General features: G+C 47.0%; 9 protein-coding genes across 13 annotated transcripts in view; 3 read left to right on the top strand and 6 right to left on the bottom strand.

Annotated features, from left to right (window-relative positions):
- Window positions 1–14,755: 14,755 nt before the first annotated feature.
- Window positions 14,756–16,383, bottom strand: HOXB13 (homeobox B13). Its single transcript, XM_010223787.2, has 2 exons — window positions 15,597–16,383; window positions 14,756–15,009 (listed from the first exon to the last, which is right to left on the bottom strand). Exons 1-2 carry the CDS (start codon window positions 16,204–16,206, stop codon window positions 14,756–14,758), a joined length of 864 nt encoding a protein of 287 aa, XP_010222089.2. The 5' UTR covers window positions 16,207–16,383.
- A 24,628-nt stretch (window positions 16,384–41,011) lies between these two features.
- Window positions 41,012–48,186, bottom strand: CALCOCO2 (calcium binding and coiled-coil domain 2). Its single transcript, XM_088532648.1, has 12 exons — window positions 47,973–48,186; window positions 47,273–47,375; window positions 46,744–46,877; window positions 46,097–46,222; window positions 45,470–45,597; window positions 44,867–44,957; window positions 43,927–44,040; window positions 43,702–43,788; window positions 42,567–42,662; window positions 42,323–42,407; window positions 41,733–41,770; window positions 41,012–41,236 (listed from the first exon to the last, which is right to left on the bottom strand). Exons 1-12 carry the CDS (start codon window positions 48,153–48,155, stop codon window positions 41,060–41,062), a joined length of 1,362 nt encoding a protein of 453 aa, XP_088388774.1. The 5' UTR covers window positions 48,156–48,186; the 3' UTR covers window positions 41,012–41,059.
- Window positions 48,187–50,891: 2,705 nt separating this feature from the next.
- On the top strand, window positions 50,892–53,191 carry ATP5MC1 (ATP synthase membrane subunit c locus 1). Its single transcript, XM_088532647.1, has 5 exons — window positions 50,892–50,931; window positions 51,332–51,383; window positions 51,870–51,947; window positions 52,203–52,378; window positions 52,971–53,191. The coding sequence occupies exons 2-5, from the start codon at window positions 51,345–51,347 to the stop codon at window positions 53,083–53,085; spliced, it is 408 nt and encodes a 135-aa protein (XP_088388773.1). The 5' UTR covers window positions 50,892–50,931; window positions 51,332–51,344; the 3' UTR covers window positions 53,086–53,191.
- Window positions 53,192–55,349: 2,158 nt separating this feature from the next.
- On the top strand, window positions 55,350–64,235 carry UBE2Z (ubiquitin conjugating enzyme E2 Z). Its single transcript, XM_088532654.1, has 7 exons — window positions 55,350–55,798; window positions 57,166–57,238; window positions 58,975–59,162; window positions 61,126–61,237; window positions 61,346–61,458; window positions 61,965–62,055; window positions 63,657–64,235. The coding sequence occupies exons 1-7, from the start codon at window positions 55,452–55,454 to the stop codon at window positions 63,825–63,827; spliced, it is 1,095 nt and encodes a 364-aa protein (XP_088388780.1). The 5' UTR covers window positions 55,350–55,451; the 3' UTR covers window positions 63,828–64,235.
- A 2,229-nt stretch (window positions 64,236–66,464) lies between these two features.
- SNF8 (SNF8 subunit of ESCRT-II) lies at window positions 66,465–70,057 on the bottom strand. Of its 2 annotated transcripts, XM_088532645.1 has the most exons (8): window positions 69,984–70,057; window positions 69,544–69,594; window positions 69,021–69,159; window positions 68,586–68,690; window positions 67,783–67,855; window positions 67,366–67,507; window positions 67,081–67,155; window positions 66,465–66,704 (listed from the first exon to the last, which is right to left on the bottom strand). In XM_088532645.1, the coding sequence occupies exons 1-8, from the start codon at window positions 70,035–70,037 to the stop codon at window positions 66,567–66,569; spliced, it is 777 nt and encodes a 258-aa protein (XP_088388771.1). In that variant the 5' UTR covers window positions 70,038–70,057; the 3' UTR covers window positions 66,465–66,566. The 2 variants fall into 2 exon arrangements, with proteins under 2 accessions (XP_088388771.1, XP_088388772.1); XM_088532646.1 differs by lacking the exon at window positions 69,544–69,594 and having other exon boundaries at window positions 69,984–70,055.
- Window positions 70,058–77,731: 7,674 nt separating this feature from the next.
- NXPH3 (neurexophilin 3) lies at window positions 77,732–79,497 on the top strand. The gene is made up of 2 exons (XM_088532658.1): window positions 77,732–77,851; window positions 78,731–79,497. Exons 1-2 carry the CDS (start codon window positions 77,795–77,797, stop codon window positions 79,460–79,462), a joined length of 789 nt encoding a protein of 262 aa, XP_088388784.1. The 5' UTR covers window positions 77,732–77,794; the 3' UTR covers window positions 79,463–79,497.
- An 11,678-nt stretch (window positions 79,498–91,175) lies between these two features.
- On the bottom strand, window positions 91,176–119,110 carry SPOP (speckle type BTB/POZ protein). 3 transcript variants are annotated; one of them, XM_088532652.1, is made up of 10 exons: window positions 119,016–119,110; window positions 103,535–103,677; window positions 102,941–103,062; window positions 101,123–101,274; window positions 100,892–101,052; window positions 97,424–97,601; window positions 96,784–96,839; window positions 96,224–96,346; window positions 92,461–92,603; window positions 91,176–91,750 (listed from the first exon to the last, which is right to left on the bottom strand). In XM_088532652.1, exons 2-10 carry the CDS (start codon window positions 103,610–103,612, stop codon window positions 91,606–91,608), a joined length of 1,158 nt encoding a protein of 385 aa, XP_088388778.1. In that variant the 5' UTR covers window positions 103,613–103,677; window positions 119,016–119,110; the 3' UTR covers window positions 91,176–91,605. The 3 variants fall into 3 exon arrangements, with proteins under 3 accessions (XP_088388778.1, XP_010224049.1, XP_088388779.1); XM_010225747.2 differs by having other exon boundaries at window positions 100,892–101,019; XM_088532653.1 differs by lacking the exon at window positions 119,016–119,110 and adding an exon at window positions 118,321–118,413.
- A 9,698-nt stretch (window positions 119,111–128,808) lies between these two features.
- On the bottom strand, window positions 128,809–133,071 carry SLC35B1 (solute carrier family 35 member B1). Its single transcript, XM_088532642.1, has 9 exons — window positions 132,923–133,071; window positions 132,678–132,775; window positions 131,856–131,986; window positions 131,324–131,354; window positions 130,956–131,113; window positions 130,476–130,602; window positions 129,953–130,059; window positions 129,512–129,665; window positions 128,809–129,167 (listed from the first exon to the last, which is right to left on the bottom strand). The coding sequence occupies exons 1-9, from the start codon at window positions 133,018–133,020 to the stop codon at window positions 129,115–129,117; spliced, it is 957 nt and encodes a 318-aa protein (XP_088388768.1). The 5' UTR covers window positions 133,021–133,071; the 3' UTR covers window positions 128,809–129,114.
- Window positions 133,072–134,418: 1,347 nt separating this feature from the next.
- Window positions 134,419–138,738, bottom strand: part of FAM117A (family with sequence similarity 117 member A) — a 16,387-nt gene continuing 12,067 nt past the window's right edge. Inside the window, exons 3-8 of one of the 2 annotated variants that reach the window (XM_088532649.1) lie at window positions 137,778–137,894; window positions 137,153–137,266; window positions 136,707–136,841; window positions 135,900–136,122; window positions 135,420–135,540; window positions 134,419–134,942 (exon numbers count right to left, since the gene is read on the bottom strand). In XM_088532649.1, coding sequence (XP_088388775.1) covers window positions 134,603–134,942; window positions 135,420–135,540; window positions 135,900–136,122; window positions 136,707–136,841; window positions 137,153–137,266; window positions 137,778–137,894 — 1,050 coding nt within the window. In that variant the 3' untranslated portion in view covers window positions 134,419–134,602. The remainder of the gene's footprint in view (window positions 134,943–135,419; window positions 135,541–135,899; window positions 136,123–136,706; window positions 136,842–137,152; window positions 137,267–137,777; window positions 137,895–138,738) is intronic. The other variant, XM_088532650.1, reaches the window with a different exon arrangement.

Raw genomic sequence — 138,738 nt, 5'->3', positions numbered from 1 at the left:
ACCCGAAGTTGTTCTGTTTTATTAGCTGGCCTGTGGGAATACACATGCCCAGATGTGGATCAAACCCTCCTCGCACTGCCAGGCAGGCAGGAAACAACACCCACACCCCGTGTCACCACCAATTTACAATCTCAGCAACCCTGGGCGCTCTCTAAGACGCAACTGAGCTCCGGGGTGGGCTCTGGGCCGCCGCGGGCCGGACCCGAGCCGGGACTTGAACCCGCGGCCGCCAGGACCACGGAGAGCTCCGGGACGGAGTCTCCCTCCTGGCCCGGCCCTTCCCACAGGCGTCGCCTGCTCTTTGGGGAAGATAAATAGAATTAAATAGCTATATTTATTAATATATCTTGTAGGATCGCCCCACAGAGGTAGTAACATCCACACATTTTCCGTGAAAACAAGGGAGGGCTGGGAGGGCTCGAGCTGAATCCCAAGATGACTCGAATTGTCCCTTTGCTTGGGACATTGTTTTCCACTTCAAAATCCTGGAGAAAAAGAGAAGAGTCCATAGTGCGGGTCTGCCTTCCCGTCGAGTCAATGAACAGCAGCCACGGGAATGATCTGCAGTGGCTTTATCGGTTGTGAGTCCTCACGAGTGTAGGATTGGAAGGATTCTCCTTGCTCTGTCCTTTCTCTGTGTACGACCAGCATTGCCAATCTCTCTCTCTCTTCTTCTTCTTCTTCATTTTTTTTTTCACTGAGGCAACACAAATGTTAAATAGCTCCAGTTATTTGGGCCGGTACTTTGTTTTTCTTCGGTTAATTAATTTATTTATTTATAGCTTATTAGTATGAAGCCACCGTGCAACAAAGTCAGGAAAAAAAAAAAAGAGCAAGCAAAGCAATAGGCATAAAAAGCTTTGACTCACCGATTTTAATCAAGGCATAAAAAGCTTTGACTCACCGATTTTAATCAATCTTTTAATGCAAAGGCTCAGATACTATCACTTTTAATTGTTCCTGAAAGTGCTAAAAACCCTAAAAATAAAGAGTGAAGAAAAGGGGGAAAAAAAAGAAAAAGTAATAAAAAAAGGTAATACAATGTGGTGTTTAATATACATATTTTTGCAGCCGAGATCTGAAAAATTCAAAGTGCCTTCCTGTACAAGCCAAGTAGATGCACAAGGGAAAAGCCCGAAATTAACACCGAAAAAAATGCCACTAGTTTGTGAAGGAAAAAACATTTTTTTTTATTTTGTAAAATTTCCCAGTCACAATCACAACTTTCAGCAAAGTAGCAATTGTGGATGGTGCAAAGTGGCAATACGAAACATTATAGTGCACAGAAAATTTATTTGCGCTTCGCCCTTTACTCTCCTTTTACTTTCAGCGAAAGTGATTTCCTTTAATCTTTTCTATGAAACCTTGGGCTGCAAGACCCTTCTAACCTTCTTCTATAAATTACTACTGTGTTTTAACTATTTACGCCATTCCCTTTCCCTCAATCAGCCATGAAGCAATAAAAAATACACATAGTAATAAGTGCATATATTTTCATTCATCCTGTAGTGACTGTAAGTTCAAAAAAGAGTAAAAATGACCAGTACATTTTTTTTTTAGAAAATACTCGCCATCTAGATCTAAAAATATGTTAATTGCTATTTCGAAGATGATTATATAGTAACTATGGGTCTGAAGTAGTGCAAGTTTTTCTAAAAAATAAAAAGTTAATGTAAATGCAGTGTTTTTATGCAAATATTTTCAAGGTTGAAACTTGGGAGGTTTTGCGAAAATGTTACCCCTACAAGAACTAAAATGTCTCCGACCATCTTTTGAAGTTCCTTGTCATTATTTGCTATGTATACTCGTTGAAAACAAAAATACCTAAACCAAACGAAAGCAACAACAACAACAACAACAAAAAAGGAGTTGGGATTTTTGCAGCATTTGATTTGAAAACTGCAGCCGTGCTAGAATCACTAAACCGACCGAGGAACATCATCAGACCCGATTTCTACCTGTGGACAATTCGAAGACGTCGATTTTAAATAAAAAGGCTGGTGGGCGGTTATATGATTTCTTTGGGGAGCGAGGATTATATATTGTAGAGTTATCATTGTCCAAATTAAATTAGAACAGGGATAGTTTGCGAGTATCACTGCTATAATAAACGACGATTCATTTTCTTTCCCCTTCAGCTATTTTTTTTTCCTTTAATCTAAACGAAAATGAAATCGGGTCGTTTTTGTGCTTCCAAATAAGCCATCACAATAACAACCCACCTTGTTGTTTGGGCTCTTCTACACTCCCAAATGTGACCTCCACTCTGTCCAGTGGGAAATTCAAGTCAAACGCTTGCATTCAAGGCGGTGGTTTTTATCGGACACGGGTAGGAAAGCTGCCGGAAGAAAATCGATGGGCTGATGAAGACCTCGAGGTCTGACTCATGAAATCACAGTTATCGCCGTCTGCCTTCGGTGATGCAAAGCCGCGGAAAGGGGAATGGAGATGAAGGGCAGTTCTGTCTAGAGGATGCCCTTTTCACCCTTGGAGATTTCAGGTTTCAAACCTGTAGTTTTGTTTTTGTTTTTCGTTCATTTATTTGCCTTTCAACCCGTGAGTTTCCCAGTGCGAGACCCATCTGGTTGGATTGCAGACTCTTTCCCTTTCATTTCGGGCCAAATAGCCCCCTCGGGCCACTCTCGGAAGGTTTCTCGGGTCATTTTATCCCGGCACAGTGGAAGAGACCGGGGAGTGCAGAGCCCGCCCGGGGACCTCGGAGCCTACCTGCTGATTTGGGGACAGATGCGGCTTTGGGATCCGACCCTCCTGGCTCTTCTCGTCGCTTTTCAGGGTCGGGCCAAACGGTGTTTTCCGGTGCCGCCCGGGTCGACCCGGGCCGGGGCTCAAAGCTGAACTGGTTTCGAGAAGAACTGGTGGCGTTGTGCGCCGATGAGCCTTGACCCTCTTCCCCTACGTGGACTGCCTCCCTTCACGGAAAATACCTTTTTATAAAAATATATTAGTATTGTTTTCATTCTGCCTTTGAACCTCAGCGCAGCCGCGGAGCGTAGAGGTGCAAATGCGGGGCGGCCGCGGGGGATTTATGGCCTGGCCCTTTGGAAATCGAAGCGCCAGGCGGATTTACTGTAAAACGCCGCGGCGGCCTTCCTGGACGGGGAAAGTCTAAGAATGTCACTTAGCTAGAGCTTGTCGGAAAAAAAAAAAAAAAAGAAGGAGAAGGAAAAAAAAAAAAAAAAAAAGGCTCTCTTGTTCGCTCAGCGACAAATCGACAAATTTCCCCTCTGGCACACACGCAGCAAACTGAACCGCGAAGAGGGGAAAGGTGGGGAGAGGGGTTTCTCGACGGGAAGGGCTTTTGCAGGCTGTTATTTCTCGGTAGATTTGTCCCTGCGGGTGGGTTTCAAGCAGCACCGTTGCACGAGGGAGATGGCCCCAGGGCTGTGAAACCTGCCTTCGGCAGTCCCCTGCCCGGGGGCTCTCTGGTGGAGAGGGGATGCTGGTTTAACCCAAGGGATTTTTCTAATTTTTAAGATGGAAAAGCGAGAGAGAGAGGCGGAAAAAGAGGAAAAAAAAAAAAAAAAAAAACCTGAGTGGAGATTCCCTAACTCATTTCTCCCTCATTCTACCTAGGGGCACTCCTGGAGGAAGCCAAACATGTGAGTGAAGGAGCAAAAAATCCCAGCTGAGGGAGGCAGTGTTTTTGGCTGGCAAAGCAGTAGATACGCTCCTTCTGCAAATCCTGTAGCAGAGGCGAGATTAAAACAACACTTTTCCCACGGAGACCCCATCTAGAAATGCCATTTAAATAAATAAATAAATCCTGTTGTCCTAGGCGGGTTGCTGGCTCACGCATTACTGACCTAGCCAGGCCTGGACTATTGCCTTCACCTGGATGGTAGTCTCTGAAAAAAAAAATTCCCACTCCAGAGCTCTGAAGCCAAGGAGACCCCCTGTGACAATAGACATTGTGGCCCTTTCCTCTGGAAGTCTTAAAAAAGTAGATTTCAGAAAACTGGACTTTGGGTACTGGCTAAATTTAACAGCTAATGGTGAAAAGTGTTGTGTTTTGAGAGCACATGGCCCTTGAACAGCTCTGCTTTCTGCATGGACTCTTTACAGCCATAGGGGAAGTGAAAACATTCTCCCTACTCCACCTCGTGTGACTGTAAAGGCTTCCTATGCACACGCAGGAGCTCTCAGCCTTGTTATGAACTCTGATGTTGGCCATACTGGAAGACACAACAGGTCTGCCAGCTTCTCACACTGATTCTGGCCCAGTGCTGACAGCCAGGCTACAGTTTAGTCATATTTGGAAGGATTTTCTCACAGTTTAGGCTGTAAATGACATTAGCCCTTATGTAGTAGGGTTCCAATGAGATCTCAGGATACTTTACAATGGATGCAAGAGTGTGAAAAAAATAGCCAGAAATGATGGCAAAGTCAGGAACGCAACTCAAATCTCTCGTGTACCAAGATAGTGCCCCAGCCACCAGGCTCTTGGATATTATGAAGCACATGAACTACTTTACAGGAAAAGCTGTAAAGCAAATGCCACCAAACTATCGATTCTCTTCCTTTCTTTCTTCACACTCAGGCTTCATCTTTGAATTCACGCTGAGAAAAGAATGAAGCCAACATTTATTTTTGTCTTTGAAAAAAAAAAAAAAAGGCCTGGATATTCCCTTTTCTTCTAAAACATGGATGGGTAAAGGGAAAAACTGGTTTCATTCAGATGAGGAAGACTTATAGTCAAAGTCTCCACATATTTCATTAAGGAGATTTCTTAACACATATATTTCACCTCTCTGTGGATTATGAGGCAGGTCCCACAGCAGTGGGATGTGATTGAATGCCGAAAGCCCTCACTGGGTTTTCAACTCTGCTCCATTCATCTCACATGCATTTGCGCAACCTTAGATTTAGTGGAATGTGTCTGACTGATGGTTGAGCACAGATGCAGGAAAAGACTGCCAAAAGCACTCCAAGAAAGGACATGGGACTGGCAATAAAGAGAGCTGCATCAGCAGGAATGGATGCTATGAACCCTGGAATCTCACTCCAGATTTTACATCCTCCACCGACTAGTGAGGATGGGGAGCTTGTGAGAGGACAGAAAGCAAGTCATCTGGTGTCGCAACATCATAATGTCAGAGATTGGCTCCACATTATATTTGACAATGAAAAAAAAAAAAAAAAGAACAAGTGGTCAACCAGAAATTAAAAAATCTGGGGATGTTAAATGGTTTGAGTTCAAAAATACTGGCTTCATTGATTTATAATGATACACAGGCATGGGAAACACCATGCAGATGATTTGGGAATGCTGGAATTCACAGTATTCCCAAATGGTCCCTAGTGGTCCGCAATACAGCCCAATTCAGACTAAAGGAGTAAAGGAAAACAAAAGCCTGCTCCTCAACACTTTACCGCAAGCTATCCAACCCTAGGGAGTCATGGGACATGCATAAGGGCCTGGATTGCCTGATATCTCCCTTCCCTGTCAGAAGAATGACTCTGGATGCCAGTTGGAATGAGCTTTGTCCTGTTCTCATTTGCACTGAGCTGAGTCACGAGGGAGGAAATCTCATTTATTAATGTGAACAAAGCGATAAGATAGAGAGCAACATCCCTTTAATTGCCATTCAAGAATAAGCACCAAATACCCTGCGGTTCCTCTTAAAGCCGCAGCTGAAATTCCTGGTCCCGAGGGACCCTTCCTTGCCTGACAGTGGGCTGGAGGGGGCATTTTGGCTCTGCCATGCCTGGTCCAGCCCAACAGTATGGCAGGAGCTGCCTCTCCGCAGAGCTGCTGTGATCTGCTCCCTATGGAAGTGCAACAGGAGCTGTGCTCAGTGCTGTGCATGAGCGTGAGCTGCACATAAACACTCCTGGCCTTGAGTAGCCTGCCCAGACTGTAGACACAGCCGCAAGGTATCATAAAGCCTAAGGTGTGTGATTTTTGTGTAAACATTTATTTAGATGCCAGCTCTACGGTCTGTTCAAGAGATTGTTCCTAGAGCATGTTAGCTGCTGTGTGCAAACTTTTTTGCCTCTTTAAAACCCCGCTAGGTTATGAGGCAGTCAGGAATAAGGAGTGAGGGAGTTCATGTAAAGAGGAATGGAAAAACATGAAGCTTTATTGAACACCGCAGCATACATTAACTAGGGATTCCCATAAAAGTACCACTGACCTTCCTTTGATTGAAACAAACAAAAAAAAGCAAAACTTATGAACTTATGTCTGAGGAGTGGTAACACCACAGTGTTTGTTTCCCCATTTACACAAAAGTACTTTCTCTCTTAGCTGTCCGTGGGGAGGAAGCTACTAGAGCTTGCAAACATGCTGATTTGAAGTGCCAAAGGCTGGAAATTTATTTATGTTTGTTCTGGAAAAATATATTGAAGCCACCTCAGTGCTAATGACCAGAACCTGACTTACTGGATGCAGAAATAGAAGCAAATACATCCTTTTAGAGCCATCTAGAGAAGGAACAGATCTTTTCATGGATATAACCTAAGATCTGGGATAAACTGCTATATTTAAATAGGAGAGAAATGTCATTCTTCAAAAGGATGTTTAAGAAATCTAGAGATGTTAAATTCTATTTGAAAAATTTGGGGAAATAGATGGCTATTGCAGAACGGATGACCCCTCAAGTGCCAGGAAACTCACCCCAACCTGCCATGCAATTCTGCAGTGGAATTTTAACAAGAAGCACCTGCCTGTCTCCTCTAACTCAGCACTGGCCTTTATGGCTTTACACACGTTGTTAAATTTAATCAAGCACATCAGTTTACATATTGTTTCTAATGATTAAACTCTTTGTGGCTGATTTTTTTACATACAGGTGAATTCACTTGCAGTGTATTTACATTTCTAAGGGAATATTAGTCAGCAGGGATTGGGAGGACTGCTTGCATTCTGTCTTCTGAATCAGTAGCTAGTGTGTTCTCAGCACCCACAAGTTCATGCACTCTCCAAGGGATACTATAGGCCAGGAATGATGAGACAGTAAAGGCATTTAACTGAACAGCTGATCTGTACCTTGTGCATGTACGTGTGATGCAAGTAGAAGCAATATCCCAGAAAATCATCCCTGGTGCTGGCCCAGCTCAATTGCTTGCACCACAGGAAAGCCTATACCTAGTGCGTTGCAATCGACTTGCAATGAAGTCCTTCAGATTAATATGTGAGGAAATATCTTGCACTAACGAACATTCTCTGGGATTAAAAATTGAGAACCAAAATTACAATGGGAGTATGTTAGTGTTGGGAAGGAAGGACCACAGCTTGGAAGTCCATGGCACGAAGACCTCCATGGTACCATGCCATAATAAGGTAACATTGGTTCACGGCATAGAAAGTCTCTGCTTCATCTCTTGCAAATGTGCATGAAATGATGTTCTCAGTCTCCCTTGCACTCGAGAGAATTGCTTAAACTGATACAAAGGGCATTAAATAGCTCTGCAAAGGTATTTAATACCTCTGTAAAAAGGTATTTAATCTAATTTAGTTTAATTCCTAATTTAAATTTCCCCTTCTTCTCATTCATGCAACGAGCTGGTAATAAACAAATCTTGTGATAAAAGTATAGGCTTGTATTTTTCTCTTTTTCTGGGTAAGTCGCTGTAAGATTTATATTTTTGATAAAATTTTATGAAAAGGCTGTTTCTGCCTTTGTGAGTGGATGTAAATGTGTGTATCCAACCAGGTGATCGGTAAAGACAAAAATAAATTTTTCTTGTCGTCTCAGTGATTTTGCGGGGGCAGGGGCATGTCAATTTTTACGGATTAAAAGCAATTTTCGCTAAGAGATTTCTTCCACGTAGTCTTTTCCTGATGGAATTTTCCAAACGAGTGGAGTTTTCCTCCTTGCTTTCGCCCCCTGACAATAACTCAGATAAGTAATGACTGTCATAGCAACTTTTTGTTTATTCCTTTTTCTTTCAATCCCCGCATTTAGCGAGACCATTTCAGCTGAGTGCCGTGCCGCAATATTGGAATACAGAGTTAGGGCACTCTTGTCCTAAATGGTGTTTGAAAACTGCCTGGGCTTAAATCAGCTTAAGCTCACGCATTTCCTTCCCCTGCTTAAAGAGTCAATTTACTTAAGTAGCCCGCTAAAGACTTTAATGAGGGAAAAGAATGCTTTTTTTTTCCTTTCTTTCTTTTTTTTTTAATGTATTACCGAACACTGCTGAAACATGTGCACGCAAAAGCCCCCCTGTCTCCACTTCTCTGACGTTCCCACAACTTTCCTGTGCTCCAGTGCAATTCAGGGGGAACCAGATATGAAAGGCCATTTACTCGGTTCCCATTTTCTGTGCCCAGTGTCTCTGCAAGGCACATAATTGTTCCTTTTGTACAGTCTGGGATCTGTCCTTGTCATTTCCACACATCGTTCTCTTTCACTTTTGATATTATTGCCAGGACCTAGTCTCTGTGTCGCAGCCCCAGGATCCCATGGATTGGGCTCAGTGATTTTTTTTTGGGGTGGGGGGAGGCGCGGATGGGGCTGTACTCTTTCAAGGAGAGCTGTTTTTCGAGATGAATTTGGGCCAAGCAGATCCCCTCAGACCCCCCCCTCAAACGTTTGCAGCAGGTCCCTAGAAAAGAATTGTCGCTGCAGGTGGCACCGCCCTGTCCTCCAGCCCAGCACCTCCCTCACAAGCTTCGTATCATGGGCAATGAAAGAGCAACGACTCCTTTCTCTTGCTACATCTTCTGTTTTACACAACCGAACAGAGGCAGCCGCAGGATTTTGTTCTTCCCACTCCGTGCAGAAAACCCTGTAGTTTCATATTAACCAGTTTCATTAATTTCATAATAACCGATAATAATAGCACTAAAGCAACCCGTTCTTTACGTTCTGTTGGCTGCGCGGAGGGGTTTGCTTGCTTGCTTGTTAAAATAAAAAGCAAATGAGTGTAGCCCTCAAGTGTTTTTTCAGGCTTGAGAATTAAGGAATAAATAATAATATTAGTAACAATAACAACAACAACAATAATAATAATAGAGCGATACTATGAAAACTTTCGGCCTGCAAATATTAAGGGGAGGAGACATCGACAAGGTGAGCTCGAATAAAGCCAAAGCTTTACTCTCTTAGGCAGAAATGTGCTTCAAAAGCTATTTCCACCCCCACGCCCCTCTTATCCTCCTGCAGCGGGGTCAGGATTTAAGCCCGGCGTTATTCCCTTCCTCGGGGGAAGGGGACGGGGTGTCGCGGAGGGGAGCTGCATTCGGGCGGCCAAGAGCCTTGCGCTGCCGCGCTAATCGCCCGTCTCGGTTTTGTGCCCGGGTTTGGATTTCTCCTCTCGCCCCTTCATAGCGCCGGGAGCAGCTCGATCTGCCCTGGCAGCCGCTGAGTTCCCGCTAAAGCTGCCATCGCGCTAATTAATGCAAATTTAATTAAGACGACGCTGGAGCCAGATCATGGAGCAAGCGAAGCTGCTCCTCGGGTGCTCCTCGAGCGCTCCCGCTTACCAAATGCGCCTCCTTTTACCGCCCTTTGCAAAAGTCGGCTTTGGCTACCAACTAGCGAAGCAGGCTGGAAAAAAGAGTGCAAGCGGGTGTACAGATCCTCGAAATGGATCTGTAAGAACCGCCCGTCTTCTGGTTGCAGTCGGGAAATGCGTATGGTATATAATGCATGCATTCAGTTCTCACAGTCTTACAGCGTATATTAATATTCAGGACACGATTCTCGGCAATAGGAACGCAATCGTTTTGAATGCGAATTACCAAAACCCGATCAGAAAACCACGACTTTATTAAATCTGAGCTTAAAACAAGAACAAAAACAAGAACTATCTCACTTGAAAGCCTGCTTCTATATATTAAAACGGAATTATTTATGAAATAAGCTCCTGTTTGCTCTTCAGGGAATACTTAATTCCAGTAGCATTTATGTAGTGGCTGTGGGACTCTTCAAGGCCACTCCACTTGCCAGCAATAACAATTTTTAATCTTCTTTTATTTATTTCTAGTTTTATATATATATATAAAAGGCAATTAAGTTATTCAGCAGTGGAGGATAAAGTTGACTCCGGTGGCAAATTAATTGTATTTTGCCTTCATACAGAATGTAACACCCTAATATATCGAAAAGGCATTTTCCTGGCAGTGCTTCAGAATAGCAAATTTTTAATTGATCTAATCTGTTGTTTTGTGTCCAGATCTAAAAATACATTATGAGATACAATTAGACATACACTATCAGAGCAAAATATTTGTTTGCTTTGTAAAATAAGTCTACCAAAAGAAGAAGAGAGAGGCAGACAGACAGAGACAGAGATCCCGAAGATCCTGTTTTATTGTGCTTTATTTTTGGACTCAGTTTAGGAAACAAATGGAATCAAGACGTTCAAAAAGAAAAAGTACCTTTGATTCTGCTCATAAGATTTAGCTGGGACTCTGTTATGAGTTGCGAAAAGGGCTAGCACTGAAATGTCCCCAGCAATGTCGGGTCTCCGTTAATGACATCCCGTCAAGATGCTTGTAAGACCCAAGAATGTTTACAGCGTGGGCTCAAGTTCAATGACAAAACCCTTTGAAGGGAAAGGGGGAGAAAAAAAAAACAAACGTGCAGACACTTTGTGCAGTGAGCATGAACTTGAACAAAAGGAAAGAGTCAAAGGCTGCGGAAGAAGGGGGAGGACTCGGCAGAGGTGCCCCCGCCGAGCGTGTTTCTGCCCCTCTTGTGATCCTGGGCAAGGATCTTTGGCACGTTTTAATCTGGCTGAGGAAAAGGAAGAGAGAATGGAATGGAAGGGAAAAGAGAGGAGAGGAGAGGAGAGGAGAGGAGAGGAGAGGAGAGGAGAGGAGAGGAGAGGAGAGGAGAGGAGAGGAGAGGAGAGGAGAGGAGAGGAGAGGAGAGGAGAGGAGAGGAGAGGAGAGGAGAGGAGAGGAGAGGAGAGGAGAGGAGAGGAGAGGAGAGGAGAGGAGAGGAGAGGAGAGGAGAGGAGAGGAGAGGAGAGGAGAGGAGAGGAGAGGAGAGGAGAGGAGAGGAGAGGAGAGGAGAGGAGAGGAGAGGAGAGGAGAGGAGAGGAGAGGAGAGGAGAGGAGAGGAGAGGAGAGGAGAGGAGAGGAGAGGAGAGGAGAGGAGAGGAGAGGAGAGGAGAGGAGAGGAGAGGAGAGGAGAGGAGAGGAGAGGAGAGGAGAGGAGAGGAGAGGAGAGGAGAGGAGAGGAGAGGAGAGGAGAGGAGAGGAGAGGAGAGGAGAGGAGAGGAGAGGAGAGGAGAGGAGAGGAGAGGAGAGGAGAGGAGAGGAGAGGAGAGGAGAGGAGAGGAGAGGAGAGGAATAAAAACAGAAGAAAGCATCTCAGGCACGTAGGGCAGGGTTGTGCTTGCCTCGACCCAACCCCCAGAGAAAATAATCTCAAACCCCGCAGAAACGGGGCCCCCTTCACCCTTCCCCCGCTTCCGGGCAAAGCACCCGGGGCAGAAATACCTCCGGGCAAAGAGGTTACAGGACCCTCCTAAATGGCCCTGGTTTAAACGCACATTTTCTCAACGAAACGGTGCCAGGGGCGGACACTGGTGCCCCTGCCCTGCCTCTCCTCCCACCAGAGCCCTCCCGGCGCTGCTGGGCCCCGGGTTTCAGGGCTGCTCTGCCCCGGGTTTTCTGAGTTTCAAGTTCAACGGCAAAGCTCCCCCGCCGGGAGACTTTACCTGGCCCCCACCCCCCCACACACACTCCTGCCCGCGGCTCCTTCCCAGGGTTTTACGAGAATGTCAGGCCTTTCTTGCCTTTTGCGGAGGCCGACGTGTAAAGGTTTTACAGCTCTCGCCGAGACTTTCCTCCTCCCCTTCCCATCTGCATTTTTGGTCTCGGATTCAGGACTGGAGCTGAGGACGTGCAATAGGAGCGAGGGGGGAACAGGACTCCCAGTTTCAGCTCAGTTTCCCCTTGGAGAGAGGGGAGGTGACGCTCACACATCGGCTAAGCTGGGCCGGAGGTGTCCGGGGTCCCGGGACCAGGTTTCTAGCCCCAACAGTGCAGGTTTAGAACAGGAAAGTCCTAATTGCGGGGCGGGGGGAAATGGGGGAAAAAAAGGAACGTGTCATTCGTGTCATTAAAAGGATTAACCCTTAATATGATGAAGATGAGAACTCTAAGGAGAGCGTCTCTTTCCAAACCCATAAATATACGTCGTTTCTTTTGAAGTCGCGCTCAGAGAAGAGCTGTGTGAGATCCTTTCTTTTTTTTTTTCTTTTTTTTTTTTTTTTGATTATCTGCTTTTCTTTGTTGAACATCCGAGTGAAATTCTCACTGTCGGGTAAAGCTGATTCTGCTCTGTGGTCTCTACAGTTTCTCAGCAACCAGAACTAGAAGAATCGTTACTGTAAATAATGATAAGGAAAGTGAATTTTCTTTCATCCACCCATTCAGAAAAGCAAGACAAATATTTTTAGACGCTTTTGCGAAAGGGGAGGAATGGCAGTTCATGTTGACTTCATGTGTGAGTCAGGACAAAATTCTCCCCTCCAAGTAAATAAATAAATAAATGAATGAATAAAGGGTTCAAAGTGGAATAATTCAGAGCAGAATCCGGATGGGGAAGAGCAAAGTATAATCGGCCCCTGCACGACTAGTGCTGCTCAGAATATTTCAGCTGCAGACTCATCCATCACTGCTGTCAAGGGCCTCTGTGCATCGTGTATCGTGCAGGTTCCCCAGCATAGTCCCTCCTTCACCCACAAGACGCTCGCAAGGAAATCTGTGCACGTCTATAGGCCTCTGCATTCGCCTACAGGCAGATGTCTATGTGCCTACATGCTGTTCTGTGATCATCTCTATCTGCACGTCCGTTCTATGTGTTTGTTATGTGTTTCTATACTCGGTGTTTCCATATTGCCAACCATTTTCTTGTTGGTTGTTTCTTTGTTTTGACTTTTTGCTTGTTTTTGACTGGTAACAGTTCCGTTCTTCATTTCCACCTCCCCCATATATATGTATGTCTGTATCTATCTATTTATGTGCATATATACACGCATACATATACACATACATAAACACACACACGGACACATACATATATATATGTGTGTGTATATATGTATATATGTGTGTGTGTGTGTGCATATGTGTATATATATATACACACGTATACATATATATACACATGTATTATATATATATATATACACACATACGCACACACACATATATATATTATTAGAGATGCAGCGATGAGCCAGGAAGACTCCTCTGGCCGGGATATAATTGGCAGAGTCTGAACCCCCCGCGTCCCCAGCCCCGTCCAGACGGGGCCTCCTCGAGGCGGGACGTGAGGCCACCGGCTCCGGGCGGCCGCTGTTCGTGCCAGGCGCCGCTCTCGAAGGGCACCGGGATTTACTGCGTCTCCCCCGCTGCGTCACCACTCGGGACGTCCAGCGTGAGAGCCATAGGCTCTTCCCCTGTTCTCTCTCCTGACGTAATCAGTGACGTCATGGGAGGGATGACCGCCACCCCGGTCCGCTGCCGCCGTCACCTCCTGCAAAGCCAAAGGGCTCCGAAACGGCTAGAAGAAGAATAAGAGAGAAAACGGGTAAAAACGGAGGGGGCTCCTGGCGTTCAACAGTCCCAAGCGACAGAAGAAAAGGACAAAACGCGCTGGACGCCCAAGCTCCGAGCGTGAAGCAGACGCTTCTCCCCTGTGCAATGCAGAGCCCCCAAAGCCCAGACAAAAGCGCGACTTTTAGCATATTTCCTTTCACTTTATTTATTCTGTTTTAAATGATGGCAACGTTTCTTAATAGGCGCCAAGAGCATTTACTATTTATTATACGAGGATAATTTCAGCACGTGCTACAAAATGCATCCTTATGACTATGGATTAGCAAGAGAAGGAAAGTGTGTGTACAAATACAGGGATATAAACACAAAGCAAAGTGGGTATGGAATTAGAGGAATTGCATTTGCCTGTATCAAAATATAGGCATAAGCACACATTTGATTTTGCATATATGCATGTATACAAACACATGTATATACAAGCTTATCTGAGTATATATTTATATTCACACCTACAGTAATGTATTGCATGTATACGTGCATACTTTTGGGTATTTGGATATATATGAAAACACGAACAAAATATTGTGTAGGATAAAATGTAAAATAATGTGTATTCCTTAATATGTGCATATGTTTACTTTATATATAACTACACAAACATGTAGCATGGATCTTCATAACTGTGTGCCTACACGTACATATATTTGCCTTTAGCATAGAAGCACAGATTTAGGCAAACTGTTTGCGTGTGTTTCCATACAACACATCCGGACTATGTTCATTCTCGTTTACACAGGTATTTGGATACTTCAGCGTAGAAATAATGATTTTTTTTTCCCCTGCGATACATAAGACTTTTCATTCCTTCAGATCATTTCCTCTGTGAACTTCCCCAGAGCTCCGTGCCGAGCCTGGCTCTCATCACACTCAGGAGAGCTGGGGGTGCCAGGAAAAAAGCAGTGGGAGTTACATCCTTGGGGTCAATTAACTCAGACGGCTTTTTTTTTCTTTTTTTTTTTTAAGCCCTCTCGCTTTATTAGAAAAAAAAAAGTTGGAGGGAAATAGTATGTCTTTAGTGGCCTTGTAAAAACAGAAAGAACTGTACATGGACCTCTGCGTGCAGACGGGGCAATGTTGTGTCTCCCGAAATTGCCGTCGCTTGTGGCCGGGTTTGAACTGTCCGAAGAAACGGAGCAGAGCACGACGGCCCGACAGGGCGGGCGCGGGCCGGGGCTGCTGCCGTGGGCGGCGGTGAGGGCTGTCCCCTCCTCACGGGGTGCCGCTGCTTTTGATTTTGGCGACGACTTTTTTCTCCTTCACCCTCCTGTTCTGAAACCAGATAGTGATCTGCCTCTCCGTGAGGTTGGTGGCGGCGGAGATCTTCCTCCTCTTGTCCCTGGTGATGAATTTGTTGCTGGCGTACTCCTTCTCCAGCTCCTTCAGCTGCCCCTTGCTGTAAGGGACCCTCTTCTTTCGACCCCGGCGGAAGGAGCAGCCGTCGGGGGGCAGCTGAGCCGCAGCGTCTGGGCGCGGGGAGAGACGGGGCTGAGCGGGGCCGGGCCGGGCGATCCGAGAGGATCTAAGGTTACGGGGCCCGGATCAGCCTCCCGCTCCCCGATCCCATTTGCTCCATTTCCCCCAGCGCTCGCCCGTCTTTCCTCTTAAAAAAAGCAGCCCCTTTCCCCCTCATCCCATTTATTTCCCTCTTTTCCAGCAGGAGAGACCAACCTTCCTGTCGCCTGTCTTTCCTAACGATATTTATTTTTTTCCCCCAGATTTTTTTTTTCCCTGAGACAGAGTTAATGGCAAGGAACCTACACGAAACAGATGGGAGCTGAGCCTCCCAGAGCGGTATCGTTTTGCAGTGCGCCCCGTTAAACTAGAGCGACTCTAAATGTGATAAACCCAGATATTTTCCCCAACTTGCTTACCGGCTGCCATGTGGGCTAATCTGCGAGAAAGACGGAGCACGAGGCGAGAGCAATTCCCCGTCGTGTTATTTTAACCTCTTTCCCCCTTTGGGGGTGTGCAGATCCCACCTGCGCGGCCCCGCGCCGTCCTCCCCACCCAGCCCCGCGGTCCCTGCGCGCCCCGGGGATACGGACGTTACCTGCAAAGGCGGATTTCAGGAAGTAGCCGGCCTGGCTCTGCTCTTTGGGGCAGCACATCTGGCTGTTCCAGCCGCCGCTCAAAGCCCACGGCTGGTGGTAACTGTCCACGGGCAAAAGAGTCTCGTGCCGGGCTTCCCCCGGGGCTCCTAAGGTCTGAACCACCGAAACGTCCAGGTAACTGGCCACGGGCTGGTACGGGGCTCCGTAGCTGGGGTAGAAGGCGAGTTCGGCGGGGCGGCTCTGGAAGTCCTCGCTGCCGGCGGGAGAGTCCAAGTACTTGTCGGTGGGGAAGGCGCCCGGTGCGGGGCCTGTTTTGAGGGTGCTGCGGGCCACGCGGCACGAGTAGTAGCCGCTGCCGAAGTATCCGTAGGGCAGCGGCGCGGAGGCGGCGGGGCCCGGCGGGCCGGCGGGGCCCGGCGGGGCGGCGGGGCCTGGGCCGCACGGTTTGGCCGCTTCCTCGGCCGGGTAGCCGGGATGCAGCCCGGGCGGAGGTGAGGGGCCGCCTAGGGTCGGCGGGGGCAGCAGGGCCCGGCTCTGGTTGCTGGCGAAGCCCCCGGTTGCCAGGAGCCCCTCGAGGCCCGCGGGGCCGCGATGCTCGGAGGGCTGCATGCGGGGCGGCGCGGGGGCCTGGGCATGGGGAACGCAGCCACTGCCCGAGGGGGGCCCCGGATCTTTTTAAAAGGTTGCGAGCTGCAAGAGAGCTGCCTTTCCCCGCCGGGCTGCCCTGACGCAACGGCCGGGCCCTGCCTCATTGGCTGCCGCTCGGGGGGAAAAGGACGGAGAAGGAGGGAAAAAAATAAAGCTCCAGCCCCAATAAAAACTCACTGCAGAAATTGAGAAAATAATTTTACTGTAATTGGAGAAGGACCGCCCCCTCCGGCCTCCCCACGTGACAGGCGGGTACACGAGAGGCTCTTTTTAAAATGCATCTTGAAAAAAAAAAAAAAAAAAAAAAAAGAGGGGAGGCAAAGGGAGGGATGCAGAGAGAGGAGAAGGGGAGGAAAGAGAGGGAGGGAGGGAGGGTCACGCAGGGAGCAGAAGAGCAGCCCCCGGAGGAAAAAACCCAGGCTTCGATTAAAACCACCTTTCGCCATGTCGCCCTCTTCTCACGCAGGTCCGGGGGGGCGTTGCCCTCCAAGAAACGCAGAGGAAGCCCGTGGACCCCGCGGGACCCCTCGGACTCTAACATCCCCGGCGGGGCGAGTGGGCGGCTGCCATGGGGCAGGGATGTCCCTCCGAAAGCGACGTAGGACAGACACCCCCCAGCCCCGGCCCCGGCCTAGGGAGGGTTCCCGCGTTCCTCTCGTGAGTCCCGCAATTCCCCCGCTCTAGCCGTCCCGCTCTGCTGCTCCGTGTCTGCAAAAGCGTGGATCCCTGGAAAAAAGGTCCAGGGAACAAACTTGAAAGCAAGCGATGAGGAGGAAGGGGTTTCAGTCGTTCAGGTAACAGTGCAAAGGCTGGGGAACAGAACAAGCCTGAACTAAATAAAACAAATCAAAACGTCCTTGTGCCCGCACTTCCTGCCTAGAACTGCCCTAGACTGAGCTGTGGCCGGGTTTGCAGGTCAAAGCCCAAGGGTTTGGAAATGATGAGTTTGGAAAAAAAAAATAATGCAGAGAAAACTTTCAGGGTCAGGATGGACAGACAGGTGAGGAGATGAATGGAGAGAGAGGTTGACGGGTGGAAAGAGAGACAAATGTGGAGATGAGGAAACAAAGCAATCCGAAAAATAATAAAACCACGGAGTAAATAACTGGGGTATGTGAAAATGTGTGCGTTGATGAATTATTCAAAATGCACATTTTTCGTCGTCTGTACACGTGGTGAAAGCACATAGAGCCTCCTTTCTGCCTCCCTTCTGGTTGCCCCCCTGGATAAAACCTTTTCCTGAATCCCCACATCCTGAGCTCCTGCTCAGTGCGAACGCTCGAGCCCTTCTCTGACGCTTTCCTTGATGAGAAGAGATCGGCACTGGAGTTCAGCTGCCGAAAAAAGGGAAGTTTTCTGCTTTCTGAATATCAAACCCTAATGAAAGGCCCCTTCTACCATTCTCCTTAGCGGTCAAAGCCCGATCCTTTCCTCCGCGGAAGAGCGGAGAAAGTTTTTTTTTTCACACTCGGGAACAGAAAACACGACATAAAACAGCGTTGGAAAACGAGGCGTTTGCAAACCTCAGGCGGGTGCCTGTAGAGAGGGCTCCCAAATCCTCCACGTTTGCTAAAGATTTTGAGCCTCGACTCGTGATTCTTTTCTTTTCTTTTCTTTTCTTTTCTTTTCTTTTCTTTTCTTTTCTTTTCTTTTCTTTTCTTTTCTTTTCTTTTCTTTTCTTTTCTTTTCTTTTCTTTTCTTTTCTTTTCTTTTCTTTTCTTTTCTTTTCTTTTCTTTCTTTTCTTTTCTTCATTTTTTTCTCGTTTTCACCTTTGTGTTTTCAGAGCTTCTTTCTCCTCTTTCCCTAGTTTACCGACTGCCCCGTTTCTCTGATGTCCTTTTGAGTCCCCTCCACTCCTGTCCTCTCCCCATTCGCTTTGAACCCGCGCTCGTAACTCGGCGGCTCCGGACAAGGCGGCAGCGAGGGGCAGAGAAATGTTTGCAGACGGGGCCGGAGCTCCCCCGCGTCTCCCGATGCTCCTCTCCAGAAAGGTCGGACTTAATTCCGAGGTCAAGGCCAAGGTGAAAGTTAAGAGCCCCTTTGCTTTGGCTCTACTTTGCCGCTGAGAGCTGCGGAGCTTTCCAGCCCCGGCGAACCGGGGGGCAAAGCCTTCCCAGCTCCAATCCTGTCGGATAATTTCGGGAAACGCTGTACCCGTGCGAGGCCGAAGCGGGATCGGCAAGCAGAGCGACTTGCCCGACGTGCTGCCTACTTTTTCTGGTAGTTGGTATCATTTTGGTTTCTTGCATTTATTTAGTTTTGATTCGAAGCGCCGAAAGCAAGTAAAAAAGCACTGGAAGAACTGCACAGATCCTACCGTAAAACGAGGGTGCAGGAACCCGTCACTGGGTAATGGAAATAGATTTTACCCCACTTCACGAGAAATTCTGGGCTCGCACCCGGCCCTGCCTCCGCTGCAGTGTCCAGCAGCAGGAGGCTCGGCTCTCTCCACTTGAGGATGCTACACCAGGATAAACAAAATAGCACCGGGAATCTGCCTTTTCTCTTTATTTTTTTTTTCTTCTTTTTTTCCCCCTTTTCCCCCCTCTTTTCTTTTCTTTTCTTTTCTTTTCTTTTCTTTTCTTTTCTTTTCTTTTCTTTTCTTTTCTTTTCTTTTCTTTTCTTTTCTTTTCTTTTCTTTTCTTTTCTTTTCTTTTCTTTTCTTTTCTTCTTTCTTTCTCTCTCTCTTTCTTTCCTCGGTTTCACTCTTAAATTGCATTTGGGCTGATTTAGTCAGAGACACTGTTGATTTCCAAAAGTGCGGCATACCTCAAACTTTTCAAAATCGAAATTCTCTTCAGTGAATCTTCTTTATTACATGGTAGGAAAATTCCGACCATGCTTTGCCATGAGGTAGTTCAAAATGCGGGCTCCAATTTCAAATTAACATTTCCTGTCTTTGACAATTTTACGAAGAAAATTCAGTGCGATACTTAGTGTCACTTTTGATAAAGCAAGAGGAGTGGATTGATTTTAAAAGAAAGGATTGATTTATTTCAGCTACTTGTCCCTCCTATCAACGACTGAGTTTAAAATTAACAAATATGTTTATTAGTGATTATGTTAGCAGCTATATTTTTAATGTATTCCCAAAGGTATCAATTTAATATTTATGCCATCTGGAATGTGAAAAGCTTTGGACTAACTTTTTTAAGAGTCTGTAATTTTCTAAGCAATTGAATTTGAAGCCGTCTTTACAAAATGTAAGGGAAAAAAACAAACAAACCAGCAAACAAACCAGACCACAAACTCCAAAGCGGTTTGAAGAAGAACAAATCGAACTACTTAAAAACTTAACGTTTGGAAATAAGCATTGTTGGAAAATTGGATTCTGTGTCTGGCTCAAGGGAGACCAGCTCTTTCGTTTCCGATTTTAGCAATATTTATAGGAAGAAAAATCAAAAAAGGCAAATAATTTAATATTTTGTTCCCCACTCCACCTTTTCTGCTGATCTCTCCTGTCCTATACCACCAGCGTCTCAGAAGCTCCTTGGTATGTATGTGTGCATATTTCTCTCCCTGATGCCTGCAAGGACAGAATCTGTATTTTATAGTGCATTTCTCTCTGTATTCTTTGAAAAAATCAATCTGGGATCTTTCAATGCATTTGCTCCATCCCTGCACATCCCAGATCTCCTCTCCCCTCTCAGAGCTTGATTGGAGTGTTTTTTTTTTTTCCATGCATTTTAGTTTCCCTTTAGAAAATGGCAGGGCTGAGCTGCACCTCGGACTGGCTCGTTTCTTGCTCTCATGCAGGGGAACGTGCCCCTTATGTACCCCTTAGGGACATCCTGCAAATGCACATTTGTTTTGCAAATGTCTCCTGCTGCAAATAGGTGTTGCACATCCTTAACCTGGCAACACCAGGCAAGTGTGGATAGGTGCCCACAGCTCATGTTTGCCCCAGGCACAATCCAGAGCCTCAAATTCTCTCTTTAAAGATGTATAAATGTGCAGCAGCCATCTCACACTTGCCCCATGCTTTTGCAGCGTGCACGCAGCTGTGCATCCCGTGTGTCCCGGTGCACGCTCCCCCTGCTCGTCACCGAGCCCTGTGGTGTGTGCATGTCCCTGCACATGCCTGTGTGTGCATGCTGGCCCTTGCCCTGGACAACAGGCTTTTTTTTTTTTTCCCAAGTTCTTGCTCAGCTAAAGCAAATCACATCAGCCATGGTGGGGGAAAGGGGAGTCAGTGTGTGCCTGGTTTGCAGATCTGCCTCTGACATTTAGTTCTCCCTTGGGAGCCTTCAGGATCCTGATGCGCTTCCTGGCTGTACCCACCCAGCAGGGCTGCTGGTTTCGTCCAGCCTGGAGCTGGGTCCCCAAGGCAGAGTGGAAGGGGGCTTGATGGCTTCATCTTGCATTGATGGGGAGAGGGGTGAGTCGAATTTTTGTTTGAATAACATTTTGAGGCTTAGTCCCCAAAATATGCCTGTGAGGGGCAGATTCTCACCTTTCTGATAGGGTAAATGGGAGGAGGGAGAGGGAGGCCAACTCAGCGGTACCCCGTTGCTCTCCCCACACCAGAAATGCACCTGGGGGGGTATCCTGGCCCTGGCTTTCTTTCCTGTCACTCTGTGGCTGCCAGCTGCTGCTGCAGCAGTTTCACAGGCTCCTGGGATCCCGCAGGACAGCGGTGGCCACCGAGGTTCATGCCTGCAGCCAAGCTGGGGCTCTGGCCCTTCTGCTGCTGGAGGCAACTTGAGTCCTTCAACACTTTGCAGTGAGGTGTCCCACCACAGCCACGTAGACCAAGGGTGAGCACTGCCCTCTCGCTGCTCCTTGAGCACCCAAGGGGTTATTGCTATGTCTCCCAGCCATGCCGGTTAAGTCAGAGGTTTCTCCCGAGGGCAGAAATGCAAACAGGAGACCTTTGCCTTTTGGACTGAGCTCTGCCCCAGTGAACTCTCTCTTGGGAACGTAATGCACTGAGAGAGCAATCGTCACCCAGGGCCAGGCCCGTGCACGCCCTCCCAGGGCGAGTCAAGCCTACACCCAGGAGAGCCTCCCTGCACACTACGATGGACCCTAAACCCTGGCAAGATGAGGAGTTCCAGAGCGGAGCTGCTGGTGCAGGTGGTTGGAGACAAGCTGCAAGGGTGACAGAGGCCGCTGCCATTGCTGCTGCCACCACCACTATAAGAAAGTCTTTCTCTGTGTTCAGTTGTGCCTCTGTTGGCTCTGAGCTGCTACTTGCTTCTCTTTGGGCCATGGAAACATAAAAACTGAGAGCTGCAAAACATAATAAAGACAAAATACCCCCCTGAAAGCCTTCCCAGAGAGCTTTGTGCAGCTGAAATGCATTTATTCATATATTGTATTAATAAATGTATCAAACACATTAGCATTTGTTATTGAAGTATTATGTATTAATACATGAATTATATTTATATACATTATAGGTATGAATATAGGCATCACTAATAAAATGACGCCACCCCAAATCATTTAATGCCTATATCCACTGATGGGCACCTATATAGGAATGTAGAAAGTGGCTATAAAGATGCCACAATGGTGTTTCTTTATTAACACATGCCAAAGAAAAAAAAGAAAACCTACAAAAAGACCAAAACAAAAACAAACAAAAGTACCTACATGACACTGTAAAACAGAGAAATACATATAAAACCAATGAAGAGCTCTGTTTCACTTTATTTTCGCTTGCTCTCTACGGTCCCTGAGTCACCCTCAGGGGAGAGGAGCCCCAGCCTCGCTCCCTTTCTCCAGGATTCCAGCATTATCCATTTTGAGGTGCCTGGGGAAAATTAGGGCTTTTCCTTCCCCACTGGGAATCGGGCACCTGCAGCAAAGGTGCCTGATTGTTTTTACCTTAATTACCCGTGTTATTAAAAACAAGCCAAATTAAAGGTGCCCCCTTATCTTAAAGGGAGACTTCTAGCAGCCAACTTGTTGTTTGTGAACCACCCAGATTGGACCACATCTACATCCACATTTAACTTGCATATTAATTTGTTTTCTTCCTTTTTCTTCCTTCCAGGAGTTTGTCTGCTGATATCCAGTCCTGGAGATCCCTGAGGTGAAGGTAGGGGACTGATCCTTGGATCTGGTAGGAAAAATGCATAACTTCCCCTAATGAATCATTCATATTCTCATGAAATTTTAATGGCAATGAAATAATATATCTTTCAGTAATCTTTCCCAGCCTGATTCATAGCCTTTTACACCTTAAATCGGAGTCAGTTTCTAGAGATTCCTGTCCCCCAACAAGGAGAATCAATTTTCTTATTTATCAAACACTCAGGATGAAACTGATTACAGCATAACCAATAAATAAATAAATCCCCCCCACACACATGCTGTTAGGGAAGCTATAGACAAATGAGATATTTATTTACTATTTATTTCTGTCTGCACCTAGGTTACTTTTTCTTGCTCGCACTAACTGATACATTCCTTTTACCTAGAATCAGTTCCTTGTGTCTTCCTTCTGGGTGTTTATAGACTATTTGGAGTTGCCTCCAGACCATGATTGCTACTAAAAAAAGCCTAATTTTCAGACTTTGGATATTTGAGCTTGCACGGAATCCTTAGAAGTCTACCTATTGAAACACATTTTCTTTTCTTTTTTTCTTTTTCCTAGACATTTAATATCCTTGTCCACATCCTTTTAGATTGACCAGGAGCCACATTTCTATTTGTTTGTATAGTCTATACACCAAACCAGCCGGAGCACTTCCTAACACAAGTCTGACAGATGGCACACAATTAATGTTGCCTTTCCACTGGTCTTATATAGGAGTTACCCTGTTGACTAGTCACGTACCACAAGACATCAAGCAGGACTGTCTCATTTTGTGAATGGCAGGCCCAATAAATGCTGATCGTTGGTGATCAGTGGTTTCGAGTTAACATTACCAGCCATATATATGACTTAATGTAATGATATATTTCTGCATTTAGCCTCCAGCCATTAAAGGCAGGGCGTGACATTGCCATCCATGGCTTCCTGCTTTCCATTCATTACTAAAGATGTTTTATCACCTCAGAAACGTGATAGACTGTTGCTTAAGAAAAGAGATTAAGGAGTAAATATTGTTTTAGTATGTCTAGTTTACTGTAGTCCTCTCTTATCTGGAGCTCCCACTTGTCTACTGCTTGTAGGGAATACATTTTCTTCACACCATGATGGTTAATATCCTTTCTGCAGCTACATGGGCTTTATCTTGGATATTCTAAAAAATCCATATTAGCTCCCCATGACTTCTATTCTTTTTGGATGTACAAGCAGAGTTGTTCACCTTCCTCAATGTGAAAGAACCATGATGCCTCTAACCCCCCATTTTTTGGGGGGAGAAGCAGGGAAATGGAAGCTGAGGCTTCTTGTGCCACTAGCTCTTGAATCGAGGCTATCAGAGGACAAATATTATCCACACAAACTGAAAAGCAATATGAATAATAACAAAAAATGCAATTTTCACATGTAGACAAACCCTTTATTTCATTTTGCATAATTGAATTGTTGCTAAGGGATTATGCACTATTGAAGCTACAAATATCTTTAGTCTGGATCATTTCGTGGAGACTTTAATTGATAGTATTGCTGTATATAATAATTATAGCTCATGATCACCTTACTTTGCCCAGCTGTTATTGATATAACTCATCAGCCAGACATTATTCCAGAAACAGTCTACTCATAAATGCCACTGAAACCTGCATACACACAAAATATTATGGAGTGAAAAATAATAAACCTGCTACAGCAAATGATCAGAACAAAGCAATAGTCACATATAGGAAAGCTTGAAAGCCTTCAAGGCAGACACATTTACTGGAATTGCTTCTAAAACACACAAGATACACAAGCCAAAGTGAGCAGAACAATGGATATTTGGTTAATCTCAGCAGGGAGGAAATTTATACAAGGGAAATGAAGGCGCTTGATATTTTTTACATGAGGGGATACCTTAGCTGTGTTAGCTCCTCACGCCTCCTCAGCTCTTTAAGGAGGGACAAGAACATCTCTGAGCTTTCAAACAGAGCTGCTAAACTATCTTGCAAGGACCTTCCCTCCAGAAATACTCTATTTTCTTAGCTCTCTGTAGCTCCTCTTTAGAAGCTCCTATTTCACAGGAGTTGCTTTTCCCTCTGCAATCCATAGCAGGGCAGTGCCACACGCACAAGCGCTGATATTGTGGAACACTTGTAGACAAAGGGAGAGAAGAAAACTGAACCTGTGCTTGCCCTTAGCTGAAGGGCACTGTCAAAACTTCATTTTCTTTTTGATTAACTCCCAGATCAAATAATTTAAAGGGAAGCAAAGTGATTTTGCTGGGTGACACTAATTTCGGTCTGATTCATTTTAGTGTTGTAAAAACAATTATGTGCCTGGCACCCTCCAGAACATTGAACACTGTTCAATAACCATCAGATCTACTCAGATGAAACTGATGCAGCTTGTTAGAGCATAAACTTATTGAAAATGTGCTTTGCAACCAGACTAAGTGAACAGTAGCTTATTTTTCGTAATATAAGTTTGATTGCTGCTGTGTTTTACATGGCTACGTGACCTAGAAATCACTTCTCCCTTATCCTATATTCTCAAGCATCCTTTCAAAATTTAGAAGCACTATGGAAAAACTTGAATTTCTCCTTTCACCATTCCTGAGGCCAAATCTCCTTTCAGCTCTGAAATCCCTCTGTCTTCCACAGTGTCGGTACTCGCACTGCAGAGTATCAATGCAGCAAGAATCAAGCTAGCAGGAAAAGAGGAAGAAAGGAACTCATGATCACTTTCCAGGCTTGCATAATCTTTTACCTCTCTTGCACACGTAGGGTCACCTAGAGCGTGTTATATTTTATATAAGAACTAAAGAAATCTTGAGGTAGGTAGGCTAATTTGTACCTGATTTTCTGTTAAAATACATTAAAAGATTAACATTTTATTGATGCCTTGTATTAGAATGGTCTTCCCTGAAACACAGACACATCTATCTCCCAAGGCTAAACAGCTTATTTCACGAGCTGATTCAAAATCAGATTGATGGTATAGACTAAATTCATTCCTGATGCAAGTGCTGAGGTCAGTGAAATGGATAGCATCATCTCTATCTGCAGTATAAAACTGGCTACTGTTAAAAATTGAGCTAAAAGGGTGAGGATGATACACTGATTTTCTTTTCATTTTGTTATTTATATCTAAAAAAGAAAAAGTATGTATCTTATGTGGAAATTATTTTTGCTCAGGAAGCATCTCAGGTGGAACTGGAATTAAGCTCGAAATTGAGAGCTCTTATCAACCAGGGAAGTCTTTGAAAGTATAACTAGAAGGGAGGCGCCCAAATTAGGTATTAGGTACTGTGAGATACTCTGAGATTTTCTTCAGGCACATTAGTCAATTAATGCAAGAAGGGGTTTTTAAGCTTTGCAGGTGCACCAGGCAAACAATTTCCTATTGCTTTTCAGTTAGCTATAGGTACATTTCTCTCTTCTTAAAATTAAAATCACCAGATTTCTGTCTTGCTGTTTCTTTGCACTGATGAGAAGATTTAATGCAAAGGATATGGTTTCATGGTACTGTTCTGCCAGTGTAGGACCAGTGCTGAGGCTCTCACTTAGCTGCTCATTCCCAACCTTTCTGCAAAGTCTATCAACTTTGAACTGTAACAGCTGAACAGCACCATGGAAGGGCATATTTGTGCACAGCTTAGTGCTCTCTTAACAGAGTTAAGTGCAAAATGAATGACTCTCAATGGAACTATATAAACAACAAGCCCTGCCAACTCCCCAGAGTTACAAGATCACAGTTGATGATGATGATCTCATTTCAGCCTCTTCCATCCTTTACCCTTTGTGAACCTGAGAAGGGAAACCCTGTTTTACCCCATTAAGGTATTTATTTTTATATTCTTTATAGTCTTATGAAGGATCATAAACATATATACTTATTTTAAAGATATTTAACCTCATGAAGAGGAACTTTCAGGACATGGTACAAGGATTCACTTATTCAGCTGAAGTCAGTATGGGGAACTTACTCACTAGCTATATTGCACTGCGTAGATCAGATACCACACTGACATTCTTAGCAAACGATTTTTCATTGAAGAAAACAAGAGGTAGCAGTGATCAGATAACACTATAGCAAGCATATATACAATAAGTTCCAGTACAAGACATCAGGACTTTTTTTTTTTCTGTTTTTTTCTAAAGGGGAAAATTTATTCACCGATAGATTTTGTAAAACCTGTACTTTAGATTACTGAAGAACCTGTGAAACAGCTCCTGAACAGTCCTCTGCCTGGCATATCAACACAATCCATTCCTGATTTCAATTTTCTTTAGTATATAAGGCTGAAAGCCTTATATAGCCTAAATAGTTCAAAATTTGCTTGCTGAGATGTTCAGTTACTCCTGGTTGAAAGATAAGAACCTCTGACGGAATAGTATGGAAGATGACTAGAAGCAATATTTACTCCATTCATTGTGTTTTAAATTTCCCGCTTTACTTAGGTCGGTATACTGCAACATATGTCCTATATTGTCTCCAGTAACATGATAGTCAAGATGAAAGTCAGTACAGGAAGCAAGCACCTTCCTTTTCAAGCTTTTTTCCCTTCTAACTGTAGCTTCTACAAAGTCAATACATCATTTCTGAGATAGCCATCATACACTGAATATTGACGATTAATCATTCAACACACAAAGCAAGCCCGTTTCCCCATTATCTTAGCAATGTTCAATCCTTCATTCCCAAATCACTTTAAAATTAAAATTAGGAATATTTTGCTCTTTCACAACTTTACCCTAACATCTATAAAGAGTATACTAAGAATACAGTGCTAAGACAGATGAAGAAAAATGACTTGCTGAGTTACTTATATCACTCCTCATTACAGCCTGAAGTGAAAAACTGATCAGGCCCACTGAAATGCACCCTTTTTCACCAAATGCACTTCCTTTGCTGGCTGGCTAATGCCCATTATTTGAAGAACACTTTTGAAAGTTGAATGAATGTATTGATAATTCCTCTAACACAAAACTCCTACAACTAGTATTTATTACCTACTCACTAGAGAATGCCCTGAAGTTGTGGAGCTGCTTTTGCTAGGCTGCTAGGTCATTCAAACTGCAGCAGGGATCAGCATGAGGTCTTGAAGATTAAACTGAAGACATCTGAGTTTCTGAAATTCTGTCTGACTGCTCTGAAGTTTAGTCAGCCTCTTGCCAACAGAGCACCTCTGCACTTTCCAAGGGGCAGTAGCACTTCCTAAGTGGAAAGATTTTCAGATTTTACCTCACACTCACCATCGCTACCACAGCAACAACTGTTCAAAGAATAAAAATGCCTTCAAGTCACCTTTGCTTTCACTTTCATATTTGTCTAAAGCATAGAAGTAAAAAACAAAAAATCAAGTTCTAAATATTTTTATCTTATGACTGCAGAGACAACTTCCAGGTTATGAAAGATATTTTAATCTGATTCTTCAAAAAATAACAGAAGAACACAGTTAAGTGGAAGCTGTTCCCCTTCTATTTGCAGATACCTACTCTAAATAACTGATGTCAATATATTGTAACAAATGCCAAAGTCAACTAGCTTACTGTTACTGATTTTAGCAATAACATCTGGCTGTTCTAGAATTCTAGTGGTTCTTGGGTAGATATCACCACCCATTTTCTCCTGCCCCTCTCTCTTTGTCCTCAAAGTTATTTGTAGCTCCCATTGTTCATAACTGAGGACACATTATGTTAGCTTTTGAATCAAATAATTAATATGTTGTTGTCATAAGCCTTTTAGTATTTTCACATGGAGATTAAGATTTTAGTGGACTGGAATATAAAACAGAAAAAAAATACCGTGAATACAGTTCTCCCAGAATTTTATTTATTTGTTTGCTAATCTGACTTACTGATCTGTTGCAGAGATGTGACCACATATTGCATGACCTGGATTGTGTCTGCTTTAGAATTATAGCCATCCAAGACAGCAGGTGATTCTGGCTTAGCCAAGTCTAGCAGAGAGCTGTAGTGTCTCAGGTTTTTCACTTATCCTGGACTGGTTTTGCTGTCCGCTAGAATGTGGGATTCCCTACCTCAGTCTCCTCCCTTGTTTCTTTTGCAGGATGATTCACCTGGAAAGAAAAAGAATACATAACCTGTTTGCTGCTACCCAGACTTTATTTATTAAAGCATCTATCAGAAAACTGTATTCAAGAGCATCCATCTGCTAAATGGACTAATTATAGTTACCATAAGCAAAACACCACAGACCAAACTCAAAAGTGACATAAACACTAGGATAGTCGGATAAAACCAAATGCTTGAATGCAGAGCTGATACCAAGCTAGTATTTGCTGGGAGTAGATGAGGCCTTAGCTCTGGGAACTGTCGTTAGCCCCTTTCATCAGCAGGCACAACTTCCACTGTGGCTCGCTGGTAGGGCTGAAATAATTCATGCAAAGAAGTCGAGCAAAGCTGAGAACACAGGAGGGGACTCCTACAGGCAGGAGATGCTCAGTGTCTGGCAGAGCAACCCACGTTATCCTCACACCCATTCAGTGTAGTCGATCTCCCTCTACTGGCCACCCATCAACTATCCAGCCGTGGGAGATCCTAGGAGACCCTAGGGCAGACTTTTTGGAAACTCAAAATTCGAGACTGGTGTTAAGAAAGAGGCTGATGACTGCAAGCAACAGGCTCAGAAAAGAGACCACTTAATGCAGGCTCCAGGAGAGCCTTATCAGAGCTCTTATCTCTAGCAGCCAGAGTTTGCCGGGTGACCCAGCCTCAGTATTTCAAAGAAGGAGTGAAAATGCTGGAAATCTTTGATAACCAACACAAAGGCAACTAAACTGGTATTTCTATCCCATTACTGAAGAAGCTAAGCCTGTATACTGCATCTTTATACCACTGTCATTATATTAATCCTCAGAAGCTTGTATTGCTCGAAAAATTATGATATTGGAGCAAACCCATTTCCTAGCAAAGGAAAGGTTTTACGAAGCAAAAAATACCACTACCCTGACTAAGATAAGTTTAGAATTGTTCTCTCTTTTTCACCTCTTACTATAAGAATCTTTATCTCTAGCAGAACTAACACTGTGCTTGCAAATGGAACAATTTATCAGATGCATGCATACATTACCGCGTAAGCGAATGAACAAGATGCAGGGTTGGAAAGGTATTAGCCTCCTTCCTTCTTCACTGCATGATCCTGGTCACACTGCAAGAAGTACAGAACATCTTAATTAAGCACAGAAGGTTTAATGGCAATAAATACGATCAGCCCTATACCGATCCCATTACTCTAAAGAATCCAACAAATGAGGCTCAACAACTTCAATTTCACTTCACTGCAATCTCATCATCATTCCAACTCCATCACTTTTGAAAAATCAGCAGTTTCAATGGAAGATAGCCCTTTTTTTTTCAGCTGGGCTCCATTCTACAACCACTTATTAGTGAAGCTAATGCTGTGTTGGAATGATCCAGAATTGCACACTAGAACCTTTCCCAGCCATCAGCTGAGCCATGAATTCTTCTCATAAAGAAGAAAAACAAAGTATCTTAGCATTCAGGCATTTTGTTCCTTCAAAGATATAACTTTTTTATAACACTTTTTTTTTTCTCTCTCCACAGTAATACTTCATGAAAAATAGCACCAGAATAATAAGGAAAATCAATTAAGTACAGGTTTACAGAAGTACTAACTGTCCTAAAACCTCTATGCAGCACTGATCTGAACTATGTAACACACGTGAGCCTGCTCAAGTATTTAACACATAATTTTATTCACAATAACCAGAAGCTGCAAAGACAAATTACTAATTTAAGTGCTTAGAGTCTCAGGAAAAAGCCACTTTGGACAGTTAAACCATTATGGTTTCTCTGTATCTCTGGTTGCTGCGTGTTGTACTGTCATTAACTTCTCTTAATAGGTTTGTTTCCTCATCAAGTTCTTATACAACGGGTCAGAGTATACTGAAGTAGCAAAATGTGCAATGCCCTCATTATAAACAAATCACAAGATGTCATCAGCACATAAATCCTCCAATCAGACTTAAACGTACAAATAATAAAATGCTGGGAAAGAGGGTATGAAGCCGATTTGCTTACAAGCTTGCAACACATGAAGAATGCTAGTAACTCATTAACTCCCAGAGCAAAGGTGAGAAGCTTAAGTTGATCTCCCCACTGAACTCTTTTCTGATATGGTTCCAGAACTAGTCTAGCCCAGCTAACTCTGAGCTGGAAGAGTAAATGGGAATTACTGGGATGGATGCCACCAACTCTCTGAGCAAAGGACAGGTTGGGTCTGCACTAAACCAAAGGTACTTAGGCTCTCTATTGAACTTAAGCCTTAATTGGTCCTATACAGCTCAGCAAGCATTTCAAATTCAATTTTAACTTAAAATGCCAACCCAAACCAGTTTGTTGTGAGACTTGTAAGGAACAGTATGATAGCGTTTAAGAGATGGTCATTTTTCATGAGTCCAGTTAAGTGCTCATTTACTGATCAGAGATGAAGTTTTCCTTGTCCAATTCATTTCTCCTGAATGGCAAGAATTAATGTCAAGGTGAATCCACTTCAAAATATTAAAAAGACTTCTATGAACAAGAGTTTACACAACAGTATGTAAAGCAGACGTTTTTCTTTTTGACAGTGATGAATTCTTTTGACAATGACGGATCTAAGGAAAATGACCAGTGAATCCTATTTATGGCTGACTGACCACGTCAAAGCAAGGCTAGACTGGATATTAAAACACTAGGTCAGTGACAGAACAGTAATCTTGAAACAGGGAATAGAAGAATTACCCTTGAGGCGTGGAGTTGGCAAATGACATCCTGTCACAGTCTTTTGTCCTTCACAGACATGGTGATGCTTCTCCTCCGAAAGCCAGAGCCCAGTTTGCAGACATGAGTCTTAAGCTTCCTGGATCCTTGCAAGGCCCTTGAAAGGTCCTTGACTGGCCTGCAAACCACCATAACTATGAGAAGGAGTAACATGGAACAGAAGTACACTTCATAAGTCATGAAATAATCACACTAAAGCAGCTTCCTAATGTAGATTTTTCGGACTTTTTTTTTTTTTTCCTCAATCCATTACAGAAATTTTCTAAAAGTGTCACTGATAGCAAGTAGGATTGTGAGAACACTAAAACTAAAGAAAATCAGGGCTACTTTCATTCAGTGCTCCACACTTACACTCTCAAAATTTTTAACCAACAATTGCTTGGTCTTCCTGATTTCATTTCCATCAGTAACTTATACAGAGAGACATGCCTGTTTTTCTGTGGCACAGTATACAAATCTTAGTCTATCATTCAGGAAATAAGGGCTTCTAGTATGACACTGGTTTCTTTTTATTTATTTTTCTTTTCAAAAAGGGGCTTACTTTGCAGGAAGCTTCTGAGCAAGAAGTAGAATTCTTTTTGGGAAGAGCTTTATCATCCTGTTCATGTTCATCCTACTCATTCCAGGAAAGTGGCTAATTTATAAAACTTTCTGTTTGGATTTGGAGAGAAATGTAGAATCAGGATTAAAGTCATCAATCAGTCAAGGCGGATTGCTACCACGCCTGTGCTCACTGTAGATGTATTATCTACAAATTGGCTGCTTCAGATGATGATCTGGGCAATTAGTCATAAATAAGTACTCAATAAACCAACAATTTCTTACAATTTCAGAAGCTTCATACTAGCTAGCAACAACTGCTAGAATAAACAAACAGTTCCATTCATATTTTTGATGAATGCTGAAAAACAAAGATGCCTGGAACACAAGTCTGAATGATGCTTTATTTGATTTGGGAACAGAGCCATTTACAAGCCTCCCTGCACTCTTCATTCAAGGCAAAAGACCAGAAAGTGCTGGCAAGAGCTCACAGACATTAAGTTTTGACTTCTTGCCTAACTTCAATCATTATGAGAGAAACATTCAGAATGATCACAAGCTATTTCTTTAAACAAACAAACAAAAACCCAAACAAGTGTTAGGGATACTGCATGCTTGCAAAGAGCAAATGTTAGAACAACAGGGGACATTCTGGGGCAATAAAGACATATTTTGGCAAATGACTTGTATGCAAGTGTATGTCTGAAATAACTGCTTTAATGGTGAGACAGTCGGCCAAACTTTGTGCAAAGCAAGACGCACAAACACTGGAGCTTTTGTTTTCTAACAATCCGCATTTTAAAATAAAGCTGTGACCTGAATGCAAATGTAAATTGTAAATTATGTCTTTAGTAATCATCTGCATGGCAATTCTTCTCCATTCAAGAAACAGCAGATTTGTACTTGCGGTTAGTCAGATTCAGTCCAAGTCATCTGAAGGGGAGAAAAAAAAAAAGTATAAAGATAGAAACAGCCCAAAACAGTAAAACAGTTCATGTTTTGTTTTGAAGCGGGTATTTTAAGGGGAAAAAATCATAATGTAACCAGGACACCCAGGAAGGGGCTTTTTCTCTGACATATATATAGATGCAGACTTAGACACTCTAATTAGAGCTTAATCCTTGTGCAGAGCAGACCAGATTATGGCTGGTCGCTCAGCTGGATAATTAACTTTTTAGAACCTTTTTAAAAATCCCTGTACTTGCCACGCAGCCGCCGAGGAGTTAGAGGCAGCAGGAAACTCCCCAGGCCGTGACTTACCCACTGGAAGCGCCGAGGGCCCCGCGGGGCCGAACCGGCCGCCCCGCTCCGCGGAGCGGGAAGACAGCGGGACCGCTGCCGTGAGAGACCACCCGCCTTCGCCCCACCCCCGCCGCACCCTGATTGGCCAAGACGACCCCCCACATCCCTCTCCGCCCCGCCTCCTCTATTAGCATATCACCGCCCCATTGGGCTAAGAGAGCCGCGGAGGCTCTGATTGGATCAAAACCGCGAGGCGTTGGCGAGGGGTTGTTACGGCGACGAGGGGACGCGCGGACGTCGCGGCTGCGCATGCGCGTGCCAGCCCCTCCCGGGTGCTTTCTCTCCCACCAACAGCCGAGAGCTGCTGACCGCCCCGCCGGCGGGGCGGGGCTTCGTTTGAACGGTCACAGCCAATCAGAGCCGGTAAGCCCGGAGATATTTGAATATTCATGAGGGCGCCGCGGCTGCGCAGAGGGTTGGGGGAGCTGGTTGTTGAGGGGTTGCGTGAGGAGGGGCCACCTGAGCTGCCATCTTGCCGGGCTCCTGGTGTTATGGCCTTGAGTTGGGCACCGTTTCAGGGCACTGCTCCTTTTCTGCATTCAGCCTTTGTGTTGGGGGGCTGGCAGCACGGGGCTTCAGTCTGGACCCCTTGTGGCATTGCCATTTCTAGAAGGGGCTGGTGGTCATGAAGGCCACAGACAACATCACCTGATACAATGCTCTCAAAGCACTTGGTAGAGCTGAAATGTCACCCAGAATGTCAGCGGGTGTACAGGACCTTGCCATAAAGACTGTTACTTGTGAGGCCACAACCCTTGTATGGAGACTCCAGGCCCTCTGTTGTGTAGATGGAGTTTCAGGAGTCATTTTTAAAGCCATTTTCAAGAAGTGCAGAGACAGGTCTGTCCTGGCTCTGCCAGTGCTGTCCTAGCATTTGCTAAATAGTGTGCAGTTCCCAGAACAGCCTTGTCACGGGTTTTAAAATGGCACAAGAAATACCCCAAATCAATAATGAATCAAAATTGCCAGCTCTGGGAAATGGAAATTAGACCCTGAACTCTGCTGGTGCTGCTGAAACAATGGGGACCAACATCTTCATCTACAATCTGCAACAGTTGCATTAACTCAGCTCCTGCTGCCATGGAAACAGACGGAGATGGCTAAAAACGGAGCAGGTTGTTCTAAGCTAATTGTTTGGCACAGACACAAAAGCTGGGATTCTCTTTTCTTTTTGTGATCCTGAGTCCTGTAAAGTAACCTGCTCCATTTCCATGGCAGCCAGCAGCAGATTTATTAGAATTAATTTGGGATTTTACAATCCTGATGTATATCATAAGGTTAAGAGTTTTGCAGTTGTTTTCTATAGAATTAAAGATTTAGTAAGCCCATTACATGTGTTTGAGCAATCTGTGGCATACCCGATAAGATGCAGCCAAATGTTTTATAGCTTCTACATTAAAGCAGTGTATTCAGTAAATTTCTCTTCTGTTTGTAAATACCGCTATTGGGGCCTTTAGTGGGAATAGAGAAATTTTCATTCAGGATCTATTAGAGATTCATTTAGTTTTTATTCTGTCTCTTACTGGGCTATATGTTTTATTCCATTCTCATGCTTAGAGCTTGTCCTGGAGAAGTTCACCGAGACATAGGATTTAATATCTCTTTCAATATTAATCATTCTTCCAAAACATGTATTAGGATTGTAACTCAGAGTATTCTTGTTAAGAAATCTTCCTTTGAGAGCAGAGGGGCATTCTAGTAGGTAGTTTGCAAGAAAGCTGATGTAGCTCCATTTTGACTTTTTTTTTTTATCACCAATATAAAGCAAAAATAACATCTTAAGACATCATTTCTAGGTATGGTTCCAAAAGGAGAGAATGCATGTTTTTCTTGCAATATCTAGAATGCATTTTTGCAAACGTGTCAAAAATACTGAGCTGCTAAAAAGAGAAGAAAAAGGTGTTCTCTGATTCATTTAGCAAAAGCCCTTCTCTCATATCTTTCCTATATTTTGTGTCAGATTTATTCTAACAATAGTCCTCCTTAAGAAAAGATTGTCCACTCTAATGACTCGATTAAGATGATCATGGGTTGTCATGTATACTGCTAGAACCATGTAATAACTCTTAGGGATTAAAAATCCATATGGCTCTCAGCAGTGCTGCTTAACATGTGCAGCAGTTGCTCTTAAAGATTAAACTATTATAGGAGGAATTAAAACAACTACATTGTATGGCTTGTGAAACTGCAACTTGTTTTGTAATAGAAGCAATTTTACTTCAACCCGTGTTGAGACTGGTCATCCTTTTGTCTTTTTCAGTTGTTCCTGCTTGTTTCCGCTTGCATTTAGATGCCTTAATCATGACCAGGGCCCCGCAGGAATACACGTTATAAAAGCACACACAATATCCCAGTCTCATTTTGTTCCCGGGAAGGGAGACAGCCAGAGTGTGAGCCGTAGATGTAAGTGCCTCAGGGCCTGTGTTATCAACTCTCTGTAGAAGCAGCTGCTCCCACTGGCAAATCTCTCATGGATCAGCAGAGGAGAAGTACAGGCTGATGAACCCCACCAGGTTTTTCAGACTGGGAAAACCATTGGGAAGGGTTAAAAACTCCCGTGAGACTGAACAGCATCAATCCTTCTTGGCAGCCAACCGTTTTTTTTCTCCATCCAGTCTCACTTCTTGTGTTATTTAGCTTTTCTCAAAATGAATTTTAAATCTGGTGAGAGAGGGGGGGAATTACGCCGCAAACTTTGAGATAATTTGGCCAAATTCCTTCATGTCTATATAGCTTCCTATGTTTAATACAGGGGTAATAGTTATGTTGTATGGAGTTTAAAGGGCTGCCTCTTCAGTGTTTGTCAGGAACTGTGAGGTAGTGTTGTGGAAGGATCTATATTTTAAAATAATTATTTTTTAATTTAGGATCTGTGCTGCTGATGGTTTTACCATATTTTAGTCTCTCACTGCCAGCCTAGTAATTATGTGAGACTCTGCTCCCCAGGTGCTCCGAAGCTAGCAGGAGCTTTGTCACGAATGTCGTTTGTTGGTTTTTTAATTGGTGTTACACGGTAAACCAGGACGCAGACCTAAACTGACCTCGCATACAAATGTTAGCGAGGGCAGGGAGCCCGGCACGTGCACGGACGCACCCGCTCCATCCGAGCGGATCCTGTGTCCTGGAATATCGTACAGTCAGCTCGAGGTCCTCCTTAGAAGACCTTAATGTTGTATAGAGGAAGGAGCTAGGATCTGCATAGGCAGCTGAACTGCAGATATTTCAGGGATGACCATGTGGATCCGAAGTGCGGGTCAAGGGGCCACATGCTTTGTGGTCACCTGGTTTCTGGCGAGAATCCAGGGAACTGCAGAGCCATTGCCATTTGGGTCAGGATGTGGGGTTAAATTTTCCATGGTGGCATTTTAGACTGACAAAGGAGATCGAAACAGATCATCTTGAAGAAGAAAGTTCTCTTTGACTAACAGGAAGGGATAGTCTATGCTTTACCGCTGTGGTAGCTACGCGACTTAAATTGTGACCCAAAAGTAAGCAAACCCCGTATTTGCCAAGATTTACTGCTTCACAGACCAATGGAGTGAAATGTAAACTGCAACACATCTGTCTTTATTCCATAAGCATCTGTGGCTCTGTTATTCCCATGCTCCCTTTGGATGCATAACCCTTCCCCCTCTCCATGCTGAATAGGCCAGGTGACTCCGTACCCGGCCACCCAACAGATGCTTCCGCAGTACCAACTGTTCTGCATCCCCCACCCCTTCTCCAGCTTTTTTTTCCCCCCTCTTTCCCCCTTGTCCTACCAATCTAGGCTGCCTGGCACATGCTGCAAGCTGCAGTCCCGCTGGAGTGATATTGTGATGGAAATGAGGGAGGGGATGCACGCAGAACTGTGCAGATTTACAGCACTCTAAGGGTTTCCATTAAAATCCTTGACAACTTGTTATTTATGAGTAGACCAACAGCTCTTCTAATATCCAGGGCCTAGACCCCATTCACTTCAATAATGCTGGTTTGGAATAAATGAGCCAGAGGATGGAAACCAGTTCTGTTAGTATAATGGAGGGGGCTAATAGCTGTTTAGAGAAAACAACTGATGTAATTCTGGGACCCAATCCTTTCACCAACTAAACTATAAAGATTTGATTCTTTAAATGCATTTCAAATAGTGATTTAATTCAGTACAAAGAGGGTGACAAATGGCAGCATTCGGATTTCATGGCACTATGTACCCACTTTGCACTGCCCTGGGTACTATTTGCGCTGGTGTGCTAGAGATAAAGGGACTCATTGACTTGTGTGCAAGCAGAAGTGGGTTAGTTTAGCTCTCTGCAGCAGAACAAACATATACAGCAGGGGTTTGTCCTTGCAAAGTAATATAAACAAACCAAAAGAAGAGCTCTGCATAAGCACATTATCATATTTTTTCAATCTCACAGGGGCATATGAGCATCTCTCCCCAGATTTTTTTTGAGTTTCTCAGCAACTAAGCTCTGGTGGCAGTTTGTGCGTCATTTTAGAGCAGTTTTTCCAGAACAATTCCCTTCCCTGTTCTCTTCCCACCACTGACATGCCAAATACAGGAGCACCTCCACGTGAGTGCAGGTCTGACCTTGAAGTAGGGACTTTGACGATGAAACCATGTTAAACACCAGGATGTATATTACGCTGCTGTAAAGAATTATTCATCTCTTCTGCCGTGTCTGAAAACCAAGCTAGCTTGTGTACTGCTTTCTCCTTTTTGTCTTTTGTTCACCTGCGTCTCATCTATTTACCGTGCTTTGTCAGGCGTCTTTTTATTTCCTTTCTGCTTCCTCCGCTCTCCGCAGGAGCCTCATTAGAGGCGAAGGGAGGCAGCAGCAGCGCTCCTGGCCCCGCTTCTGCCAGATGGATCGTGCTCCAGGCCTCTGCCTCCCTGCACCTCTGCCCTGCGATTTCCATGGACACTGCCAAAGGTCCAGAGCGTCCTGCAGGATGAGGAGGGAAGGCAGGGATAGAGGAAGAGGAACTAGGAGGAGAAAGGGTGGAGGAAAGAGGCTGTGAATATGAATAAGGTGACTGGCCATAAGATTGGGAAAGACTTCCCGAAGGAAGCGGAGTCTCCTATTATTTCAGCAGCCTTTGAAGTACTCTGATTTCAGGGCTGAATTTGACAGTCTGTGATCTGTAACTATCTCTTTCTTCTATGCTGAAATTAGCTTTTCCCAGGGAAAACAATGGTTTTTTTCCTGTGCAAATAATTGAGATCAGGCGTATGTGATGCCCTCTGTACCATACTTAGAATTTGCAGCATGTCTTTGCAGGGGAGAGATATTATAATCTGTTTTGCATTTTGCACATAGATATACCTGTAAATTGGATTTGCACATAGATATACCTGTTCTGTGTGTGAACAGCACAGAGAAACCCATGGGAAAAACCAACTTCTTGGTTAAGGAAGGCAAATAGTCTACCAAAAAGCAAGGGAAAGACAGGCCAGGAAACGAGGTCGGATGGGAAAACTATGCCAACCCACTACTGATCCTTGAAATCTTTCTTTCATGTTTCTCACCCAATACATGCCAGTGGAATATTGGATTTTATCCAAGCTGTAGCTGTATCTAATTATTGGCCATTTGAGCTACTTCTGTATTAAACCATAAAATTGAGCAAGCATTGAAACCTCTCGTGATTCTAAAGGCTAAATGCCGCAGTAACATAAATAATGCTGTAAATTACAGGCAAAAATGAAAACTTGGTCAGAAAATATATGAGGTAATTTGTTCTTAAGGATAAATTGCTCCCTGGCTGCCCAGGATAGGGATGATATGACCTGAATCAGGCCAAAGTATATGGCTGGGAGCCTGAATCCGTGTCATTATTACAGAACACAAAGGATATACCCTAAAATACTTTAAGAAGTCGGCATCATCACGAGATTTATTGCCGTCTACTCCCCCCTGCCGGTCACCCGCGAGCTGCCTGTGTCACATGGCCTGTGCTTCAAATTAGGCCTCCAAGAGATGTGTAGGAATGATAGGAGCAAGCAAGCGGAAAAATGGTAGGTACCAGTGTCAAAGGGATGGCAAAGCAATTCCTCAATTGCCCTGACGCCAGGCACGAATAGCTCAAGACATAGGTGGAATTGTGATAAAACTAACCACAAGTGACGGGGTTTGCGTTTATGATAGAAGCTCTTAAGGCTGGTATTAGTAAGAGAGTAGAAACAAGTCTAATAATTCTGATACTGGAATCTTCAGTTGTGAAAATTGCAATAAAAAAATTTCAAGAATGTCGAGTTATACCATGGCGATCAGTAATGTCACAACATTTTGATTGTTCAATATCAAGTATTCACATATATATATATGTATATACATATATATAAAGTTTGTGGTGTCCAGGGTCTTTTTTCAGGCTTTTCTCCTGATGTGAGGTAAAACAAACAAACAAACCAGTATGTTCTTATGAAATTCAATTGTTTTAATCAGCTGTAGGCTTTGGAATCAGCACTGCTTGGAACTACTATGGACAGATATAGCTCATACAGCTCATCTTACTTTCCTGGCTTGTTCTTGTTACCCCTTACTGTCCTTTGACCTTCTTGATATATTTCCAGATTGCGTGGAAGGAGCCAGGGAGGATCAGCCACCTAAGTATGTGCTTTCTGCTAAACAAGAGCAGTCCCACTAACTACAGAGATACCCTGTTACATGTTAAAAATTCAGAAATGTGAAGTATCTTTTTGGACAGAAGCTTCAGAAAATATTTGAAAGCTTGCTAATATAGCTCCCTTATAACTGGAGGAGTTGATGGGGTCATTTCTTTAAAAATGAATAGACATAGACATCTTCTTGAAGCACTTTCTCAGTGTAGCTTTATTTTTGTTACCCTTATTTTCCATTTCAGGTTTTTCTTAAAATAATGCTTACCAGTAGAGTACAGAAATGCTCTATTTAAACCTAGATTGATAAAAAAGTTTATGTGAATAAAATGAAAACAGTAAACATTTTGAAGTCTCTGTTATTACTATAGCTGTATAGAACTTTAGGTTTTTTGTATTGCTTCAGCTGTTCAGCAGTAAATATGCGGTTTAATACAGGTAGGGAGTAAAACTTTACCATTTCATGTTCATCATAAATTGAAAGCCCCAAAGCAGAAATAAAAATAGCAACTGAATGATCTGTGAACAAAGCATTATAATATCCCAAGGCACTTAATAGTTTTGCATCAAAATATTTTGGTTTGAGAAAAGCCTCTTCTTGTTAAATCAAGTAGGCTTAGAAGCATAAAAGGCAATTATTCCAGAATCATCACATCCTTTAAAGGAGGATGCCCAATTTCTGATCAAGAAGCCGTATCCGCTCCGTCAGGACAACTCAGCTCCTGCTTTTCCTTGGGCTCCACACCATTCCGCCCTTTCTAGCTGCACACACTTTACTGGGTTTCCTCCTTATGAGATGGATGTGTGACAACTGTTAGAGTGATGCCATTAGCACAGATTTGCTGTATTACTATTCACTGTAAATCTGATCAGATGGAGTAAAGGGACAACAATTTATGTGCCTTGCTCTACAACAAACTATGCTGCCTCTTTGCTGGAGGTTGGGCCCTAGACCTTTACATATGCAAACAGACAGGGAGTCTTGTTATAAATATATAACTCTCACTTCCTGAGAAAGTGAAAAAAGAGAGGAAAATACATTTATTTATTTTTATTTAGTAGCAATTAATTCTGCATTCCAGAAGGTAGGCAGACTGAAAGTCTGATCGTGAAGGTTTATATAAATGTTTCTTCATCTTTGGTTAGCAATCACAGTGCTATATTAAAGAATAAAGCCATTATAATAGAGATGTATCAGCCAGCTCTAGAAGACTGCTGTACATCTCTTTGCTTGACCCAACCTGGATGAACAGTTACAGGGACTGTTCTGGATGAACTGTACACATACTGATACCATATTCAACTACATTATAGGAATTGTGACCAATTAAGCTGATGATGCAGATTCAATTTCAGGATATGAATAACTGAGCCAATTTAAATGTTGGGTTATGTGCCGCGTGAAACAGAAAGCTCAGTATTAGGGTACTAGCAGCATACTCATCTTGTCAGGGTGATTCTTTTAGCGTGAATCAAGCCTATAGAATGATTCAGGTCTATTCTATGGCCTCTGCCATCTATTCTACACAGCAGATGAGAATTCAGAATTATTCCAGCCCGTGACAATACATATGATCATCAAACACCTGCAGATTGGTCTTTTCAAAGGTCTCATTGCAGAGTGGGCACTCCAGAAGGTGACTCTGTACGTGTGCCTCAAAATCTCTTGTATCAATATCTCCAGGAAATACCTCGTCGCACATGGGGCATTTCCTTATAGAAACCTGAAATGCAAAGCAAATGCAAATAAGGACTGTTAAAACATTTTTAAGGGTTTAAGGAGGAAGAAAAATAAAGTTTTAATAGCCAGAAACCATCAGTTCTGCTCAAGTCTTTCTGATTTCTAAAAACCTCAAGTTCAAAAGTCTCCAGGCTTCTGACTGTCACTTTCAAGTCAAGAGCTTCTGAGAGGTATTCTAACTTTCCACCCGACGTAGCACATGTTCACGTCTCCAATATGAAATAAAGTATCTAGTAGCTGCCTGCTGACATTAGATGCTGCCAAAAGTTGGTACTTGGAAGATCAAGGTCAACAGTTTCCTTTCTCTTCCTTAGCAGCAACAAATGTTATTAATTCTACAGTTTAGCTCTACATGGCTCCACTTTGTTGTCCCCTGTCCTACCAGAACCAGTATAACATGTGAACAATTGGCTACAGGGCTGAACTTGGAGGCTCTCATTTCAAACCACTAATTCCTGTCCATAAAGTATATTACTTACTATGTCCTCAGCTCTTGCATCCTGATTTGCTCCTGAAGCTAGAAAAAAAAAAGAATGAAGTTAATTTAACCACAACGAAATAATTAACAATGTAATGTGCTGAATAACTAGTAGTTCTTGAAACATGAGGATGTGGCTCTTGATCTAGACCTCTATATTTAACTATGGAAACTGGACATAAGCCACAGAACTAGCTGTCTCACAGCTGAATAAACTAGCTAATAGTTGTCTCTCTTGGCAGAAAATGAGCAGTCAGCTGATCACTTAAGTCAACTTTTAACACCTGGCAGTATTTTGCAGCTGTCAGGTCATCTGCACATATGTAAAGCTACACTAAGGTGCTGCTAAGAATTTCTTTTGTACAAGCATTTGATTTGAAACAGAAGATAACTTGCTGAGATTCTTACTGCCAAGTACGTGTGGTTCCTCTGACAATGACACAGGAGGACAAAATTCCATTTCCAAAAGTTCCAACCCATTAATTCTTTAGCTATTTCTTATTCTAATCCAGCTCTCCTACTTTCTTAGAGGTAAGTATGGGAGATTTGATTTGGACTAGCTTTTTCAGATAGAATGCCAAGCAACCTCACCATAGTAGGGATTTCCATACACAAGGCCTCCCACTGCATTCTGAGAGAGGCGTCTCAAGAGGTCATCATTCTCTTTCCTTAGTTCCTGCAAAGGCAGGAGAGCAGAATGAATTTCCAGAAGCTCTGCGTAACATTTCAAATAGAAGTCATAATTTGCACTAACATAGCTCCTCTTAAAATCGTAAGAGAGGTTTATCACATTAAATTCAGGAGAAGGACAAGGGTAGCAGTGCCAAATTCTCACCTGATTTTCCTTATCAGTTTCATTATTCTTTGCCTGCAAAACCTCAAACAAATGCTTTTTCTCCTCAAGTTCTTTCATTAAGTCGCGGTTTTGATGCTGTGAAGGAACAGTGTTATTTGGTGAATGGTGGGAAATCAGCAAACAAAAAACTATGACAGCTTCGAGCACTGCCCACATATATTAGCCACCTCACTGCGTTTATTACTGACAAATAAACCTTCACTTTCAGTATGTCTTATCATTTCATAATTTATAACTTGGGATATCTCTGTATCATCATTCACTTAAGTCCTCTATTTTTATTACAACATGAGATGACATGTGACCCCCAAAGACAATGGAAGTCAGGTCAGACAGATGGAGATTTTGAAGAAAAGCAACAACTAAAGCTCTAAAATGCACCCTGACAGATAAGAGCTCTCCCAATCTGCCAGGTTTCCTGGGACTGAGAGGCTTGCACTGGCTGTGGATAGCTAGTATATCCTTAGGAAATAATCTTGCAGCTGACTCTTGAATTAAATCAGTAAATTAGATAAGGTAGAATACTTAAGGATTCTGCAGTCATTCTGAAAGTATCACGCTAAGAATCCTGAACATCTGGCATCACAGCAGAGGTAATCATATCATCTATTTTAGGCACCTAATTTTCAAAGCCAAATCGGAGTATTGACTCCAACAGCTTCCTGAATAGCACACACAGAGAAAAGCACCTTTGGAGGGCGACTCAGGACAACAAACTGAAGATGATGTGAACGGCCTGCACCATTGCAAATTATGGTTCCTTCAACCATAGGAAGGTTCCTTCAACCAGAAGGAAATGCTACTGTATTTCACCCTCCTCCTTTCTCTTACATCCTTTACATTCCTTCATAGAATGGTTCTCAACATTGGGGTTGTGGATTACTTCCTAAAGGTCTGTGGAAGTTTGCTTGGAAAAGCAACCTTCTTGTCCATAAATTTGTTATATAGACAACTGCAACATCACCGGGAAATTGTGAGGGTTCTGCAAATTGTGAAAGGTTGGCCAACAGTGCTTTAGGCAAATGGCACCTCTCCTGCACTGGCATTGGCAGAGCTTTGTACTTAGTGCTTTTGGACCCATCTCTCCAGCTGCACCCACAGAAATGCCAGGTACCTGCTCATTCTGTAGGAAGCGCGACAGATTGGCCTCCGACCCCTTTAGGTTCTCCAGGACACGTTCAAGCTTCTCCTTGTTCTCCTTCTGCAGAGAAATCCCAGATGTGCACAGGCAGAGATGCAAAGGGAATATTCAAGAAAAGAGGCATCAGAGATTTTGGACACTGAAGAGTGTCACTGCCCTGGTTGTCCTAAGCAGCAAGACACTCAGGAAAGGTTTTACCTGCTCAGCTACTGTGATGCAGAGCTGGCGATTCTCTTCCTTCAAGCTCTCAAGCTGCTCAGTCTTGTCATGGTCCAAACGAGCCATTTCTTTCTCATAATTCAACACTTGAGACTAAGCAGAAAAAAGAATGGACAGAAATTAAAAAAAAAAAAAGTGATGACTGAAGCACAGGCACTTTTTGCTGCATAAAGCACAGCACAACAAAGCTCCACAAGCCATGACTGCTCAAAACCTATTTCTGCTAACTTTTTTTTGCTCAAAAACTTTGTAGAAACTAGGAATAGTAACATGGGGATATAAAGAAGGTGATGTATTGATCAGAACACAGTATTCATTCATATATTCTTTGAGAAGCTTACTAATTTTCAGAATGACATTTCTAGTCTGGGAAGTCAGAGAAAGGAGAGGAAAATAAAGACTCCATGGCCAGATAAACACCAAACTGTTCTGGGTCTCTCAAGTCCCAGGCCTAGCAACCAAGCTATTTTCAGTCTACCTTCTCCCTTCAGATACCTCTCAGCAAGAGGTCTTGTTTTTACCCAAGCATTTAACATAATTTTAGAATGTTTTTCAAAATAGAGTTGTTTTCTAACTCATCCTTTCATGTACCTGTTCCTTAGCTAGCATGAGCTAAAAGTAGTTTTATCTTGGTTAGCTTAACCTTTAAGCAAATGGGATGCATTTGGGGAATAAACAAAAGATTCCTTACAATTTCTCCTGACATATCCCACCCTACCTTTCCTTCCAAAGTACATATATGAAACCAGGAAATCTCAAGAAATAACAGGTTCACATTTTCCTAAAGATCCCAGGTAATCAGCAAAGCAATTCAGACACTACATATTTGCTTGAGACGGTTCAATTCTCTGCTACAGACAAACTGAGATCCTCAGATACAAGTCACAAAAGCAGAGGGAAGCAGCTGTACATCTTCTACCTGCAGCTGATCCATGCGATCCAGGGCTGTTTTCAGTCTGGTTTCCAGGTGTTCCTTTTCAGAGGTCACCTTCTGAATTTGCTCTTTCAGTCTACTCAAAAAAAATCAAAATGCACTATATTTTCAACAACCCGCATTCCCAGTATCACACTTTGGTAGGCAAAACCAGCAATCTCTGTTTTCAGACCAAATAAAAAGTTCAGGTTGTTCACACCCAGACTGAAATGCAGTAGCCTTCGGTTGCATGAGTGCTGGGGGGTTTCCAAGTCTCGTTTGCTTGTGCAAAGCTACCTGAGCTCTTGGGAATCATGGAAGAATTCCAGAGTCTGGGGTTGCCTACTCAAGCTTACAGAGCAACCCAAGCAACTGCAACTCCTGGATTCATTCCAAGAGTCAGTTTTGCTCAGTCCTTGCCACACTGACATTTTTCTGAGGTTCAGTTCATCTGAATGAGAGTTCAGAATGAGAGCCCTAGAGAGTTGCTCACACATTTTTCAGGAGCCTGCCACTAGGAACACCTGTGGACACATAACCCCTGGCTTTCACGAACTTTAAGGTGCTCACATGAACTCCTGTTTTGAGACAGGCTGTGAATACACTTACTGGTGGAGTTCTGCCTCTTCACATTTAGCCAGCTCCTTTAGATGTTTGTTTTCTTCTTTTAGGGAATTCAGCTCCTGCTCCACTTTCTCTGTGTTGCTCTTTAGAGACTCAAAACTATTCTGCAGCTCCTGAAAACCAAAATGAGATCAATAGGACTTAAATGGGACCCAAGCAACAGTCTTGCTCTGGAACTGGAAAACCCCTCTAATATAACACTTCCAGGCAGCCCATTCAAAGGCAGAAAATCCTTCTTTGTATCTTAATCATTCCTTCAGAGCCTGTTTTACTTATATTAACCCCTGAGCCAAAGCAGAAGAGGAGAAAATGATAGAAGAACATCAGAAGAAGGGCTGGTCTTGTGATTTAGGGACAGATCTACAAAGATTTTTGAATATTGTCCTTCCCATGTGATTCCTGTGTCTGCTTATGTCTCTTGTGCATCACTATCATTCTTATCTCTGGAGAAGTATTGTAGGATTCTGTAAAGGATTAGCAGATAATCTGGGCAAAAATCCCTTTAATTTTCTCCTGGAAGAATCCAATAAACGGAGCAAGGTCTGATTCAGTCTCTTTTTGTCTTTCAGACTTAAAGCCTCTGACTTTCTACATTAAACTTCCTTTTTGTACCTGTGTCTTCTTGAGTTGCTCCTGCAAATCCATATTCTGTTTCTGCAGACTTGCACAGCTCTCCTTCAGCTCCTCGTTTTCTTTAAGCAAATTTTTGTTTTGTAGCTCAATCTCTTCCACTTCTCCCTGGCAAACAACAGAGTTGCTCAGTCATAACAGAACCGTTGAGAAGCTATGCTCCCAATAGCCCAAGGTATTTTTGCAGTTTGTAAGATTATACCCTTGGAATAAGTGTCTATTTGGTTATTAACAAAGGACAAGGATGCCTACAAGGGCATAGAATGATAGTATTTGTCTTCATATCACCTCAGCCCATATGCATGCTACTCACCTAATTGAAAGCTGCTTCCATGAAAATTATATTTTCATTTGAAGATATTCAGATGCCCTGAAACACTATGTATTAAGGCACTCCCCATCGCAAAGTGCTCTAGGTACAGTCTAAGTACACTGGTCTGACAAACAGCAGGTAGAGAAGCAGAAGGTGCTGAATTTGTGCAACAGATCAGTTGCAAAGCCAAGAACAGAACCCAGGTCTGCTGTGTTCCAGCTCCATGTGTTATTTACTGGATCACTCCACGTTAGCAATGAACACACACCAGTAAAAGACAAAACCAGGAAAAAACAGAGGAAGAAAGGAATCATACCTGGGTGGTAACCACCAGGATATCATCCTCAGTCTCCGCTCTGAACTGGAAAGGTACGCTGGCTCCTCGGACCACTCCATCCTGGTCAACGTAGCAGAACTGATAGTATTCGTCATCTTTTGGCAGGTAGTAAGCTTCAAACAAACAACAACCCCATCAAATGGGTCTTCTAATTTTTCAGGCTACTCAACTATATAACATGAAAAGTCTGAATCTAAGGAAAGCTGAGACATCCTGGTTCAATATACTTCCTGTACCATGACTAATTCTTTGCACCAGCAATAAGCACACAAACAATATCATTCTATCAAGACAGAAGAACTTAACAGATGGGAAATTTTGTGGCTATTATTATGGAACCGACTTATCGCCCCGGTACTTTGCAGTAGTTTATGTAAGCGCAGCGCTGCAGATGTTCTGCATGCAGGGCTCGTTAAGGGCACACGGCAGGATCCAGGCAGGGATTCTGTGTGCACGGCTGTCATGCACGAGCAAACGTGTTCCTGGGCTGCCCTGTTTCCCCACTGACCTTTGAACTGGATCTGCTGCTGCACAACCATATGGTCACTGACACCACTGGGCAGAGGCGCCCACATGAACGTGTAATATTCCCGTGTCGTTTTCCATCCCACCTGCAAAAGCAGACTTGTTACACAGCGTCACAAAATTCAGCATTTATGCTATGGCACTTTCAGGGGATAACTTGGAGTGTATTTCCACATGGTTAACCGGAGGACTTTGGCATGGCTCTCAGAGTGGTGGCCTATGCATAGAAGCACAAGTAAAGCTATTAGCCAGTTAATGAGTTCCATGAGTTCATGTGGGTAAGGGGAGCACTGAAATGGGAAATATTTTAGAAAAGATGGTGCCAGAATTGTCTTCAGCATAGCTACCTATTCTCCACTGATTTTAGGAATCAGAGTCTGTTTGATCAGCCTTGAAGCTGTTCTAATTGCAAAGTGAAGCTGGGATAGCCTTTTATGCAGCATGAAAATAAGGAGCTCTGTTTTCCCCAAGGTAACAACACGTCTCATACTTTGTCCCTAGATGCAATAAGGATATTCCATTACACAAGCTTATTACCGAAAAAAAATCCCTCATCCTATTTTACCACAGTCTTAATCCCTTCTTAGGGATCAAGTTTGAAGTAAGTAGATGCCAAGCTACTTGTTTCTGCTGGTTGCTACCTCCTCCCACTTGGTACGTTAAGTTTCACAGAATTGACTTACCCGGAAGATGCCCACCCAGTCCTTCCCACGAGGAGCAATGTTGTTTGTGAGTGTGTAGTAACAGGTTACGTCTCCTCCAGGAACATAGAACTTCTCCACATTGTTAAAGATGACCTGGGAGAAGTGGCAGTTGTCTAAGAGGACAGCAGAAGTGGGAGGTTCATCAGAGGTCTCATCCATCATGGAGTTCTGCAAGAGGAAAGAGTAAGACAGTATCTAATCTTCACAGGTGGTCAACACAGCTGTATCTGCAAAGGGTCTGAGGATGGAAAGCTGGTGGCTGACGTAGCTGTGATGTCTGGAAGTCCCTGCATGCGTGTGCAGCTTCTCAGTGCAGCTTGGGAACTTGCTGCAGCCCCCGCAGGACGGACCCGACGTTGCCGACTGCCCCGTGACTCTGCTCCGTGGGAGCTGCAGCCCATTGCGACACGCTAATAACAAGCAAACTCAACAGCCTTCTGGTTTCCTGCATTCAAACAGCATTCAAATAACCTCCAAATACAGCATCCTTCATCCTCAGCTTTCTGGCTCCAATGTGAGAGAGGTACCTTGCTAAGATCAGCTCCCATGGAAGAGCACAGAGAAGACCTCGGTTACGGCAGTTGTCCTAGTTCTGTCTCACAAGCCCAAGTCAAGAGGCTGGTTATAGCCCTGCTCCTCGTGACCACTACAGTGCAAGGCGATTCTCCGTACTGAAATGACCATGTTGCATGGCAGCAAGGTCAACAAATAGCATTAAAGGGTGTGCGTGAGTTGTCTCTACTGAAAACTTCTCAGCATGTTGTGATACTGTGACTGCACTCATCTACTGAGAAAACAGTATGCAAATTCCCTAGAGAAGAGTGGAAACAGTAAACTAAATTACACGCTTTGCAAGCATCCGGGCTTCGATGCTGGCAATGCATCAGGAGACTGAGAAAATCCTGTCACCAATCCTGCCCAATGTGGTTCCAAGAATCTAAAGCAGAACCTCAGCTGCTCTCAGTGACAGCAACGGAGAGCGAGTCTTGACCTCAGCAAGGAGGGAAAAGTTCATCTGAAGCAGCCATCCCTCGGGCTTTTAAGGTCATCTCAAATCCAGGAGTTTCACATGGAAATGAACAGCCTGGACCCTTGATTTTGCTCTTGGGGCATTGCCTGTTGCCCAGGGAGGCTGGGGAAATGCTTCTGCTGGGAGCAGAAGGCAGGTCAAACCAGGAAAGGGTCTTGGTCCCCCAGGACATCCAGGTGCACAACTTCAATTTTAGGTATCTACTAAAGCATAGGAAATCGTGGCTGATTAAGCTAAACCTCAATCCTTATCTGGCTGATGTCAATCTTTCCTACCCTGGTGCACCTTACGATTTGCAGTTTCCAAGCACACAGGGAAGCCTTCAGGCAGCAAGCAGGAAAAGACAAAATCCAAGGAGAGCACCTTAATCGTGGCAGTGCTCGAGTACGGTATATGAGCTCCACAGCTCCACACGGCTTAAAAGAAACTTGAGAAGAAAGTGAAACATCTATGCCTGGATTTGACAAGATAATTCATAACACGTCGTGCTGCAAATAAAAAAGGAAGACGTTTTGGTAAGAAATAACTGCAGTTGTGAAGAAAAGCAAACCTGCTGCCCACGTAGAGCACTCCGATGGTTGTGTCAGTTCTCCTGGGGCGGGAGGGGTGGGCAGGAAGCAGAAGGAAATGACATTTATTTTAATAATTTTAACAATTATTATTTCAATAGTGTTCATGTTTTGTCGCGGCTGATGCGAGCCGCCCTCGGTGGAGGCTGAGGAGGAGCGGGCGGCCCCGGGGCAGCGCGGAGGCACCGGGATGTTGTTACCGGGCGTCATAACCATCGCGCGGGCTCCTCCCGGAGCGCGGGAGGGGTGGGTTTTTTTCCTCTCTTTGCCATTTTTCCTTTCGTTTTCATGGTGCGTCTTTTTTCCCTTTCGGTTTCTGCTCCAGAACTGCAGAAAACTACCCCAAAATGTAGAAAAATGCGGGTTTCCCCTTCCCCGGCGACACCGCAGCGCAGCCGCAACCCGCGGGCAGGGGGAAGCGCCGCGAACCCCGCGGCGGGGCCAGCAGGAGGAGGACGCGGGGTCTCGTCCCGGTCCCGGTGCCTCCTCCCCGCCCGGGCCGGGGGCGCCTCGGAAGCCCTCGGCGCCGCCCGCCCCTCGGTACCCGCTCCGGGACGCCGCGACCCCCCGTCCCTGCCCGCCCCGCGCTCCCTCACCGTGAGGCGCCGCCGCGAACCCGCGGCGCTGCGAGCCGGGAAGAAGAACCAGGAAAGAGGCGGAGCGGCAGCCCGGGCCGGCCCCGCTCCCCCCGCGCTGATGGGACTTGTAGTCCGCCCTGCCCCCGGTCCCTCCCGGTAGCGCCGGCAGCGGCACCGGTATGGCCGGGACCGGGACCGGGGAGGCGCCTCCTGCCGCCGCTCCCGGCAGCTCGAGTGGCCCCCGCCATGCGCTCCAGTAAACCCCACAGAAACACAGACGAGTAAAATTATTATTGATAATAATCATATTAATCATAATAGGTAATAATATGATAAATAATTACAGAAATAATAAAATAATAACAAGAGGGGCCCTCAAGCGGGCTCTAACCACTGCCGCTGTGTGGCGAGGAAAGCAGCGGACTGGGCCGGACCCGACCCGATCGAATCGGACTAGACCGGATCGGACCGGACCGGACCACCTAGGTCCCGCCCCCGTGGTAATCTCTATGGTCTGAGACGGAGCAAGGAGCGCCTCCGTGGGCCTCGCGGTCTTGGAGGACCTGCCGCTCGCAGCCAACCAGCACGCGGCGAGAGAGAGAGAGCGTCCAATAGAAGCCCGCATTTATGGCACCGCCCCCCACTATGCCCGCCCTTGTGTCCACGGCGGCCAATGGAGAGCGCGGACGTTGCCCCAGGGTGCCGCGCGGCGCGCGCGGCGGCAGCCAATGGGCGTGGAGGACGCGGAGGGACACGGCAAGGTGAGCGGGGAGGGGGGTCGGGGCTTGTCGGAGCCGCCCGCGTCGCTGTCACCCGCGTCGCTGCCGCCGTCGCCACCGCGCACAGGTCGGACAGGGGGAAGCACCGGCCGGCACGGGGTAGCGCCGGGCTCGGACAGGGTCTCGCCCTTCGCCCCGTTACCGTGAGGGGCGGCGGCCCCCCGGGGCTGCGCGGGCTCCTCGCGGCGGCTCCGGTCAGCGGAGCTTCGAGGCTGCTCTGCGAGGGCCGGAGCAGCAGAGCCGGGAACCGGGCCGAACGCGGCGCTGCGGGGGCCCCGGGGATGCCCCTTCCGCTTTCTATGGACCGGCGGGCGGTGACTGCAGCTCCTGGGGTCCTGCTTGTTTCTTTTCCTAATTCTTGCGTTTTTTTCTCCCTCGCCAATAGATCACCCAAAATGCAGACTCCCGTGGCGCTTCTCGGCTCTCCAGCTCTGGTAAGTGACCTTTAGCCAGAGGGAGGTAGTGGCAGTCAGGGGAGTGCGGTGCTGGGAAGTCTCTGTTTCTTTGTGTTTGGCTCAAAACGCTGCCTGGGGTGACCTTAGCTTCAATGGGATTCAGGAGGTTGTTTCGTCCTGGCTTTATTAGAGGGGGAGGCAAGGTCACCTCTGGTGACCCGAGGGCACTAATGACCATTTTAGCATCGTAGGGAGAGCCCAAGGGCTCCTTCAGAATCATGCTGACCTGTGTGTCAGGGTACTCGGTCACTTTCATTTCCCGAAGTGTGGAATTAGGAATAAATGCTTGGAGCTATAATAATGCCTAAATTCTGGTGTAGCAAATGTGACTCTTGTAGTGCTGCAGTGTGGTCTGCTGCAAAATTGCTTGGAGATGTAGCTCAACTGGTTAAACTAGGCGTATCTTAAACTTAAAGGATAGGCTTAGGCATCTAACTGAGCGGTGTTTGCCTTTGTTCTGTGCAGTTCCGGTGCTGTTCCAGGGCTCTGGCCAGGCCAGTGTCAGTGTCTGTTTTCAGCAGGCCTGAGATTCAGACCATTCAGGTAAGGCTGGGGCAGTAAATGTGGTCTAGTATTTCTGTCTTTACCGTCTGTGATGCTTAGAAGAGAAAACCTGTGCATCAAGAGAGTGACTGGGAAGGGGGCATCACTTGTGGCATACATCAGTGATGGTTTAGCAGGTTTTGCTGATCTTGCTCTGCTTTGGGTAAAGAAGATATAGTGATAATGTTTTATATATAAAAGTATATGTTTTAATAAAGTGTGACATTACTGTGTCTTTTCTTCTGTATCCCACAGCCAGCTGCTGTTTCCTATCCACAGCTAAGCCGCCGGGAATTCCAGACCAGTGCTGTTTCCAGGGATATTGACACTGCTGCAAAGTTCATTGGTGCTGGTGCTGCCACGGTTGGGGTGGCTGGTTCGGGAGCAGGTATTGGGACGGTGTTTGGCAGCTTGATCATTGGCTATGCCAGGTAAGCAAGATGCCAAGCTGGCTAGTGTTTATTCCCCTCTTCCAGGAGTCAGTCTGGGAGATTAGCACATCCTTTTCTAGAGTATATTTTCAATTCTGCATTAGTGTATATATGCAACCATTAGCTGAAGTAGTGGTCTCTGGAGTATAAAAGGATTTTTATGCTCCGTGGGTCTATTAAGATACAAAAGAAAGTGTCTGAATAGTTTTAAGTTCCCTTTATTTCTGAGTGATGCAGCAGCTGTGTGGAGCTCTGCCTGTCTCTAGAAGAAATGATGCAGTAGTAGAAGAAATGAAGCAGTAGCAATTAACAGGAGCTACTGCTTGATACTGCCAAACAAACCTTGAAACAAACCTTGTGGTTTGACGTGTCTACTGGCAATCTCTAAAATCAGGGATGGGCACATGGGTTTCACATTCCAACTGGTGGCTGTCTGCTATAAGTCTGATCTGCGCTCCAAAATGCGTAACTTGTGTGGGATCATCTTGGATTTCTGTGGTACAGGCTGTGGGTTTTTTGTTTGTTACTTTGTTTTTTTCCTCACTGTGAATCCATTTCTCTTTCCCTCCCCTTCCCCTTGTATTATATACAGGAATCCATCCCTCAAGCAGCAGCTTTTCTCTTATGCCATCCTGGGCTTTGCCCTGTCTGAGGCCATGGGTCTCTTCTGTTTGATGGTGGCATTCCTTATCCTCTTTGCTATGTGACAGCTTCGGGCCCTGGCTGCGGCTTCCGTCACTCTGTCCTGTGCGGTTTGAGTCTGCTTCCATGAGAGCGTTCCAGACTGACAATTAAAGAAAAGATTTCTCTAAATGAACTGGTGGCTTTATTACCTTGTTTTTCCGGGTGTTCCATTCCAGTGATAGTAAATCCTTGGGGCAGCTGATGTATTGGTTGGAGAGAGATATATCCTAGGTATGCAGGCATCCATAGGTAAAGCAGAGGGGGGAATATAAAATATTGGTGAGAGACACCTGTTGTAAAGTCAGCTAGATGAGAGAAAGGATGTCCTTGAACAGCATAAACTGCAGCTCTATAAATACAATAATCCATGTCAAATCTTATCTAAAATCTCAAAAATCCCAACAAGCATTGCCCTGGTAAAGCAAGTACTTCTGTGTGAGCTGACAAAGTGATGTTTTCTCAAATGCTGTGCCTTTTTCTTGCAGCTGAAAAGCTGTATGCTGAAAAGGTGATGGGTGCAAGCGAATGTCCTTAAGCTTGGAGTGTATTAATGGCATTTGGATACTAAGTTATCACTAGGTATGCAAGGGTACACAATGCCCTGTGCTCTCTTCTTTCACGAAGAGCTGACTTCAAGGTCAGATTATTCATGGCCCTGTTCCAAATACAAAGAATTTACATAAAGGTCCACAGCTCAGTTGTATTTCTTCTTCCCCAAAGTTACAACCTTCACTTATTTTAAGAATGGGAATGTGCTGTGGAGAAATTCTAAAATCCAGCCTGAATGTTGGTCGCTGCAGCAAGACTGCTGTGCCTTTAAGAAGCGGTAGGAAGGTGACAATTTTGCGAGCTTGTCTGATTATCTGCTTTAGGTAATTGAATTAATGCAGCTCGTGTGTGTGTTAAAGTCTCCAAAGCATAGTTGTGACCTCCTTTGAGATGTGAATGGGATTCTGTAACTACTACTCCTCATTCTTGATAGCTGCTCACACGCTGTGAGGGGACTGAAAAGAATTTTGGCTCCTGCTAAAAACTGTCAATTAGATTATTTGGAGAAATTTTGTTTTGATTTTGAAACCGAAAAGAAGCCAAGGTAAGGATGAATGACTGAGCAAAAAAAGGAAAAAAAATAACACCTCAAACCCTACATTTCTGGCCAAGCTGATTCTTGGGACATACAACCACATGGAGGGTCACCTGAGCTAATTGTGCTACTGTAGCCAGCGCTCAGCAACTGTCCTAGATGCTGCACTCGGGACAGCACGTTCCATGTAGCAGAAAATTTGCGTCTTGGCAGAGGGGATGATGCACGAGTGACTTGTGTGCTCCTTTCCTGCTTTCTTTAAGGGGAATTCTGAATAGTGGCTTACACACAGCTACGCGCTGTGAGGCTGTCTAGGCTTTGGAAGGGGTTGCTGAAAGGAGACTTCTGCAAACATCTGGGATAGCTTGTCCGTGCTGCCTGTGAAACAGGGGAAATGGCGGAGTCAAGAGCTGAAGTGAACAGGTCAGTAAAACTCCACTGCTTTGGGAGTCTTAAGCCTAAAATTGATCTAAATGTCAGGCAGAAGCTGTTGGCCTCGTTGGTTCCATGGCGTATCAGGTGCCCAGGTTTAGGCTCTCGAGAACACTATGCTGCATTTCCTGGCCCTTTTCAGCATCTGGAAGTGGTATTTTGCCTATGAAACTGTGCCTAAGTAATAAGAAGAAAAGTGACCTTGGAGGTAAAAATAGTCAAAGACAGTTGCCCTCTGGTCCTGTAAACAAAAAAGTCACGGAGCGCCTCCGGGTGACGTGTTGCAAAGTGCGGTACCCACGAGGGATTGTCCTGTTCCGTGTCTGGGGTGGGTAATTCCTGCAAGCGGGCAGGGATAGATCCACCTGCTGCTCTGCGCAGCCCCGGGCAGGCTCCTGTGCTCCCTGCGGAGCTCGGAGCTGTTGGTACCTGCTCTGGGGGCCCTGCGCACCTTTATTCCGGTTGGAAAAATACAGTGGTGGAGTTAAATAAATAAAATTAAAATAAATAAAATTAAAATAAATTAAAAATAATAAAAATAAAATAAAGAAAAAAGAAATATAAAATAAAAATAAAATATTTCTGTCGTGCCCCTGCAGGACCCCTAGGGCTGAGGAGCCTCCGCGGCGCCAGGGGGCGCGGCGCGTTCCGGGGAGGAGAGCGCCTCTCTATGGTTTCTCTGCAGGAGGCGCTCTGGCGGTCGGGACACACTCTATGGTGGCTGCGGCGGTAGTGGGCGGGCAGGTGGCGGAGGGCAGGGGCGCGCTGCAGGCGACGCTCTGGCCGCCAGTCGGTGGTGCTGGAGGCCGCTCTGCGCGGCGGACTCGCTGGTGCGGAGTCCCGGAAGCGGAGCTCGCCGAGGCCGGGCGCGGAATGGCGGAGAGTCCCGCGGCCGAGGAGGCGGCGCCGGCCGCGGTGCTGGCGGCGGGCGGCGGCAGCGGCGCCTCGTCCGGCGGCAGCGGCGGCGCGGGGAGCCCCGGCGTCTTCATCCCCGCCGAGCTGTGGGCGGCGGCGGGTTTCGGCGCGGCGGCGGCGACGCCGCCGGCCTCTGGCGCGGCCCTGGGCAGCGGCGCGACGGCGGCGCCCGTGGCCGGGCTGCCCGCGGCGGCGGCGGCGGCGGGCGCCGCGCTCCTCACGCACTCCGCCTTCTGGGACCCCACGGTGAGCGGCGACTGGGACAGCGAGCGGCCCAGCCCCGCTTGCCTGCTGCGGATCAAACGGTGAGAGAGCCCCGGTAGGGCCCGAGCCGGGAGCGGCACCGGTCGCGGCGGCCCCAGGCCCCGTCCCCACCCTGGGCTCCCCCTCGTCCTGGCGCTTGGGCCAGGACGAGGCTCCAATGTGTGTCCCTCCCTTGTCCCTGCCGTCCGGGGACTCTCCCTCGTCCTACGATGCTGCGGGTGCGACGCTGGCTCGTCCTTGCAGTCTGCAAGCAGAGAGGCTCCCACCTCGAGGGGAGGTTTTTAGGGTGCAGATGGGGTTTATGAAGTACCGACCTGCCCGTAGCTCCCTCCTCTTCCTGCCCTGCGCTGACGCCCAGCGGGTCGGACCCCTGTTGCACCCGGTGGCCGTCAGCACCGAGCGGCAGTGCTGGGACCACAACGTTGCAGTGGGTTCTTCCTCTTCAGGCCTCGCTGCCGGCCAGGTGCTTGTCCTGCCGCCTGCCCTAGACCTTGTGTAATGTCTTCCGAAGGCGGCACCGGATATTTGGGGAGTTTCCAATCCAAACGGCCAGGAGCGCTTGCTTGATAACGTTCCACAGGAAGACTTGGTGCTCCTGGTGCACAAAAACCCCTCTGTGCTCCACCTCCTTCCAGGGGGAAGGACTTTCTGGTAGCTAGTCCTGGAGCTCCGTGCAGGTCTGGTTAGAAGAAGGAGGGCTTTGGTGGTGAGGACCACTCAGTACCTCTACAAGCTGCACCAACTTGCAGGTCACTCATTATTTTTCCTTTCATTAAGGCTGAGTTCGTAAGGAAACAAGGCCTTTGAGGTGAGGCAGTGTCTGGGTATGTGTTCTGGTATCTCTAGAACCCAGGGCCTGACCAAAACCAAATTCAACCAAGTGACAAAGTTCTCGAAGTTAAGACAATTTCATGAAAACAAATGTCCGTGTACAAGAAAGAGATTCTTTAAATACTCTGAGAATGGAGAGGGAAAACAGCTGCTTTCCATGGGAAGGGAAAATTGTCCATTAGGCACTAGAGATTTCACCTAAGAGAGCTTTTAAGTGCTTAGCTATAGAGATTGTGGTTGAAGTCTTAGATGCTGGAGCTGATGTACCATAAAACACAAGACTGTAGGTTATCAAGTTTCACTTGGTCTGATTCACTCACTTACTGATTCACTGAATGCTTGTGCTCTTCGACTGCCTCGGCTATTGTTTAGGATAAGCTGGAAGAGCTCAGGGAGAAAACAGCGAGACAAAGGAAAAAGAAAAACATCCAACTCTTTCATTGAGAGTTTCCATCTTAAAAATCTGTCTCTTTGTGTATGTGCACAGATTTGTTGTCTAGAATGGTCTGTGATCTGTGCTTCGAGGGCTGATGAACGCCAGGGGAGATCCTGACTAATTCCTGTTTCCTTTTTTCAGAGATATCATGTCCATTTATAAGGAACCGCCCCCGGGAATGTTTGTTGTGCCTGATCCCCATGACATGACCAAGGTAAGGGAAGATTTGAAGTAGATTCAACTTTCTGTTTCTCGGTGCTTTGCTGTTGGTAGTTGCTTTATGGGTTTGCCCAAATGGTGTATTCCCTTGTTTAGAGGGGAGTCAGGGTGAATCTTCAAAAAAACCAATCTGGCTCTAGTTTTCTGGGCTACACGGAGATGGGCTGTATTTAAAATGGGAGGAGACTCTCAAGGAAATTGGTTCAGTGGAGAGAGATCACAGGGATCTGAGCAGCTTCCACAGATAAAGCCAGCACTTCCTCAGTGAGCCTGTGAACTAATGGAGCGCTGCTCCGTCTGGATTTATCCTCCTGATGCTTGAAAAAGGATCGTAGCAACATGAAGAACAGAGCAGCTTGAGGAAGAGCCATCTCTGGGTAGCTGTTGGCTGTGGGAGCAGCCAGTGGAGTTGGAATATCTCGGGAAGCCGGAGATGTTTCACTCCAGTGAGCCGGTGCTGGGATGTGTCACCAGGCCAGCGCCCTGTCCCGCCGCGGAGCCGCTGGTTCTCCCTGGCTCCGGGGTCACACGCGGGTCTGTGCAGCCACTCCCAGCACGCAGCCTTGAGCAGAGCTGCTTCCTGGGAATCCGAACGGCTGTGACCACTCCTGCCCCGCTCCTTCCTCTCCTGGCTGCCTGCCTTGGGGTTTTCCAGAACTGGGAACTTCCACTTACGCTTGAGATAGTGAATGCAAACAGAGGCTGCTCAAATGTTCTCGATCCAACATGTTCCTTGGTCTACCTGGTGCTGCCCTCTCTCCAGCTAGTGTCACCTCCTCTGGCCGTGCTGGTTTCTGAGGAGGTAAAGTGTGTCTTGCGGGGTTGCTTTGGCTTCTCCTCTGCTGCATACTTGGACCTGCCTGACAAACTTGGCATCCTCCAGACTCCACCAGACTCCACCTGCCCTGCTCAGGGCCTCCGGGTTTTTGGAGGTAGCACAAAGGGACCGTCTCTGCGCAGGCGGCTCCCGCACGGAGCCTTTAGCTCTGGCTTCCCTTCACGCTGGGAGCTGAAAGTGCGAAAATACCCTCCAAGGAAAATGTGGGTTTGTAAAACACCAGCCTTGGGGCTTGTAAGTAAAATCCAAGGTAGATAAGAGGACATTAAAGGAGACTGCTTGGATCCCGTCAGGAGGATGCAAAAGGAGTAGGCTTCCTTAAGAGCCCAATGGGAGCAGATTTCCTGGTACGCACTTGAGATCTTTGAGGGTAATTAGTGTGGAAAGAATAGGTTCTTAATTTCGGATCCTGGCAGAGGATATTGAGTGATTGCTTTCAATAAAGCCAAATCAGCACAAGATCATAAAACTGAGGAATGTTCTAGTACTGGCAGAAATTCTGATATTTTCTTTTTTTCTAAAATTAGTTTTTTTTTTTTAATTTGAAATCTGACTTCTTTTTCTCTCTCTTTTTACATTTTCTGAAGCAGAGCTCACTAGCCGAACTGTGGTTCAGTCTGGTTTGGCCTGTGTGTTGATGCAGGGATGGGAGGCAGCTGCCGTGGGCCCTGCCCCGGGCGCTGCTTGGCCCCTCGGGCACGGCAGAGCGGGCAGGAGCGGGAAGGAGGGAGGGCACCGCGTGGCCTGCACATGCCCTGTGCTTGTGGAAGATGCTGCAGATGATCCCTAGTGCTGCCTGGGTGGAGATTTCTTGCCTTTGGTTGGCTTTGTGGAGGATTTGACGGTGCTGCACAATTTTGAAGTGGTGCGCAAGACGGGCTTTTGTTTTCCAGATTCATGCATTGATCACAGGCCCATTTGACACGCCTTATGAAGGGGGTTTCTTCTTGTTCCTGTTTCGCTGTCCTCCAGATTATCCCATCCACCCACCAAGGGTCAAACTGATGACAACGGGAAATAACACAGTGAGGTTTAACCCCAACTTCTACCGCAATGGGAAAGTCTGCCTGAGTATTCTAGGGTAAGAGGAGACTTCGGCTGTTTTCAGGGGAAACCAGGAGGTGGCTGCAGGCTGTCTTCTGCCTCGCGCATCCTTCTCAGTACGTCGCATCCTGATCGTGCCCCAGACATTTGCTTGGATGCGGCTTTATGCTTCTGTGAAGCTACGTGCAGAATCAGAGCCTTAAAGCAGCAAAACGCCCTCTAATGAAATAAGAGCCTGGCTTGTCCTTAAAAGCACCTGAGAATGGAGCAGGGGAAGCATGAAGTTCAGTGGATGCTGTCGCTTTCCTCCTGTTTCCCCCTGCAAAGACTTGGCCCAAGCACTGCATTTCTTTTGCTTTTGCGCTTCGCAGCCTGATCCTTAATGTCGTTTGAATATAGGTTTCTATGGTTTTAATTTCCTTTCTCTGTGTGGGTTTAAAAATAAATAAATAAAATTAAAAGCCGCCAAGAACTTCCTTGAGAGCCATTTAACTACTCTGGGCTTCCACCTACACATATTATGTGGGGCTGAGTGGTGGGTTAACAAGGCATCGTTGTCTTGTTGCCTGTTGAAACAGGCTCCGCTGCTGGAAATCCTTGTTATTCACCTGCTTGTTTTTTAAGCATTTATAGTTGGACTTGATGATCTTGAAGGTCATTTCCAGCTATTAAGATTCTGTGAAAGTCCTGGTTGATTCAATGGCTCTTAGGGCTCTGTTAGAGGAACCCTGGACATGGTGTGATGTTCCCAGCTCCAGCTGTGATAGTTGCCAAAAAAGGAAGGTTTTTTACCCAATCTGTTGCAGCCGAGGTGTTTGTACGTGTTCCCTTCTGATGCAGAGAGCTAGTAAGAGGCAGCTGGGTGAGGAAGGGGCAGTGATGGCTCGATTTGCTGTAGGGATTCAGTCAGACAGAAGGAGTCTCGGTCTGATAGGATTAAAAGACTGCCTTTACCAGGCTGGTTCCAGCAGTGCTGTGCACATGTTACTTGCTCCAAGGAGCTGATACCCTGTCCAGGATCTGGCCCAAGGTTGGGCAGGAGGGATGCAGTTTGGATGGGAAACATTTTCCTCCAGCTTATCCATCTTCCTGATCCAGAGAGGTGAATGCCAACACCTGCAAAGCACTGAGACGTGTAGGCAGGTCACATCTCGGAGGTCTGAATGCCCAACAACTTCCATGCCAGCTGTGGTGCTGGATATGCAGTGTAGCCCTGTCCCAAAAGCTAAATGATTGGAGTGATCTAAGGTCGCTGGCCTTGGCAGAAATGGGAAACACGGAGGCAGCTGTGGATGAAAGGATGTAGAAAAGCCCATATGGGTCAGTGCATTTGTTCAGCTTGCAGGGAGGCAGATCTGTATCTAGAACTAGGCTAGTGAGGAAAGGCAGCAGAACAGCTTTTCACAATTATGCCACTCTGTGCAAAGGTTTTTGCTCTCTTATGTTTATGAAACCAGTGCCTTGTTCCTATAGCAGAGCATCTGTTAGTATTTTTTACATGAATCCTTGTGCTGAGTGTCTGCCTTGCAAACTGCCCAAGGGATGGTCTTGTCTGAGTCTTGAAATTCAGATTTCAATTCTTGTGAGCTGCTGGTTTTGACTTGCAGTGTTGGTAGCTTGTGTTGCTGCAGGGTGCTGTGCAGGATGACAGCCCAAGCTTTAATGTGCCCTATAAGAAGTTTGGAAGTGTTACTTTTCCCCAGCTTTCCTATGTGTGAGGCCCTGTGTGTGCTGGCAGTGGAGTAAAGTTTACCAGACTCTTGCTTGGCTCAGGCAGTTGAGTGGGAAAGTGAGTCTGCACCCTTACAACCTTTTCAGTGTCCAGCTTTGTACATCTGTGCCACCTGTTTCTTTTCTTGTTGTATTTCTGTAAGGTATAGATGTTTCTTTATGGCTTCCCAAGCTTTCTGATCTTTTGGTAGTTGGAGGGATGGTAGTCACTGGGCTTGTCTTGTATTTTTAATTAATGTTTTTTTTTTTTTTCTGTTTTGATGCCTCAGCACTTGGACCGGGCCTGCATGGAGCCCAGCACAGAGTATCTCTTCAGTCCTTATCTCCATCCAGTCTCTGATGACTGAGAACCCCTATCACAATGAGCCCGGCTTTGAACAGGTGAGTGTTTGGGATGGGTCATCTCTGATTCTGCAGCTATTTGTCTCTTCTCTCCACAGTTTTCTTCTAGTGGTAGCATAGACTCACTGACCCAAATTCTGTTTCCAGGAGAGGCATCCTGGGGACAGCAAGAACTATAACGAGTGCATTCGGCATGAGACCATCCGAGTAGCAGTGTGTGACATGCTGGAAGGGAAGTGTCCCTGTCCTGAGCCTTTACGGTATGGAAAGGAGCTGAGGAGGAAACATAAGAAAATGGGGGAAGCAGGAATGACTTTTCTGACTGCCCTTTCTGATATTCTGAGAGTTCCAGGGAAAAGCAAGCCTTTAACTCTCCCAGATCCAGCAAAGAATAGTTGGTTGGGATATTTGGATTTGTGTGGAGCCCAGGAGCTGTGTATTGACAAAGGCTGTGCTAATACGCACGATGGCTGCATCCTCTGATTAGCATTTGAGAATAAACGTACCTTGTCTCATGGCAAAAAAAGAAAATCTTGGGACAAGAGGGAGATGGCAGCTGTTGTACAAGCACATGCACAATCTGTCCAGCTGCAGTGACACTGTAGCTCATTTTGCTGTGTCCTGCCTAGCTGTATCCAGTTGTCTGGAACACCCTGTGCAGGCAGTTGATTCATTCAGCTGGAGTCTGGTGGGGGGGTTGTGAGTTGGGATGAGAGCACCATTCTTGTCATTCTGTGCTGACCATGTGTCTTCTCGTTGCCTTCAGGGGAGTAATGGAGAAATCCTTCATGGAATACTATGACTTCTATGAAGGGGTGTGCAAAGAAAGACTTTATCTCCAAGGACAGACAATGCAGGTGGGTGGCAGACAAGCTCCCTGTTGATGCCACACTGCCTTGGTGAGGGGTGTGTGGTTGGACAGCTTGGTGAGAAGCAGCTGTGTTGTGATGTGCCATTCATAAGGGTATATTTTCCTATTGGGATTCTGGTTGGACTTTTTCTTCTGACGTTCCTTTGCTCATGCAGCAGATAGGAACTCCTCTCTCTGACTCCTCTGACTGTGCTGAAAGTGGCTGACTGAACCAAGAGTTTCTAGAGGAGACAGGGGTGGAGGAATAGAGATAATATGGAAGATGCATCTAGGCATGTTGAATACAGGAGCCTTGTTTCTGTAGGACACTACACTTTAAAGAATAGATTGTTGAGCTGTTCGCATATGAACAGACGTGTCTTCCTTTCTAATCAGCTGCCTTTTGTCTGACTCATTAAGAAATTTTGGCTCTTAAGAAAAGATGGAAGTAGTTGAATTAATGATCTATAGTTAAGCCCTTTTTTTTTTTTCCTGTCAGTGCTGTCACTGGTTGTGTAATTTATAAAATGAAAGCATTCCCAGATCAGGAGAGCTCTTGTTTGAAATGAGAAATTCCCCCAAGGCAGATCTGTGCCTGACTTGTATCTACAGAGGCTGCTGGACTGTACAGTGAAGTGCGATGGTGCTGGAAGGTTGTCAGGCACAGCCCATTCTTGTTTCTTCTACACGGAGCCAAGGCTTAGTTGCTTTCACTGTGAGTTTGTGAAGAACATGGGATTGGCACTGCCTTATGCTTGGTCTCCGGGGTAGTGACTACCACGCACCATTTCCTGCTCGTTTGTAAACGATAGTGTATGAAGACATCAACACAATGTGCTAGAGAGATGCCATTGTTGTCTTCACTACCCTGTATTTAAAATGAAGCCACTGCAGGGTCGGTATGAGTTGAGCACTTGCCATATGTGCTGTCTTGTTAATTCTGGAGCCACATGTTGGCTTGTGCTGAAGATCAGTGTCCCACCATTTCATATAGCCCTGGCAATGTGTCTTCAGCTTGGAATTGGGATGAAAGGAGCAAATGTTAAATGTCCAAATACTTCTCTTTTATCCAGCTACATCTCAGCTGAGGGACTTGGTTTGCAATAAGAATAGTGTCCCTTTCACTTGGAAGAGATCTGTAATACTAATGTAAAGTGTGATAAAATCTTTGCCCTCTGGTTATAGAGGCTTTTATTTGTAATATGTTTTATTTACCACCTTCCTATGGGTCTTGAGATAAAATCTTTGAAAAAGCTTACTTCATCAGAGCTACTAGTAGAAACACAGCCTGTGTCTGCCTGACCCTTCATCCATCTTTGAAGTTTGCTTGGGTTTGTAACACTTCCCAAAAGAGATTCCACACAGGAAAAAAAAATGTTTAGTCTTCGGCCTCTGCCTTGACACTGAAAAGCTCAGGGATCTCTTGGTCACAAGCTGGGATTTAACCCTGAAGTCATTGACCATTCTTTGCCCAATTACTGTGCAGTTTTCTTCTTTCTGTCTCTTGTCCCGGTAAATCTTTTACACACTGAGCCTAGTTTGATGTCATGTTTCACTGTAGAACAGTAATGGTCTTTATTAATATATTTATCCCCACTTTCTTTCCAGGATCCTTTTGGTGAGAAACGAGGCCACTTTGACTATCAGTCCCTGTTAATCCGTTTGCAAGGAATTCGTCAGAAGGTGCAAGAGAAACACCAGCAGGAGAATACAGAAATAGACTCTGAGAGCAGCTCCTCTGAGACAGAGACAGACACTCAAGGTTGTTCCAAAGCTTAGAGCTGTGTCAGCAGTGGAGAGGCCAAGCTGTGGGGATGTTCTGTCTTCACAGTCTAGAGTACCCCTGACAGACTCGACAACCAAACCAGCGCCAGAGCGGAGAAAACTGCGGGGCATCTCCTGTCTCCTTTTACTGCTCTGGTGGATAATGCTGAATGAGAAGACTTCATTCTAGACAAAGCCAAGCTTGTGACAGGCTACTATTAAAAGGTACTTAACTATACTAGAAAGCTGGAGCATGTGGCATCAGGTTATTTTTTGGAAACACCTACACTGGGTTCTTCACTGGGTTCTTTTTTTTTTTTTTTTGTTATTATTAAACAATGAGATCTAGACCGTGACTCCTCTTTACAGCTTTTCTGTTCCTAGACAGTGAGCCCTTCCCTGGGGCCGTGCTGAATGTGGAGCTTTAGCTTGGGGAGAGCTCTGATGAGTCTGGGCTATGACAGGGCCCGTGCACCGTGTGCCCAGGTGAAACCTTTTTGTGCAGGTTGGGAGAGACAGAGACCCTCTGCTCCGCGGGAGCCCACCTACCTGATGGCTTTCTTCTAGACACTGTTCTAGACAGACCAAAGATAAAGAGCAGTGGTGGAATCTGGGCTTCTTTCTGACAGCTTTATTCAAGCCCTGGATGACTTTGTCCACTGGGAGTCCAGGAGCAAAGGGGCGAATGAAAAGTGGAAACTGCAAGAATTCATAAATCGAGTGCAGCTGTGTTCACTCTGGCATTTTGGGGGAAGGAAGCTGAGGAAATCATTGGTTCAGAGATGGCGGAGCACTTAAAAATAAGTCTAATTTGTGTAATTTTTTAAGTGTTGATTTGAAGTTAGTGTCCTAGAAATGTTTTATCTGACTGCCCTGAATTGAGCTATTCTGTTTCCTTAACTGAAGCACTCTTTGCTTTTCGCCCCTCTCGTTAGTGTAATATATATTTTTTTCTCCCCTCTTCCTCCTGCGCCCTCACTTTCAACTGTTAACTTTGAACCATTAACTCAGACTCATCACACTGAAATGCTAGAATGGGCGTTCCTAGCTAAGGAAGCCACTGTCACTGAGGTTTATGCCTCATTACTGACTGAAAATTCCTTTGCCAAACTTCACCGAGTGCAAGCTAGCTGAGTGTCACAAGGTCTAAAACTTGATGATTTGAACAGCTGTTTCAAACAGCAGCTTTTTACTAGAGCGAAGGCAAACCTCTCGCAGAGGTGTCTGCTGGCTGCGAGTGCCATTACATCAAAGATGTATTCAGTGTAACATAGGTGGAGGTGAAATATCCATTTTTTTTTCCAGGTAAATAAGCCTGGTGATGATTGATTGGAGCAGTAAAATGTTTTGTTGATGAAAAGCTTAATCTATTTTTTTGACAGGAGCTTTGACAGCTAAGCACAAAGTTGCATGTTGTCTCAGGCCCTCTCCCACGTCCTTTACACACCTTCCATGTCCTCAGCCCCATTCCAGAGTCCTAGCAGTGGTGAGGGAACTTCCAACCCGGTTGTCTCTAGGAAAGGGCATAGCAAGGGGCCAAAAGCCCCCTGCAGTGTCACGTACAGAAGGGCAGTGTCCCCATGTGTCACTGAGTTATCTGGAAGCTCTGTGCTCTGAGCATCTTGCAGAACTCAGAAGCCTGCACACTGCTGTGTGAGCAGCTCTGAAAAACGGAAAGGTGGGAGCATTTCTGAATTAGAAAGGTGCCATCTAACAACTCGGGAACCTTTTGCCCTTTAGCAAGCAAACTCCCCTGGGTCTGTCATTGGTATGATTTAGGCTTAACCCCTGTCTTCCCTCAAGGGAAAGCTAAACTTAAATAGGACTCACTCAACACATATACCAGATGAGAGTAAATAAAACTCTGTTCAGCTTGAAATAAGGTCTCAGGGAGGCAGCGGGGTCTCCTGAGAAGTCATGAGCTGTGTGCTACGTTAACACCTCTTTAATCCCATTGTAAATGTCAGTTGTTTTTCACCATTCAGTAGCATTGTGGGTAGAGCTGTGACTCTGCTGCCTTCCCAAGGCAGAGCTGGTTCTGAAATCTGTTTGTGGTGCATGTGGTGTTACCATCCACTGATACAATGAAACAAGAAAATGCCTTATTGTGGACACTATTCATATAACTAGCATGTGGCTGTAAAAGAAGTATTAGTTTTATAGCTCTAATATTGTCTGTCCTACCATTTCTGAATGTTTCCATTTCAAAGTGACAATCCTCAACTGACTGCTCTAGGCAGAGATGTTTTAGCAACAGATTTTTAGACCTAATTGAGTTGAAAATATATGCACAAGAGTCACTCTAAGATACCTTGTTTATATACTATTGTACATAAGATTTTTTTTTTTGTGCAATAAAGTTTGTTTTGGCAGAATCTAGACTGTGGTGGTACTTAGTAGAACAACTCATTCACAGAGCAAAGAAGACTCCAAAACAGTTTCTCAGCTGCTTTGGAAGTGTCACTGCTGGCTCTGAGACTCTTCATAGTCACATGTGCATCCTTCAAGACTGCTGTTGAAATAGGAGCCTGGATAACTTTGCTCTTGCTGTGACAAGGTAATTAGTGTCTGTAATCATAAGAGGTATTTCCACCTACAACAATTCAAAGGTAACAAAGTATGAATTAGTCCTGTTAACCTCTTCAAGCTAGACACTTTTTAGAAAACTTTTATTTGAAGTCCACTGTCCCTGTGTTTCAGGTGATATGCAAATAGCCTCCGAAGAAGAATTATATACAGGCACAGAATACTTAGTCAAGGTATTGCCTCCTTGGCTTCCTCTGGAGTGATTTCCTGAGAGTACAGCTCTGTAAAGAGAGCAGGCAGCCAGTACTGAGGGTCTCCTGCTGCTTGTGTATCCAGCCAGGCCATTCCTTCCTTCAGCAAGTGTTCCTGTATAGAGTGGAAACTGTGAGTAAAACTTAACTAAAGGGCTGGCAAGCCACCGACGGTAGAGGCCTGATCTCATATTTATCCTAGGAATAAGGAAGTGTTGTAGAACTTGGACAAAAATAATTGTTACTCATCCTGAGCTTGAGGAATATAATTCAGGCACCTAATGACTCCCACCCTGTCACAGCAGGATGTCCTGAACTAACAAGATTCAAGCTTTTAACAGAGTTATCAGTTAACTGACAGGTGTCACTGGCAGCTGCAAAGTTTGTTTGTACTCAAGTTTTTGGCTTCTCCAGCTTATCCCAAAGCTGCAGGAGCAGCCACTCAACACCGTTGTTTAACCTCACAAAGCATAGGAGACCATCGTACGTACCAGCACCTGCTGCGCTCGTTCCGTCTCCCACTTCAGACTGGATTTGATCTCACTGACTGTTACATACCCCTTTTTCTGAAATTAGAAGAAAAACACCAGATACTCATAGTCATAGGCTGTAGTTTAGAAAAGTGTGAACAGTTGCGTGCATAGGCCTGATCTACTCCCAGCTCAAGTTCTAGATTCATGTTCATGCTGGAATTTGTGCCTTCTATACTGTTTCCTATCATGAAAACAGTAAGATTCTTTCATAGTGGTTGTATTTTAAAGCTCCTGACTCAATACCTCTGCCAACTGCAAGACGACTGTGTGATCCATGTTCAGTTCTGCTGGTACAGACTGGATCAGATATGTTCCACCAACAGGAATAATCCCAAAGCCATTCCCCAAGACCTTCAGCTTCTTGATTGCACGAAGGAGATCATCCCTGAGAAGCAGAGGTCAAAGCAAGGCTTTAAAGCAAGAGCCTCTCTTTTTTAAAAAAACAATTTAGGATTATAAGTGTACTCTTATTCTCTTAACCATTTCAGTTCAGAAACTACAAGTCATTAATTGTGGATCACGTGCAAGCAAATGGCTCCTTTGTTAGAGATCGAATTTGGAATCCAGTTGATCACAGCAGCACTTGAAGATGCCACTAATTTTCCCCCGTTCTTCCCCACATGCTACTCAACTCCCCGCTCCTGTAAAACAGATACTCACTGGCTAACATCTTGAGCAAACTTTCCCCTTCCCTTCAGCACTTGCTGGTGAAGTTCTTCCAGTGTTATCAGACCTAAGAGCCAACAAAAGGGGACAGAAAATGATTACTGTATATATATATATATATATATATATATTAAAAAAAAAGGAGTCAAGTCTGCCTTTTGTGTTTGCTGCTGGCTTACCTCTGCCTTGATGTTTTAGACGGGGCGGTCCATTGCTCCCCATTTCAAGGCTTGGGTAAGATAAGTGTCTCACTTTCTCTCTGTGGAACTAACATGCAGCAAACTGTGCCTTCCCCCACAAACATCTCATGTCCAAGTTGCAGCTCGTTTTGATGCGGCCTATTCTTGGTCTTGGATTGCCTTCTGAAGTGAAGAGCATCCAGTACCTTTTTCAGGCACTTACTACTATTTTGATTCTTCTGGATACTGTTGTACTCCTTTAAAGATAATCTTACTGTCAGGCTCAAAGCAGTGACTCATTTCTTACTCCTTCAGGATTGTCATTTATCACTACTGTTTCCTCAAGGTGAAGGGAATTGCAGTTTCATTACCTAAATAGGGCAGAGTTGCTTGATTTCTGCAAAAACCCATCAACGCAGGTAATTACCAGTGACCTTACTTTAATGTGTTATAAAAACAAGGAGGCTTTTCAGGGGGAATGAAGACAAAAATGTCATCTCAGCATTTTCTAAATATAGTAAAGAACACAATACTGAGCGAGACGACTCATTTTCCAGGGGGAAAAGGTATTCTCCATGCTCTGTAACACCTAGAAGCCACCTACAGCAGGATCCTCACCTCCATTCCTGTGCTTCAGAGCCAGACAAACTTCAATAATCTGCACACCCAGTTCGTAGTAGAAGTCACCAACTCCCAGCATCTCTGACCAGAATCCTTTACCAGCTGTAAAATGAGAAAGGGAAAAGTGATGAGACCATCGGCAAAAATATCCTTCCTTAACAAGGAAGGTGCCAAGCAGCCTGCTTGCTCCTTGTGGAGTTGCACGCTCTGTAACCTTGGGAATCAGCAAGACAGAGGGTGTTAGGGAATCCCAGACTACATCACACTCAGACACGAAATACACAGAATCAGGAGTCTGGTTCAGAGGACACTGTCTCCCCCAAAATCAAAATGCCATCGGCTTTTCCCATCAGATTCCCTGAGAAAGGTTTAGTGTATGACAACAGGCAGATGAACCCTCAGCTCATTAAGCCCCTGGTGCCTATTTCTCACATGCCAAAGGATCCACTCCTATTGTTGCACACATATCCTGGAACTGGACCCGGAACTGGGGATTTTTACGGATCTCTTGTTTGTGTTTGCTGGCAAACTCCTCTAAGTTGGTCTTAAACATATCCAGCTGCTTAGACATCTGAAAGACACAATTGCAGAGAAGCATTTCTGTCTTAACCCTAATTTGGTGCATATTTCCTATAAGCATATCATATACCTACCCTCCTCCCCAGAAACTAAGTGCAGGCCTCAAGTAACACGAGGGTCTCTGACCTGCTGCCTCCTGAGCACAGGTGGCCCCGGTGGTCTCAAAGGAAGGCAATGAGTTAAAGTTGCTTGACGGAATCAGGATTCTCTATTTTAACACCGAATACCTGTTTGCATCACGCGTCCACGCGGTGCAACGTGTGCCAGGAACAGCCCAGCGCTCCGACGGAGGAGCAAACGGGCACCATTGTCACCCGTCCTCACGGCACCCGGACGCGGCCCCACGTTGACCCCCGGCCAGGCGCCCGTGTCCCACCTGGGCCAGCTGGTCCTCGGCCAGCACCGTCCCTCGCTCCTTGTACTTGGCCTGTGGGGGGAAGAGGGAAGCGTGAGGCGCGGTGGGGAGGGACACACCGGGGCCTGCCCCCACCTCCACCCGGGGGACCCCTGAAGCGGCACCGTCGGGGCCTCGACGCCCCCTGCTCAAAATCGGGGGCGGGAAGGGATCTGCTGGCCCCCAAATGGGCCCGGTGCCCACCATCCCCCCGCCCCCCGAACCACAGGTGCCCAGGGGATGGTACCGGCGGGGTACTGCTGAAAATGGGGGTGGAAAAGGATCCGATACCCTCAAAATGCGCCCGGTAAGCGCCGCCGCCGCCGCGGGACTGACGGGGCCCGCTCCTCCCCTAAAGGGGCCCAGCACCGCCCGCCGGAGCCCGGCGCCCCCCGGCAGGACCGACCCCCCTCCCTCGGCACCTCCGCGAGCTTCTTCTTGGCGATGGCGCCCGCGCCCACGCCCCGCCGGTGCATGGCGGCCGCCGCAGCCGCCCGGCGCGCGGCCTGACGTCATCACGCAGCGACAGCGAGCGGCACCTCCCGGTGGCGGCGGGCGCGCGCGGGCCGCCATGTTGGGGCGTTACGAGGTCTCCTCCCATGTGGGGTCGGGAGAGCTGCCAACCCCCCCCGCCGCCTCCTGTAGGCTCCGAATGGGCCCGGTCGGGGCCTACGGGCCCTAAGGCGCTTTCCGCTGGCGCCGCCAAGGCCGGGCAGACCCAAGGCCGGACCTGCAGGGCCCGCACGAGCCGCTGCTGGTCCCCACGGGGCTCGTAGAGACCGCCAGGGCCCCTAGGAGCTCCTCGGAGGCCTGCATGGGGCCCGCAGAGCCCACAGGCCCGTATGGAGCCTGTGGGAGTTCACGTGGGGCCTGTGGAAACCGCTATGGCCCCTATGAGTTCTGCGGAGGGCAAAACGGGGCCTGCAGAGCTCTCCCGGTGCCGTATGTAGCCCGTGCAGGTTCACACAGGGCCAGGAGAGTCCACCTGGGCCCCCACCGGACTCGGAGGCCCTCACCGGGTGCACAGAGAGTGCCCAGGATGGTATGGAGCACTTGGAGGTTCACACGAGGCCCATGGAGCACTCCAGGGCCTGTACGGAGCACCTGCAGGTCCACACAGATCCATAGAGCCTGTCTGGGAGGATAAGGGATCCGGGGAGGCCCTCACGGGGCCCATAGGGTCAGTTTGGACCCGCTGAGGGCCGCAGGGGAACCATGGAGCTCACATGGGACTTTAGGGAGTCTGGAGGGACACATGAGGCCCGTAGGGCCCATGTGGGATCATAGGAAGCAGGCAGAGGTGGCCATGGGGCCTGTAGAGCCCGCCAGGGCAAGTATGGGCCCAGTGGCGGCACCCTTGTCACCGCAGGGGCGTCCTCAGCGGGGCCCCATCGTGCCAGGGAACAGGGGGCTGTCAGGGAAGAGGGGCCGGCAGTCAGTGTCCCAGCATAAGGATTCTAATGAAATGCTAATGATATGCAAATTCAATGTTAATGAGGCTAAGACTGGCTGTTCAGTCAGCACTAATTAGAGATCAGAGGTGTGTTGCTGTTGCAGTCTGGGAGCGGTGAGATGCTAATGAGATGCAAATTTTATGGTTATGGAGCCATGACTGGCTCTTCGGGAGCTCTGTTCTTAGCCCTGTTTTCTGCCCGGCCAAGCCGTGAGGGACAGAACCGGTCCACGTGGAGAGGCGGGGCTCGCGGGAGCAGGGGCGGAGCCGCCTGCGGGGGCGGAGCCAGGGACAGCGGGGCCGGGACCGAACGGCGTGGGACGGGACTGTTGTTTCCGTGTGTTTTTGTTGTTCGGGGACCGAGGAGGCGCTCGGGTTCCAACCGCAGAGTAATGAGATGCTAACGGCCTGGTAATGGCATGTTAATTATATGCTAACGAGGGCAGCGCTCATGGGTGTTGTGAGCGGGCAGGGGCGTGGCCGAAGTAGAAATGGGGCGTGGCAATTGGGAGAGGGGCGTGGCCGGCGGTAAAAAGGGGCGGAGGCCCCTGATAGAGGGGGTGGGGCCTCCGCCTGGTCGCAGTCACGGGGCGTTGCGGTCCTGCCGGGAGCTGCGGGACCGGCACGGACTGAAGCGCCGAGCGGGCACCGGAGCCACCGGGAGCCGCGGAAGCCGCGTGGAGGCCGGAGCCGCTGCTGGGGCGGAGACCCCGGGCCGGAGCCGCCCCGGTGCGGGGCCCGTTCCCGGCAGCGGGAGCAGCCGCTGCCCCCGGGGTCCCGCTGGGGCGGCCCGAGCCCTGCGTGGGGACGGCGAGTGCAGCGGGGGGCACGGAACCGGGGCCGGGCCGAGGCGGGGGCAGCGGCGTCGGGCCCGGCCGGACAGCGCTCGCGGCTCCGGGCAGCGGCACCGAGCGCGGTCCCGGCCCGGCCGGGACTTGGACCCACTCGGGCCCTGCGGCCGTCACGGAGCCCCCCCGAGCGCTGGAGCCAGTAAGTAACGAGCGCGGGGGCTCGGGGCAGGGGATGGGGTGCGCGGGGGTACCCGGGGCTCGTGTGCATCCAGCCTGGCACCTATGGGATCCATAGGGACTGCATGGGCTGCCCGTGGCTCGTGTGCATCCAGCCTGGCACCTATGGGATCCATAGGGACTGCATGGGCTGCCCGCGCTGTGAGCGCTTGTGTAACTGCACTATAATCTGTGACGGTAAGGTAAAATAACAAAAACTTGTTTAGCTGATAAATCTTATTAATTTTGTGATAAACAAAACTGTTTTGTTTAACTGCTTGGTCTAATTTATCTAATTATCTTGTTAATTTTATGTGATAAATCATATCTAATGGAGAAACAAGTTTATCTCCTTATCTTGTTAAACTGGTTTATGGGATAAAGAACAACTTGTTTATGGGGGCTGGAAGTGTTGGCTGATGGTGACTCCTGGGTTTCCCTATGTCACCTCCTTGCTGATGGCTTGTCCTGATGGAGCAGTTCCCTTGTGAATCTTGAATGTGTGTTGACTCCCTGATGCCCAATGATTCCCTACTCTGAGCTGGAAATACTGGCTTAACCTCGAATAAAATGTTGGCCTGCCCCGATGGTGTCCGCTGCGCTCGTCTCTCTCCCACTCCACTGTTGTGCCCGCAATGTTCCCAACTGCCAAGCTTGCAAATCAATCACTGTGCGTCCTGACATCCCCTTGAATAGTTCACCACATTGAATGATTAGCTCTTGAACATTTAATTAGTTAATTGAATAATTGACTCATTGGCAGTCCCTCCCTAGTAACTAAGGAGTCTGGTACTTGCACAAGCATTGGACAAAGCGGGTCCCCAAGGTGACTTTTGCTGCATATTCTAAGTCATGTGTGAAGGTTTGGCCTAGTGCAGAGGGGCTTCCCTGCCATCGCGGTGCCCGCTAATGGACCCCACCTCCGGTGAGGGTCCACGTGCCCAACCACCCCCCACCTGCATCAAGGGGATGGCTCCCCATGCCCCCAGGCCTCTATTTGGGGCTGAAAACAGACGACTTAGCCTCTGTTTTCAAGCTCCAAAACGCACGACTTAAGTCTCCATTACTGAGCTCTCCAACCAGACCCAGGAAGCTGATTTGGAGCCCCGAAAACACACGACTTAGTCTCAGTTTCTGAGCTCTGAAACCAGTGCAAGTCACCTGGTTCTGAGCAGCAAAAATGCAGCACTTAGCCTCTGTGTCTGAGCCCCCAGACAGCCCCAGAGCCTGGTTTTGAACGCAGAAATGCAGCACTTGGTCTCTGCATCCACATGAAATAAGTAGCTCATTGTCAGTCCATCCATAGCAAATAGAGCCCAGGGGTTGGAGTAGCCATGAACAAAGGGGGGGCTGCAAAAGGGCCTCTCATGCCAGAAACTCAGTCAGATGCTGAGGCTGGGCCTGGTGCATGGAGGCTCCCCCCACCCTCTGCTTTGGGCGCTGCAGAGCAGAGCACCCACTCGCTGCTCCCAGCTGCACAAACGCAGGACCTGGGCTCTGCCCTTGAACCCCCAAACGCAGCCCTTAGGCTCTGCTTTGGAGCACCAAAACGCAGGACCTGGTGTCCACTCCTGAGCTCTGCAGCCAGGCCCTGGGACCTCCTGGGGAGCCCCAGAACTGCAGCACTTCGCCTCAAAGTCAGAGCTCAGAGAAGCAGGATTTAACCTCTGTTTCTGAATCTGCCCCACAACCCCAGGAACACGTTTGCAGGTGCCCAAAACGCAGCACTCGGCCACCATTTCTCAGCCCCCAAAGTGCCCTAGCAGCAGGGTGGGGAAGGGCCAGAAACACAGGGCTTAGAAGTGGAGGGGAGATCCTGCAATTTGGGGTCTGAAGTAAGAAGCTTGCGGGCTGTTACAAGCTAGACTGAATCGCTGGCCTTCAACCCAAAAACACAGGGCTGAATCGCCCTCTTCTGAGCCCCAAAGCAGCCCCCTGAACTCATGGGGGAACCCCAGGACGCAGCATTGGGGCAGGGAGGCAAAGACCCCCCCAACCCGCCCCTTCAGCCCCTCTTCTCGCAGCCCGGAGGTGCCCCAGGTCCCCCCACCCCGTGTGCGCTGGGGACGGGAAGGGGGTCGGGACGGGTCGTGCTCGGGACCCGGCTCGGGGCCCCCTCCGGGCAGGCCGGGCCCAGCCCGCGGCGCGGGGCAGCCCCGGGGCGGGCGGGCGGCCCCTGCGCTCCGGCCCTTCGGCCTTTACTTCCCGGCGGCGGCAGCGACCGCCCCGCGGCCCCGAGCCGCCCCCCGCGCTGCGCCGGCCCCGGAGCCGCCGCTCCCGGGCGGACAGAGCCCCCGCTCCGCTCCGCTCGCACCGCCCCGGCCCGGCCGCCGCTCCCCTGGGCCGGGCGGAGCGGGCAGCGCGGCGGGACCGACCGGCCCCGGCGCGAGGAGCCGCCGCAGCCGCCGGCCCGGAGCCCCCGCGGCCCCGCCCGCGCTCTGGGGACGGGAGCAGCCGCGCAGGCGCCGGGAAGGGCCCCGCCCCCCGGGGCTCCGCCCCTCCGGCACCTCGCAACGCCAGTGGCTGCGACCCGACAGAAGCCCCGCCCTCTTACTCGGTAGCCACGCCCTCTTCTAGACTCCGGTCGCGCTCCCTCCTTTTCTGCATCACCCAATCAACGCTGGCCTCATTAGCATATCGTTAGCATACAATTAGTATTGCAATAACATACGGTTACTCTGCAGCTGGAACCCGAACACTTCTGCGGTCCCCGGACAAGAAAAACAGCAGCCCCGCCCCACACCGTTTGGTCCCGGCCCCCCTGTCCCTGGCTCCGCCCCCTGCTCCCGCGAGCCCCGCCTCTCCACGTGGACCGGTTCTGTCCCTCACCGCTTGGCTGGGCAGAAAACAGGGCTAAGAACAGAGCTCCCGAAGAGCCAGTCATGGCCCATAACCATAAAATTTGCATATAATTAGCATCTCACCACTCCCAGACTGCAACAGCAACACACCTCTTATATCTAAAGAGCTTTAGGAGCCCCCTCCTAAGCTAACATTGGTCCTGTGTTAGCCAGTCGTGGCCTCCTTACCATCGAGTTTACAGCTCATTAATATCTCATTAGCATCTCATTACCATTCCTATATTGGGACACTGAGTCTCAGCCTCTTTTTCCTGACAATCCCATTCCGTGGCACGATGGGGCACAGCAGAGGACGGGAGCAACTCATGACATGTGTGGGCTCAGCCGGCCTCTCATGTTGCCTTTTGGGGCTTCCGTGGATACAGGTCCAGGGGTCCCTACGGGCTTTTGTGTGGCCTCGCAGGTCCCCCGTGAGCATGGGGCCAGCGGGGGGTGAGGCCCTATGGGCTTCCGTGCGGCCTCCACGCGCATGAGGCCGGGGGGACCTGATGGGCATCTGTGCGGCCTCCCGGAGCCTCTGTGCACAAAGCACCAGGGGCGCCCTATAACTTTCCGTACGGCCTTCCCGGGGCCTCCGTGCACAACGGGCCGGGGGGCCCTACGGGATTTGGTGCAGCCTCCTGGGGCCTCCATATGCAAAACTCCAGAGGGTGTCGTGCGGCCTCCCAGGGCCTCCATGCTCAAGGATCTGGGGGCTCTACCAGCTTTCCTGCGGCCTCTGTGCGCACTGAGCCGGGAGGCTCTATGGGCTTTCATGTGGCCTCCCTGGTGCCTCCATGTGCACTGGGCCGGAGGGGGGGGCCTATAGGCTTTCATGCGGCCTCCGGGGGCCTCTACACACACTGGGCCTGGGATCCCTATGGGCTGTGGTGCGGCCTCCCTGAGCGCTGGTCTTGGGGGGGCCCTACGGGCTTCTTGGGGCCTCCGTTCCCAGTGGTCCGGGATGGGGGGTTTTATTGGCTTTCATGTGGCCTCCCGGGGCCTCCGTGTGCACTGGGCAGTGGCTCCTAGAGCATCTTGGCAAGGTGCTCCCAGCCTTTCCCAGCGCAGGGACCCGCTAGAGGGCAACAGAAACCCAGGAAAAGAAACGTGGAGCCGCACGGCTGGGAAGGGGCTCTGGAGCGGCTGTAGGCTTCCCATAAGGCCGTCCAGCTTGGAGTGCCTTGATCCCAGGAAAAGAAGGCCAGGAGCAAGAAGGAAATCAGAAGCACGAAGCACACGGCGCAATTAAGCCTGAAATATCTAACACTCATATCCCAGATGGAGCCCTGCCAGCAGCCTCCCGTCTGTGCCTGGAGCGGGAAGGAGATACCTTGGCCACCAGGACATTCTTCTCTGGCAAAATGCACTGGGATAAACTTGGAAACCTCCTTGGCTCCAGCGCCCACGGATGGCACGGGTAGTGGAGTGGCTCCGGTGGGAGCCGTAGCAGCGCGAGTCGAGCGAGCGCGGCTCCTAAATCTCTGCTTTTTATGCCACTCCTGTCTCTGGCTCCCTCCAAACCCTGGAACAAAAAACAACAGAGAGGATGTTAAATCACTTTTATCCCCTGCTCTTCCTCCTTGCCCTGAGCTGGGCTCATCAAAGCTTGGCCCCAGTTTGGGACCGAAGCCATGTGGCCTTTTCTCTCCTAGAGGATTTTGGAGCCTGGTGGTTGGATTGGGCACGAGAGGCCCTTCCCCTGGTCATTTGAGGCTGCATTCCCAATTTTATTCAAAATTCAATAAAACCAAAGGCAGGAGGCAGCATGCAGGGACTGGGCAGGCGTGTGAGATCAGCCAGCAGCACAGAACATGCCCTTTTTCCTGCAGTTTAATAGCATTTAGCTCTACACAGCAAGGTCCATCTTTCCCAAGCAGCTCAGGAGAAGGAGAATAGGAAAAGGATGCCAGGATGGAAGTAGCACAGTGTAGAGAAGGAAGCACACTTGGAACTGAGAAAACAAAGGGCGCAATCCTTGCCCCATCCTTGGCAAACCAAGGCTCAGGGGAATTCCTCCCTGCCCCCTCAGTGCCTGCGAGTCCGACATTCCTGTATTCCCAGGATAAAATGAAAGTTAGAGAGATGCGTTTTTTGCTGGGAGACTGCAAAACTCCCTGAATCCTACCTTTCCCTTGCAAAGCGGGTGGTGGAGCTGCTGGGCAGTGGGAAACGGCCTCCATCACAGACAGGTGTGAGGACTCACACCAGCCTCAGCCTCCAGCAGGTTGTTAATTCCACAACCCACCCCTCAAAAAAAAAAAAAAAAAAAAAAAAAAACGCCCCCAAAAAACAGAAGCCCTGGAAATATTAAAATTCACTGTCTAATGCTTTTAAAGGCAGGAGGGAAAGAGGCTGCATGGCCCCATGCTGGGGGGAAACCCTTTTGCAAGTGAAAAGCAGTTGCAAAGGGCGAAGCACAGATGGCTGCTCTGAGCTGCCCCCAGACCCCATTTTGCTGCCCCCTCTTTCCCACGGGACTCCAAGGTATTCCCGGCTGGATGCAGGGGAGCTCCCATAAGCTCCCCAAGCGCTGCCGGGGAGGCCGGGGCGCTGCGGGCAGGGAACGGGTCTGGGCAGAGGTGCCGCCGGGAGGGAGCCGGGGAAGGAACAAGGAAAGGATGGAGCTGGGGATGGATGTGGGGAGGGAGAGAGGATGGAGCCGGGAATGGAGCAAGGGATGGAGCCGGGGGTGGAGAAGGGGAGGGAGCCGAGCGGGAGCGGGGCGGCGGCTGGAAGGCGGCGGCAGGTGAAGCGGCGGCAGGGACCGGCCCCGCCGCTCCGTCCAGCCGGAGGGGGCCGGGGGACGCCGGGGGACGCCCCCTCCTCCCCTGCTGACGTCCCTCGCCCAGGAGAGGGGGAGCGGGGAGGGAAATAGAAAAGCGCCGCTCGGCCGCGAGCGCCGGAGAAGGCGGGCGGGCAGCGGCTGCAAAATGCGTCTCGCGCGGAGCTGCCTCCTCCTCCTCATCCAGGGCAGCATCTACCGGCTGGTGAGCGCCGGGCCGGGGGGAGGCGGGGGGCAGCTGCCGAGGGTGGCAAAGGGGCAGGGGGGGCTTTGGAGCCTGCAGCGTTTTGCAAATCGGTGAAGCCCCCCCCGCCCCCGCAAAGCCGAGCATCCTAAAACTTCTGCTATCGCGCAGTGGGTGGCCGTGGTGGCGGGGGGCGCGGGGGTGATGGTCCAATTCCCGGCCCAATTCCCGGGCTACCCGGCTTGGCAGAGGGGGCAGCTGCCCCGCAGCCCCGCGGCCGCCTCAGCCCCGGGTCCCCTCGGGGCTCCCCCCGCGCCCGGGAGCAAAGCGGCCCCGGGAGCCGCTGGAGCCCGCGCGGGAAGCGCCCGAGCAGCCGCGGTGCCGCTGCCCACCCCGGAGCGCGGCCGGTACCGGCACCGGTACCGGGGTGTACCTGCAGTGTTGGGTGCCTGCCCGGGCGCTGGGGCTCGCAGGGCTGTGATCGGGCTCAGGGCAGCCCGAGCATCACCCCAGCTTGGGGAGTCACCTACGAGTGACTGGTCTGTGGGACGTGGTGGTGACAGTGACACCAGCACCCTCCCCCGACCTGGTGACCCCCAGGCACCTTCTCCCCAGCCCCCTGGGCTGCAAGGACCCTTGGGCAAATGTTCCCACATCGCGGCTCCTTCTGCTCCTTCCGAGAATGGAAGGGGAAAGAGAGCAGGGAAATTTGCTATGGGCTGGGAAATACAGACTGGAGAGAGAGGCGGATGAGAAAGGAGAGAAGAGGGGAATGAGGTGGGCAAGGAGTGGAGGGCTAGGTGACATCCAGAGAAGTGCATGTCACCTATGAAGAGTATGGCTGGCCAGGGGGGCAGTGCCCATCACCCACCTCTCCTTCTCCACCCTTGCTCTGTCCAGGTGCTCTGTGGCCAAGAAGAACGAGGGGAAGATGTGGAGCAACGCGAACTGCAGAACCAAGGGAGACCTCGAGTGCAGAAGAGCAGAGGACACCTCTCTGCCAAGTCCTTGCTGTTTCCAGCCCTGCTCCAGAACATGACCCTCCTGGAGCTGGTCAGCAGCTCGCGGGAGCTTTGGGATATCCTAGACAACCTCTCCGAGCGGGACCGCGCTCCGCAAGCCAGAGCACAGAGGGACCTGGGGCCAGCCACAGGCAAACTGAAAAAAATTTTTGGCTGGGGAGATTTCTACTCCAACATCAAGACAGTAAAGCTGAACCTCTTGATCACAGGAAAGGTGGTTGACCATGGCAATGGCACAGTCAATGTCTTCTTCCGGCACAACTCTACTGGCCAAGGAAACATCTCCGTCAGCCTCGTCCCCCCGACCAAGGCAGTAGAGTTCGACCTGGAGCAACAGATCTTTATTGAGGCCAAAGAATCCAAGATCTTCAACTGCCGGGTTGAGTATGAGAAAGTGGATCGCGCCAAGAAGACCACGCTCTGCACCTACGACCCCTCTAAAACCTGCTACCACGAGCACACCCAGAGCCACGTCTCTTGGGTTTGCTCGAAGCCCTTCAAAGTCATCTGCATCTACATCACCTTCTACAGCATAGACTACAGGCTGGTGCAGAAGGTCTGTCCCGACTACAACTACCACAGTGACGTGCCCTACTATCCGTCCGGATGACGCGCTCTGGCCACCTCCGGGTGCCCCGGTGACAAGTGGGTGCTGGGGGGGTGGGGGGAGGGACGGGGAAGGTCTCATGAGCAGGGTGGGTGCGTGAAGGTCTCCAAACACCAGAGCTCTTGGAGCAAGGGAGGAAGAAGAGGAGTCCCTATTTTTCCCCCCAAAGCTTCAATATCAAGAGGAGGAATTTCAGGGTATTTCTCAAGCTGGCCTGGATCTGTGGTCTTTAGAGACTGGTAGGCAGACGGGGCCAGAATCTAGGATATAAAATGTAGGACATAAAACCACATTCAGGATTTGTGTTTCTCAGTGCAATAATACCTTGGCCTGGATCTAGGGAGGCCATAGGGTCACCAAAGGATGGACCCGAGGCACAGAGCTCAGTGGAAGAGTGCTTGAAAAGCCTGGACCTGGAAGAGGACCTCAGTGGGGACAAAGCCACCTGGGTCCCTCAATGGGCACAGGACGCCTGTGGGCATCAGTTGCATCGTTTTCTCCATGCTCGAGTCCAGCAGCACGAACCGGGGCCGCGTCCTCCCTGGGGTGGGCACTGGGTGCAAAGGGACGATGCGCTGGGGACAGCGGAGGGCTCCGGGACAAGGAGACGAGTGGGAGCATCACGGGCAAGAGCCCGGTGCAGCCCCGCTCCATGGCCGGTTTGGGAATTCTGGCTCTGCGGATAAAGAAATCCCAGTCGAACCTGTCAGACCCCGGCCACGATCCATGACCCCTGTGTTTCCCTGGACACGAGGTGCGATTCCTGCCTTCCTCTCCGCCTCGTCCGCGCGTCTGAGCGCTGCCGGCTCCTCGCCCCAGCCCGGGTGCCCCGGCCGCCCCCTCCCCACACACCCCTCTCCAAGCGCCCTCGTCCCGGGACACCCATGAAGTGACAAAATTGCCCTTCTTGAGCGAGAGAATAAAGTTCCCGCAATGGTACCCGTGCGGGTCGAGTGTTTTTACCAAGCGCGTCCCCGGCTGGATGGGTGGCCGCAGGTGCCATGGCCCAGGTCCGGACCTGCTCCAGCTGCTCAGCTGCCCCTTTCTGGTGGCCAGACTTTGGATCCAGATCCGTAGGCTGATGGGTTCCCCCCGGATGCTCCCCTGGGATGCAGTGCTGTGTTACTACTGCTCACGTACCCGTTATTCCCAACCCCTTCCTCGCACCTTTCCCATGCATTAGGGCCCTGGCTCCCCTCTTTGACACCAAAAAGCAGCTTTCCCAGCCCTCCCTTTTGCCGAAAATTCCCCACATCCAGCACCCCAGGCCACGTTCAAAAACCCCTCCTGCCAAAGCATGTGCAGAAAAGCAAGCTTTTTAGAACAAAACAAACAAAAAAAATCAATGAGATGTTTACTCGGGGAACAAAAAGTTTGGGGGGTGCTTTGAAAATGCGTTGGCGGAAAACAGCAGTAGTAAAAAGCGGTATTTTGGAAGGGGAAAAAAAAAAAGAGCCATCTCAAGGGATGTCCCCAAAGGTTTCAGGCTTCCTTTGAGAGCAGAAAGGCAGAAAAAGGCACATTCAACCCTTTTCCTGCCAGCGCAGGCAAAACGAGCAGAAGGAGCACGCACAAAAGTTGCTCATTTGGAGAAATTTCAGACAATTGCCATTTGAAGCAACCGAGCAGACAGCAGGAGCAGAAAAACAGGCTACAAAGGAGGCACTGTTGTCAAAAGTGCAGCGGCGGCAGCCGGCAGTTACTAGGAGACCAGGACGGGCCGTTATTCCGGCTTGGGAGAAGAGGATTCCTGCTCGCTAAGTCACGCCGAGGAGCAGCCTTCCATCCGGCGGGAGGGCGAAAGCAGCAGGGGGAAAAGCCCCTTCCTAAAACACAATAAAAACCCGGCGGATGCTGCTTTGTCCAAGTTGCGCTATTCCTTGAAAAATCACCAGGAGCCAACCTCATGCAAACCCCAATCCAGCTCTTCTTAGGTTATGAGGATCTGTTCTTCTCCCCTTGTTTCCTTTCACTCAACCAGATTGAGTCTTTTGAGCATTTTGTTCTCACCGTATCCAAAATCCAGCAGTGGCCCCGGGTCCAAAGCAGATGCTCCTTGCCAAGCATCACCTCCAAAGCCAGCTCATACCTTCCTCCAAGGCCTCAACTTCCTACTCAGTACAATTTAATGCAAAAGCGGCCAAATCCGATCTTCCTCCCCAATACAACAGCCTCAAGGTGCCCATTTTCTCAAGTTGGGTCAATGAGGTTTGCCAATAATAAACATTTTTTTTGCGTTCCAGACAGATGCTGAGGTGCTGAGCGAGAAGAAAGGTTATCTGTAAAAAAGCTGCCTTGCAAATAGAGGAATAAGAGGTTGGCATATTCTGCCGAATGTGGTAGCGTCTTTAAGGAGCAGGAAGATTGAAGAGTTGCCAACCCCAGAGATTCTCCTTGGAACTTGGCAGGGCTCGGAGGGCTTCTTGCAGCAGCGGCTAGCAGAGAAATTTGGCTACATAAGAACTTCAGCTTCCAAAGAAAGAGAAAAAAAGGCTTGGCTTGATCACAAAAAAAGCGAGAAACTGGTGTTCCTGAAGGCTCAGATGTCCAAACGCAAATATAAACCTCAAGCTAGGCGAGGTTTCAAAGCTCCTAAACCAAGTTGGCTTTACAGCCGTCTCAAGCTCTCCTCGACATGTGTTTAAGGGTGGCAATAATCCCACTGCAGCAACGTCTCGCGCCCGGGCTCTCTCCCTGCTCTCGCCGTGCAAAGTGGGGACGTTTTGGTGTCTGGAGCTGTTGCACGGCTTGGAGCCGGTGCAGCCCTTGGGGCCGGTGCAGCCCTTGGCTCGTGGGGACCGGAGGTGGCCGTGTCCGGCACCGCGTGGGGAGGGAGACTGGGAGATGTCTGCGAGGACCAGAGACTCGACCAGGCTTTTACAACGGCCACTGCTCATTTAACATCCATAGGTAGCTCCTAGAGACATGAATTCTGGTGCTTTCCCTGCATTATCCTATGCAGGCATCACGCACCATCCCTTCTCCCACCTCCATCGCTTCCCAGCTGAAGGCTTCACCTTTTCCCTCAATTCCCAGGCACAGATCCCAGCTACGGTTGTGGTTTCCCCAATAAACTCCGTCAAGTCATCCCAGGGTTTTGCCTCCTCTGCCTCCTCTCTCCGCAGACGCTACCGTTTGTTTCCTTGTGGGACTGGGACGAGCCCGGTTGGTTGCCGAGCGCTCGGGAAACCCTCCCGGGAAGCAGGGAGAGGCAGGAGATGATCCACAAAATCCCCAGTGCGGCAACTCGCCGGCGCGCGCAGGAGGCTGCGAACACAAGCGCGCTGGATGCGGCGCGTGTTTGGGCTGAGCATCGTTACGGTTTTGCCAATTAGCCTGAGCCCCAAACCCAAACACGGCTGCCTCCTCCTCCTCCTCCTCCTCCTCCTCCTCCTCCCGCAGCTCAGCACCAGCTGCCGCTTCCAGCACGAGCGTCTCCGCGCTCTCCCGCGCGCTCGGCCTCCTCCGGCAGCAGCGGCGCTGATTGCTCTTCCCTCCAATTAGCGGCAGCCGCGACGATGCCACCGTGGGCACCGTCCCGGGGGGGGACACGAGCGCTTCCCTCTCGCCGCGAGGAATTTTCCTGTGTGAAAAAAGGAGCCGGACGGAGCCCCAGGAGAGAAGCTTCCCCCCGAGCCCGCGGCAGCTCTCGCTCGCTTGGGAGCATCGTGCCCAGGCGCGGGGCGGATTTGGGGCTTCACGGTGCATGGGGACACGTGGGAATGTGGCCAAGCTCCGGGGGGACAGGGCGGCCGCCTCCTGGGGGAGCTCGGCTCGTTCGTGTTGTTCCCCACGGACTGAAGCTCCGGGTGGGAAGGGAAGGTTTGCTCCCGCCCGGGAGGTTTGCAGAGCTGCCGAGCGCCTGTCTCTACCCCAACACCTCGGTCCCCAATGGCTTGCGCCAAAAAGGAGGAGGAAAAAGAAAATCCCCCATGTCCCCAGGCTTTCCCGGGGCACTCTGGATTGCCCCCTTGCTGGGGGAGAAACACGGGTGAGCTGCAAGCGGAGCATGTGGGAGCCGCTGCGGCTGCTCGAGTGGCAGCAGGGACAGGGGGACACGGAGCCGCCGGGGCCGCTCGGAGGAGCGGGGCAGCGGTGCCACCAAGCTGCATGTGCTGGAGGGGCCACCCGCCCGGCGCAGGTCCCCAGGGTCCCCTCAGGGCTGCAGGATCTGCAGCTGGTGCCCACGGAAAGCACCTTGCAACCCCCTCCTGCCCTCCGCAAAGCCGTTCCCAAAGCCAGAGCACCCCGAAGGCCCCGGGCAACCCCCAAATCCCAGCCCTACCACCCCAAGCTCAAAGCCAAGCCCTCGGAGCGGTGATGGAGACAGGGAAAGCGGAAAAAAAACGCATGAAAGGAAAAGAGAATTCAGGCAAAAAGAGAGAACAAAACAAAGCAAAACAAACACGGCTGTCAAGGGGAGGACAGTGCTGGAAAACTTGCCCAGCTCCTTCAAATCCCACCAGGCCCCGGCTCCTCTGCAGAGAATTCCCAGCTCGGGCGTTCCAGCCGCGCACCTGCCTGCACTAAACGAGATGCTAAATAATTGAGGCCGGCGCCGGCACCGTGGAGCTCCCCCCGCTCCCAGGATTTGGGCCGGTTGTGGGGGACGGGAGGAGCGGGAGCCCTCGGGGAGCCGCCGGGGGGTGGAGGAGGCCGGGACGGGCGCTCGGTGGCCGGGACGGGCGCTCGGTGGCCGGGACGGGCGCTCGGTGGCCGCGCTCGGTGGCCGCCACGTTCCTCCCTGCCGGGATTCGCCGGACTGTGGCAGACGTCGCTCCGCTTCCAGCTGCACCAAGGGGCTTTCATCTGGCTTCGCGCTGGGAAAAATTCCCAGAAGGAGGAAAAAAAACCCCAAATGATCCGTCAGTGTCGACTCAAAGCACCAAGGACACAAGCCCAGAGCGTCCTGACTTTATCCGGCACGGTGGCTCTCTGCTCCCCCTGCTTTTGCCCATCCTTTCTGGAAAAAAAAAGCCTCAAATGGGCTTTTTCTCCCCCCAGCTATCAGAGAAAAAGCTATTCTGGATGCACCCCACAAGCCACAGTCGCTTACCTTGCGGGTTTTATGTGGATCTCCTTTCCCACTGGATGCTCCGGCACTTTGTCACGGGAAGCAGGATATTTACCTAGGTCATCGGTGGCCAACTTGGTGTTTGGAGCCTCCGACGGCGCAAACACAGTGTCGAAATGAGGGGCCTTGCTGGCGTGCTGCGCTCGGACAGATGGGCTTTTAATTCAATTAGTATCCTTTAATTACCTGTTATAACAGGACTTCCAAAAAACTGGACGCAAGCGGATGGGCTTTGGGAGCCACTGTTGATACTTCTCAATGATGAGCAGTAATCATGGTACAGGGGGGTTCTTTCTACTGGTAATTTGCCTCAAAAGTCTTAAAAAAGGCTGAATTTTAGGGACAATTTGGTAAATTTTGCCCAATCCCTCATTATTACTTAGAAGAAAGTCCAAGAGTGATCGTGATTTCAGAAATAATTCACCTTATTTTGGGACACGAGGATGAGCCAGATCATTTTCTGGTCCCTCTCAAAATTATTTTCTAAGAAAAGCCCCAAGACAGGCAATAAGTGGGGTCTGTTATGAGGCGCTGCCTCTACGACTGATGGGAGACGACAGGGATCAACCCGTGGTTACTAAGTGTTGATGCGCGAAATCTCCCCGAAGCTGTTATTTTGTGAAAACTACTCATTTTGAAGTCTGTTTCTACCACACAGAGCCGCGTGCGCCTAGGGACGGAACTAAATTTTGGAAAAATATCCCTTTTCATCTGGTTAGAAGAGGGATATTTCATCTTTTAAACACCAATAGCGCAAAAGCAGCTCTCGGAAGACAATTTTCCATTTACATTTTTATGAGCAAAAGGGTGCATCTTGGCATCGGCTCGGTTTATTATTTCTATTTCGGGAATGAAGCTTAGAAAACAGGTGGAAGTTGAGCTTCCAATTGTTCAGAAATGACCAAGAGATGAGGCAACATCCAATAAACCTCGGAAAACAAGGGACTGGCCCCGTTTTGCCTTGGCAGCTCTCTGGCCTTGCATCCGTGGCCAAGAACAGAGCAAGCGCCGCCAAATCCGCCCTGCTAACACACAGGGAACGGACACCGAGACCCTATCCAGGCTTGCTGGGTGTTAAAGAACAACCAAAGATGCCACTGATGCCCTATCGCCGCTCCATGCCATCGTAAAGCACCCCCGATAACTCAAACCTCACAAAATGATGCATTTTTGAAGTCCAAACAGCCCTGGAGTGCAATGGAATTACTGCCGAGGTGCTGAAATGGGGGGGAGAAAAAAGGCTTATTTAGACATATTCGCAGCGTGCATTTTTTCCTTGACTTCTGAGTCTTCAGCGCCTAGAAATAAATCCAGCTCATTAAGGAAAATGTTGTGGTTGGGTTTTGTTTGCAGGCCAGATAAGTAATGTCTGCTACCTAATTCAGGTTTCACCATCTGCCACCACATCAGAAATCAGGGCTGCAAAGCGGCTGGTTTTATCTTGGTTATTGGGATTATTTTTGAATTTGGGAGGATCTGAATTGGGCAGCAACATCACCCTGGACAAAACAGCATCACCTTATTTATATACCAAGTCCAACTATTTATGCATTAAGGCATTTTAATGAGATCGGGTCTAGAATCAGATATTATAACGCCTAAGAGCATCGCCTATGTGTTTATGTCTGAATGTTTTAAGTTACGGAGGTTGCATGTGATGAAGTTAATGTGTCTTAAGATGTCCCCCCCTTTCAGCAGAGCCACATAAAGGGCAAGTAAAAGATGCAAACCAATTCCTACGCCTTAAATTGCAACCATTTCCAAGGAGAAAAACTCACTAGCCCGTTCTACCTTCCCGTTCCCTGCAAAGCTCACAGCGAAACCATCTCCCAAATCCCGCTATTCTACTCAAGAACATGGAGTTCAGGAACAGGAAACTTCCAGGTGCTTCCCCGGCTACTCCACGCAATTCCCGGTTGTCCCTGCAAGAGGGTGGGAGCATCCGAGAAGGCTCCAGCAAAGGCTGGAATTGCTGCAAGCTGCGAACTGGATCCACAGACTAAAAACCTCGATGTCCTGCTCTGCTATTCCTGTCGAGTGTTTTGTTGTTTGGCACCAATTCAATAATAAGCAATAAGTTTGCCAACATCACCTGCCTGGAGGGGTAACGAGGAAAAAAAAACAGCCAAAATAACAGAAAAAAATAGAAAGCGAATGTGAAGGAAGGAAGGGGAGGACAAACTGCAATGCAGCAGACTTTGGGTGCATCAGCTCAGGAGAAACCAGAATCAACTGTGGGAAGTTCTCTAATGGGAAGCAAAATGGTATAAGAGAATCTTGCGTGTCCTGCCACGAGATGATAAAATAGGTGTGAATGGGAAAAAAGGTTGAGCAGTTCTGGAGCCTACCTGGGTTCATGTCACCCCCAAGGACAGGCCTGCAGGGAAGCTCCCCAGCACGAGGACGTTCGTGCCGGGACGTCGCAAGGACATCGCGGCATTAAATATTGAGCCCTGCTGCTGCCAGCTCCTTCCGTGTCAGGAGCAGATCCCTCACTTTGATGAAGTGCCTTCTCCAGGGCCTTTGAGGGACTGAAAACGCTCAGGGAGAACCTCCATGCCTGTCAAGAGACTTCTGCAAGAACCAGAGTAACAGTCTGGAAATGGGTTTCATCTGCTCATTTTCATCCCATCACTCCTGGATTTACAACCTCGGCCTATTTCAAGGCTCAAGAAGCTTCATTTTCAGCTTGTTCGAAATACCTGAACAGTTCTTGTCCTCAGCACTGCTCCCCAGTGGCAACAGCCAACAGCTTCTTCAATCTTTGCTCAGTTACCGATATTCCTGATAGAGCGGCTCCAAGGAACGTTCCTGCAGCGGGATTGGCGAGAATACCCCGCTCTAATACAAGACACTTTCTTTTTTGGAAGGGAGGAGAAGGTGTTCCACCTTCCATGCAATTTATCATCCACATCTATATTAATTTCTCCTTCTTTTTGGCCACTGATGCTTTTTAATTATTCAAGCAGGAGGTCTACATTTTATCTTTCTTGTCTGTGACTTTACATAACTTGATGGAATAATTGCAATCCTCTGTCTACCATTTCTCAATTTGCCCCATCAATTAACAGATTTCTCCAAGTGATTTTAATAATTCAGTCCTCGAGACAAGGTCTAATGTATCAAGAAGGAGCAAGACACAAAATCCAAAAAAAAAAAAAACCCAAAAAACACAAACTTAACCCCAAAGTCGGTGGCTTTTCTAGGCTGCACTTTGCCAAATGAACCTCAGACTATAAAGGCCAGCTCCCAAGCTGGACAGCTCCTGGTTTACCCATTTTGGGTGCTTTTATGGCCATTTTCTCCCTGTCGTCTCCCAGTTTCCTTTGTCCATTGACTTGTTGTGCAAATAAAGCTGGCGCCTGTTTTTGTGCCACATGACAGCAGCCTCAACACTAGTTTTAAAGTCAGCTTCACCCTTACAAATTAACACATGCAAGGAACTGCCAAGGCAAAAATTTGCTGCAGGGCATCTAGAATTGCAGCCAAGCGGCCAGCAGGTCAGGGAGGAAAAAAAAATACCCCGTGCATAATTAAATATCTTCATATTAGATTAACAATAACAGAAAAAGCCATAACAAATAAATGAGTTAAGTAATTCTGCATCACAAATAAACTGCACGGCCCAAACTGACTGAACAAGATAATTATTTTAACAAAGCCTTTTGCAAGATAAGTTGCATAGAAGTTGAGAAGTCTTCTGATTTTTTTTAAAAAATGATTTTTGGCTTCTTCAAGGAAGAGGAAGGAATGAGAGACGGTATTTTGTCCTGAACAGCAGTTTCAGCACCAGAACAAAGCAGGAAATAGTTTCAAAGCGCAGCAGCTCTCCCCACTCTCTTGTTTGCTCTGCTTATAAGCAGACAAGCGGTTTCCTTTCATCTGGAAAAACTCACACAATAAGAAAAATACCTCAATAGAATCTCACTCGGTTATAACAAAGCCCAAGGGGCAGCCAGAAAGAAATCTCTGGGCTGGGAAAAACGTACTCGGGGCTTGGATCCGCGGAGAGGCCGCCTGCTCCCGGGGACAGGGCACGCTCGCATCCGGCGGCTGCGGGAGGAGGTCAGCGGATTCCGTGAGGGATTTCTCATCCTCACCTCTCCTCCCTGCACCCAGACGAAGGCTGCAAGCCTCGCGGGTCAACATAAAAGCAGCTGGAGGAGAGAGGAGCAAGAAATAATAAGGAGGAAGCACATAAAAGACCGCGTGGAGCGATGGGACGCAGCCCTGCGGCGTTCCTGAGGAGGAAGAGGAAGAGGAAGCAAACGCGCCAGGACAGGGCCCAGGCTGGAATCGGAGCCCGGACCTGTGGCGACTGTGCTGCAGTTTGGAAGATCCCGCAAAACCATCTCCCTGAAATATTGTCCTGATAAATATGCCATCTCCTTGTGGGATTCAAGCCTCCAACTGTTCACCTGGCACGGACATCCCGGCGGCAGCAACACGCGCCACAGCCGGCGAGTTAACTTGAATTACGTCTCACATGTGGGGAGGGAGGGTGGCAGGGGGAGGCTGATCAACACCGCGCTCCAGCTCTGATGTTGTTAGAACCAGATGGCTTCAGCTGTATCATTTACAGCAGCAAAAAAACACAAACAAAAAAAAGGGAAGTTGACAAACAAATCATTAATTCACCTGCAACTGGGAAAATCGGAACAAGCTGCCTCCTTCGTGCGTCTTCTTTCAGACCTTCTAGGATGGCGTATTCTGGGTCCTATAGGAAGGGCTGGGACTGACAAGCTCCAGGACAGATCATCTTCCTGCAGGTATTTCTGCATCTTCCCGGGAAAGAGGCTGCTCCATCTGGACTGCATTTCCATAAATACCTCCCCAACGAAGGCTGAGGATGGTGATGTCAACACCCATTTACCTTCTCCGAGGCTTGTCCATGTCCCAGGGACGCTCCTGGAACAGCCGGTGACAAGGATAAAAGGTCTCGCTGGGGAGGGTTGGAGATGGCAGCAAACAGCACGGGGCCCGCGGCGTAATTAGCGCCGCGCACACAACTTCTGCAATTACCCGGCAATGAACTTTTTGTGTAATTAGAAGCTAGAAATGCCGGGTTCGAGTTCTGACAAGTAGCGGGGAGCATCAAAATAACGACTAAATGCTTTGCTTACCTAAAAGGAAATGCATGCTAAATCCAATATAAAAGGAATTAGCCAAGTTCAAGCAATGGAGGTTTTCTGGGAGTTGGAGAAGCAGCTGAGGGAAGGCTTTGGATACAGCAGGCTGTGCATGTTCATCATGAGAGCCTCTGCGGGGGGACACAAAAAGGGGCCGGGACCCTTTCGTGAGTCACTGTTTGATAAAAATAGACTGCAGGGAGATTAAACACAGCAGTGGATGAATGGAGCTCTCCTTCACACAAGGCTGTGGGGGAAAAAAGTATGATAACAGAATGAAAAATTAGAGACAACAGCCCCCTCATCTATTTTCCAGACAAAACAGAATTATTCTCTGTAATCCATTACGTGCCCTACCTGACCATCTTAAGGTCAAATCAATTTGCCACCACCCTGGCACAGCGTATTTCAATCTAACCTCCCGGGATAGTTGGGGCTAAAGATGACATAAATGGATGGCGTCTCTTCGAGCCAGACACCCTACACTGCACCTTAATGTTATAAAACAGATGGCTTATTAGACTATTGTCCCTTCCCACACTTAAATGTAATTACAGGTAAAATGTAGGACCATGAGGTAGCTTCACGCAGCTACTATTAAAACCACTGTTCTCTATTATTTTGGTAAGACCTGCTATGAGAAATATAAAACATAGTTTTGCATTGCAATTGTGTGCAGCAATCCTTAATAAATTCCCTTTGAATAAGAGCATGTTACTATCCATGGTGGGCAGCAGAGAGAAACTGTATCTTTGGTAACGGGTTTTAAGCTGCGCAAAGTCTTTAAAAAATGAAACAAAGAAGACAACGGATACCACACAGTACAAAATAGTAATTATTTATATTTTCAAAAAGAAAAAAAAAAAGTTACCAGCTATTTTGAAACTTCTTCCCTGTAAGAAGAGTGACTAATAGAAAGGAACAGGACTGGCTCCTATACAGTCGGCAAGTCAGATACAAACAGTTGTTAAGAATCATTTAGCAACTCAGGACAGGGACTTTTGACGCAGCATTCATGAACAATAAAATTTCTTTTTTTAAAAAAGGGGGAGGAGGGAAATAAAGCAGGGAAAAATGCCAAAAACATTTCCCACAATATCTAAAAACAGTAACCGTTGCTCTTGTCAGACAGCACGCTCCAGATCAAGGAATTTCTGGTTCTTTCAAAACCAACGCAGACTTGCCAAGGGCTGCCTTCAGTCTATTCACACCCTCCAGAGCACACAGCCCTTCACTGTCCCCTTTCACTTCAACCTGTCATTTTATAAAAGATGTTTTTTTCTTCCTTTTTTTTTTCTTTTTTTCTTTTTTTTTTGCAATTAACATACAAGTGCTACTAACAGAGAAACTGATCTTCTTGTTGCTGGATGTCAATAAGGAGTTACACAAACGTCCAGTTTTTAAGCTGGAAAGACTTAAACTCTTTTTTTTTTTTTTTTTTTTTTTTTTTGATATAAATACTACTGGAGCTCCCACCATGTACTTCCTTTCCAGAACCTCCCTGGAAATTCTCTTTACACCCTCAACGCTCTCTCCAAAGCTAAAACGTCCTCTTGCTCCAGGCATCTGACGATTTGTTCTGTGCTGCCAGACGCAGAGACGTCGTTTCCCCCAGTACCACTGCTGGGTTATTCCGACCCGGGCCGGCGCCTAAACCGAACCCGGTACTTAATTGACTCAGCCAAGTCGAAGGGAACACACAGACGATGCAGCGACAGGGAATCTTTAGGTTGAACAGCCCCAGAGCCCCAGGCCCACCCTCCCCCCTCTCCCCAAGTTACTTGGTGCTGTTTTAAAAAGTCTGGGTGTCACGAAGCAGTCTTTTCCCCCCAACAACAGAGTAAAAGCTCCATAATTTCGCTGTCTACCCTGATGGTCAAGGTTAGAGCAGCAGCAGCTGGCGCTGCTTCCAGAAAAACATGGGGTGGTGGAAAAACTGGACCTTAGGATTGCTTCAGTCGCTTACGCGGGGGCCCCAGAAAGGGACACTGTGCAGAGGCCAGAGAGCGATACGCCTCGGCCACCAAATGGGGATGTGACACTACCATCGACTTCCAGCCCGATGTCTCCATGACGTCAGAGGCATGACTAGAAACAAGAGAGAACAAATCCCAAGTTACTGATCAAGGATAAAAAAAAGTCTAAATAACATATTCTTTTCATAGCCCTAAGGAAACTCTTTTCAGTTTTTACTCTGGGTGTATGTTAGATGCGTTTTGCGAAACTCGAGCTTTTTCTCTGCTCTCAATTTTATTCTGTGCAGCTCTTCAACCTGTGGATTAGCAGCTCAAAGCACACGTGATCCTGGGCGGAGGAGAACAAGGAACACAATGCTTATCTGTTCTGACCCCTTAAGCACTTAAGTGTTTTAAATCAATATAGAAAGTTCAGAGACAAGCTGCATTAACTGATCAGTAGGGCTAAAAGTACTTCTGGGCATCAAAGCAGTGGGTAGTTATTTTTCATTTACTAAAAGCACTGTTATATTCTGTAGTACAAACAGTCCCTTACTAACCAAGTACCTGTTAAGAGTTCTCAGGATCACAGGATTACCCTCAAGATGGCCTAAAAGACAATCCTGCTGCACTGAACAGTGTCAGCAGGACACGGCTAATCAGTCCTTAGGACAATGACACTTCCAGAAGGACAAATAAATAAAGGATCACAAGGGGAGAACTAAAAGATAGAGAAGAGTGTCCCCTGCGTGTAGCAGTTCACAAGTTGTAAACCCTTTTGCTTGCTTTAAATACATATGTATCCTCCAGATTTGTTGCCTCCTGAAATAAGAGTAAACTCACTAGTTAATGAAGTCCACTGCTTGAGTTTTTAGTTGATCAGCACTATGTAGGTCAGCCAGAATGAGAATCTCAGCTGCATTTTCCACGGACAGGTTACTGCACAGCGCATCCTCGCACATCACCTTCAGACGTTCCAGAGCATACTGCAAAATACAAGCCAAAATACGGTTATAACAAAGAAAAATTACCTCCTCAGGCCCAAACTGAAGCTCTACTTGTGCTGCTTCACTCTTCAGTAACAAAAACTACTCTATTATGCTGAAATGCATTTTGCAAAGCGAAGAGATATCTGAACTGTGCTCAAAGAAGTAGTGACCAGCAAAAGAGGAGAATCATTATGTGCCCACCCTGAGGAAAACAATGGATAGGAAAATACCCACCAGAACTCTCATCCCAGGCTTCTGGTGTTACAGGTTTACTTGGTGCTGTGGTCATGCTTTGAAATGAGAATTTCAGGTCACCTTTTACATCTATTATCTCTATTAATTCAAGGCACAGAACGCTGAAGCCGAATGTCTGTTCTTACTCTAACAGTGCACGACGGCATTGCCCAGGTTCGGTGGGAAGAGTTATGTAATAGTGAATGCTCCATAGGTGCTCCAGTGATGTTTAGGCAGCTTTCACCCAATTTCTTTGCTGTTAATGGCCTGTGTGTTAAGATCAGCCTTGCTCAAATCTATGTTACCAGTTTAACATTAAGATGTTAAGCAAATACCCCTGATTTATGGTGATTATTTGGGTGGAAATGAAATACTGGGTGGAAATGAAATACACAGCATGTTTGTACAACCCTGGCAACAGCCCTATTCTGACTTCATTTTCTCAGTTTAAGGGTTTTTAGCCATTCAGTTGCACATTTACCTCAACATTTTTAGGTTACAGGATTACACATGTCAATGGTTTGAGGAAGCCAAAAGATACTCCTAGAAAAAGAATGCTTTATAATAAATTTTCATGTAACCTGTGCAGCACTTTTGGTCAGTGCAGCACTTTTGGTCTTTTTGAAACCATCAGACATGACCAAGATTTTCAAAAGCAACACAGCGATCTTTGGTGGGCTTGAAAAGCAGCTTTGTTCAGAAAACTGGGAGGCATCAGTTACCAAGGAGTGAAACCCAAACTCCAAATTGCAGTCTGCTGGAATATCTGAGCGGGGGCACCACCAGACTGAGCCACTTCTGAAAATCTTGGTATATGGGATCTGATAATAAGGTTTGCAGCTCTTTGGATGACATAAACTGAAATTCTGAATATTCTGCATCCATCATTACCTATCAAAGGGATAAGGAGAGTAGTCACTTCTAATGAAGGTCTTATATGAGTAATAGCATTAGCACTACATAAACTGTCCTAAAAATTAAACACTTGAAATTGAGTAACATTTCTAAAAAAGGAAGCTTAGGATTGTTAAGTTTTATCTAACTGCATCTGAGAGTGTCCTTCGTCCTGTTTATAAGGTTTTTAAAGCTGAAGAGGTTCCACAAACGCCAGTTCTTCAGTGTGAGAGGCTGCACTCTGAATCAACACCCGGTTTGCCCGGATTGCTCTGCCAACCTGCACGGGGAGCTGGCAGCCAGCTCCTCTTCATGGCTTGCCATAGGAAACGCACTGCTGTTATCAATCGATTTTACATTCTGATGGAGACTTCATTCCATAATGATTAGATTTAAATGAATTATTTTAGATCGTTATGACATTATTTTATTTAAGACTCAACAATAATAATTGCTTCAAGTGAGGCACGGCACTCGTAACCAGGATAGTTTTCTCCTAGCAGAACATCTGAGAAGGCAAATCAGATTTAGTTGCTTAGTCTGTATCAACAGCTAAAACAGTTCCAAATGAGGGGCAAGTCATTAGTTTATATTATTGTCTGTCAGTAGCTTAAAATGCAGCAAACGAGGCTTAAAATTATTCCCTTTGTAAAATGAATATTCTCTTCCATGCATGTACAATTTTTATTTGGATTTTCACTACGAATAGCTCAGCTTCTAATTACACAGTTGAGCAAAAGTAGCCATTCTGGTCTCTCAGGTACCAAGATTTCCCCTTCCCCCCTTTCTTAATTACACTTAAAAAAACCCCCTACCTAGTAGCATCCTTACCCAAGAGGCTGAAATAGTATCTCCTGGGTTTAGAGGACGTGTTTTGTTTTGGTTTTGGTCTAATTACATATTTTCCCCAAGAGACAGGAGGAGCTCAGATGAAGCTGTTTCAGTCTCTTGAGTAAATATTAGATATTTTATGTGCTTTCATGAAAGAGTTTTTATTTTTGCTTTTAAAAGACATACAACGAGTTTAAAAGGAAAAAAAACTACATTAAAAGCCAAGAAATTCAAAGTTAAAGCCGACTCTGTCCTTAATGTACTACTTACACTTGTCTCGGTTAAAGATGGTATGTGAGCTCTCAATCAATACTCTTTAAATATTGAATAAAATGTGGCAATGATCATAATACGCCCAAGAATCTGCTTGCATTAGTTCCCATTTTTGTTCTAGTCACAGGGACCAGCTAATGGCATATGGAGCATTTCACCTCTGAATCACCGTTTTTGATCAAGCCCAGGTCTGCAGTGACAGGGAGTTTGATGGCCATGTGGTGGTTTGCGTGGAACAAGGTTACATGCATCCACATCTTAAAATCCACCACCCTAGCTGGCACCCACGAGAGAATCCAAGGACTGAAGAAGCATGGAGACTGAACTACGCTCTCACCCCTAGAGGTGCTCCCTCCAGGTCAGAGTTGAGGCACAGTGGCAGGGCAGTGTGGAGAATCTTGCACTGCTGCTACCCGTGCTGAACCTGTTTGATGGATAAATAGACGACTTTAGTCTCCAGTGCTGTCAAACTGGCACCTTTCACCAGCACTAGGTTCACTTGCAAAAGAAAAAAAAAAAAAAGAAAAAGAAAAAAAAAGGAGAAGGAAATAAACTTTCGGTTATATATTACGAATTTGCACTGGTTAACAGGGCTCGCTGGCCAGCAGCGCAATCTCTTCGGTCCTTGGTGCTGCAAAGGGAAGTAGACAGAGCCTGACTGGCTAGCTAGGCCACGGCGCTGCGGGGACTACCAGCAGCCTTCCCATCACAACATCCCCGACAACTCCCTGCAAAAACCACAGCAGGGTTAGGCAGCAGGGCTTCCTCCAGTGCACCCCTTTTCTCCTCAAACAGCAGGGGCTGCCACTGCAAAAAGACAAAAACAAACAGCAGGACCTTCCCACTCCGTATCCGGCACTTTAGAGCATCCCTTGAAGCTGCTGATACCAACCAGACCAGGAGGAGAAGCAGCCCTGGCTGCCGAGACAGAACACTGCTTGGGAGATTTGCTAACAGTCAAGCTAAAAAAATATTGCCAGGTCAATCCTGCATTTTTCTTCTCATCCCCAGTTCTCATGCTAGGTCATGCCGAACAGAGATGACTTCTGAAATTTTAAGAAAATGCTTAAAAATGAGCAGTTGAGACAGAAAACCTTGATTGTTGTATGTTAAGTAAGAGAACAAATGTACTCTATTATCCTTATTCTGTGTAGGTTTAGGACAAATATTTGCATTTCAAATTATTTCAGAAGCTTCATTTACATATCTATACTACATCCAAGTTTATCTATACACCGCAGCCAGTTAATGGAGCAATTCAAGGAAACTGCCCAACCACAATGATTCCGTGGAAACCTTCCTGCAGGAAATCTCCAAGGAGCTCTGTGTAAAGCAAGGCACATGTCATTGCTGGTTCCCTGAACAGCCATAAATCCCAACTGTACCTTGTCAGCAGCTGCCAGCAAGTCATCAGCCATTTTGTCAAGATTTGGTGCCTTCCCCGTGTAAATAAAGCACATCATTTCCTTAAAAACTTCAGGCTCCACATCATTGATTTCAACCCGATTCTGTATCAGAAAAACAAAGCTTATTAAGATCCTGACAAGGTGCTAAAGGATTCTTTCTACTCTAATTCTCCTGGTATTTGAAAAAAATGCTACAGAAAAACAATCTTTAGAACATGTACTACCGTGAAAAAAAAAGAAAACGAAACAAAAAGGTGCAGATGGAATGAGAAATGTTCTAAAATTTCAGAACTTCTCCCTTCCCCTATCCCATCCCTGTCTCTTCCCCAAGAGTAACAAAGGTAACAGTTGCCTCCTTGTTCCCTTTCATCCTCCCTCCAGGGAAGTGGAGGCAGAGACCTGCATCTAATGTGAAAAAAAAATAACAGTTAAATTGTGACGATAGTCACAAACACTATCTAAGAAAGTTAACTGGCTAGAGCTGTTAAGAGCTGACCAGAGAGCTAGCTGGAAAAGTTCTCCTTCCTTTAAGCACTTACCTTTTTACTCTCCTCCATCTCGTGTTCAAACATGGCGCTGAAAACTGGGGAACGAGCTACGGCAGTGGAAAAAATAAAACATAGTTAGAAGCGTTCTTTTTTTTTTCCCCTCCAGAAGGAGCTAAGCTTAGGCTGCCAACACCTCGATATTTGTCCTGCTACTTAATGGAAGGAAAAATTCTCCCGTAGAAATAGCACAGGTCATGACATAACGTAATGCGGGCAGCATACCCTCAAATCCAGGTATGACAGGATTTCTTGTGTCCTTTCAAACACGGCTGCAGAGCACACTCAGGTATGTTTGATGACTTCACGAAAAAAGAATTTTGTTCAAGTTCTCCTCATAAATGCTTTAAGAGGACGTGACGGTACTCTAGGGCCACAACATCCTCCTACCAGGCTTGTCTTAGGAGGCAGGCAATTAAAAAAGAGCAGATATTTTTTCCTTCTCTGTAACTGTACTGTGATAATTAGTTGTCATGTTCCCAGAACAGTCTCTTACTGCAGCTCTGTAGTTAAAAGGGCTGCAGAAGGCTCCTTTAAATGGGATATAACTAAAAAAAAAAGACCTTATCAGAGCACTCCACTCGTCATCAAGACGTCTCCTATCCCGCCAAGGCCCCTCCGAGTCAACACCGACCTGCTAGGATGGCTTTGTGAGCCTGGAACTCCTGGCCTGCCACGCACAGGCAGCAGTCCGTGAAGCGCGAGTTCTCCCAGAGTCCTCCCAGCTCGTCGGCCAAGCGGCACTCCGGCACCTTCACCATGTTCATCGTGTTCTGGCCGGAGATGTTGACCGAGTCCTGCACCACGCTCACCTGGGGGGAAACGGGAGTGAGTGAGCGGCCTCCCCGCGCCGCACAACTAACCTCGCTGTAAGCTTTTGTCTCCAGGGCAGATGGAAAGAAAAATCTGACACTCCAAACAGAACCCAGTACAAATAATTTCTCATTTTTTGGCACCCTTTCTAGCCTGCCTTGACCTTACTGATTCTCTGCTCTTCTCCTTATTCAAGGTGGATAAGGAAGGGTTAGATTGCAAGAAAATTTAGGCTACATGTTAAGGAGAAAAGTTAATAATGCTAAAGATAACGAGGTATTGAAGTCATTGGAGAGGCTGTGGAATATCCATCGAAGGTCTGCAGGAGAAGGTCAGATAAGTGCTTTTCAAGAACAAGGACTGAGGCCTCTAACTTGGGAAGGAACGATTAGGGCCCTCTCCTGCTAGCTTTTCTGGGACTGAACCACAGAAAAACGTTTTAAGGACACAAAAGGGTACGAGGGTGACAGAGCACTGGAACTGCCCAGAGAGGCTGTGAAGGCTCCTTCTCTGGAGATTTTCAAGACTCACCTGGATGGCACCCTGTGCCCTGTGCTCTAGGTGTCCCTGCTGGAGCAGGGGGTTGGACTGGATGATCTTTAGGGAATTCCGTGATTCCAGACTGCCCAGTCCAGCCCAACTCCCCCACTTCCTCCACGTCCACAAGGAGCGTGCTCTTCCCTCTGCCCATAGCTCTACCCCTTCCTATTCCCAAACCAGCCCTCCCGTGCTCACCTCACGCTTCACAACACTAACAGGTTTTCTGCTCAGCCCCAAATTAATGGCACTTCCATGTCATTAAACCACAACTTCGTTAGTTTCCTAAGGAATTGGAACTTTATTTCTTCTGCTTTTACAGACATCATCCTTGACCTATTTTTTCCTTTTATCAACACTCTGAAACTCTCCCCAATCAATAACGCCACACAGACAGCAGCACAAATGAATGTGAACTATATAGGAAACTTTGATAAGCCAGCACTAAATGCGCAAACACATGCACAAAAAAGGTGTCTGACCAGCACAGGACATTCAGAGCAACCCAAATGCCTTCCAGTTGGATACCAGAATTTCAATTTCTTCAAAAATCCAGTGTGGGTTCTAACTGCGTTAGAATCAAACAGTGACACGGGACTAAAAAGCATCTCCATGCAAAATAATGAGGAAAGATCAGGAGAAGGCACACAGTTTACTGATCATCAGCTCTAAACCAGACAAGGTTACATAGAGACCCAAAATTTCTGCCACTGGCTGCTGAATAACCAACATGGGAACCACAAGAGTCTATTTAACACAAAACTCTTATTTCTCTTAATTTAAAACATGCAGTAAACCACAGGCCCTCTGGAGCAGACTCACTCAGGAAAGACCAGAGCAGCTAAGACCATCCTGCCATAACGGAGTGAAGAAACAAGCTGACTTACAGGGAAGCAAGTGTGGGATTAGCTGCTGGATTTGAGGTCTATGGATTTAGGCATGGTTTTGCTTAAGATATTTGCAACATCTTTGCACAGGTAACAATGCTACTTGGCTCAATAAAGAGCTGTTGCTGTAACTTTGGGAATACTGCTCTTTTCAGAGATAGTAACGATTTACCTACTACGTCGGAATATGATTTAAACAGCAGAAAGCAATGCAGTTGGGATGTGTACAATAAACTCCACCTGCAAAATAGAGGGCTAAAAATTCCCGAACTGACAAGTAAACGAGGTCAGACTTGATGATGCTTGACAAGGATCATCATTCTCTGCCTTAACAGCATCTTCATTGAGACATCATCTGAGCTCAGAGCAAGACATGAACAGGGAGCAAATCGCTTTTTTTTCAGCCTAATAATACAATGAGCAGCTGTAACCAAAGGTCTTGCAACAACCTTCTGCTCCACAGAAAACTCGAGCGTACCCCAACGTAACAGGGCACTATATGAAGTACTGAGTACTATATGAACTTAAAACTTCTATTACGCTTATATGTACAACAAACTGAAAGAGAAAAGCAGTAGATAACGAGGCCATGCGGAGCCAGCAGCAAATTTTCTCTCCCAGAAATCCAGGAAAAAAAAAAAAAAAAAAAAAAAAAAAAAAGGGGAAATGCTAAGCTGAAGTGTCTGAAGAGAATAATTTGGTGAAGACTGGATTGACTTCATTTCACATTGACTAATGCTGGGTCTCAGGAATTTGTGAGGGCAACAAATATAAACGTCTCTCATATTATTTTTTAGGTGTCATCCCACAATGGTAGTTTCAATCTCACCTATCATGCGGAATTAATTGTTAAACCTGGGAAATGTCACCTAAGACAATCTTATCCTGTCCCAAATATTGTTAAAAATGTTCAAGGAAGGGCTCCCTCCAGGACAGTAATGATTTAAGCAACTGACTGAACACATTGAGAGATGTTTCCTTATATATTTAAATATCTAAGTGTTTATGATCACCAGACAAAAAAGAGCAGAAAAAAAGTAGAGCTATTGGGCAGCTTTGACTGAAACAGTCATTCCTGGAAGATAAGAAAGGCAAGAGAAAAGAATCCATTCCCACAAAAACAGACAAACATTGCAGGAGAACCAAAGAGAGGATGACTTTTCTACTTGTCCTCTAGCAAAAAAATTACAGCTACAAGAGGTATTTTTCAGTTAAAAATACAATAGAAATAGAACCCAGAAGCTCTGGAGACATCGGAGAGTTTAAATTTGCTCATTAAGGTTTTGAGACTTAAATACCAAGCTTTGGAAATAACTTTCTGCACCTTTGTCTGACCTAGCTACTACTGAGTGCCATGATTTTTTTAAGCAGCTGTAGAAAAATAACACCACTACAAATAAGCAAAAATTAGCTATACAAAGCCCATTGTCTTTCTAAAGTAATAATAATAGACCTTGTGCACACCCTTGGGAAGCTAAGGAGAAGTTGTCATCTTTACTCAGTTGCAAGTAATGGTCAGTTCCCACTACAGACCTTGCCTTGCTGATTATCTCCAAAGTGCTTCAAATTAAGGTGCACAAATGGGTGACAATATTAAACCAGAAGTGAAATCCAGTGATCTTAATCCTACCAACATCTCTGGTAAAAGACAAATGCAAAAACAATGAGGAAAAAAAAGGAAAAGAAAAAAAAAAAAAGCAATGGGATGACTCACAACTAAAACACAAACAAAATCAAAAAGACTAGAAAAACAGTCAATATTTTTCCTGACACCTCTGACTTCTTAAAAGCAAGGATGACAAAGAAAGGCACATCTACCTTAAGCTAATGGAATTGTTATCTTTTGGTTGAACAGGAAGACTTACCTCGCAGAAGAGAGTGAGTTTGTCATCCGGAAGAAGTCCATTGGCCTCATCCAAAAGAAAGTCTCTCCTAATAAATTTTTTGAATCCCCAGTCCTTGCCTTGTACAAATCGATACGCCCGCTGGCTCTCTGAAAGAGAGATACAGTGCTTCAACCAAACAGCTGAACGCCTTGCATGAACAAACAGAGAGTGACAAACAGCTCATCCCAACAGACAGAAGTTTTTACACACCCATTGCTTTTGTTTCTTCTCCTTTAGCGTTCAGGATTGAAAATTTGAACTTTGCTCGAACTTCACTCTTTGGACAGCTCACCAATAATAGATAGAGGGATAAATAATCTTTACTTTCTTCATCCAAGCCTTTAGGGTTCACACGTAAACACCTGTGGAAACAAGCATCCGAATAAGTTGTCGGGAATGGTTTTGAGCAGGTAATTCATAGCTTTCAAAGAGAGACTACAGCATAATTTTCACAATAATGTGTAAAGCAAATAAGTTCTGCTTAACAGTCACTGAGCCACAGGAAGAGATAGGTAAATAGATTAGTGCTGTGATTACAGACTCATGTTACATCTCCAAGACTGGCAATAACTCACAGGCAGATACGTAGCTATGTTAACTATAAGCAAAACAGGTCAAAAAAAAACTCGAGGGAAGCAGCTTAACACACTGAAAAACATCTTGGATGACAATTTTCACAAAAGGAAAGAAATAGTAGACTAAAGGCGGTGGATTAAAGTAGCACAATAAATTCGGAGAATTGGGAGGCAAAAGTCCACAGGAAGCAACTCAAAGGCAAAATGCATTCCTGGAAGGCTGGTTGTTTCTCAAAAACATGATAATAAAGCAAAAAGGAGACGTGATACTACACAAGGAAAGCTATGAAGTGCTGGAAGAGGCTAACTCATATGCACTTCCTTGACCCCAAACCTGAGACAGAGTCTAACAAGAAGCAAAAACTAGGCCAAATGACTAACAGCTCAAGCACACAGCGACAAAAATCAGAGATCAAGGCATTAGGATGAGATCTGTCTAGCTGAAGGTTATAAAGGTAAGTAATTTAATATCAAAACGCAGTGCAAGGTAAGCACAGGTCTGCCACCCAAAGGGACACAAATCACCTTTGCTTCTCTCTCCTTCACACACACACACAGAGCTAAGCTAAATTTAGTGCCTTATTTGCTTCAATCTCGACTAAGGAGATGTAAGCAAACAAACAAAAAATGCTAAAACACTTAACATCATCAGCAACAAAGGAAGAAAAAAGAGAAGTTCATGATATCTAGTTCATTTTAAGCCATGACGACTTGAATGAACCAAATGCCCACAGATCTCGTAGGTCAGACAAGATTCAGAGCAGAACACAGTCTGACCGAAGTTCTCAGAGTTACTGGTAATTATCTTTGAGAACTCAGGGAGGATTAAAAAAAAAAAAAAAGCTTTAAAGGACAGGAAAAGGGTAAAAAGAATGTCATCTTCAAAAAATGAGCAGAACTTCCTGAGCAGGAGTTACAGAACACAGAGATAATTCAAGGTACCACGTTAAGTCTCTAAATATATAAAAAGGTGCCATGAAGAGAAAGCTAATGCAGCAGCAATAGCCTTAAGACACGAGGGAGAAGTTTATAGTGCAGTTAGGAAATAACATTTTAGCAATATGCAGTATTAAGGGCCAAAATGGGGAAGGGGTGCTGATACAGAGCTTGCATATACAAGCTGTGGAATCTCACTGGAGATTGCTAAGAACTCATTAGATGAACATCAATTATGAAACAAACTTCAAGACAGATTATTAATTCTCCGTGCCATGTCTCAGCTTCCAGACGGGATGTGGCCTCTCTTCCAGTCATGCCTTCCATTAGTTTTGATGTTTTCCATTATCAGAAAAACAGCACAAAAAGCTAGATCCTCACATTTGTTTTACGTATCCAAAAATAATCTTTCCCTGTGTATATGTTGCACGCAAAAGGAAGCGGGAACTCTTGTGCAGCACATCTGTTCTTGATACAGTTTGCACAAATGGGGTGACCATCTCTGCTGAGATCTTACCATTTCAGCTTATCATTGGCTCCTGAAGAAAAGGTTGAGCTCTTGATGACCTCCCCCATTTCCTCTCGGCAGAAACTGAAGTTGTTTATGGTCCACATGTAGGAAAACTTCACCACCTTGATCTGGAGATAAAGCCAGAAAGCATTAGAGCTACTGCTACCCACAACGGGCCACTTAAAGCCAAAAACTAAAGTAATCCTTAAAGTTTTACCAAGTCATTTGTGTGACAAATGACCCCCAGGCAAAAGCCATCCTAGCTCTGAAATGGGCAGCAGTGGTAGCTGGACCATGACAACTTCTCCAAATGTTTCCAAAGTTCCACAAAAGACAGACAGTAAGAATGGGGGTATAAAGCTTATTTTCTACTGTTGCATTGGAGAGTTGTAGAAAACCACATAACTCCCCACCCCGCCACTACGCTAACAGCTCTAGTGCAAGAATTTGTAATTAAACCCAATGAATTGCTAACTATATTCACTGTTAATGAGTCTCACATCCTCTGAAAAGCTACGCTCTACATTTTTTGGAATAAATTTTGTACCACAGGTTCTAATCCCGCTACCTGGCGAGCATCTCGGCACACCGTGGACTTACCTGAGTGTAGCACCAGCTCTCTGCTACGGGTCCACTCGACATTTCTGCCGGAGGAGGAGGACTCGGAACCCTTGACATCGCCAGTTTGAAGATTAAACAGAATTTCACAACTCAGTGAAAGAAAGTTATAACAGGTCTTCACCCTGTCGGTTTCCCAAAGGGCAAAAACAAAAGGAAAAAGAAACAACAACAAAAAAAAGGATCTTCAGGAGTGCTGTTAAGTTTTGTGGGGCACTGGTAAAAGCAATCATGCTTTCTCCCTCCCCACCCCCAAAACCTTCAAAATGCTACATTTAAACATTTTCAAGTGTTACCATATGTTTTCTGAAGAGTTAGGCACACCAATCCACTCAATTCTTTCAATATGTCAACTTTTAATGGGAAAAAAAATCCAGAGTAAAATTCTTTTTGTGGAGGTGAAGGTTCAGGTAGGAGACCCCATTTCTAACTTGGATATTGCTACCACCATCTCAGTGTCTCCCTGTGTCCTCTCCCCTTTAACTTGGTGAGTTTCAAACGCCATCTCTAATAACCTGATGGTTCTACAAGTAGTGACACACAACTCACATTCCCAACAGCAAAGCAGGATCCCAGCTCTGGCAGGTTCAGTCACTTGAGCAGCTCAGTCTCTCTCCTAAAGCCTGGCTATTAAGGAAGCTGTTGGTACCCATTTCTCTGCTTCAAATCTAATTCCCTTTGCCCAGAGGGAAACGCTCATTTCCTTTACATGCTGGTGAAGTTCACAACATCTAAGCACTGAATTAAACTGTCATCAGCAGAGAACACACAGGCACAAAGACCACTGCCGCACACCTGAACCAACAGCCTGGCACCGCTGAGAAAAAACACCTGTAGTTACCAAAAGGGAAACGTTGAAACAAAAGGGAATAACCAATACTTTGCTGACTTCTAAGCCCCGATCCTCAAAGCAGATTTACAAAACACCCTTAATGGATAAGTTCAGAAAACAGAATTCCTCACCATGGCAGTAACAAACCCTCACACCATAACCGCCTGTTAACTACAGGTCCTGCTACCACAGCCGCAATTCACCCGCCTTTCTCTCACCTGTGCAGGACACAAGTGACCTACAACAATTCCGCTGTTGTTGGCAACCGTGGAACAGAGGCGAAGGCTCCGCGCTCCGTTCCCAAAATGCCAGCAGCGCTAAGCAGAGCTCTGCTCAGAGAGCAGAGGAAAAGGGAAAATCTTGACAAATTATGAAGCCAATAAACCACATCCCCAAGCAGTTGAACAAAACTTAGGCACTCAGCGGTTCTGGGGATGAATCTGCTGCCCAACCAACTTGGTCGCAGTCACTGATTCGGATATCCAAAACCAAGTTGGCCTCACTCTAAGCAAATGTTAGCAACTATCCGTGTTTCAAAATCTAAATATTAAAAGCCTCAACTTCACAAATAGCAGGATCCTAAGCTCACAATCTTCTACATAACAAAAATAAGCAGTTTTAAAATGACTTAATGCTTTGCGCCCAAGATAAGTCTTCTTGGAGAATTACAAAGTGAGGAACTGAAATAACCGGCACGTGGAGCAATGATGAGCAATATTTGTACACAGATAAATGCACTGCAGCTTAGAGGATTCATATGTACCCAGGAGGAGTTGCATTCAAAACTGCACCAGCTTCAAGAAACTTCTGCTAGAATATGAAGAATCATAGTCTCAAAAATCAGCTTAAGTAACAAAGAAGTTGCAACCTTTTAAGCTTCTGCCAGTGTCTTACAAGTGGCTAAGGTTATTTTTTTCACAGTAGCAGCACCTCCTAATAGTTCTGAAGCACCCAGGAGGTCCAAGGATTTAACCCTGTGGAGGTGCATACTTAATGCTATGGAAATGTATTTCCCAGGACAAAGCTCAGAGCCAAAGAAATACAGCCAGTGCCTTAAGACCTGAACTGCAGGGCAACAGGCACAACCATAAAACCAACCCGGTTTGCGTGGTGCAAGCAGAACGAGGAACGGGGTGAAAGGGACAGCAGCACGTCCTTACGATAGGTGCTTCCTTTGGTTTTATTAAATTACAACAATTTCTCTGAAGGAATTCAGTTAAAGCACCCTCTGTCATTCAAATTAAGCCAAAATGAGCAGACACGAGTTTTGGATACTTAGCTAAGCAGCCTATGTGCAACGCGCGGCCGTGCCTTGGAGGACACGGGCATTTCATTGTCTCTAGTCCTGTGTCTTTAGGGGACGGATCCAACCTGAAAATCCAGCAAGAAACACCTCCTCCTCACGTTTGTGAAAACTAGAACTTCTTGCTGGTTTTGGTCCCCATGCAGGAGGAGAGAAGATCCCAGCTTTTTCCTTCCCCTTGGGGATCACACACACACTGCTCTTCTCCACCCAGACTCGGGTATATTTTGTTTGCAGCTATTTTTAATCCACATTATTCCAGCAATCTGTTTTATGGCACAGGCTCCCCAAATGGGAGGCACACAAATGGCACCGTGGGCAGAGGAAAGGCAGAAAAATGGCACAGGGAAGGAGGAAATCTCTGAAACTCTCCTCCAAGCACCAAGTGTTAGGCTTGCAATAAACCCAGCAGGGAGGTCTGGCCAGAGGAGAGCACAGCGAATAAATAAAACAGAACAGCAAGTTACGAACCTGGACTTACTTTGCATTAAAACTACATTTAGTTTTGGTAATTCTAGCTTTTCAGGAACAACTTCCTACCAAAACTATTCGCAACACGATTTAAAAAGGAAAATAAAGTAGCTTAAGTATGTTTTTTTGTTATTGTTGTTTTGATTTCTATGAAACACACCAGATAAATCTGGCCAAAGACATCAGGACACTCCATACAAATTCCCAAAACACGTTGCCAAAGTGGTGCTATAGAATTAAACGTTAGTGCTCAACCATCCGCTCGGATTCTCTGCCTGTCGCTCCGCCTCGCTCCTGGGGGAGCTTTCGGCTGCTGCACATCCCAATCCCAGCCAGGTCACCGCGAGCTCAGCTCGGAGACACGCGGAGCGAGACTGCAGCAAGGGCCACTTGAAGCCTCCCGGTGACATTATGAGGCCATAACACAGCTGGCCTTAGGTGGCCTCACGGAAGCTTCACAGGAGATGACACCGATGTGAAAAGGGACGTGTCAGCCCCGATTCGAACCGCAGCACCACAAAGTGAGACTCCCGAGGTCAAAACACCCCCGGCAGCTCCGGTCTGTAACAGATGGAGGGCACTTTCCAGAGATGCGCGCTGTGGAAAAACAGCTATTTCTAGAAAAGAAAATGAAATTGCTTTTAAAGATGAACACGGTAATAAGCTCTGCAATAAGCTTGTATTTCAGGTAGCATTTGTACACCTTTACCCAGCAGCAGGATTTAGAGTATATTGCTTAAATTCAAAGAAAACACTGTTCACCGCCGAACAGTTACTAGGAACAGATAATGAAGAGTTCAGCAAGGAACAACTCCTCAATTTCTGCTGTTACTCTCTAGCCTGCTTTCCTGCAAAGTATTTATGAACAATAAATACCTACAAGGGCTCTACTTACTCTAGGTACACTGCAGCAATTAAGTATCTTTATGCACATATTGCTCAGCTGAAGGACACCAGAGGCTCTTTTTGGAAGACAAATTGTTAAGTTTAGTGGCAACACCTCTCTTAATGGTACAAAAAGGAGGGATTAATGAGGAGAGAAAGAGGAGAAAACAGCAAGTTTTTATGTTCCAACAGCACTCACAGAGGGCTGGCAAGGCCTGCGAAATCACACAACTTTCACACACTCCAGAAAACTTTAATCCTCTAATTCTAACTTCAGATATATATCACTTATCTCCAGGAAATAAGCACCAGATACCTTTAGCCAAGGATTGTAAAATTGGATACGTAAATAGATAACTGTGCGGCACATTGATCCAGCATGATTTTAAGACAGACTTAAATACTATCTCTATTTTATTCATATAAGAAGATTTAGAAAACTTTCTGTGGTACAAAGCCAAGGGAAATGCCTGAACTTAAAACAAGCAGGACTATTTGGTTTCCTATAAGCAATTGTCACTTTTATATGTCTTATATCCTTTCTCACAGACGGCTTCGGCAGGCAGGTGGTAATAAAAGTTAAGACAGAGTGCTAATAGAATTGCTGCATGCCACCAAGTCATTTGTTACACCTTTAAAATGACCCAAAAGGGACAGAGGGTCCAAATTTTAAAGTTTCTCTATTACTCAGAAAAATAGTTTTAGCGAAGGATATTAAAGATGGAAGAGAACTACAGATGCTTTGCAAGGTGATTAATTAGCTTTAAACTAGAAGTTGATAAATGAGTATTTTGAACATTCCCAGCATCACTGCAATGTACCCCTGCAGCAACCAAACACCTGAAACTTGATGGCGACATCTTTACTGTTACAGCAAATTATATTAAAAACCAAACCACTAATACCCATTACTGTCTTTTTGTGGAAATTTGAAGCAAGGAAAAACATGCTACCTCCTTGCTTACCAAGCATCCTATGGGAGGTAGCATACAAAAGGATATTAAATACAGCCTTAAAAGTGCACTGGTTTTAGCAACCGGCAGATGCTCTTCCAAACTGCAATGCTGAATAGCTCTTCTGCCAGGGACCCGCACTAAGTATGTTCTGAAGGGAACCACAACTAGCTTAATGTTATCTATACATTAAGTTTTTGAAAGCAGCAGGGCACCCTCGTGTTTATTTGCTCACCAACGCTTCAAGTTTTACCAGTTCACGCTCCCTCAGCGCCACCGTTGGCATCTCTGAGCTGGGAGCAGCCTGTAGAGTTCTGCAGACAGAGGTTTTAGGAAGACGTTTCATAAATTGATTGGTCATCAAAATGCTTTCTGGCCAGGAAAGGCAGAAAAGTTGAAAGTACTGGCAAGAACAGCAAGTCACAGAGAAAAAAACAGCATATTCCCTTACGGGACCCTGCAAGCCCATGTGCAGTCTGCTAGCGTCTCACTTCCTTGGGTATAAATAACAAACAGCACTCCTCTCTGGCCACAGCTAAAATTGCAGTTAAAAATAAATAAATAAATGCAAAATTCTCATTCACAATCACTTCCAGATGAAGGAATTTTATCTAGGAATCAGAGCCAGATGAGACCCTTTCTGAAGGGGAGGAAATGTTCCCTTGTCACCTTGTCCTAAGGATCACCTCCTGACCCAGCAGCTGGACTAAAGCCACCTGAGCTCAAATCTCCATTTACTGGAGGAACCAACAGCCAGAACTACCCCGTGAGCAGCAAAGATTTGATCTGAGAAAGGCGGGGAAAATAAAGTCCACAAATAATTTTAAGAGGCCTCAGATTTTTGAGCTAAACAGCTTGTCAGTGTATTTCTTTTTAAGACAAACAGATTCGTTTCTAAGAAGCCAGCAGTTTACAGAATGCTTTAACGTTTTTCGAGTACATTCTTCTTTTGCATACGTTGTTTGGTGAAAGGGAACTCATGGAAGTCCATAAAAATGTGTTTTGATCAAGTATTTCAAGAAAAGGAGCCGCTGTATGTGGACTACCCAAGAACCCCACCAGATGCAGAGAAGGGAGCAGGAAAGATCTAAGGGGAGCAATAAAGCAAGGGGATAAGAAAGAGGACCGAAGAAAAAGGCCATTACCTTCCTCATTTTTCAAAGCCTTGGAAAGGCTAATGGAGACCTGAATTTGCTGCTGCAAAAACAGGCCAGTTAAATAAAGGAGCAAAGTTGGAAGCAATGTTACCTAACCAGCAGCTGAACTGTTCAGATTTTAAGGTATACACCAAACGGGACATTACAGCCCCTTTTCTCCCCCTAATTGGAATATAGCACAGAAAAAAGCAAGGATGGGCTGGGCAGCAAAGCTTCCTGAGACTTTGTGCTAACGACAGATCCACCCTCCATATTCAGTTACAAAGGCAGGTGGAGGCAGGTGCAGAGAATTTCAGAGGCTGCCCAAAGTCGGCTAATTATTAACACAGTGGTGTAGAAGCAAGAGCATCAAACAACTTTTATGAATAAAATGGATTAAGATAAGGAATTATCGCATTAGAAAGATGAAAGCATCCTCTAATAAAAAGTTATGGCTTATAAGGAAGTCGGTTTTGTAAAAGTTAGAGGCTTATCCTGGAATAAAGTTATGTGTACAATTCTGCAATAGCAACAAGTCGTTCACTACCTGGGGAAAAAAAAGAAAAAGGAAATCAGAAAGCAGAAACCTCAATGTGAAATATAAAAACTTCACTGCACTTAGACGGGACAATAACTCACATTAAGTGAGCAGTGGCAGCGGGTGCACTGCAGCCTTCACTACATTCTGTGCTTTGCAAGCCCCAAGGATCTGACCGACCATGGATGGACTCTGCTGAAGAGCCCCAAAAAGCCACCGAGCTCGCGATGACACATCACATTTTATTTGAAAAATTCACCATTTCATTTAAAATAGTCAGAGAACAGACTGGATAATCATCACTATCATGGCAGAGAGATAATAAAAGGAATGAAATGGTATCCAATAAAAGATGCATACCTTACTAAAGGACCTAAAACCACGCATTTGGGATGCAGAATACACACAAATAACCCAGCCTATTTAAAATACTGTAGGAATCATCTCCCTTAACAGTTCAAAGTCTCTAGGCTTTTCCTTTTCTTTCTGAGGCAGGATATATTTTGTATCAGTCCTAATTCAGTTTACAAGTTGCCCTCATTATCCCCTTTTAGTAGTGTGCAGGCACCTGGATGGACACCTTTTCTGATACTTAATATACAGTGCACTAATTCACTTAAATTATATTCCAAAATATCAGAGAAGGCAGAACTCCTGTGGCTGTTACAGAGCAGTCTTTTTCTAAGTTGACAGATAATGAAACCAGAAGTTACCAAGAGAAATCATTATCACCGCATATTTAATAATAAATAAAAATTCCTTGTAACGTCCTGAATGTTGGTAGTCTGCTAGATTTTAGTTACTAAATTCCGCTTTTTTATGCTGAAATTAAAGGTTATTATTATTTTTGGCCATTCTTAGAACATTTCAAAACTTTTAAGCCAATCTTCTGGAAAAAAAAGCCACAGAAAGAGTTGGTCATCTCCAAAAATCATCATTTACATGGAACTCTTATGAGACGGGGAAGGAAAGAGGAAATGAAATGGGGCAGGGCAGGCGCCAGTGAAAAATCAGCACTGTAAGGAGAATAACAAACTTTACATGAATTTCCCAAGAAAAGAAAATCAACACTTTTAGCTGTAGACCATCCAATATCCCTCCTACCTTCTCAAGTATCACCAGAAAAATAGCAAACAAATAAAGCTAAATAGAGGAAAGACAGAGGAAATTGGTGGTAAGAGGCTGACGAGGGTTCTCTAAATAACTTTCTGCTTTTGCAAACAATCCTCCACCAAAAATGCCTTTGCTTTAGTCATTAAACCAAGCCATATTTTTGACATTCCTCTAGACTCCTTCTTCCTAATGTTTGAACAGATGCAGAAAACCGTATCCTCTTTAATCGCATCTGACCCTAACTATGAATCACCCACAAAGTATATTAGAATCACATCCATAGCAGTAAATAAATAAAAGCCTTGTGGTACTTCCAGGGATGCTTAAAGCTTAAACCTTCAAAACTGCGCTTTTCCCCCACCTCTGAATTTAATCAAGGTCATAATTTTTTAACTTATACCATAACTGTGCTCAAAAGAACTAAATCTTCCATTTCCTTTTCTCTAAATTCTGCTTCTTATCCAACATTTCCCTCTCCTACCAATCCATTCCTGACCACTGGTCTCCTCTCACAAGGAAAAGTTATTCAAATACCCCAGCCCACATCTTACAGCCTGAATAGAATTCTCTGTTCAATAAGAAATCTGATATTATTTTTGAAAAGAAGGGTTTTGTTATTGCCTGTGAACAGTGTTATTTTACATTCTCCCTCAATATGCTAATCGTAAAAGGATTTTACAACTTCAGTTTCTACTTGCACAATAAGATGTTACCTGTCACTTATTAAGTATATTTAGCAGCCATTTTAACATTTCATTTTCTTTTTAGTAAAACATTTGAACTTAATATGTAAGCCATCATCTGAATTAAAAGATTAAGACATAAATTGCCGGGGAATAGTACTTCTTCCCAGAAAACTCCCTAATATCCTCAGAAAGTCTGTCACAAAACATCCTGGTAGCAGTATGATTTTTCCCTGTGCAGATTGTTCTTCTCTTGTAATAGCCGCACACTGTTAAAAACACCTCACACCTCTAAAATCCCCACAGATTCCTACAGAGTTGAAAATAACTGAAAGAAAATGCCTAAGCAGTATGACTTGTAATCAAGAACACTCAGAATCAGCAAGAACAGAAAATTACGCAGGGCTGAATTTTTTCATCTCTGTGCTGAGCTCTGGTACCCAGCACTGCTGAGGGACTCAAGTGGGATTGCAGATCAGATCTTGAACAAGTCCCCGAGACTATAATCCCCCTGGGAGCCTTTTGTTTATATCAACTTTCCAGTGCTGCAAACATCTGGTAGCCTTCACACAGCATTTTCCAGTTGCCATCTTGCTCTGGTATTTCCAAGAGCTTAGCAGAAACCATTTGAGCTGAAATAATGGCAGAAATCATCTTCATTATTACTATGGAAATTAGGCTTTCAAATAATAAAGTTGGAGATTACAACACACGGCAAGAACTAGACATCACACTACTAGTTGCTTTCACCTCCTCCTAATTGCACCTTAGACCTGTTATGAGAATTATTTTAATCGGTGAAAGGAGCTAAGGAACAGGGGAAGAAAATCGAATTCCAAACAACTTCTGCTTCCAAACCAGCTACATTTTCTTCAAAAGTCAACAGCCCGCTGCTATAAAACATATCACACACACTTCAAGCGAGCAAAACCATCATGCCTTATTAATGTTAATCATCTAATTCACATTAACATAAAAAAAAATCACATTTTACTGTAAATCACACTTTGAAAAATAACACAATAATACAATTACAGCATTTGCCTAAACCAATATTTGAATATCCTAACTATTCAAGACCCAGATTATCTAATTAGTAAGACAAGAGGAAAAGACAAATTTGCATAGCTTAGATATTCTGTATTTACTGCAGTTTAGTAAATTGGAAAAGAGTCTGGGCCAGAGGCATTATTATATTTCTGTTTATATAAGTGATGCTACAGAAGCACAGCAGCAAGATTTGTTCTCTTTACTGCTTTTGGCATGAATGTTATCAATGTGTTACAAGTAAAAAAATCCCTAGTTATTTTCTTTGGATATGGGTGCTGATTTGCCGTCTTTTTTATTTTAAACATACTTTTAAATAGTTTTGGCATACTCATTTCATCTTTAGAAAACAAAGGGAAATATAAAAATACATGAAAAATGGATTCCCAGAAGATGCCCAGATTTCCTTCCCTTTTTATACCAAACCACTTCCATAAACTGTTTAAACTCCAGTCTCAACGATGAAACCACAGTTAATTTTGCTTTTGATTTCCTCCTATCTCCTCTTCCGTCCTTTTATAAACACTTTTAGTAGGAAGACTTCTATTTTTCCCACTACAACTAAAATTCAATAAGCTAGCAGGGAATATTATATTAAGCAAAACATCAGATGTCTGCTAGCCAGGAGCAAACTCAAAACCATCAAGTAAAAATCTTTACTCCTGAGTAATACTAGAATTTTTATCATATTTTCAGACTTAGTAATGTTGGCAACAACTTACAGGAAAGTTGTTGCAGAACATGCCCAGGATAAAACAGAATATAATCTGCTGTGATGCGTGTGCTTTTGCTCCCTCATTCAAATGATGTTACTTAGAGGTGAAATTAGGGTTGTTTCACAGTGCTTGTACTCGCTAGAAAACTGAAGGCACAACAACAGGTTGAAGGCACAACTGTAAGACACAACAGGTGCCAGCAATTTTCTAAACTTTAAACTCAAATACCTGCTCTGACAGACTTATCTCCTGGAACAAATATCTACATGATCAAAACCTAACGGAAATCCGTATAAAAATCCTCTGCATCTCAAACGCAGCAGTCAAATACTGTCCCGTCACTTTCATTTAATGTCCACAAACACCAAAAAAAAAAAAAAAACCTCAAAACAAACAAAAAACAAAACCACATGTCACGTTGCTATATATGCTTTTATGCATAACCTGTTGAGGCTGCACAGTTCTAGGAAAAAAAGTGCTGCAGAGGAAATGAAGGCAGCAGCAGAGCTGTGTCACTCACTATGATTTTGAAACCACCAAGACACATGTATAAGGTGAGGGTACCTGGCCTGCAGCAGCGTGGCTGCCATGCATCTGAGGAAGGGACTTCATGCTTCGGGAGCAGATTTTCAGGGAGGGAAGTAACATTATTTTTTCCCCACAGAGAAAATAGTTAATCTGTAGGCAAGCTTGGAGCCAAGTAAGTTAACTGCAAACTTGCACATCAATGCAGCGAGCGGCTGTTCCAGCCTCTTTATGCAGTGACACTTGGGAGGCAGCCAGGCCGCTCTGCACTGCTACACAGCAGCTCTGCTCGCTGGGGGTATTTGTCTCCACCTGCTCTCTAGCCTCATCGCAGCTCTCTCAAAACCATGTTTCTCACCCAAGGTTTCTGTTGAGACACAAAAACAAATCTCTAAATTACAAAGAGTTTCTTTTCAAAAGCAGGAGACATGAAAGTGAGATCTTATTAGCTTTAAAAACTAAGCTGGAGAAAGACAACTTAAATAATTTGAAAAGTTCCCTCACTCAAAAACATTGTGATTAGAGGAAAGTTTCTGTACAGGATCTGATCCATGATTTAGTAGGCAAATGGCTGCAGTAGGACAGGGAAGTTTGTGCTGAGCAAAGAATAAACAAGGACAAAAACAATGAAACTAAAACCACCCTTAGAAATACATGCATTTTTAAACTAAATTGCTTCCCCATCCGATAAAGTGCTGTAAAAAAATGTCTCTAAGATCAGTAACTTTTTCTAAGCCATCCTCTCTTTCCATGCAATTTTCCTTAACTACCACTTCTTGTCACTGTCTAATAGGGATATCTGTATCTTACATATATTTTAGAGATACTTTATTGAGTAAACATGAGGATTTATCCTTCGTGGAAAAGGAGAGAGAAAATAAATCACTCTTCAAGACAAATAAACTCTTTCAGCAACCTCTTCATGGACCACTTATGGATGCCCATAGTTAAGAGTTTAATTCTCCCTGTGACACTGGAAGACAAGCTCGCCACTTTTAAAACATTACATCATGATCTTTTCAGATTGATGCTGCATAAATGTCACTGGTATGACTGATGTGACACATATGAAACGGAATCAACTGTATTTCTGTTAACTCCAAGGGTAGTGCATTAATTCAACAAAAAATAGTAATGATTCAGAGTAACTTTAAAATATCAGTCAGTTAAACAGCAGTGTGCAAGCACACACCATAAATAAGTTTTCCTATCATGTCACATGAAACGTGTTCTCTGTGCATAATAAAGAATTGAGTTCTTAAGCTTCCAGTCTATTTTTAGACACCAGTGTAATATTACTGAACTTATATCTCAAATATTTAAGTAGTTAAAAATTCGCATACTCAGATGAATATTCTTTTTCCCTACATGATTCTCTTCAAGTTTTGTACAATGATGTCCTTTCTGCTGGAAAAGGATTGCTGTTATCCGGAGTCAGATCAATTTTTCTGAAGCACTAAAATTACTTTAGATGGTTCATATCCTAAGCATTACATCACACCTAATTTAAAATGCAAAATATACATGCTAGGTTTCTAGCAAGAGCCATTTTTAAAGGCCACGGTCCTGCAACAGAACCTACTGAACACAGCCCACAAGACAGGCTAAGGAGATCTGAGCTGAGATCTCAAGAGGAAAAACTTAATTCTGTTGTCTGTACATCTAAAGTTGGCAGTACCTTATCCATCTCTAACATCACAATGGCTAGAAGGATTATCTTCCAGTAAGCAACTTAGTATTTGATTTATTTCTCCCATGTTCCTGACATTATAAACTGCCATTTCTTAAGAATTCTAAATCTTAAGACCAACTATGCCACATAAAAAACTAAGACACAACTTCTACCACTAGCCAGAGTCTACTCACAGTATAAAAATGTACTCCCAAATCTTTTCCATGCATTTGCTACATAGTCAGTGGCTCTGTATCTTTTCTAACCTAAAAAAATGGAGGAAAAAACAAGAGGACATCCTCTGTACAGTACGTATTTTCTTGGATACTCTGCTATGCACATGGAGAAAGAGTTTTCCGGAATCACTCAGCTCCTTCCTTCTAAAACACAGCTACAGAGTCCGGTAAAGGGATATTCAACAACATGAAACAGGAAGAGAAACTTCAATATATTTACGGGTATATTTTCTGCAGAAAGTAATAAAAAAAAAAAGCAGTAATTTATGAATATCTTAATATCGTGATCGCTTCCTTCACTGCCACGTGTTTCTGGAACTTAGGCACATGATTTAAGAAGTCTCTCAAGTCCATAGTACAAGACAGAATGCAGTAGCAGCTCATCGTCAGACAACCAGAAAGTAACATCCGAGATATTTTTTTCTATAAAGCTATTTTTGTTATGTGTATCTGGTTGTATTTCCACTCGTGCCGAGTAGGAAACACGAGCAGTAAGAGATCAGAGCCATACAGCAAGGTCTTACATAATACTACAATTGTGCAGAAAATTGAGACAAAGCTGGGAGGAGAGAAGGAATTTTACAAAATTACAGCAATTATGTCCAGGCATGGAACTATGGGTCCTAGTGATGAAACAGCAACAGCTTCTGAACACAGAAGAAGGACATATCTTTGCCATCTCTGCGCCAATTTTACAGAAATAATGTCCAGGGAGAAATGAAGCAGATGTTTGCAAGTTTATAAGTCCACAGGATCAGCTAAGGCAGTGGAATGGCAAGTCACACAAATAAAACACTGAACGGAAGAGTGTGCCAAGAATAAAGCTGCTAAGTCCCTCTTATTGTAAACTGGATTGGTATCTAGAAAAATCATATAGGACACCAGACACAGTTCAGCGCACGTATCTAATGCTGCCTGTCCAGAGCCTCAGCTGCAGACCAGGAATTAACCCTGAAAACCCCATGGTCAGGCTGGCTCCAGGAAAGCAGTAGCTGCTAAAAACAATTCTACTCACCAGAATCTTCTAACACTCATCAGGTTTAATTAATCTAACACTAACACTGTTACCTCCCCTAATTTAAAGGATAACTAATTGTAAGATCAGCAACTCAAGCAGCAGGGTTTTTTTTTTTTTTTTTTTTTCCCCGATGCTGCTTCACTGTGGCTTGTGAAATCAGTGATGGTTCTGCTCCCTGGGACCACGTGTCAAACCAAAACTACTCCTTTAGAGCTCCCTCCATGATCCGTATCCATGTGCAGCTCCTGGAGGGTTTGGGAAGGAACATGAGTGGTTTAACAACGGGGGCAATCATACCTAAGTATTTTTAAAATCACTACGTCCAATTTGATAGCAGTTTCTTTAATATTATGGCAGGTATAGTTCTGTATTACCGTCCTCTACTGATCCAGTGACAGGATGACAGCTTGTGATGTACTTATGCTACCGTGTTATCCTGATCTCAACGTGCATCCATGACGAAGTACCATTAAAGAAAATCTGTTTTTTTAATTCAAACCACAATGAAACAAGTGGCATAATCAACCCAAATCTTTCTGGTTAGAAAGAGTCACTCAAAAAAGAAGTAAGCCTATTATATGTTATAATAAGAGAGAGGTTAACTAATGAAAGATTTTTTTTTTGCAAGGAATAAATAATAGTGGAAACGCTTCAGACTTTTAGAGGGCCTCACATCAAGCCACTCCAAACTAAATATGTAAAAAAAGAAATTACAAAAACAATTTCCCTTTCATAAATCACAATGATGATACTCTACAATCACTTCAATGCAAATGGATCTAATAAAACCGAGTTAAGAGAACAGACAACAAACAGGATGGCATTCCCTTGCCCCCAAAACAGAAACCCCCTTGTCAAAGAAACCAAAAAAATCAGACCCCGTTTCACAGGCAGCTTTGTAAATCCCACGATGGGGTATTTTACCCTTTTAATAGCATTTATCGCTAATCATGACAGTGCTTGTAACAAGCACTAGCACACTGCTGTCACATCGTATTAGCGACACATTTAGCTGTGAAAAGGGAGTTCTATCGCCTTTCCACACTGCATGATGATGCACCATTTCCTTTAAACACCACCACAGGCCGGAGCCGAAATACCCATACGGATCCCATGCGGGCTGAGCTCTGCCTTACGCGAGCAGCGAGTTCCCCGGTGACTCAGAACGGCGCCTCGCCATCCTGCGGGCCCAGCGCAGCCCTGTCACCCCTCGCTTGGCCGCGCTGAGGAAAAAACACAGGTTTTTCCACTCATTTCCTTTCTCCCACTCACGTCTCCTCACTCAGTTCCTGGTAACCCCACGGCAGCTCTGCCCGTGCCTGGGAAGCGCCTTCCCCGCAACTCCCCGGAGCGGCTCCCCACAGCCCGCCGCGGCCCCCCGCACTTTGCCAGCTCGCGCCCCTTCCCCGGCCTGGCGCGGATCCCCCTCTCCCAGCCCCTCTCCAACTCCTGCCCGCTTCCCACGGGCTCCTACCTCCTGTCCCTGACGGGGGACGCGCAGCTCCGCTCCGCGGCGGGGCGGGAGGCCGGAGGAGGCCGAGCCCAAGCAGGTGCGGCGGGTGGGGATGGCGTGTCCCCCCCCCGGCCCCAGCCCCCCGCTCCGCAGCCAGCCCCCTACACCTCCAGCGGCCGCGGGTCACTATTTGGCAGCATGTCCTCCTCCCCCGGCGCAGCCGCTGCGGCTCATTATTCCGCAGGTCCCCGCAGCAGCCCACTGCGCACGCGCCGACTTGACGGAGAAGCAGGATATGGCTCTACCCGGCGCCTCCCGCCCCCCCCCCGAGCGCATGCGCGGCGCGCTACGACGCCCGTCTCCCCCCGCCGCCGGCCGCCGCCACTGCGCACGCGCGTATTTCCTCGCCCAAGACCAATGCTTCCTGCTGCGCATGCGCGCTCTGCCGCCGCTCCAGCTCCCGAGCATGCGCCTGCCCCTCCCGGGCGCGCGCACCCTCGCTCCCCTCCTTTGCGCATGCGCGCTCGGCCCCGCCCGCCTCCGGTGGCTCCGCGGCTCACTTTGTGGCAGCGCCACGGCGCATGCGCGCTGCCGCTCGGGGTCCCCTCGAGGGCCACAGCTCACTATTTGGCAGGGAGCCATTCCTGTCGCAGTGCCATTTAAACAACCAGCGAGGAGGCGGAGGGGGGGGGCCCAGGGCTGTGCGAGTTTCTCACGTCGCAGCATGAGAGCAGCGACACGGGGACGCTGCCCCCACCCTCCCAAGGGAAACAGTCGGGAGGAAGGGGGGGGCTTGCTACCTTCCCTCCTCCCCTGCGGATTTTCCTTTTCCTCGCCCGATTTCCTTGGCTTCTTTCCCGCACAGCCCCCCTCCCACCTCACCTGTGCAGGACACCGCTGGCTGCTGTCCCCTTGCGGCCTCCTCATACTGCCCTAAACTGACACATCCGGGGCTGCCCCACAGCGCCGCCTCCCCGCGGCACCACGCCGGGAGCGGGGCGGGAGCGCGCTGCGCATGCGCGCGCGGCGGGCGGCGCGCGGCGGGAAAGGCGCCGCGCGAGGCGGCCTCGACGCCGCGCTCTGAGGCGGCCGCTGCCTCATGGGCGGCGTCGCGGGAGGGCACTAGGGAATCAGCCCCACTGCAGGCTTTATTTAAAATATCTTGGCCCAAAGATGGTCGCAGGGAGGCTGCAGGTTTCTGTGGCTAGTGGGGTGTTCCCTGTCTCTGCTTTTCTTCCCCTTCTTTGAGGTGTTAGTTGTCCCGAGGTGACAGTCTTTCCTCCTCAGGTTGGGGGAGTCAACAGGCTACTTCAGCTTGTGGTCAGCTGTGCTTGTGAAAAACGACACCCCCTGTTGCACCCTATGAGACTTTTTGGCCAAGTTCGGAGGACAATTGGTGAGTTCTTAATCCCAGCTGTTGTTTGAGTCTTCTTAGGAAAAAAAATGTTGAAGGAAGCCTATGTTATGCCTGTCATTCAAGAACCAAATTTCATTAATTGCAAACCTGTTTTCCCAGTCTGCTCCACAGGACAGCTGTGTCTGTGGTTTATACCTGTCTCTGGCTACAAAGATGGTCAGGAAACTGGGGCACATAATCCATACACACACCTCTGCAAAAAGAACTATAGTAGTTCTTTTTTGTAGATTCAGTGGATTTACGAGTGGAAGTAATTCATGAAAAGCCCAATTTATAAGTAAAATTGGAAGGAGAATTTAGTTAATTCCAAAATACATAAGTCCCAAAGCTATCACAACTACCCTTACTTAAAAGAAAACTCTATAAGCTTTTTATCTCATAAGCTCAGATGAAAAATGAGGTTTCTCATAGCACAGTGGTCCTATATACCACATTCTCACATTTGTCCAGCACAGACTCAGTACTGCTTGTTTTTATTACTAAATTTTCCTGCAGTATCCTGGGTTTTCTTGGCAAGTATCTCATCCAACGCCTGACCAATTCTTGGATCCTGCCTCATTCCTTTATTTCAAAAACTGCTGCCCATGGTGACAAAACAGCAGGTAATGCTGTATTGTAATGAAAGAAACCATAAAGCTGCCCCTTGGGAAGTAGAGAATTGGTATTAGCATTCCTGTTCTGGATACACATCCTAGCAACTTATTTTCTATTAGAAATAGAGCTTCTATAGAAATAATAACGTTTCTATTTCTAGAAACTCTAGAAACTTATTTTCATACATGCTCTGGTATCCTGACCTCCATATTTGCAATATAAACTGTGAGTTTTTAATTGATCTACTCATTGTCTTTTGATTGGAGCAAAATTTTAGAGAAATCAGAGATTTTTTTCTTCCCCTCTCTGCTGAGACTGTGGAGTTTTGATCCAAGGAGTTTCCAGATAGAATAAATGAAAATTTCTCTTTTAATCAAGACTATCTGTGTGTCACTTGGTGCTATGGAGGTCAACCTCTTTTGTACTTTATGACGTTCTTTTCATCAAAGTTTTCATGTTCTCAGGCAGTGGAAAATCCATCAGGTACCTATGAAAAATGAAGGTGGAATTCTACCTTTCCTGCATGTGAATAAGTTATCCAGGGTCAATTCTGCCATGAGTGTCACATGGACTGAAATACTGTCACTTACTCTTCTCAAAACATCCCTTCCTTCTTCTATACAACTCCATAATGAAAGCACTGAACAATTCCTAAGTGCAGGTACTGCCTTGAGCTTAGGGGATGATGATGTATGTTCTTTGACATTAGTGTCCACGTGAGTATATACATTTTGGGTATAATTCCTTGTACATGTGAATGATGGCAGACAGGTTGTTTATCCCCAATGAAAAGATCCCAGGAATGCTAATGTAGAGAGCGTTTTGGAGGTGTTACTTCTACATTTTTTGTGTAAATATATGTTTTTTGTGTGTGTGAAGCTGATTAAACTGATGTCCTTGAAAGAGTTGTGTGCAGGAATTTTAAGTAACTCCTGCTTTTTAATATTCACTCCCTCTTTGGTTTTAATTATTTTGTTCCTACATTTCCCTTTCAATTTACTAAAAATCTAGAAATGTAATTAGAGAGAGGCTGAACTCAGAGAAAGCTGCCAGCATTTCTACATCATGATTAAATATATCAGCCATCCCTTTAGTGAAAGACTGAAAAACAGGATTCTCATAATTATCTCCCTGTTATCCAGGAAAGAATCTGCAACACGTACGGATACAGAGTTATTGAAAATGCAGCACTAATTAAAATCTCATATAAGCTTCTGATGATCAGGAGAGTATGAAAACAGTTATTTAATTATTTCCTGTATTTGCTATCTTTGTTACAAAAACAAACAAATCCATTCTAAACAAAACCCATCTCCAATCACCAGAGAGACTTAATGAGCCTTTTATATATGCAGCAGTCAAATAATGTGAGTTACTGCATTCACCTCTCCTTATGCCAATAAGAAATCTATGCACCAATTTTCCATATGGAATTCAAAGAGGAATATTGCAGTGGAGCAATGGAATCATTCCTTGGTTTGAAGACGTGGTCACTGTTTGTTTAAATTTTAAAAGGAATCTCAGTATTACTGGTTTTACTATTTCACAGTGAAATCACATAGCATTTAGCACAGCCATTAAAAAAATGTAATATATAGTAGATTACCCTTCTAATCCAGCTTCTTTCTAGCTTTTTCCTCCATTCTTTTGAAAATATCATTCTCACTCAGTCTGGTACGAAGCCTGTACTGTTTATCTTGTCAAAGGAGTGCTTTGGCACTCGAGCCCACCAGAGGACAGTTAAATGCTGATATGGTTTGTGATGAAAGAAAAAGCTTCTGAGATCCAGGCTTCTTAAAGCCAAGGAAGCCGGTGGATTCTCCAGGGAAGGGAACCTGGGAGGTTTTTCTTCTGCCTTTACCACTAAATCGACTTTGCAACAAAATAGCAAGTATGGAGCTACATAGAGTCTAGTATTCCAACTTCTGCTTCATTGTAAATAAAATAGTAACTAGCACAATTTCAAAGTTTTGTAATCCTCGGCTTTGCATGGAGTAGGAAAATAAGTGTGTGGGTTTTTTTTTTTCTTTAACTGAAGCATAGAGAAGATAAGCATTTCATCCAAGTTCATGGAAAAAACTATTGCAATAAGGACTGCTTTCAAAACTGATTGCTGTTGATTCCTAAGCATAGATCCAGAAAAGAATATAAGATATCGAAGAATATAGGACAGTATATAAGGCATATATATACAGGTGCCACACATGTAGTGCATTAACTTTAAAGCTCTTCTGCGAGGATGTGCTTGGTGGTAATGGTGGTGTAATGTGCATCTCCACACACAAACCATTGCCAGGTCTGAGCATACAGCTATGCACATTTCTTGTCAGAATCTGCTTTCCTGACTGCAAAATACTGTAAAATAACTTCACTTAGGCATTGCTGCTGTGATTCAAGGCTAGTTTTGCTTGTGAGTAAACAAACATTGTTTAAGAAATTCTTACCTCCTTCGGAAGAACTCTTGACTTGAAGATTTTAATTGCAGGGTACCTATTCATAGTTCTATTTTTACATATGTTGGAAAGGTATCAAAGCTAATTTTTTTTTCGTGGAGGAAATTATACTTTAAAATGCACTATTGTAAGAGAGTGACTCCCTAATGCCTTTGAGTTGATGCTTTGTCTCTCGTTAGAAGCATCTCCTGTCTTCCCTGATGAGCCTGCTCTTGTTTTCAGTGCTGGTTTGCTTTAAGATGCTTTTGATCCTGTATTCATTAAAATCTGATCCTGCTGCCTCCCACCAGCCCTAATGGTCTGTGAAATTATTTTCCTATCTCCAAGATGCTGTTAACTCTGCAAGCATCTTCAGAGTAGAGAAGCTCAGAATATTGTCAAAAGTCCTGCAATTTATTCAAACCAGGCTTTCTCCACAAACAAAAATTAATCTTCAATATTATCACAGCAGCCTTTAGTGGAGAAGTGGGAATGGACTGGAACAGAGTCTCCAGATTTTCATCACTTCTGTTTTCCCCTTCTGCAGGTACAGAGAGATAATTGGACAAAGTCTTGAAAATTGAGGATAAACTTCACTCCATATAACAGGACATGAAAGTATGAATCAGCAATAAGGCTCAAATAGCTGAAAAAAAATACAGAAGAGAGCAAAAGGTAGGAGACAATGAAGAAGAGGGATGTAGTAAAAGAAAATCGTAGAACTGTGTTTGCTTTGAGAAACTGGAGAATGGAGAAAAGACAAAATGAAGACTGGACCTTGCAGGGAATAAAGACAGAAAAAGAAAAGAGCAGATTTTTAAGAAGATATCCACATTCTGAAAGTCTGGCTTTCAATTACTTTGTGTCAGGATACATAACAGAATGACAGTTTAGTCATTGCCTCTTTTTTTTTTTTGATAAGAGAGAGTAAAGCTGTCAAAACTTGTGCTTTTGATTAGACTATAATGAAGGTTAATACTAGTCATCAATATGCAATTTATTGCATAAATTCCAGCGACGACTGTAAATTGAATAATGCTTCTCAACAAAATTCTTATACAAGTGAGCAATTTAACCTGGAAAGAGCCAGTTTCTTGTTTATGCCTCCTCAATAGGAGAAAAAGGAGTGATTCTAAAACTTTAACTAATAAGCGTCAGGTGCTTGTGCTGCTAAGGGATAGAAACTCAACTCCCTGTGTTTTTCACTCCTGCAGGAGAGGGAGAAAATGATCTCTGTTGTGTGAGTGTACATGAGGGTTGAGATTTAATTGTCTTGTAATGTTTAATTTTAGGTAGGAAACAGTCCTTTGGAGGACAGTTTTATGTCATCAGCTGTAAGATGCTGTTGCAAAATGGACCTGTTACGCTCTCTGTTCATGTTCCAGGTCTCCTGCAAGATTACTGTGTTGTCTCATATAATAGTCAGGTTTTAAAAGGGAAATTACAACAACGTTTGATTAAAAAGTGTGGGTTGCTTTTCCTAGTTTCATCCCCAGACAAAACTCCCTGTGTATGTGTAACATTAGGGAAATCTGCCTTTGCTGTTCCCAAAATTATGTGTACCTATTAAGAAAATATTTCACCTTATTCCCACTTGTCTTTTCAAGCCTTGGTCAAGACTTAATCCTCATTTCAATTAATGGAACATTCCCATGACTAACCTGCTTGGATTTTTTTAGGGATTCTTCAAGCATCTGCCTGTGGTATTGGAACTGCTCTTGGGAATGTCTCATGCTTGCTGTGTGTCTGTGCTGCTCTTAGGATAACTGAAGACTTGCAAAAACTTGAACCTGCTTGCAAAAAATAATAAAAAAATCTGACAGTTATTTTTGTTTTTTGCATTCTTAGAGCAAAACATCTGTACTAAATGAATCAATATTTCAGCGTCTGCTATCCTGGGTATGAAAACCACATGGCATCTTCTTAGCACTTTTTTTTATTACTATTATTTTAACCAAGTTAACTGCTCATAAAAATTCTGGAAATAAGCTACTAGCTTACCAAAGTAAGATGAAAATATATTTAAAATATTCAGGATCATATATGTGTATGCATGTGCAAAAAGAATTGAGAGCGACAGCACAAGCAGAAAAGCATAGCAAAAGAAGAAAAAAGTCCTTATGACTTTTTTTGCTATTTTAATTCTGAAGACCTAAGTGCAGTCTCAATTTTTAAAAAAATATTTAAACCTTAAATACCTCATTTCAGTGTGACATCCAGCTGTCTCCATTTCTGAGGTAATTACGTTTGTTTTGCCTGTTCTTTAAATACATCCCTGGCTCACTGTTGCTGAAATTCTATTAGTTATGAACGATAAATCTGAAGAAGAAAGTGCTTATTACAAGAGCTGATATTTTAAATGCATACGCCATCCCTACTGCCCTTACAGGAATTTTCGGCATCTCTTTTAAGTAACTACTGATTTTGTGGGGTTAGAGGGAAAAACCCCAAAGAGGAAACACCCTGGACTGTCTGAGCAATCAAGCCTGTTAAAATGAACATCATTCCAGGCACTCTGACTGTCCTTACCGAGTACCAAAGCACAAATCCTTGTTTTTGAAGAACGAACCTTTTTTTTAAAAAAATGTTAATGTTTTTAAATGTTGGCTTTAGCATTGATAACTCACTGATTACGATGCAGTACCGATCGCTTCCTCATCCCTTAAGCTGTTTTCATGAGTGTGAGTCCTTACTACGCTGTGAAGAGAACACTGCGTTGCAGTTACAGGCGCCCCTGCAAAATAAATGCACACCCAGCACCATCTGCCTTATTCTACATGCTCTCTAAACATTTTATATTTTTAACATCTGTTGATGGAGTTGCAGAGGGAGCTAGTAAAGACAAGGAAGATGAAAGAAAAAGGGAAGCAGCTGCCAAGTTTTCCCCCTGTGGATGCCACGTCTCAGTTAGCTATGAAATAAAACTTCACCTTTCTTAGCCGATACATCAACCAGTTCCTCCTGGAGGGACAGCAGGCACAAACAGTACTGCAATATAATCTGCTGTTTATTCTCAGGATGTGCATGACTCTTCTCATCTCCCTCAAACCACCAAAACCTGACAAGGTTCCTGGGAGGATTCTGGCAGAAACGCTTTCAGAAACAGCCGCCGCGAGGCCCCTGGCTGCTGTGCATGAGCCCAGCTGTTCGTGTAACGTGAGGACAGGACACGCAGGTGGGCACACATTTATACACACGCTATTCGTAATGAAGGACTATCCCCCCAAAACCACTATTTTAAAGCTTCTAATGACCCAGCCTCAACATTGTCTTTACTGATGGTCAAAAAGAACTAAAGCAGAATGAAAATGGAGGAAGACCTTGATTTCCGCATTACGTTTCTACTCTGGGCATGCAGACTCAGGTCAGCTCCATCCCTAATTAGGCAGCAACTGCTTTTTGTTGTTTTTCTTCTTGTATTTCTTCAAAATGATTGAAATTAGAGTTCCCCCTGCTGGTAACTTGCTGAGTCATAAACGGGCAGATGTCAGGGCTGGAAGTCTGGACCTCTTGGGAAGGCAGAAGACGGAGTCACTTCATACCTTGTCAGCCTGACCCTAATCTTTGCACTTGGAGGGTTTAGGGCAGCAATTTACCTCCTATAGGAGGTAAATATCTAATTTGATGCCTATCGAATGGATAAATTCCATCTACGCTTTGCAGACTATTAATCTCCATTACTTCTAAGCCCTTTCCTAACAATCTAACAGAACTGCACTGCACCCGATTGAAGAAACTTGCACTGTTTAGATAAAGGAGCAGGCCCAAGGAGCTGTTATACCTAATTATCCCTCGTTGGAAGCGCCTGACTGGAGGAGCTTCCTGTTCTTATAGGAAAATAAATAATACTGAAAATGAAAATCCTACTAGATCCTAGTTCCTCCGGAGTTTCCCTGCGACACTGCTCGTTATTTACAGAGACCCAGCTCAGCTCAAGCAGCAACGTGCACGAAAAGCCACCAGGCAGACTAGCAGAGCAGGTAGTCACCGCAGCAGCACTCCTGGCACCTCCGAGCTGGGACCTGCTTTGTGGCATCCTCCGAGAAGGGAAGGCTCTGCTGCTTTGAGGACAGCTTCCCAAATCACTTCTGTAGCTTCTTCTGGGATCTCAGGACACGAGGTCTGCAGAAAAGCCAGCAAATGGTCCAAGGAAATCCAAAGGGTCTGGACTCTGGCTAGACCCAGGAGCTGCCTTTGAGAAAGTTTGATTGACTAAGACTTGGAGGTGTAGCAAGAAGCACCTTGGAACAACACCAGGAACAGGCTTTTAAAGTGGGTCAAGGGAGCCTGCAGCAACCACGATGGAGACAAATCTGCAGTTCCCCTATTCTCTTTCTTCTTGGCAGGCTGATCCTTAAATCTGTGCTCTGAATACAGAAGAATTGAAGATACTGGTGAAGCCACATCTTGGCTTAAAAAATAGACCATAGGAGGCTCCCAACTTTCAAGCTGCTGCAGTGTAGGGCCGGAGACAGAACTTTGAGCTTGAGAAGAAGCTCCCCTGAACCTATGGTTCAATGGTTAAGGAAACAATTAGCGACCCAAAGCTTTTGTTTTTGACCCCATCTCTCCTTGAGCTGCAGCGAGACATGGAGGGAAGGGAGAGTTCAAGTAGCTTGAAGCTCTCATCCCGCAGTTTGTGATTGTGATAATTACTGCTTAAATAACCAGAGAGATTTCCCTTTGGCTTTCTTTGCATGTGCTCTAGAATAAGTTTATAACTCAGGACAGCAGTGACTCAAGTACCTTAACAGGTGACATGACCATCAGAAGGTGGATGCCAAAGGGAATAAGTGTATTTTTTTCAGCTATTTGAATTTGAACAGTGACAAGGGTACCTGGGTCTACTCCTACAGGAGATTACTAATTCAATAGCAGAGAAACCAAATCTGTTAAATGATTAGAATTGAGAGGTGACCTAGGATCTTTTGTTAGCTTTGGTTACTGAGTTATGGGAACCAGTTAGATTTAAGATACTCTCCTCTCTGCCTCTTAGCACTAAGTCCTTTAAACACAGAGAAATGATGGTTTCGTGACTAAGAAACAAAAAATAAAATTAACTCCCACCTCTGCCACAGCTCTTATGAACAACTCATGCAATTTCTCTGTTCCTTCTTACAAAACACAAGGAGTATTTGTTACCTTAGACATACTGGGAAAGATAACTGTCTTCAGGGCAGTAGGAATCTCCATACAGCAGATGCCAGCACGTGGCATTCCTCAGGCTGGATTTATGGAGTTAAGTGGCAGAAGCTTTTACTGCAGGATTCTCTAGCACTGAGCACGTTTGCTTGCTACTTATCACTTGACCTTTAAAACAATAAAAGTTAGGAAAGAAACTTTTTTGGGGGTAAGCTTCAATATCTTCAGGTTTAATTAAAAAAATCCACAAACATTTTTTAAGTAGAGCTATGGGATAGTATGAGAGATTATATCAAAACCAAATTTGAGGGCAAAAAGTTGCAAGAAACACTGAAAAATCGCTGGGTGAGGTTGGGGTCTAGAAAAAGACACAACAGCCGCTCAGGAGGGAGATCAAGATCCCATCTGGAAGGGCAAAAGGCCAAAGCCACCGAACAGATGGAGACCAAGCGACAGCTGGTAGGAACATGCTTTCATGTGTAAAGTTTGCTCTTTGGAGAGTTTTGCTCTCCAGCTCTGAAGGCATCATTAGGATAACAACCCCTCCCTGCAAGGCTGGGAGCGGGTGCCCAAAGCGCTCAGCGGTGGCGCTTAATTAACGAGACCCTTTTCAATATTTAGAGGCTGTTGCCACCCAGCCCTGGCACGGCTCTAGCAGCAGAGGCTCTTGTTCCTTCGTCAGCAAAGGGGATGAAAAGAATTAATTTGGCCCCCAGTGGTCAAAAAGGTTTCCTGTAAACCTCTGCGTATGCCAAGAGTTATTTCTGTTTCAGGAGGGCTCAGGTGAAGGACATAAAGCAGTTCAATGCTTGTGTGTACTATTGTCATGGAAAAATCTCTGACTGACTCTACCAGCCAGTTCTCAGTTTTGGAGAGAGGGTCCTGCCATCATCGCAGGCTTTTAATCCTGGGGCCTTTCCAGGCTGCACCAAATACACTAAAATAAATTGTCCCAAAACTAGTTCCCTCCTTGGAGCAAGGTGTAACATTTGCACTACGCAGACTCAAAAAGAGAATGCTGCAAGATCCGAAGGTAGTTCTTCCCCAAGACCAGTCAGCTGCACTGAAATTAAAGTTCTGGAAAAATGGCCATTGTCTCCTTTTCTTTATTAAAGATATGAAGTGTTTCCTCCTGTTAAGGCAAGAATTTCATCCTGTTCTTAGAATCTAGTAATGCAGCTTTGATTACAGGAAAAACAAACAAAAAAGTAAACATTTGATTACAGTTAAAATAAAAGTATTCCACTTTAAGACAAGTGAGATTTAAAAAAACTAGAAAAAAAAAAAAAAACAATTCAAACACTCCTCTTCTAATTACCCATCCTGAGTCCAGTTTCATAACAGATTTTGAGGTACGAGACAATAAATTAAGAGTCCATTCCGCAGAGCTCAAATCTCAATGTGATGTCTTCTTCACTCCCTTTCCAAATTTGGCATCGAGTCCAAGGCCTGCAAAGAAACAAGATAATCCTCGTACGCGGCAAATTCACAGTCTTCAAACAAACCTAACACAAGGGATTGCATGAAAATAGGCTCAACAGTACTGACCTACTGATGGTCACCGTGTGCCAGTGATTCCTTTTACTAAGGGTGGGAGAGAATTTTAAAGTGGGAGAGGATCTGCCAGAAGATGAATTTTATTTTGTCTGCTCTATAAGGCTATTAGGACACCTTTTCATGAAGAATCTCTAACACAACTAGATTTTTGACCAGCCTCTCTTCTTCACGCTCCCCTCTCTATGTTATCTCCACTCCATGGGAAAAGGCTTGAGACGTTTTCTACAGAGACTTACCCAAGAACACCAGGACTGTCCCCACCCACTGCATGTTGCTGATGGGATTAGCAAATAGAATGACCGATGCTAAAATTGTGAAGAACTTCCGTGTTGTGGTGATGATGGAACAGGTCAAAGGTCCAAAGTACACCACGGTCATGAAAATGAAACTCTGTTAAACAAAACAAAGAAAATCTTTTGTCATTCTGCCTGGAAAAAATTACTGCATGTATCGTCTTCATAGTGTCTCTTTTTTTGCAGGTAGCCAAAAGAGTCTATTCCAAATCTTGATTATTGGCAGGCAAATTTAAACCAACTTTACTCTTGTAGATGACCTGCACAAAAAGCAAGTGATAACCTAAGCGTGGGGTGATGACACAGCTTTACTTTTTTTTATCTTCAAAGTATGCGAGTAAATCCCAACTGAGCATGCAGGATAGGGAAGGGGGATGTATTCACCTGTCCCAGCGCACTCGTGAGGCCGAACAGCAGGATATTGTAAATGATGCTGGGGTAGCGTTCCGCAAAGCTCAGGAACTCCCAGAGCTCGCCGGTGAACAGGATTCCTAGGAGAGAGATCAAAGGGAGGAGCAGGAATTGGCAGCCCCTGTCTACACGGCGCGATCTCAGCTTACGCTCAGCACCGGGCGAACGCTGAACTCCGCGCAGCCGGGGCTGGGAGAAGCTGGGACCTTCCCTGGTAGCCAATTTGTCCCGTGAAAACACCCCAAGCCCTCAAATCCACGACAGAGCCACCGAGCAACAACTCTGGAGAGCAAAAGGACCTTGGGTAACTGCACCGTGCATGGAGCAGTGTCCCCTAGTGGCATTAAAAGGGATACACCAAACAGCACAGACCCTATTTTCCAGGCAAAAAAGAAAATCATCTCTGTGCAGGACCCGTTCTGCACATTTCAGCGCAGGACACGGTGTCTCTTCCCACAGCAGCCTTGTGGCCGCGGTTTTGCGGGCTGCTCCTTACCAGCCCCTAGGAACAAGGTGGACCAGAGATTAACGTTTAACATCATGTGGTTGGAGCCAGTTTGGTAGTGAGCTCTCATGTGGTCCTGGGATACACCCGTCAGTCCATCCAGAGTCAGAGACAGGAGCTGGAGAGGGGCAGCGGGGAGAGAGAGAGGGAAGAGCAAAGGGAATCTTAAGTTATTTCTTTCTTAGGAGGAACACTTCAAGCCCCTTCTCTTTTTGCTTTCCCTTTACATTTCAGCCACCTGCAAACCAGCAACTGGGCGGTCTCAGAGCTGATGCTGCGGGATGCGGGCGCTCGAGCAGCGACTCCCTGCCACAGCCCGGGCCCAAGCCAAGGCTGCGCCCGTGGATTAACACCAGCTTTGGAGCACGTTCCCTCACCAAAAGGCACAGCCAAACGCACCAAAGCCGCCTTCGCCTGCCCAGCCTGGCCCCCAGCGCAGCCCCGCGGCGCTCGGACGGTGCCGACACTCACCAGGAGCAGCTCCCCGTAGCCAAAAACGTGGTCGTCGCTTCCAGCCCCCTTCTTCGGCTTGTACATGAACAGGGCCACGCCGGTGACGATCAGGAGGACACACAGATACTTGGCCAGCGGATACTTCTTCCGTAGCAACGTCACTCCCAAAAGCATCACTGGAAAGGAAAAGCAACACTGTGAACAACTCCAAAAAGCCTCTTGGGGGAAATTTACTTTTGCTCAGTAAAAGATTAGGCAGATATTGCACTGCTCACTCCTCTTGTGGCAGGAAAGACGTGAGAGGAGAGATTGAAATACAAACTAGGTCCACGGAGTGGGTCAGAGTGTGAGAAATCTGCACAAGAGGAGAGGCGAAGTCTGCTTACCTGGAATGGGCTTACAAGATTTGCCTAGGACCTATAAAAGAGAGAACAATGTAAGCAACAGCGTTATCACCGTTTGGAGAAAGAACACCATAAGCAACAGCGTAATCACTGCTGGACCACAAGGAGCAAAGAGCTCGTGGCACTGTGAGTGTGACTGTGCGTGACCCAACCACCCTGACACGTGCGGCGATTAAACGCACCAGAAACGTCAGGGGCCAAGAACAGGCAGGGAGGCCTTTCCAGCAACAGCGGCCAAGGCCTCAAACAGGGTCTGAGGCCAGCGCCAAGTCCCAATTTCACGTCCCCACCGCTTCTAGGTGCTGCTATTCCCCTTCTGGGAACCTTAACCCGTCTCTACAACGCACAAGGCTGCTGGAGGAAACGCAGCAACTGGGCATGGCCCCATAAAAGCGGCTTTGGGAAAAGAAGCATCAAAATCGCATCAAAGCCGCCCTCCGGCGCTCGCGTTGTGCGGCGGGAGCCACCTCGGCCGGCGGGAGCTGGAAGCGGCTCCGCGGCGGCCGCTCTTCACCTGTGTCGGGTAGTTGACGAACTGCAGGGCCGAGTTGCTGGAGACCATGGCGCCCAGGTAGGAGAGCGAGCAGGCGGCGTAGAGCCAGCTGCGCGTGCGGTCCGGCCGCGCCGCGTCCAGGCAGCGGATCACTGCGAAGGAGGGCGAGAGGGAGCACAGGGCTGGCTGCGGGCCCACGGGGCCGCCCCGCGGAGCCTCCCGAACCGACCCCATGGAGCCCCCGGGCTCCTCCGGAGTCCCCTGCGCCACCCCCATGGAACCCTCAGACACTCAAGGAGCCCCTAATTGTCACAGAGCCCCCGGTGCCGTCCCCATGGAGCCCCCTGCTCACTTACAGAGCACCCTGGAGCACCCAATGGAGCCCCCAGACACTCAAGGAGCCCCCAGCTGCCGCGGAGCCCCCAGAGGCGGCCCCCACGCAGCCCCCCGGTCACTTATGGAACACCCCGGACCACCCAATGGAGCCCCAAGACACTCAATGAGCCCCCAGCTGCCGCAGAGCCCCCGGTCACTTATGGAACACCCTGGACCACCCAATGGAGCCCTCAGACACTCAAGGAGCCCCTGATTGTCACAGAGCCCCCGGTGCCGTCCCCATGCAGCCCCCGGTCACTTATGGAACACCCTGGACCACCCAATGGAGCCCTCAGACACTCAAGGAGCCCCTGATTGTCACGGAGCCCCCGGTGCCGTCCCCATGCAGCCCCCTGCTCACTTACGGAGCACCCTGGACCACCCAATGGAGCCCCCAGACACTGAAGGAGCCCCCAGCTGCCGCGGAGCCCCCCGGGGCGGCCCCCACGCAGCCCCCCGGTCACTCACGGAGCTTGGCGAAGGCGGCGTTGATCACGCACTGGATGAAGACGAGCGAGAGCGCGTACTGGAAGCGCTCCTGGGCCGCGCCGTAGCGGCCGCGCGTGCTGCGGGGGGAGCGCGGCGCGGTGAGCGCGGAGAGCGCGGCGCCCCCGGCCCCGCCGCCGCTCCCCCATTCCCGGCTCCGCCGACCGCTCGCCCCAGTGCCAGCACCGGCCCCGCCGCCCGCTCGCCCCGGTGCCGGTCCCGCTCACATGCTCTCCTGCAGGATGCCGTAGTAGAAGTAGCAGGCGAAGACGCCCAGGAAGCAGAGGGGCAGGCGCAGGCGCTCGGGCAGCGCGGGGCCGCCCATGGCGGCGGCGGCGGCGCCGCGCGCGCTCAGCGGCACCTCCAGCACCGCATCCCCCCGCGGCGGCGGCGGCGGCGGCAGCGGCGCCGGGGGCCTCATGCGGCCGCGCTGCGCCCGCCCGCCTCACGGGCCCCGCTGCGCCGCGCATGGGTGCCCTACGCGCTGCCGGCTGTGGGATGGGGAAGAGGCGGGCGCGCAGAGCGCCGGGACCAGGCGCGGCGGGGCGGGAAGGGCACATCCCGACTTTCGCTGCCGCGCGGAAGCGGCGGCGCCCGCCGCCTTGGCCGCACTCGCGGCGGTGGGCCGCCCCCTCGGAACAGGCGGCACCTAGGGCAGACCCAGGCGGGGGGCCTTCGGCACCGGCGTCCGCGAAGGTGACGCAGCTCGATGTGGAGCGCGCGGATTGGCTCGGAGCGCAAGGGCGGAGCCAGGGGCCCGCGCCCTGGCGGCGTTGGGGCGGTCGCCAGAGCGACTCGGGGGCTGGGCGCGCATGCGCAGTGGGCGGGACGAAGCCGGGAGGAGGCGGAGCCACATAATGGGCGGGGTTAGGGCAGTGGGCGGGGCTCCCGCCTTCAAGATTAAAGCCCAGCGAAGCGGCGCCGCGCATTGACCCTGTCTCTTTTTTTGCTTTTAATCGGCAATATCAGGATCTGCAAAAACAAACGAACAAAAACACCCTCCTCTAAACACAAGAGCTCCAAAGTCACTGTCCCGCCCGCAAGCTCGCCCATACACAAAATACAAACTTCAAACAGCTGCAAAAATAGTGTCTTTGGAAGAAAATAGAGTTTCTACATCAGGTAGGAGGAATCGGGCTCCTCCAGGACGACCCTGAGCCGTCGCTACACAACAAAATGACGCTTTTGTCACGCGGAGGCGTCACCAGCCCCGTTCCCGTGTCACCGCGGTGCTGCCCAGGGCAGCGTTTGGGGCCAGCGCTGCTGGATTTGGGCCCTTTCCTGCCCCAAGCGTCCCTGCTCCGGGGGCGATGCTCCTGCCTGGTCCCCATGCAGCGCCCTGGGGCTGGAAAGCAGCTTGTAGCTCCCCTGGAGCAGCAGCCTCCCTGGAGCAGGACCCATTATCCCTCCTTTTCCCCCAGGGAGGCCAAGGCACCGGGAGGACCTTTGCCCACCCACAGGGAAGACGCCGCAGAGCAGCAAATGCCGCCTTGGCACGGGAGCAGCTTTCTGGGCACACAGGGACCTTGGTGCAGATGCCCATCAAGGCCTGCTCCAATGTGTGTTTTCAAGAAGCCTCTTGACTCTGCCTTGGCCAAAAGCAGCTTCCCTGCAGGTCCCTTCTCCCCCCAGGGGCTCCGCAGGGTCTTGAGAGACACAGCGGGGAGAAGGGCCGGGAAGCTGCAGCCGATTCCCCTGGCTCCCTGTGGAGCCAGCGCTGCCCTTTACCAGCAAAGCTGTCACCCAGGACACGCAGACGCAGGAAAGTGCTTGGAAGGGGCAGGCTCGGCAACACGAGCCCCCCAGCAGCGAGGAGTCCCAGGGCGCGCGGCTCCTCGTCCCCCTTGGAGGAAGCCTGGCCGCCCTTCTCCATCCCCGTAGCTCCAAGGCGGGCGTCTCCGCGGGCTTCACACCACGAGGGAGCTGTGGAAGACGACGCTCTCGTCGGACTGGCCGCGCTTCCAGTGTTCGTAGCTCAACGACGGCGACTTGGGCGCCTCGCTGAAGCCATCGACGGCGGGGTCCTTCCGCACGCCGAGGAACGGGGCGGGCGCCGAGGACGGGCAGGACGTGAAGGAGCCCGTGCCAGGGCTGGAGGCAGCAGGGAAGCCCCGGAAGAGGAAGCTCACGTTGGGGAAAAGCGGCTTCACGAGGCTGACGGGGCAGAAGGCAGAACCGGTGGGGTTGAAGTGCACTTTGTTCTTGTCTGGGCAGGAAGGCTGGAAAGTCAGATCGGGGCTGGGGGATCTGGAGAGGGAAGAGCGGAGGTGATTAGGAACGGACGCTTCCGAGGGCATGGAACTGCAGGAGAACACAGGGAGTTCTGCAGTCTCCAAAGAGCCGCACTGCTTTTCTGACCCATTCTGGCATGGAACAGGCTCTGCACAGCACTATGGAGAGCCCCGTTTGGTCCCAATAGCACGTTCAGCTATAGGAGAACCAGCTCTTTTTGTTCAAGGTGCCGCAATGGTGGAGAAAATACTACTGCTGGGAAGGGGAGGGAACCAAAAGACCCTCTGAGGACGTGCAAGGGTCACTGATCTGCGTTGCCCGCTCTGGCATTAGGACCTGAGCAGCCCCATTCCTGCCTGGGGAGCGTTTCCCTTTTCCCAACTTTCTAGAACCTGGGGAGGCAGCAGCAGCCACCCCAGCACCCCCAGCCCAGCACCCATGGCAACGCCAGCCTCACACGAGCTCTCCCTGCCAAGGGCTCCTTGTACTTACAGAGCTTCTTCAAAGGCCCGGACTTTCTCACATCCCTCGGGAGGTTCCCGTTTAAACATGTAGCTGTGGTTGGGCCGAGGAGAAGAAGCAAAGGCCAGGACTGGAGAAGGGCTGCCACCCTCTAAGAGAAAAGGAAGACAGGGTTTTTTTTTGAGAAGATGTTAAAAGAAACCAAAAGAGCTCTTTAAATCAACACCACGCTTGCTTTTCTAGACCCCAAGGCTGCAGTCTACAGTATCCCAAGCCACAACATTCGATCTGGTTGATTTCCAGCTTGTATCCCCCATCTGGGGCTGGAAACCACCACCTGGAGGCTAATTAGTACAACCTTAAGAGTCCATTATGGTTTAGCCAAATTGGCTGAGACCTCCTGCATCTTAACTGTGGCTTCCAACCCAGCGGGCAGACAGGGATGAGGCAGGAGCCGCCGCGACTGCCGCCCGCCCGGCGCCGTGGTCTCCCCGGTATCCCGGCGGATACCTTTCTCCTTCGGATCCATCTGCGCCTCATCCGTAGCAGGGGAGAGCTCCTCTGCCGCCGGCCTCACCGGGGTGTGCGGGGAAAGGCGCAGGGGCACGGACGGGGATGGGGAAAGAGAGAGGCTGCTGCAGCTGCTGCTGCTGGGCTCCAGGGCCAGCGCTGCATCCCCGGAGCCTCTCTGCGCTGGCACCGGCGCCCTGTGGCCATCCGGGACATCCAGGATCTAGGGAGGAAGCAAAGCAGATGATGAAACCTCCCTTCATGCTTGTGGAAAAGCCCAACTGTGCTTGCACCTACACCAGCCAAAGGGATCCTACCCCTGTGGGTGAGGGGATAGGGGGGCTGCTGGGCTGGACTTGTTTCTCCAGGCTCCTACAGGGACTCCTTTTTCCCGAGAGCTGGACAGGGAGGGCTCATGATGCGGCAGAGGCAGCTGGGCAGGGAGGGGAGCAGAGAGCAGCTCCTGCAGGTGCTGGGTCCCAGCACAAGCTCAGCCTCCGAGGAGCCCCTCGGCAGCACACAGAGCTCCACGGGCCACCTGGGACCATCTCTCCACATGCACACGCTGCAGAGAAGCCTCTGGATGCCAGTCCAATACGGCACCTTATGGCTGTCCATGAGGTGTCCTCGTCCTGATGTTACCACTCACCTCTCCCATCAGGATTTTAAGGGGGGAAGCCCAAAAATGTATCGTACAAAATGAAACGAGACATGCAGACTGTCCCCACTGCCAAGACAGATGGGGCAATGTCCTCAGAAGAGACCACCCGGGAGGCCAGGACAGTCTTCTAAGTGCTGTTCACTCACCCTCAGAAGCTCTTCGTCTCCCTGCTCTTTCACAAACACTCCCTCCAGTTCCTCGTTCAGCCCCTCAAGGCTCCGGTGCAAGCAGGGGCTGAGCCTCAGAATGGGAGATGGAGGAGGGAATCCCGAAGGAGAGTCCTGCAACAATCCGGAGCGGGAGAAGTCAGGTGCCTCGGCACGGGCTGCTGCCGCGCAGGGCAGCTGCATCCTCATTCCAGAGTTCAGCCAAAGCCTTGCAGGAGGCCGAGGGAAGAGGTGGGAGAAACTAGCTGCAAATCAAAGCACTCGCAAGGGTACAGTGGAGATGAGGGGATGTAGGGGGTGAAAAAATCCTGCTCTCAGGTCTGAGAGAAGGAGTCAGAACAGCTTGGGCACCTGCCAGCAGAAACAGGAGTCTGCTCTGTCATTAGGGCACGGCGAGAGCAGAGCGAGGGGAGACGTGCACGTACCCTGAGCGATGCGAGGACAGCATGGTCCCCCTGCACCGGGGAGCTCTTCTCCTTTTCTTTGCCACTTCTGCCATTTAGCTTTGTTCGCTGGAGCTGTTGCTTCAGTTTGGCAATCTAGCAAACAGAGTTTCAGCTACAGAACAGGCAAGACACCAGCTCCAGCACCAACACAGGACCGGCCTCTCTCCTCCCCCTCTTCCAGCCCACAAGGAAATGCCAAAATAGAGCCAGTTCGTGGCGCGACAAGCGGCGCTGGCCACCTCGTAAAGGACAGAGCAGAAATACTCTCGAGGTCCAGTCAGACTCCCCCGTTAAAGCGTGGCCTGTGTCTTTCCTGTAGCAGATCTGGGTCATCGTCCGCCTACAGAAAGCTACGAACAGGGCCCTGCTGGGACCCACGTCCGCTCGACACCTACGAGCAACGCGCAGAGACCGTCCGCGCCGGAGCTGAGGGACAGTCGGTCTCCGGTTAAACCAGCGTTAGGGACCAGGGAAAGGAGCAAGGCCTCATCTCCTGCGGGAGCCTCATCCCTGTCCTCCCGCTCCCCTCCCACGCAAGCAGGAGCCTCCTATGGATTAGCTGCAAACACGGTCTTGCTCAAGCATCAGGAGCGGTCTCCGTTACCTCTCTGCGGTGATCTGTGCTACCCCAAGAAGCCGAACGCTTGTGAGAACTGGAGCTGGCTTTCCCCACTTCTGTTTCATACCAGGACACTGGAGTCTGAAGTGACGAGAAACAGGGCTGAGAACAATCACAACATTGACTGGTTTGGAGACTGGTGGTAGAGACTGAAGAGAACAGAAGCGACCAGCCCCTGCCCACACACTGCCCTGCTCCAGCCTTTCCCCATTGATGCGACGCTCAGCGAATGCGCTACAAGATCTACCTAAAAAAATTGCCCCAAACCAAGTAGTTTTGACCATGTTTGTGCCTGTTACAAAACTGCACCTCACCCAGACCTTGCTCAGAAGTCAGTAGCTTAAGTGCAACAAGACAGAGCCCACGGAGACCTTATGGAGAAATACCCATGGCTGCCCCTGCACGGGCTGCTGCGAAGCAACGCAGGGAGAAGCCTGACGGGGAGGAAAAGCCTCGGCCTCCCCTTGTTTCGATGTGAAACAAGGAAAAGCCTCGGCCTCTCCTTGCTTCACCATGAAACGGAGCCTCTTCCCATTCCGCAGAGCGGCCTCGGCTCCGCGTCGGCACTCGGGGAAGCGGAGAGGGGCTGCTGATCCGATGAGCGCGGGATGGCCCTCGTGTTCCTCTTTCCCCCACGGCATTTTGGGGCCCTGGTGGCATTTGCTCTGCCAGGAGGCGCGAGGGTCTGCGAAGGGCTCCTCTCCCAGCAGCTCAGCTCAGCTCCCCAGGGGTCACTGTTTGCGACAGCCCCTGGTGAGTCGGGAGCAAGTCAGAAGCCTCTCTTCCCAAAAAGGAGCTGGAAAACCTGGTTAAGCTAAAGGAGCTAGGCAAAATACCCTGAGAATTACAGGGTGTTATTGAGGTCCTGCTGAACTTGGAGCAGCCCAGAAGGGTTTTGGGCACTGCCATCTCTATGGCAGGAGGTAACGCTGAGGAACAGACCAAC

Source organism: Tinamus guttatus, unplaced genomic scaffold (genome assembly GCF_059628265.1).
Source record: "Tinamus guttatus ecotype Peru unplaced genomic scaffold, ASM5962826v1 Tinamus_guttatus_pri_ptg000463l, whole genome shotgun sequence".
Taxonomy (NCBI): domain Eukaryota; kingdom Metazoa; phylum Chordata; class Aves; order Tinamiformes; family Tinamidae; genus Tinamus; species Tinamus guttatus.
Note: the sequence above shows the minus strand (reverse complement) of the source record. Positions and strands in the feature narration are given on the sequence as shown.

What these genes read in the sequence shown, in the direction of transcription:
- SNF8 (XM_088532645.1), bottom strand. Translation starts at nt 70,037, where the DNA reads ATGCACCGGCGGGGCGTGGGCGCGGGCGCCATCGCCAAGAAGAAGCTC. An exon ending in TCGTCTTGCAGTTGGCAGAG is followed by an intron (nt 67,156 to 67,365) that starts GTATTGAGTCAG and finishes TTCTAATTTCAG; the next exon opens with AAAAAGGGGTATGTAACAGT. An exon ending in AACGAGCGCAGCAGGTGCTG is followed by an intron (nt 66,705 to 67,080) that starts GTACGTACGATG and finishes CACTCTATACAG; the next exon opens with GAACACTTGCTGAAGGAAGG.
- ATP5MC1 (XM_088532647.1), top strand. Translation starts at nt 51,345, where the DNA reads ATGCAGACTCCCGTGGCGCTTCTCGGCTCTCCAGCTCTG. An exon ending in CTGAGATTCAGACCATTCAG is followed by an intron (nt 51,948 to 52,202) that starts GTAAGGCTGGGG and finishes TGTATCCCACAG; the next exon opens with CCAGCTGCTGTTTCCTATCC. An exon ending in TTGATCATTGGCTATGCCAG is followed by an intron (nt 52,379 to 52,970) that starts GTAAGCAAGATG and finishes TATTATATACAG; the next exon opens with GAATCCATCCCTCAAGCAGC.
- CALCOCO2 (XM_088532648.1), bottom strand. Translation starts at nt 48,155, where the DNA reads ATGATGGATGAGACCTCTGATGAACCTCCCACTTCTGCTGTCCTCTTA. An exon ending in AAACTGATAAGGAAAATCAG is followed by an intron (nt 42,408 to 42,566) that starts GTGAGAATTTGG and finishes CTGCCTTTGCAG; the next exon opens with GAACTAAGGAAAGAGAATGA. An exon ending in GTATGGAAATCCCTACTATG is followed by an intron (nt 41,771 to 42,322) that starts GTGAGGTTGCTT and finishes TTTTTTTTCTAG; the next exon opens with CTTCAGGAGCAAATCAGGAT.
- SPOP (XM_088532652.1), bottom strand. Translation starts at nt 103,612, where the DNA reads ATGTCAAGGGTTCCGAGTCCTCCTCCTCCGGCAGAAATGTCGAGTGGA. An exon ending in GCCAATGATAAGCTGAAATG is followed by an intron (nt 101,275 to 102,940) that starts GTAAGATCTCAG and finishes TTGTTTCCACAG; the next exon opens with GTGTTTACGTGTGAACCCTA. An exon ending in AACTCACTCTCTTCTGCGAG is followed by an intron (nt 97,602 to 100,891) that starts GTAAGTCTTCCT and finishes GTTTCCCCCCAG; the next exon opens with GTGAGCGTGGTGCAGGACTC.
- UBE2Z (XM_088532654.1), top strand. Translation starts at nt 55,452, where the DNA reads ATGGCGGAGAGTCCCGCGGCCGAGGAGGCGGCGCCGGCCGCGGTGCTG. An exon ending in GTCTGCCTGAGTATTCTAGG is followed by an intron (nt 59,163 to 61,125) that starts GTAAGAGGAGAC and finishes TTGATGCCTCAG; the next exon opens with CACTTGGACCGGGCCTGCAT. An exon ending in CCCTGTCCTGAGCCTTTACG is followed by an intron (nt 61,459 to 61,964) that starts GTATGGAAAGGA and finishes CGTTGCCTTCAG; the next exon opens with GGGAGTAATGGAGAAATCCT.
- SLC35B1 (XM_088532642.1), bottom strand. Translation starts at nt 133,020, where the DNA reads ATGGGCGGCCCCGCGCTGCCCGAGCGCCTGCGCCTGCCCCTCTGCTTC. An exon ending in GCTACGGGGAGCTGCTCCTG is followed by an intron (nt 130,603 to 130,955) that starts GTGAGTGTCGGC and finishes GCCCCTCTCCAG; the next exon opens with CTCCTGTCTCTGACTCTGGA. An exon ending in CACCTTGTTCCTAGGGGCTG is followed by an intron (nt 130,060 to 130,475) that starts GTAAGGAGCAGC and finishes TCTCTCTCCTAG; the next exon opens with GAATCCTGTTCACCGGCGAG.
- HOXB13 (XM_010223787.2), bottom strand. Translation starts at nt 16,206, where the DNA reads ATGCAGCCCTCCGAGCATCGCGGCCCCGCGGGCCTCGAGGGGCTCCTG. An exon ending in CCTGAAATCCGCCTTTGCAG is followed by an intron (nt 15,010 to 15,596) that starts GTAACGTCCGTA and finishes CCCCGCGCCCAG; the next exon opens with ACGCTGCGGCTCAGCTGCCC.
- NXPH3 (XM_088532658.1), top strand. Translation starts at nt 77,795, where the DNA reads ATGCGTCTCGCGCGGAGCTGCCTCCTCCTCCTCATCCAGGGCAGCATC. An exon ending in AGGGCAGCATCTACCGGCTG is followed by an intron (nt 77,852 to 78,730) that starts GTGAGCGCCGGG and finishes TGCTCTGTCCAG; the next exon opens with GTGCTCTGTGGCCAAGAAGA.